A 124,468-nucleotide genomic window follows, 5' to 3' on the forward strand; every position below is an offset into this window, starting at 1 on the left:
AGCCTCCAGCTCGGGTTAGTTCTTCCCAGTCCGGTTCATCTTTCTTTGGTGAGTCACCCTAGCTCCTCTTTAATTTCGTTAGTTATGTCTTCCTTCGATAGTCAGCTAGATGAGCCCGAGGTGGGTACCTCGGCTCAGGGTGACCCTGCTGGAGTCCAATCCCCCGAGGCACGGGAGGCCTGGGGTAAATTGGCGTCCACCTCTCACCGAGGTCGGATGCCGGACAGGTTCGGACCCTCTACTATGACCATGGAGAGGCTCTGCTACCTTATTTGGCAATACAACCTGCTTGGGGAGTACACCTACAGTTTACCTGCAGGTAACTTACCATGGGAGCACGACTCTAACGAGGTCGTGATCTTCTAGGAGCAGCTCATAGTTGGGCTTCACCTTCCCTTCCATCCACTTATAGTGGAGGTCCTAAACCATTTTAACATTAAGATAGACCATCTCCACCCAAACTCGGTCCGTAACGTGGTCGGGACCATCTCCCTCAACTACGAGTATGTCCTCCCCTTGAACTTGGACATATTTTGTTCCATCCTCACAATAAAGAAGAGTGCTTCATGGGTTCTCCCCGAGCACAAGAGGGCCTATTACTTGTCCCCTTGCTCGGGCTTCAAGTTGATGCATAAGCTCCCGAGCAAGATCCCGACTTAGAAGCAGGACTACTTCGTAGTCCAGAACCCCGCGGAGTGGCCCTTCCCCACTCACTAGAGGGCGGCTATCCAAGACCCCGGCATCGTCCTTGACAAGAAGACAAGGGAGATTCCACTCACTAGAGCAGGCTCATCTAGGCCGACTTGAGCTCGGGTAGGTAGTCTTAGTACCTTAGATGTTTGGCTTGCACCTTCCTTTTCTTTTACTCGAGTACTAATGCCGAGCTCTGTTGTAGGTCCCATGGAAGCGGATAAGCTTAAGGGGGATAGACTCTTCAAGCATATGAAGGGGAGGAAGAAGCGGTTTGTTAAGGGAGCTCGTATCGAGTCACCACTGGGCACCCTCAGGGCAGAGGCGAGTTGGACATGAGAAGGGTGTGTTGAGGGGCGAGCTGGACGCCCTCAGGGCAGAGGCGAAAGGCCTTAAGGAGAACAAGAAGTTCCTCCTGCACGAGGTGGAGTTCCTCAAGGCTGACATCGAGGAGAGACTGAGATATTTACTCAAACCAGAGAGGAGACAAAGATCAAGGCTGTCGTAGAGTATATCAAGTCTGACAAATTCGATGCCATTCTGGGGGAGGCCTACCACAAGGGGTTCAAGCTCAACAGGTGGCTGATAAGGCACACATACCCCGAGCTTGACACGAGCACCATCACCACCTCGCGGATCACGGATGAGATAGCTCGTCAAGCCATAGAGGATCCGGATTCCGAGGAGGAGGACGGTGACGAAGAAGCAGACACTCCTAATCAACCTGAAGCTCCTGAGGAGGTCCCGTGCGAAGATGAAGAGCCCCCGAAGTGATTGTTTTCTATATTCCGAGCCTACGAGCTCAATCTATTGTTTTTTTTTATCAAGCTCATTGTACAAAACTTACTTGTTATTGAAATTGACTTTTCGTTTCCAAGTGTCATTTTATTCGAGATCCTAGTTGAGTATGCGAAGTGATTGGCATAGTAAGGCATATGCCCGAACTGTCTTGTGGCGTACACCGAGGTGATTGACATAGTAAGGCATATGCCCGAACTGTCTTCTGGTTGTACGTTGAGGTGGGCTAAGCATCGCGGAATCTACTGGTCTACTTGCACCCTCGATACATCATGTACTGTGGTGCCGAGCTCCTTGGTCAGCTCGGTGTTTTAGCCCCTTGGCCGGGGGGGAGTGGCTTCATCCACCCTTAGAATTTGTTCGTGTCATAGAGGCGGATAGGATATTATGCTGGAGTCTGTTAGTTCGGCATTTTGGCCCTTAAGCCCTGAGAGTGACTCGTGGTTTGCTCTTGGAATTCGTCCTTGGCGTAGAAGCGACTGGGTTTTATTGTGTCGAGGTCTTTGTTAGCTCGGCATTTTGGCCCTTAAGTTCTGAAATTGACACATGGTCTACTCAGTTATTTATAGGTAATACTGCCTTAGGTTGACAATATTCCATGCCCGATGTACTTGTTTTCGTTCCAGGGTTTTGAGCTCGTATGTTCCATCCCTGAGTACTCACTTTACTCGGTAGGGTCCTTCCCATTTTGGACTGAGCTTCCGAACACCGGGCTTAGGCACCATAACCTTACGAAGAACCAGGTCGCCAACGCGGAGAGTCCGCTTTTTCACCCTGCTGTTATAGTACCGAGCTACCCTTTGCTGGTAGGTTGCGGTCCTGATGTATGCGAGGTCTCGTACTTCGTTAAGTAAGTCGAGGTTGGTACGTAGCTCGTCTTCATTTGCCCTGTCATCATACGCTTCTACTCTCAGCGAGGGAACTTCGATCTCGGCTAAAATGATTGCTTCGGTGTCATAAGTGAGGTTAAAGGGGTTTTCTCCTGTGGCAGTCTTTTTCGTGGTACAATAGGCCCATAATACACTAGGCAGCTTGTCTTCCCATAGTCCCTTAGCTCGGTTCAGGCGTGCCTTTAGTCCGTAAAGAATAGCTATGTTCGTGACTTCCGCCTGACTGTTTGCCTGAGGGTGCACTACTGAGGTGAAGTTCTGCTGAATTCCCATGTCTTAGCACTAGTATTGGAATTTAATGTCTTCGAACTGTTTACCATTATCGAGATCAGTACCCGAGGTAATCCAAAATGACACACTATGTTCTTCCAAAAGAAGTTCTGCACATTCCGGGTTGTGATTGTTGTGAGGGGTTCAACCTCGACCCACTTCGTGAAATAGTCAACTGCCACCACCAGGAACCTCCTTTGCCCTGTCGCTGGTAGGAATGGCTTGAGTAAGTCAATCCCCCATTGTGCAAATGGCCACGGGCTAGTGAGGTATTTTAGGTCGGCGATAGGCTGGTGGCGGATGTTGCTGTGCTTCTGACACTTGTCGCATTTTTTTACGAGCTCGGTCAAAATCTGCCTTCATCGTTGGCCAGTAATACCCCTGTCGTAGTGCTTTCTAAGCGAAGGCTCTACTCCCCAAGTGTCCACCACACAAGCCCTCATGAGTATTGCGGAGGACGAGCGCGACTTCAGAGGGTCACAGGCAACACAAGTAGGGGAGCGTGTAGGATCTTCGGTACAGCCGTTCGTCTATCATGACGTATTTGGTTGCCTGACGCTCTACCCTCCTGGCGTCATTATGATCTGTGGAAAGGGTCCCATGTAGCAGGAAGCTCGTGAGCAGATCAATCCAGCTCGGCTCTGCTTGAACGATGGGAGCGACATCCTCTACCCCCCTGAGAATGTTAAGCCGAGGCAAGTTCTCAATATACACAATTCTCATGGTGTTATCACCGGTGTTGGCTAACCGGGACAGGGCATCGACCTCAGCATTCTCTGTTCTTGGGATTTGTTGAATGAAGTGTGACTGGAAGTTGAGCATAGTCCCTCTTACTTTGGCCGAGTAAGCTACCATGGTTGGCTCGCGAGCTTTGTACTCACCCATAACATGATTGACCATGAGTTGGGAATCGCTACAGACGACAATGTGCTTGGCTTTCATTTCCTTTGTCAGATCCATCCCGGCTAGTAGCACCTCGTACTCTGCTTCGTTGTTGGATGCCGTGAACTCAAAGCATAGTGCGTACTCCAGTTTCACACCGCTTGGCCGGTACAGAATGATCCCAGCTCCGCTGCCTTACCGGTTTGACGAGCATTCAACGTGAAGGATCCAGTGTTCCTCATTCCAGTTCGCGTTTGACCTAACTAGGAGAGATGTCGTGCTGGTTGCTACTTCATGGTGCTCGAGCTCAACCAGCCCAGGAACCCCGGGTTCACCCGCACTAGGGGCCTCGTGTTTCATCGGCATCGTGACTTTGGATCTAAAGGTGCATTCTGTGATGAAATTTGCTAAACCTTGGGCCTTGATAACAGTTTACGGCTTATACTGGAGTTTGTATTCGCTAAGCTCAATGACCCACTTTGTTAGCCTTCCCAAGACCTCGGGCTTGAGCAAGACTTGCCTTAGAGGTTTGTTGGTGAGGATAACGATGGTGTGAGCTTGGAAGTACGGGCAGAGCTTTCGAGCAGCTATGACCAGTGTATAAGCTAACTTTTCTATCCCTGGGTACCTTGTCTCTGCTCCCTGCAACACTTTACTAACATAATAGACTGATTGTCGGACCCGATCCACTTCTCTTATTAGTACTGAGTTGATCACCTCGTCACTTGCCGAGAGGTATAGTTCTAAAACATCACCCTCTTCGGGTCGGGTTAAGACTGGTATGCTGGCAAGGTGCCTTTTGAGCTCGTTGAATGCGAGCTGACACTCTTCGGTCCATTCGAAGCCTTTGCTTTTTATGGCCTTAAAGAAGGGCAAGGAGCGATCTATTGACTTGGACATGAAGCGACTCAGGGCAGCTAACCGGCCGTTCAACTTCTGAACCCCCTTCAATTTTCGGGGTGGTCTCATTTCTAAATGGCTTTGATTTTGTCTGGGTTAGCCTCAATGCTTCGCCGGTTAATGATGTACCCTAATAACTTACCCGAGGTGACACCGAAGACACACTTATTCGGATTTAGTTTCATGTTAAATCTACACAAGATTTCAAAAACTAAATGTAAATCTTGTATTAAATCATGTGAAAATTGGGTTTTAACGACCATGCCATCTACATAACACTCTACTTTTTTGCCAATTAGTGCTCAAACAGTTTATTTACAAGTTTTTGAAAAGTGGCCCCAGCGTTTTTCAACTCGAAGGGCATGACCTTGTAACAATACAGGCCAAACTCAGTTATGAATGCAGTTTTCTCTTCATCAACTAGGTCCATCTTGATTTGATTGTATCCTGAATAGGCATCTAGGAAGCTCAACAACTCGTACCCCGAGGTCGCATCCACTAGACGGTCGATCCTGGGAAGTGGGAAGCAGTCCTTTGGGCAAACTCGGTTCAGGTCGGTGTAGTTGACGCACATGCACCATTTACCGTTAGGCTTTTTCACCAGAACGAGGTTGGCCACCTAGTTCGGGTAATGAACTTCCTTGATAAAATTGGCTGCAAGGAGCTTCCCGACCTCCTCGTCAACTGCCCTCCATCTCTGGGGCTAGGTTTCGTTTCTTCTACTTAACGGGCCTAACTACAGAATCAGTGTAGAGCTTATGAGTTATAATGTTGGGGTCTATGCCGGGCATTTCTGCCACCGACCATGCAAAAACATCTAAATTTTTAGTAAGAAACTAACCAATTGAGACCGTAGGGGTTCCTCAATAGAAGCACTGATCTGAAGTACCCGAGTTGGGTCCTCTGCCGAAACCGGGATGGGGATGGTCTCTTCGATAGGTGCAGCTCACTCCGCGAACTACTCCGCAGGTCGTTTTAGCTCGAGGTCGTCTGCTACCTTGGCCTTTCCTTTGAGGGCGGCTACGTAGCACTTACGGGACTCAAGTTGATCGCCTCGCGTCACTCCGACTCTGAAGTCTATAGGGAACTACATCGCCAGGTGGTAGGTGGAGACTACTGCTCGTAAGGCGTGGGTGATGGGCCGACCTACTATTGCGTTGTACAGGGAGGGGGTCGCGACCACCAGGAACTCATGGTTGAGCCTTACCACACTAGGCCAGGTGTCGACCTCCATAGGTATATTGACTCTCCCTAAAGGCTTGACCTCCTCACCGCTGAATCCCACAAGTGGAGTGTTTGCAAGCTTTAGATCGCTTTCCTGGAGTTGTAGCTAATCGAAGGACGCCTTGAAGAGAATGTCTGTCGAGCTGCCCGAGTCGAATAGGATGCGCCTGACCTCAAAGTCGTTGATCTTTATCTTTATGACCAGCGCGTCATCATGGGGATAATGGACCCCTCCGCATCGTCTTCTGTGAAGAAGATCAGTTCCTCCACCCTTGGCCGCCTCGGGGGGTTAAGCTCTTCCCTAGCGGCCTTACAGGCTGATGACCGAGCTGCAGCCAAAGTGCAGTCCGTGACAATTGATCCTCCGACAATTACATGGATGGTCCCTCGAATTGATCTCTCGTCGGGAGACTGCCTCTGCGGATGTTCTACTTGTCTGCTGGACTTGGGAGCCTCTTTATTTTGCTCCCCCTACCGATCTCCTTTATTATTATTATTGTTTTGTACAAAATTTCTCATATATCCGCAACAGATGATTTCTTCTATCTCGTCACAAAGGTTTTTACAATTTTCGGTACTATGACCGTGATCTCTATGAAAACTACAATACAAATTTTTATTCCTAACATTGGGGTCGGCCTTAAGCCTAGGTGGCCACTTCACATATGGGGTGTCCTTGATCGCCATGAGGATCTCGGCTCGCTTTGCATTGAGGGGCGTGTAGTCACTTTCTGCCCCCGGAGCTCAAAAAGGCTGAATTGGCTTTGCCCCCCGAGCTTGGTCCTTCTTCTTCTTGCTGTCACTTGGAGTTGGGGGCTCCGGTTTCCTTTTCCTTTTTTCAAGGGCATGCTCGCCCTTTTGGTTGATCTATTCCTCTGTCCCTATGAAATGATCTGCGAGTTCGAGGAACTCGGCCACGGTCCTGGGTTGGTTGACAACCATGTGCCACTTGAACTCCTTGTGGGTGATGCCCCGCTTGGCTGCAGTTTGCCGAACTATAGGGTGTAGGTTGGGGATCTGCAAGCAAGCGTCATTAAATCGCTTGATATAGTTCCAGATGGACTCCCCTTCCCTTTGGCACCTTTTACTGGTGACGAAGTGGGAGGTGAAGACCTGTACGAACTGCATCCAGCTCCTTATCAAACCTGGCGCGAGGTTTCAGTACCAAGTGCGGGCTACTCCTTTGAAAGTGGTGGAGAAGGCTACGCACATGCAAGACTCGCTTGCTCTGGCTAGATGCATCTAGGACTGAAAGGCGTCCATGTGCTCATTGGGATCGATTGACCCATTGTACTTGTCTAGCGGGGGAAGCTTGAAGTTCCTTAGCATGGGGACAACAAGGAGCTCTGGTGACAGGGGGGAAGGAACTGAAAGAAGCGGAGTAGCTTTCACCTCGCCCGAACTTACCTCTACCTTGCCTCTGAGTTTGGGTAGATTGCGGGTGGCAGTTCGGTGAGCTCGGTGACGCCTTCGCTGCTTCTTAGCAGGCTCGGCGTTGGTGCTGCTGGCCTCAATATTACTAAGCTCGATGAGCCCAGGGAAAGGCTCGGACAGTTGTCGGTAGCTACAAACAGAGGGGCCTTGTCCCAGGTTATCGGCCAACACCTCGAACCGGTTTTCGGTAAGCGGAGGTTTGAACTGCGAACGCTGAGGTGATACGGGCCTAATCGGCTAGGAAGCCCCCAACCTAACTACAAGCCGCAAGGCGAGGGTAGGGGGTATTTCCTTCCTTCCATGAGATGATACCGAGGTCTCTCCTCGGCAGTGAGGCTTGGTTGGCTGTGCAGCTGGATGCCGAGGAGGGAGTGAAGGAAATTGTGCTGATACTGGTATTGGGAAACCTAGTGCAACACTTGCTACTGGTGGAACTGAAGTTGCTAGAACTGTTGCATCTGAGTCTACATAGCTCGCATGCATTGCATCAGATCCTCAAGCTGACCTTAGCTGGCCACCAGAGGGAGGATGGTGGGTTCAGCGAAGGTTGTTCCAACTGTAGAGGGCAGTGGAACAGTCACGGGTGCCACTGTCTGAGGCACATTCAGACTAGGGACCCCGTCCACAGAGAGGGGAACGGAGAACTATCTGATCCAGACGATGGGTAGCTGGGATTGTTCCTCAGGGGTGTTTCGGCGTCCGGCGTTGCTGGAGGAAGCCATAGGTGTCGGTGATCCTGATGAGTTCTTTGGAGAGAGTTGCACAGAACTTAGAGGAAGGCCTTTTGAAGCGAATCCCACAGACGGCGCCAAATGATGCAGCATGATCTAGGCACTCCTAGATGGTTGAAACTTGGCTCCTAGCTGTGACAGATGGCACCTGAGATGAAGAGGAACGTGAAGGGTTCCCGGGGAGCTCTCCTGCGGGAACACTCAGATGGCTAAGTTAGAAATCTGAGGAAAACTCAAGGAAAACACAGAGAGTTAAGAGTGTTGAAAGTGCTAGCTTCAATACCTTTGCTTCATGAGGGTCGGGGTCCTCTTATACCGGAGCTCAGTCACATCAGGCGTAACCACCACTGCCCTAGCCGTTACTGCTAGGGCTGAGGTGGCAGGTGCAGGTTGCTACTACAGGGTACAGACTCGTCCGGCAAGCCGTGCTTTTCAGAGACGGCAGGCACGACACTGCCTGGCAAGAGATGTGGGCACTACCACCAGATCCAGCAGGTACGAATGTCAGGCGGATCTTCCCTGCAGGCTACTGAGCTACATTGCACCGAACCGCCTGGGGCTGGGTTGCCTTGCACCGAGGTGCCAATGTACGCCAAGGTGCTCGCACTGGAGGCGAGCCTTAAGTAAGTACGAACAAGTGTCTCGACGGTGTTGTCCCAAGGTGTTTCTCCCTTGGGACACTTAGCCAAAAGCTGGGGTGCTCCCTTCTTTGGGATGGAGAGCTCGGAGCCCCTTAGGAGGAGCTCGGGTCCCTTTGCACGGAGGGAGCTCGGGGCGCTCCACCCTTAGGCTTGGGGTGAGCTAGGCCTTGCTTCTTAGCGAGTTGTCACACCCATCAAGTAGTTTGGTGAGGCCTCGGCGAGCTTATTACGCCGAATTGTGGCCAGGCTATCGCACTGAGTTGTCACTTATGCCAGGTCATGTCCACGTATCCCCGTGTTACGAGGTCGGGCCAGATCACCCTACTTCAATGATGATGATAGAGAGTTGACATCAATAAATGATATTGCACATTGTTTTCAAAAAATATTTCAAAGCAATTGGATTGGAAGCAATTAACGATTTGTAGATATTGGACCTCTCATTTGGTGAAGAACAAAGAGAAGATCTTTTAAGAATGCCAATAGTCGAATAAACGAGGGAAAAGGTTTTATGGATTTATAGTCCTCACAAAGCACTTAGATCTAAATGGATTTATGGCATTTTTTATAAAAAAATACTAGTGTATTTTGGGGATTAAAGTAACTTAAATGGTCCAATAGTTTTTATTAATTGATAGTTATTAAAGAATTAATCATACACATTTAGTTTTCATACCTAGGCTAGTTGGACATGCGAGGCCTTCTCAATTTTGATCAATTGCCTCCTACTTGGCTGGAGAACTTAATCGGTTTAGAAAAATGATTACACACTATTGTTTATTTCAGTTTTAATACAAAAAAGAAAAGATAAAAAAATAGAAAAATAAGATGGGTGGCTGTCATTCTGTCAATGTTGATATGAAAATAGCATTAGAATCTCATTGTAGAAGTGAAAAATGTCTCTAGATAACATGAACAAAATAAGGTTTTTAAAATCGATTCGGACCCGTTCTAATAAAAAAATAAAAAAACAAAAAATAAATAAAAAATAAAAACAGTCAAAACCGTTGAATGGTTTGAATGATTTGACTGCCTGAGTCAACGATTTACTGATCAAATTAACATTTTTTTATAAAAATCCGATTTTGAGAAAAACAGAACTGGTCACCTAACCAGTTCCTGATTTTCCCGGTCCAGTTTGGAAAACCATGATATCTTTGACATTTGTCAAGACTCATAAAGTTTTTAAATTATGAACAGGAAAAAATAAATAAAAAAATATAAAGAAGTTATGAAAAAGTTAAAAGGAGGATGAAAGTATGGAAAGCCAAAACATTGTCACAAGTAAGGAGAACAACATTAATTCAAGAGGTGATTTAAGCCATTCCCAAGTATCAAGTGCAAACATGCTTGCTTTTAGTGAGGAACTGAGGATCGTGAAAAGAGTTAGAATTTGAGAAAAATAAAAAAATAATAAATTATGGCAAAATGGGAAAGTGAAAAAATTGGGTTTCAAACTATAGTTGAAGGAGGATAACTAAATCCAATAATGAAGGGGCAAATGGCATAATAAAAGATAGAGCAATGAATAAAGCTCTCTACCTAAACAATTATATATGGAGGCTAATGAATGATAAAGAGAGTTTATAGGCCTTGAATATCCATGCAAAATATTAAGAAAAACTCCATGTTTGAGGCAAAACCAAAAAACTCTCATTCAATTTATGGAGACATGTTAAAGTTGAAAGAGGAACTTAAAAATAAATTCTACTCTTGGAAAGTTTTAGTAGAAGACAATATATATACTAGTGTTTTCAAACCCATGGGTTTCAACTATAGATTTTCTTTTTTTAGGCGGGTTTCAACCAAGGTTCTAAATATCGATAGGGGTGTATTGGACAATGTTGGACGTTTTTTTTTTTTTTTTTTTTATTTAAATCGGTTCAGAGGGACTAGTTTATGGCTCCTCTACCCCCTGAACCGGTCAGAACGCTGATACATTCTCTATAGAATCATATCAGGATGCTCCCGATACAGGCCGATACGTAATAATTTTTTGAACCTTGGTTTCAACTAATAGTTGATGGATACCAAAAGGAAAACCATGTGTTAAGTTACTAATCCGACAGTTAGGCTCCATTTATTTACTGTTAAGCTATTTAACCAAGTAAATGTTTCCACGATAAGGTGTTTACATTGTGTTATTTTCTGTTGAAATTTAGCGTAGTATGTTTTCTTTGTTACCATATTTACCCTAAGACCTTTTTGTTTTAAAGCTTGTCTAATGGACAATTTTGTTTCATGAATTTTTGCGGTTTTCCCTCCCGCATGGTAAAGTAATTTGTCTACTTTTTCAGCTGGGTAAGCTTGTAAAACATTTATTTGAGGGAAGGTTGAGTTTCTATGATCTTACATTTACCAATAAATCAATACACGAAAGTTGGTTCCCCCATCCAAATTACCAAAAGAATAAAAAGCAACCATTCAAATATTTTTAACCAGATTAAACGATTGGTCAAATTGATACAAAAACTTCATGTATAGGCTTTGTTGCATTAACTCCCGACGAGAGATTCATTTGGACGGCAGGTCCAAGATGTTTGGTTTAAGGTCCAAAACAAACAGAAAAATGGCCACCTTTGCGTTGGTCTCAAGCTTCTCATCTACAAAAGCTCTTATCCTATCTGATTTGATGTAATAAGGAACCCATCTCAAGAGGGGGTATGAAAAGATCCTTGGTAATAAAAACTACCATCGGATAATTAAAATTACCTTTATCTCCGACCTAATTGATAAATGACTGAATCTTCATTTTTTAGCTCCCAAAGTTCAATATTTAATTGTTCGACCAAAGGACAAACATGCCTCTCTTATAAATATAAGTTCTTTGTTACAACAATATCCCATTTTCAATAGAGTGGGGACCCATCAGTGGTTGGTCCAACAAATTGTTTCCTTTTACTAACAAAGAGAAGAAAACCTATGGACTTAACTACTAAAGTCCATACAGACATACATCTTTTAGAGCTTGAAGGGAGAGTTTGTTTGTTTTGTCATTTCATCAGCTAGAGTATTTCATCAGGCTCTTGATAAGTACCCAAAACTTTATAGATTCAGTACTCACTGGCATCCTTTTGGGTATCACCCAAGATTGCTTCTATCTTCCATGGTCTTGTCCACAATAGCCTTTCCAGCATTGTTCTTGATTACTTGAGGTGTCTCCACTCTCCACTCTCCACTCAGGCCCATGTGAAGAACTTCTCTGTTGGTCCATGCTTCCCCACTTTTGCTTTGTCGCCCATACGAGGAGCAGCTCTGAAAATAAATTCAAGTTGTGCCGAAGCCCATTGCAATTTTCCCATCAAATAATATTTATTTAATATTAAAAATAGAACTTATTTATTTCACACAAGAGAGACGGAGAGTTGACTCCAGCTGAGGACAATTTAGTTTTGTCCTTCTAAACAGTAAATTCGTTTAGATTAGAATGTAAGTAGGGGGCATGGTCTATATCAACGTACCCAATACATACTACTCGATCAAAACCCTCTCGGAAATCTTGGTAAGGGCTATTTTGGTCATTTCAAGTTAAAAGCATGTCCGTTTGGCACGAGAATGGCAGCACCATAAATTACAAGAAAAACAGGGGGCATTTTTTTATCGCCGATTATTTTAATATCATTATATCCGTATTTGCAGAAACGTTTTCTCTCTCCAGCGTCTATAAATAAACCCCATCACCTGTTTCCCCGCCTCTATTAACCAACTGATTTCCTCCGTTCTCTCTGTCTTTCTCTCTCTTAGGGTTAGGGTTTCTTGTTCTGTGCTTTCAGGGGTTGTGTTCTTCCCTTCCTCCTCTTTCTCCCGTACGCTTGCTCTCTATCTCTCACTAATGGCGCAGGAGAATGCTGCAACTCTCGATCTCCAGAACGGCGGGGCTGAGAACGGAAGCACCAAGACCGTGAGCTTCTCTTCCCTCAAGCCTCAGCTTGTCCTCCAGGCTTCCAAGGCTGCCGACGCCGTTCAGTTCTACAAGACAGCATTTGGTGCCGAAGAGCTCAAGCGAGTCATGCATCCAAAGAGGAAAGCCGAACAAGAGCTCCCTCTCATCCTTTCCGCCGAACTGAAGCTTGGATCCTCCGTCCTCCAAGTCTGCGACCAGACCGACGACTCCTCTGCTCCGTAAGCATCTTCTTCCTTTCTCTCGCACTCTCTCTCTCCTTGATCTCGCATATTTTCGGAAATTACTTTTTCATATGGTTTATTTCTTTAATTTTTCCACCTTTTGCACACGTCTCTGCGGTTTTTCTCTTGTTTTCTCGGTCGATTTATTTTTATCTTATCACAGTATAATCTCTCCCTTTGCCTGTTTCGTAGCTGTATTTCTACGGTTCTACCTATCTTTGCCGTAAAAACTTAGTTTTCTTCCATATCATCAGTTTCCACATTTCTGTTCATGTTCTATGTTTAAGATTCTAGCGCCTTTATTTTTTGTCATTTTAAAATTTTAAATAAATACTTAATCCATAAAATTTATTCTCTCTCTGTAACTGTAAGGCAACATTCTGCCTTTAACCTTGTACCGTATCATTTTTCCTCGCTAGTTTCGGCACCATGTGCTGAACTGCTGATCAAGGTGTAACCAAATTAACCAGGGTTGGCTGCGGAAGCGCGTGCATGTTTTGCCTTGAGACGGACGACGTGGATGGAGCGGTCAAGAAGGCCGTCAGCGCTGGCGCGACGCTCGAGGGTGAGATCACAGAGGGCGAGGGCTCTTGCTGCGGTGGACGAGCCGGGAAGGTGAAGGATCCATACGGCTATGTCTGGCTCATCTGCTCCCCTGCCAAGGAGTGTGCTAACGTGGAAGCTTAAGAGCCGTTTCATCGGTTCCATGTTTACTACTTACTATTTTCTCTTTCTTATAAGCTTAAGAACCTCTGCTTACTTTACTACTGATGCTTTCAGTCGTCCTGCTAATTTGATATTGATCGTACGATTTATTTTGATGATCCTAAATGGACGGCTGGTATTCAGCGCTTAATCTGTAGCTGTAATTTTTGGGAACTTTGAATGACAAATCGGTCTTTTGCCGTTTCTTTACTTTTTGCTGTACTGATCCATTGTTATCCACGTTGATATTTTGATGTTCTGCTTTCGCATTTAAAAGAGTCGCTCGAGGTCTGTGACGCCTCGGGCTGCTTAGCCATAAAGAGGTGGTGACTTGACTTGGCACATTTGGTTTTGGGACCACGCCTTGGTTGCCACGTGTCTCGAGGATATTTTGACTCAAGGGTATTTGTCTCTCGGCGATTGAAAATTACATTTCTGAGATTTTGAGGGATTGGGGGTGGGTCCCAACGTTGATCTCGTGGTTCCTGGTTTCCTATATGTTTCTATAGGCTGCCTTATGTAGTAGGTAAAGTCGGAAGGATTTTGAAAGGGAGATTTTGTTCCATTGTGTACGCAAAGTTAGCGTCGTTGATTTGGTGATTGTGGTTGTCTGATGTAGGGATTGGAAACCTTGGTGTGGGTAGAGACTAGTGATTATATATGTACGATCACTTGTTTCTGTCCCTAGGGGGGCCAATGGCAATGGGAATGTACCACGGAGATGCAAGTATGAGATTGTTTATGTCCATTTCTCCCAGTTGGGTTCTCTGTGGTTTTCATGTTGGTGGCGTGGTGTGGAGTCTATTGCTCGGCATTTGCTCTTCAACCCAACTGACCAATGGCAATGGAAATGTACCACGGAGATGTAAGTATCTTATTGTTTATGTCCATTTCTCCCAGTTGGGTTCTCTGTGGTTTTCATGTTGGTGGCGTGGCGTGGAGTCTATTGGTCGGCATTTGCTAGTCTTCAACCCAACAGGAGGCTTCTCTATTGGCTTGAATTTCGTGTTTACAGTTTGGCTGGGCTTCGATTGACTCGTTTAATAAGTCCCATATGCGCAAACCATGTATGTTTAACTGCCTACTCTGTGTAGGCGTGTAGCCCCAATTATATGGGTCAGGTCTTTGAAGCCGAAAATTTCCAATGAAAATAACTTGCTTGTAATTCCGATTTTTTTTCGAGTTTGCTTGGAGTTTTGGATTCTGGGGTTCAACTCAACCAGACCGAGTTCGGTCGGCCCAGTTCAAACTATTGTAATTTTTTTTTTTTTGGTTTTATGTGCATGTATTATGTACTATGTACATTAGTAGCGTAGCCTAGGGCATGGGGTAGCCATTCTCCATTCTCACAATTCTCACAAATCATAATCCCCCAACTCTGGTGGCAGCCGGCTGCCGGCTGGTATAGGTAACTTCAATCTCCTCTCCGAGCCAGAGGTCTGAGCCCCACCATGAGTTTGATTTTTTGAAGGGAACTCCAGTCTAGAGTTGTTTAAATTTGGCTATTAAACTGAAAATCAAATCAAATAAATCAATTCGGTTTGGTTATTTTGGTTTTCGGTATAGTTTGGTTTTAAGATTTTAGAAATTTAGTTCTTGGTTGAGTTAAAAATCAACTGAACCGAATTATTTAAAATAAATATATACATTTATGTTTTAATTATAAATATTTATATTAGCATTAACATTAATATATGTTAACATTATTATTTATATTAATAATAATATATAATATATTTTTTAATTATAAACGTTATGTATCTTAATAATACTTATTAATATAAATATAAAATACAATTATATTTTAACTAATCAAATTAACTGAAATAAAATCGAACCGAGCCGATTTAATTCGGTTCGGTATGATTCGGTTTCAAGTCTAATTCGATTGGCACCCTACTTCAGTCATCATCGTTGCTGCAGAATTAAAATTATAGCTTTTTGTAAATTTTCTAATCTAATAATACATTTTTCATCATGCGAGTAAGCTATCAAACAAAGTTCTGTGCTATCAATGGCTAAAACACTTTCATTCCGTCTCTGATCCCATTATACACGTGTTTGTCTATGGAGTAAGAAGTGAGAAGGCTCGTGCATAGCTGAACTGAGCGAATTAAGCTATGGGGATATTTTCCTCTAGATTACAGGGAAAGAAAGTAGGCTGAAGTGGCCAGAAGGGTTTTTGCCCAATCAAAACCTCCGTGGATTTGTTACAAGTTATTCATCATGGTCGATTCTATAAATTAAATAAAAATAGAAAAAATTCCCGATTAATACTCTATCGTGGGCCTAGCTTTAGTCTTTGCATTTTAAAATGTAACAATTTAGTATTTTTTTTTTAAATATATCAACCCTTTATCTATGGTTAAGTAGTTGTTAAATAAAATTTGAAAAAGACATAAATACCCTTTGAGTGTCATTTAATTTTCTTTATCAACCACCCAAAGTTAACAAAAAATTAACAATCCTAAATCCTTGCCTCTTTTGTTCAAGAAAGCTAGGATCCAAAGTGCCTATTGAGACATGACTCCATTTTTTGATAGAAGCAGGATTTGGAATTGTTGATTTTTTGTCAATGTTTGAATGGTTGATAAAGAAAATTAGATGACACTCAAAGGGCATTTGTGTCCTTTTAAATGTCACTTTGCAGTTAGTTAACATATGCTTAATGATAGGTACTAGATTGACACGTTTTGAAAGTTCGGGTACTGAATTGTTGCATTTTAAAATTTGGGGACCAAAGTGACACTAGACCCCAAGTATAGGTACTACTATGGAATTTTCCTATAAAAATATTATAAATACTATATTATTTAATAAAATAAACAGAAAAAAGGTTGTTATGAAACTTTCTTTAATAAAATACAACATTCAAACCAATTTTACAAGTAGATAAAATATAAATTTTATAAAGATAAATGAAATTTAAATCGAACCAGATTATTGGATAGGGGTTGATCAGTATTCTATCCAATTGTAAACTAGTTGATTTGGATTTCAAAAATGAATTTTTACGTGAGGCTATTGCTTGAATGTTTTGGCACCATATGGTAACTTCATAGCAAATGCACTTGAGAGTTTAGAAGAATCATAATTCATCAAGGGGTGTTGTCTCATCAGCGAAATTATATTTTATTTTTGGTTATGAGAAAGTTGTTTTTGTTTTCAAAAGCAAAAGCAACGTTGTTGACCGCCCCTCTTAAAAAATAAAAATTATAATAAATAAAGAAAAATAATAATAAAGAAAGAAAAAAAAACCTAACACCGAGATAACGGGGGCCATTATACAAATATGCCTTATTGCACCCACGGTGTGCCCCCATTGAATCTATGCTTTATTGCCCATGGATAGCCATAGCCCATAGAGGTTTTTTTTTTTACTATTTTTATTTCTTTTACTTTCCAGCTATATAATAAGCCACTTTTATTGCCCAAATGGCAACTCTTTGAGACATTCCGCCTTCTTACTATTTTGGGAAATTGTGTAAAACTCACAATGACTTTTCAACATCTCTTAAATTCACCGAAACTTTTCAAAACGCCAAACGTGAGCTCTAGGAAGCTCAAGGCCGCCTCAAAGAGGTGAAATCGCCACCCATTTGTTTAGAGGAAATGGGCCATCATTTTCAGACTTAAAAGTTTATCTTTAAATCATTAATATTGACTCCGTCCTCCATGGGAAAGGCACTGAACCGAAAGGTTTTGAATTCCAAAGATTGGAAGAAGAAAGGTGTTAGCCACCCCTCTCTCCAAGTTGCTATAGCAACCCACTATGGGAGTAGTTCAGGCTCAAATTCCAGCAAAACACGAATTAACAGAATTGCTCAAAGCTCTTGAAATTTAGCAAAAATGTTCCCAACTTCACTTATAATTGATTTGATGTGATGTTATCGGGTCTTAGGTACAAGTTTCCCTAAGACCCTTGCTTCTCTACCTCTTGTTCTCAATTTGGAGGAAGTTGGGAATGCAAGTTTCCCAAGATTTTAGGACTTTAAGCAATCTGAAACTACTAAAAGCAGAGAGATGGTCAAATGAGAAGCTTACTTCTCGTGTACAACCTTGAAACAAATTCTGTAGCTGAAAGGACTTCAAACAAAACTTGAACAAGGCATAGAGCTGGGCTGAGCATTTCTAGAGGGAATGGGGCTCGAGCTTGGCTTCAGGGATTTCGGGATTTTAAGCAAAATTGGTGTATCACAAAAGCTGAGAAACTGCTCCTCTCGTCTTCCTCAAGCTCGAGCTACGCCTATATTTATAGAGGAAAAGGGAGAGATATGGGTTTGAAAGTCGTCTAGCTATAGTGTCTGTGATTCAACAGAGCTATTTCACTGAAATAAACAAAGATTTTGAGAGATAAGAGCCTGCAGTTGACCCTTCCTTCTTTGTGCAACAAATTTTCTTGAGTTTGGGAAGGCTTTTTATGGATTTCGTGCATCCAATGAGGGATTGGGGTGTGCTATATGTTGCAGCCCCGTATTTGGGACTAACAGTGGTAAAAAACGTAAATTTGATGAACTTTTAAATGGGGTTTTATCATTTTTTTAGTTTTAAGTAAGGGTTTGTTTGGTATTTTGAGCTTTTTAGGCCTATTAACTCAAATTCATTGGTTCAGGTGTTTTAATGGGATCAAGTAAGGATCTGATGTTATTCCCCACCCTCTTAAGATCCTAGGTTGGACAGTTAATGTGGTGATTCAATCCGGTGCATCAAAATGATACATCTCTAGTTTAACGATCAAACAGATGAATATGACCATGAAATTTGGCGTGTTGGGGCTTTTGTGGGTCTCTAAACACAGTAGTGATGTTTGATCGGACAAATAGGGTTTGGATGATTGAGATCTATGGCTGATAAGTTCGAATCAATAAGATTTGTTGAAATAGAATATTTATTTGATAAAGGGTCAAACAGGGGAATTTTGGGATGAAATTTGGTGGGTAGGCATTTTTTATCATACCAAATCCGATGAAGCGATGGATCTTTGATCAGAGGTGTAGATTGACTAATTTGGTTCAAATCATGGTCTTAGCTTATGGTTTTCCAATCAACAGTCAAAAATGGAATCTTACTTTTTTTAATGGTCAAACGAAAGTGTTTGGTCGTAAAATTTGATGTGTTGGGGTTCTTTGGGTCTCTGAACATGGTGGCAGGGTCTGATTGGTCAAATAAGGCTTGGATGATGGAGATTCATGGTGAGTGAGCTTTTGATCAATAAGATTCGTTAAAACAGAATCAAGGCTTAATGTTGGGTCAAATAAGGGAATTTTGGGATAAATTTGGTGGGTAGGTATAGATTGGGCTTATGAGGCTATTGGAAGGGTTTGATCACATTAGGTATGTACAGATCACGGGTTTTAGGTTTGAGGAGTGTTGTAGTGTTATATGTATCGAAATTGAATCTCTAATGGATGATTGGCTAAATCCAGGAATTTAGGGTTGAAATTTTGTGTGATTGGTTGTTTAAGGATTTTGTTTCACGTGATGTGTTTTTATCGGGGATCAAGTATGGTGATGTGGCATAATCAAGACCATCAAAAGGGAACCACAACACAAAGAAAGAGTTGAGAATCAACAGTGCCACTAGCCAAAATTAGAGGGATGTTTATTTCATGCTCCTTTCTTCAACTGTAGAAGAAAATTTTGTAATGTTTAATAATGTTGTTCCAATAACAGGAACCTTGTAATTTCAAGCCCTAGATAAAGAAGAAAACAAATCAAAACTAAATCAATTATTTCTTTGTAGGACCACTTAAAGTCTATAGGAGTTTAGTTGAGGACCAATTATTTCTTATTCACTTAATTGCAAGACTAATTAAGCTTTAGAAAACACTGCATAACCAACTAAGAAGACCACATGACAGTGCTTCTGTTATTTCGAGAGTAAATATATGCAAAGAAATAACTCTCATTTTGTAGGAATTGTTATTTTGACATCATTTATAGTTTATAGATGACAATGAATTCTATGGACATCCCTTTTAAGCAGAAGCTAACTTTTGATTTGGTAGCCACAGAAAATGATCAACTTGATCGACTTCAAAGGTTGATATGTTCATTTTTCTGGTTAGCCTAAGAGCCACTCCTTAATCAGATAAACATTATTCTCTATATAGCACAGCCTTGAATAATAGCATAAGTGTTTATGAACTGCTCAGTCAGAAGACATTAAGAAATAATATTAGTGGGAATCTGAGTTGGTTTATTTTGTGCCATAAATGTTCTATTTGTGGCTTTTGTTCTCTCTCTGAGTTGGGATATTCAGTTTTCAGGTATACTAAAATCTGTCAAAATTGTCAGACATCTAAACAGTATTAGTTACCCAGTTTTCAATCTTAATTTTGACATATTACATGCTTATTAATTTCTTCAGGGAGCTTTTTCTTTGTGCCATGTAATTAAGAAGAATGAGAAAGGACTGAAGAAGGGAGATCTCCAAGAACCCAGAGGCAAGAAGGTGGGGCAAACTTCTGTCACTGGAAAAATCAGTACCAAAATATTGTTGAATGGTCTCCGGAGCAACACTAGTGATGATCCATGTCAAGCTGCTAGCCAATATAATGGGACTAGTTCTTTGAACCCTGTGTCCCCTTCTGAAATTCCAACGATGACAGAGTTCGACTCAAATTTGACCAAGGCCAATCAAATGAACATTTGGTTCTCACCATATCTAATTTTAAATTCGTCAAAGGTACTAGACTTCCACAAGAACAACTTTGAAGACCAAATTGACAATATACTTCATATGAATTTATCACCAAATGTTTTATTTTTCATTTTTTTTTTCTCATTTCAGGTGACTTAGATTTATACATTTTCTTGAACTTTTCCATCTATTCCTACAAGATTACCAACAAGCACAAGTTGTATCTAATTATTTTCCCCACAATGACTTGCAAGGCTCATCAATATCTCCATGTCACCACTCTGGTTCTACAGGAATTTCTCCCACTTCATTGTACTCTAATTTCATAGAGGAAGTCTAACCAAAAAAACCAAGGCAAAAGCTAAGCTTTTGTCCTTTAGTAATATGAATGAAAAACACATAGGTAGAGTTCAAGAATTCTTTGTAGAGGATTCTTTACATTATAATTAATAAAGTTTATTTTGTAGTGATCAAAGAAACAAAGATATGAAGAAAAAACCCAAATTATCCATTATCTACATGGTGACCTCCAACAGAACTTACAGCAGGCATGCACAAAGTTTCAGGCTATGAAAAACAACAATCTTTAGCACCATTTGATACTACAATAAAATAGATTCATAATGGATTAAAAAAATATCTCTAAAGATTATTAGAGCTCAAAATTTTAACATGTAAAAAACATATTTTCATACTTACTGATGCTGAATATATGGTAACTATTCCATGGAGGTTTAATTAGACTTTAACCTTGACTTTAGTTTTTACAGTGTGTGAAACTTGGAAAGGGCCAATATGCAATAATAGAAAAGCGTGTTTTAGAACTTAAAAGTGTTTGTTTTTGTGTATATTAGAGAGAGACGGATAATCAACAATGAAGATAAGATTTAATTCCGGGTCTTGTATAGATAACAGGAACTAGGAGTGGGGACAGGGCAGGGTGCATATTAGGTCCACTGTCCATATCACAGAGAGCCTGCAATTTCACAGCTTTGGTCCTGTCCCTCCTTTTCCGGAGGAACACCAAATGACCATCTCAACTACTGGTTTCCCCATTAGTTCACCAGGTCTTGTGTATGATGCATAAAAGACTTTTCCTCGTGACTCATGAGACAAGTTGGCAACTTCCAAGGGGATAAGACTTATCATTTGTCAAAGTATGACGAGTTGGCAACTTCTTAGTGGATAAGACTTCCAAATATTAAACCAAAATATGGGCATGCTGATGGGTACCCAATAAATATGATGATACTATACATTCAATTTCATTTATCATGGTACCTATCAAGTTCTTAGTATTACAAATTTCCAAATAATATTAGGAAATAGAAATCCATGGAAAAATAAGGTTTATAGAAGGAACATAACTTATTGGCATAATTATTAAAGAACAAAAAGGTACATATTGTCAAGTAAATGATGATTGCTATCCAAATACAATTATATATAATGCCTTCTTGAGAAACAAAACTATTTATATAATGAGATTTTCATCAGTTCAAATCCAAACTAGATCCTCACCTTAAATTACAGCATTTATTCATTAAGTTATTTGACCTTGTCTTAGGATCCTTAAAATGTGCTCAACAACTAGCCAAGTATCACTGTGATCAAGAGGATTGGAACTTTTTCTATCAGTCTTTGCACCACTTTAGTATTTCTGCTTGGTGAAAATTTTGGATAATTTAAATCATAATAGTCCAATGGCTTAGGGTTGTTAGTGCCCTGGGTTTGAATGGAACAATCTGTTTGTGTTCTCTGATGCTACATGCACTTCTTTGCCTCCATCCTTTGCAAACTAGCTGTGGTGGGTTAGATTCTATAAAAGTATCCTTTTTCTGTTTTTTTTTAATCAGTAGATCATTCTTATGTTTCATCCATTGAAATGAAAGTTCTTTGTATTCATTATTTCCATGTTGGCTAAGAAATCGACCATTTCTAAATATTGGTCCTCACTATGGGATCACTATGGGACCAAGTGATCCAGCAACTTCAGCTCTATCAACAACACATACTGCACCAAGTCTCCCAGTATCAGTATCAGCATCAGCAGTAGTTCCCCCAGCTGCCTCAACCTCAACTTCAGCAGTCGCAGTTCCTGCCGTGACACCAAGCCTCGTAGCAAGCTAAATCTCGCTGCTAGGACGAGCACCCCTCTGGCCAAAGAGAGGTCCCCCAAAACCTCCCAAAAAACCAGACCTCCCCCCGCAGTAGACGAGAGAGACCGGCTACCCCGATCTAACCGCGGGCGGACAGGTTGGGAGGACCCCAGCTCATCAGGTCTACGTTACCTCAGCAATCAAAGTTTGAAACCCCACTCCTTGAGAACTGGTTCGAGGTCCTAGAAACAGACTCTGAGCAGGACCCCTCTGTCCACAGCCATCACCAGCAGACCAGGCTACTTCCTGCACAAACCATTCCGAATAGCATAGAGGTGAGCAGCATGAACGCCAAGCCCACGAAGAAGCAGAGATGCCACCATCGAGCTCGCCGATCTATCACCCGCGATTTGCCCGAGCTCATGGGCAAAGAAGAGGTAATCTTGGCCAAAGTCAAAGCTTCCCTCCTCTTAGTTCCATCCCCCTGTCTTCCGAACTCCTAGCATTCCCAATGCCCGAAAAAAGAAAGAGGGAAGGAGAGCTTTCTAGTCAAGGGGACAGCCAAAAGAAAAAGGACACAGCTCAGGAGGCAAGGCCAGGTCAGTTTCCTTGACCTCCTGTAGCGGACCGAGCCGATTACACCCCACAGAACGTGAAGCGGGTTGAAATCCTAATGGCAATCAAGGATGCCTCGTACGTGAAGTGGCCACCCCATCTGAGAGGGAATCCCAATGAAAGAAATAAGAACCTATATTGCAGTTTCCACAAATATTACGGTCATAGTACCAAGAATTGTAAAAACCTCTGCGATGAGATAGAGGAGCTCATCCGTCGCGGGTACCTAAGAAACTTTGTACGGAATAATAACAATAGTGATAAAGCAGGTCGACAAGGGGAGCACGGTAAGGATGCCCCCAAGTCCAGCAGCAGGCCGGTCGAACAACTGCAGAGGCAGACTCCAGAGGAGAGGCCAGTTTGGGGGAATATCCACATGATAGTGGGTGGTTTGATCGTCGCGGGTTGCACTTCAGCAGCAACTCGAGCATCGGTTCGCAAGACCACTTGGGAGGAGCAGAACCTCCCAAAACTGCCGAGGACAGAAGAGCCAATTTTCTTCACAGAAGATGATGCACGAGGGGTCCACTACCCCCACGACGACGCGCTCATAATAAATCTAAGAATCAACGACTTCAAGGTCAGTCGCGTACTCGTCGACATAGGTAGCTCAACTGACATCCTCTTCAAAGTTGCATTTGACCAGCTCCAGTTGCAGAGAGGCGACCTGAAACCCACAAACACTCCTTTGGTAGGCTTCAGCAGAGAGGAAGTCCGGCCCCTTGGGAAAATAACAGTACCTATGGAAGCCAGCGCGTGGCCTTGTGTGGTCAGATTCAAGCACGACTTCTTGGTGGTCGCAACCCCCTCCCCCTACAATGTCATAGTAGGTTGACCGATCACCCATGTCCTATGGGCGGTGGTCTCCACTTACTATTTAGCTATGAAGTTCCCAACCGGCTTCAGTGTGGGAGTAGCGTGGGGCGACCAGCTCGAGTCCTGTAAGTGCTACGACGCCGCCCTAAAGGGAAAAACCAAGGTAGCTGATGACCTCAAGCTGGAGCGGCCAATGGAGCAAGGCGAAGAACGAGCCGCACCAACAGAAGAAACAGTCGCGGTTTCGACCTCAGCAGCGGACCCAGCTCGAAAGCTTTAGATCGGCGCTTCCGTCCCGGAACATCTACGATCATAACTGGTAAGTTTCTTACTTCAAAATTTAGATATTTTTGCATGGTCCGCGGTAGAGATGTCCGGTATAGACTTCGAACTCATAACTCATAAGCTGAACACTGATCCTATAGTTAGGCTCGTCATGCAGAAGAAATGCAACCTAGCCCCATAGTGGTGGAAAGCGGTCGATGAGGAGGTCAAAAAGCTCATCGTAACTGACTTCATAAGAGAAGTCCACTATCCAAGTTGGGAAGCCAACCCTGTCCTGGTAAAGAAGGCCAATGGCAAGTGGCGCATGTGCGTCGACTACACTAACCTGAACCAGGCTTGCTCAAAAAACTGCTTCCCGCTCCCTAGAATTAACCGATTGGTAGACGCGACCTCAAGGCATGAGTTGCTAAGTTTCTTGGACGCCTATTCGGGCTATAACCAGATCAAGATAGACCCGGCAGACGAAGAAAAGACCGCCTTCATCACAGAATTATGCCTATACTGTTACAAGGTTATGCCCTTCAGGTTGAAAAACGCATGGGCAACCTTTCAAAGGCTTGTAAATAAGTTGTTTGCGCCGTTAATTGACAAAAAAGTATAATGCTATATAGATGATATGGTCGTCAAAACTCAATTCTCACATGAATTAATACAAGATTTGCATTCCGTTTTTGAAATTCTGCGTAAGTTTAATATCAGACTAAACCCAAACAAGTGTGTGTTTGGTGTGACCTCGGGCAAGTTCCTAGGATACATTGTTAACCGGCGCGGTATCAAGGCCAACCTGGATAAAATTAAGGCCATTTTAGATATGAGATCACCTTGAAAGTTGAAAGAGGTTCAGAGGTTGAATGGCCGTACAGTTGCCCGGAGCCGCTTCATGTCTAAACCGGTGGACCTCTGTCTACCGTTCTTTAAGGCAATTAAGAGCAAAGGGTTCGAATGGACCCAAGATTGTCAGCTCACGTTCGACAAGCTCAAGAAATACCTCGCTAGTGTGCCGACCTTAACCCGAACCAAAGAGGGTGATGTTTTAGAACTGTACCTCTCAGCGAGCGACGAAGTGGTCAGTTCGGTACTAATAAAGGAAGTAGATCAGGTCCAACGACCCCTTTATTATGTTAGTAAAGTATTGCAGGGAGCAGAAACGAGATACCCAAAGATGGAAAAGCTAACATACACACTGATAATCGCAGCTCGGAAGCTCCGCCGGTACTTCCAAGCTCATACATCGTCCTCATTAACAAACCTCTAAGGCAAACATCGCTTAAGCCCGAGGTCTCTGATCGGTTGACGAAGTGGGCCATTGAGCTCAGCGAGTACGACCTTTAGTACAAGCCGCGAACTGCCATTAAGGCCCAAGCCTTAGCAGATTTCATAGCCGAATGCACATTCAACTCCGAAGTCCCCAGGTCGGTTGAGCGCAAGGCTCCCACCTCGGGTGAGCCCGAAGCTCCCGGGTCGGTAGAGTCCAAACCCCGTGAGGTCGCAGCCAGTGTGGCACCTCTCCTAGCTCAGCCAACCGCGAGCTGGGATGAGGAGCCCTGGATCCTTCACGTAGATGGCTCCTCGAACCAACAGGGCAGCTGTGCCAGAATAGTTATGCACGGCCCAAGCAGTATGAAACTGGAATACGCGCTACGCTTCGAGTTCGCGGAGCCTAACAATGAAACAGAGTACGAGGTGTCAATAGCTAGACTAGTCATAGCCAGAGAAGTAAAAGCAAAGCACATTGTTATCTGCAACGACTCCCAGCTCGTGGTTAACTAGATCACCGGCGAGTATGAAGCTAACGAGCCAACCATAATTGCCACTTGACCAAAGTTAGAGAGGCCCTGCTCGACTTCCAGTCACACTTCATCAGACAAATCCCTAGGTCGAAGAACGCTGAGGCCGACGCTCTGTCCAAGTTAGTCAGCACTAGCGACATCACCATGAGAACTGTGTACATAGAGGACCTACCTCGGCCTAGCATTCTCAGGGGGTAGAGGAGGTCGCTCCCGTCGTCCAAGCAGAGCCAAGCTGGATTGACCCGCTCGCGAGCTTCTTGCTACACAGGACCCTCCCTACAGATCGCAATGCAGCCAGAAGAGTGCAGCGCCAGGCAGTCAAATACGTCATGATAGACAAGTGGTTGTACAAGAGATCCTACATGCTCCCCTATCTGCGTTGCTTGCGGCCTACCGAAGCCGAACTCGTACTCCGCGACACTCATGACTGGTTGTGCGGTGGACACTTGGGGGGTAGAGCCCTTGCCCAGAAAGCACTTCGACGAGGGTATTATTGGCCAATAATGAAGGCAGATGCCATTGAACTCGTTAGAAAATGTGACAAATGCTAGAGGCATGCCAATATTCACCACCAACCCACTGCCGACCTCAAGTATCTCACCAGTTCATGACCCTTTGCACAATGGGGCATCGATCTACTCGGGCCATTCCCGCCAGCAACGGGTGGAAGGAAGTTCTTAGTTGTAGCAGTCAACTATTTCACCAAGTGGGTAGAAGCCGAACCCCTCATAACAATACCGAAATGTCCAAAATTTCTTTTGGAAAAACATCATATGCCGCTTTGGATTACCCTAGGTATTGATTTCCGACAACGACAAATAGTTCGAAGACATCAAATTCCAAGACTGGTGCCAAGATATGGGAGTCCGATAAAACTTTACTTCAGTCGCACACCCTCAAGCAAACGGTTAGGCAGAAGTCACAAACAGAGCCATCCTCCAAGGATTAAAAACACGGTTAGACCGGGCTAAAGGATTGTGGGCAGATGAACTACCCAGCGTTCTATGGGCATACCGGGCCACAGAGAAGACCGCCACAAGAGAAACACCCTTCAATCTCACCTACGGCACTGAAGTAGTGATTTCCGCAGAGATCGAAGTGCCTACGCTATGATTAGAGGCATACAGTGACCAGACAAACGAAGATGAGCTACGTACTAACCTCGATCTACTTGACGAAGTAAGGGACCTCGCGTACATCAGGACAACAACCTACCAGCAGAGAGTAGCTCGGTACTATAACGCCAAGGTTAAGAAGCGGAATCTCCGCATTGGCGACCTAGTCCTCGTAAAGTTATAGTGTCTGAGCCCAGCGCTGGCAATCTCGTGTCTAACTGGGAAGGCCCTTACCGAGTGAAACGAGTGCTCGGGGAAGGAACATACGAGCTCGAGACCCTCGAAGGGAAACAAGTACCTCGGGCATGGAACATTGTCAACCTAAGACAATACTATCTGTAAGAATCGAGTAGGCAACGAGCCACTCCCAGAGCCTAAGGGCCAGAATACCGAGCTGACATGACCTCGACACAACAGGACCAGTCGCCTCTACAGCATGGGCAGACTCCGAGAGTGAGCCACGAGCCACTCCTCCAAGTACTAATGAAGAAACCTCAGTAGCACACAAAATTGGCATGAACCAAGTACTTGTAGCGCCTGAGATGCAGGCGGCTCAGGTACGAACCTTACAACAAATAGCCCACCCTGGCGTGCAAAGAGTTGGACCCACTGAGGATAATAGACAGCAACCTACCTCGGGTGCAGATAGGTCGGGCATGCGCCCTACTATGTTCCTCACCCCAACATGCATGAGGCTACCCCTACTAAACAGTTTGGGGCCACGATGGCCGTTAAGGAACACCCACTTCGGAAGTCCAACTCGATAGGTTGACAGCTTGGGGTGAGACAACCATCTTGACAAAAACGAATTGCACAAAGTTTTGATAAAGGGAAAAAATTTCTTCGTTTTGGAAAATTCGTTACATAAATTTCATTAAGGATGCCTTGATTACAAGGAAGAAAATGGGAAAAGATTAAGGTACAAGTATAAAGAGCAAACTACTTCGGGAGCTCATCGCCTCTATCAGGGACCCCCTCGAGGACAGTATCTGGACCAACATCCTCTGCTTCATCTTCGGTGCCCTCATCTTCGGAATCGGGGTCATCTTTTGACTGACGCATGATGTCATCAGTAATCCGCGAAGTAGTGATGGCGCTCGTGTCCAACTCGGGGTAGAGGTGCTTGATCAGCCACCGATTGAGCTTGAAGCCCTTACGGTAGGCCTCCGTCATCACGTCGTCGAATCTGGAAAAGTTGACGTAGTCAATGATGGCCTGAGTCTTGGCCTCCTTGAGAGCACCCTCGAAGATTGCAGTCTTCTCTTTTATGTCTTCCCGGAGGTATTCCACTTCATGCTCCAACTTCCCCTTCACCTCCTTGAGGCCTTGCACTTCAAGCTTCAAGGCATCCCGCTCAGCCTTGAGGCTGTTCACCTCGGCTCTCAAATTGTCTTTGTCACGTGCCAGCTCCCCCTTCTCTGCCATTAATTCCTCAATGAAGCTCTTCTAAGCCGAGGCACCACTCTCCAGACGGTGGACCTGACAGTGAGCTGCCCTCAGCTCAGTATGGGCCGCACGAGATGACTTCTCAGCCTCTAGAGCCCGCCTCAGGTGCCAATATGATTGGAGGGTCAAGGCGCGAATGGCGGTGTTCACCTGCAAAAGGGAAACTAGTCAAGAGGGAAATAAAAAAAAAGGAAGAAAGAAAGAAGAGGAAAGACTCACCACCATAGTATGAGTGGCAGCTCGGGCGTCAAGCTGACCAGGAGTGAGTTCGGCCCACTCGCTGACCTCCCCCGGGTATGCAGTCAGCTTACTCTTCTTCAGGCTACACTTGGGGTTCAGGACGGTTTGGCTCCCTTGATCCTCTGAGCTGGAAGTCGTCATCTCCACATCACGAGTGGAACTCTCAGAGGTCTTGGCGGCAGCCTTGACAGGACGAGCCCCAACAGCAGCAGCGTTAGCCTCAACAATGTTTTCACCAGTAAGTCCGGTGGGCTTGACAATAGGCTCGACGGGCCTAATGGCAGGTCCCGTTAACACCTCGGGCCCTTTAGGCATGACCCCTTCTTACAAGTCAACAACAGGCGCGACTACCACCTCGGGCCCTGAGGCTGATGTCTGTAGAGGTTGGGGCTCGACTAAAGCTCGCGGGGACTCAATGCGCACCTTCTTGGCTACGCGTTTTTTTCCTCTTCATTTGGCGGAAAAGCTTCTGGTTGTCTATTTTCTCCACCTCCATGGGACCTGCAGCAAAACACGACATCAGCAACCCGAAGTAAACATATGAACAGAAAACTGAAGTGAAGGAAAACCTACCCAGGCTCAAGCTCGCCTAAACGAGCTTCTCCTCAGAAGTGAAGTCTTTATAATTCAATCCGAGCTGAGCCAGTGACTGGAGAGCCTTCTTGGTCTTCTCGTCAAGGATGACGCCATGGTCTTGAACGGCTATCCTCTAATTGGTGGGGAAGGGCCACCCCGTACTGCTCCGGACTACAAAGTAGTCCTATTTCCAAGCTGGGAGTTTGCTTGGGAGCTTGTGCATGAGTTTGAAACCCGGGTGGGGGGACAGGTAATAGGACCGCCTATGCCTGGAAAGAATGCCCGAAGCGCTCTTCTTTATAGCCAAAATTGTGCTAAAGATATCTAAATCTATAGAGAGGGAGCGATCGAAGCAAAGAGAGAGGGACCCCACCACATTCCGTATGGAGTTCGGGTGGAGTTGGTCCAAGGTGATGTTGAAGTGTATCAACACCTCAATGATCAGAGGGTGAAGAGGAAGTCGGAGCCCGACTATCAATTGTTCCCTGAAGATCAAGATCTTGTTTGGACCATGCTCCCATGGGAAGTTGCCGGTGGGAAGGCTATATGAGAATTCCTTAGGGAGGTGGAACCTCTGTATGAGGTCCTGAAGCCACTCTAAAGTCATTATAGATGGGCCAAACTGGTTCGGCTCCCAACCTCGGTGGGAGGTGGACGCCAGGTGACCCGAAGCCACTCATACTTCAGGTGGTTGGGCAGTAGAGGAGCCACCCCGAGCCAAGGTACCCACCTCGGGCTCGTCGATAAGGCTATCTACACCAGACGACGACATAGTGAACGACAAAGCAGCATGAAAACCGACGCCAAATCCACCCGGCGCGTCATGACCTCCCTACGTTGGGTCATTGCCGCCAGCACAAGGAGTGGGGAGCAATTGATGGAGGGTGATTTGGCCTGACCTCGTAGCACGGGTACACGTGGGCGTGACCTTGCTCAAACAGTCACTCAGCATGACAACACAATGAGCGTGAGCATAACTCGGAGGGAAAGTCCCACCGAGTTCAGCTCGGCAACTCGGCGAGTAAACTACTCATCGGGAGCCGCCTTACCTGCACCTCCTCCCCGGGGTCAAGGCACTTCGAGGGGTCCCAAGTTCGGGGCACCCCGACCCCTTTTAAGACTCGAGCTCCTCCCAATGGACCTCGAGCCACTCCCAGGCAAGAACGCACCGATCCTTCTTAGGACACCCCAAGGCACAGACACCTCGGGGCAACTTGCTCGGCATAACCGGCTATATGAGACCTGTCACTCAAAGGACAGCCCGACTCAAGGTAATTCGCGGGAGGGTAGTTCGGTATACCACTGGAGGGCTTCCTGCTCGACCACTGTACCCGACAAATCTGTGGACAGCAGGCTTGTCCCTCTTGCCGCGCCTGTTACCTTTAGAAAGGTGTCCCGTACCTGACAGATGCGTACCCTACAGCGACGGCCCCGCGCGTGCCACCTCAGCTTTGCCTGTAATGGCTGTGGCAGACTGGCAGTGGCAGTTACACCTGCCCGGTCAGAAGTCAGAGGGCCTGAAGCAACGTGATTTAGTTATAAGGGCTTATTCTCAAGGAACAAGGTATCTTCGAATCACCTGCGTAACCTTTCACTCTTAGCCTTCGTTCTCCTTTCGCTTCTTGCACACAATACTAACTTAAGCATCGAAGTGTTCCCGCCGGGAAACCCCCTGGGAGTTCTTCCTCTTTCCTCTCGTCTCAGGCACCTCTCAGGAGCCACGCGAGCGCTAGCTAGGAGTGATCGGATTGCGCTACATCATGTATATATTGATTAAGAACATTAGATTGATATCAAGCAAGTTTAATGGTGGATTTGGCAAATTTTTGGGTGTGGGTTGGTGTTAGGATTAATTTGGATGTTTTAGAGATGATGATGCGACCTAACTAGAGAATCTAAGGTTATAGGACTTAGAATTTCTCTTTTATAGGTTCGTTTGCTCTAGATTATTGGAAAGGTATTGCATAAGTTTTAATAATCGATCTTGGGGGTTTTAAAGTGAGATCTAGCATGTGACTATATTTCCACTTCCTTGATGTAAGGGTAGCCTTTAATCATCTTCACAAGGAAGTTGATGGTCAAATTTTATTAGTCCAAGCAAATTGAGCATTTGATAAGGCATCAAACAAGGATTATAGTGTCGATATCAGGTATTGTATCAAACAATTCAAATACAGATAGGAATATATATACACTTTGGAAATGTATTGATACAAATGAAAAAAATATGGAAACACATGGATACGCTAGGGAACTACATACAAATTTCACACACATTAATACCAAAATAGTCACAAATAGTATGCAAATACATATAAAATGTATATTTCAATGGTCTATACGAAGAAATATATTACAATTAATATATCAAGATACATAGATGTCATATAATTTTTTTAATTTATAGTGCATCAATCAAGAGTTCCAAGACACTAAACTCATGCACATATTGTATAGTAATTATTAGATCAATTATTATTTTTTACTATTTAAATTCTTTAATATTAAAAAAATCAACTAACTATTAAATTTTCAAATGCAAATTAAAACATCAATTAATAATTTATAAAAATATAATCTTAACTTAAAGTGTATTAAATTTGTTATTTTTTTAAAGATATATACTAATGAGGGCGGATTTGGCCCTCCAATTATATTGTGGCACATGGCACCTCGGAACAACTAGGTGACACCCAGAACCACTTTGGCAACAACTTGCCTTATCCAAGTTGAGGGTGTCCCACCTGGCGGCCTAGGCACGAGTTGGCAGCCTAGCACAAGCACGACCTGGTGGCCTGGCATAGGCACCGACCTGGCAGCCTAGCACAAGCACCGACCTGGCAGTCTGGCACATGCGCCGACCTGGCGACTTGCAAGACGTGCTCGTCGACGAATTCGGCATGCATATCCAAACACTCCCACGACCCTTGGAAGTTGGCCCACATGGCGAACGATCTGGAGGGTGGTCAACATGGATGGCGGTTACCTCCAAGAATCTCATACCAGTTAGACACAACCTCCCAGAGATCTCGGGGGGCGGTACATGAGCAAGGCCTATATAAAGGCACCAACTCCAATGACAAGGGGCAAGTGAGCAAGCAAGCAAGTAAGCAAGTTCTAGCTCTCAGACTTTGTGATTTTTAGCTCGTAGTCTACTATGAGAGTACAGACTAAAGCATCGGAGTGACCTCATCAGGTTAGCCACCCCGGGTCATCTGACATTTGGTTCCTTGCAGGTCACCAAGGAGCAACGAAGCTCATCAATCTAGCTTGCCACCAGGCAGCTCGACACCTGGTCTGCCCAGCACCTCACATGCAACTAGGCACCTAGGCAACTTGCCACCTGGTCAGCTCGGCACCTCACAAGCAGCTCGACACTATAGTCAGCTTGCCACCTAGCCTGCCCAGCGTGACTCAGCTCGGTAGCCAAAGTTCTCCACTTTGGCCTGATTCATCGGCCTCTTGGAAGCAGACCAAATGACGAGGTACTTAGCCAAAAGAATGATACATAACCAAAAATTGATTCATCAATTGGCGCCGTTTGTGGGAAACATTACAAAAAGCTAAGTTCTCATCCTCCGAAAGGCAAAGTCCTCTTCTTCCAGAAAGCTAAGTTCAACTAAAACCTCTCACTTTCTAGTTTCCATTTTTTATGAACTCAAAGACTATGCAGGAAGTTGATGACCAGCAGACTAAGTAGCTCTATCAACTTTATTTCAATTATGATAAAGCTTTATCAGTCCTCTTCGCGAGGTACCCTCTACCAAGATGAGTTCTTCTTGGCTTCTGCGGGAGTAGGCGGCTAACAGACTGCATGGACGCCCCTGTCGGTTGAGCCTTCCAAGGCTCTCGTGCAAGCTGGTGACCTAAAGTTAGTAGTGTTGCCCCTGTAGGTCAAGCTCCTAGTAGCTTCTTGTAGGAGTGAGTAACCAACGTCACTAACGAGGCTGATGCAGCGCAGGCGTAGCCCAGGCGCGACTTGGGACAGGCGACTTGGCCCAGGTGCAAATTGGCAAGCTGATAAAAGATTTCGACTCCCATAAGGCCTAGTCGCCTCTTCAGCATGGGCAAAATCAAAGATCAAGGAGAGTGGACTACGAGTCGCTCCCAAAGCCTAAGGGCTAAAATACCACATAAGACCTAGTCGCCTCTTCGGCATGGGCAAGATCAAGAAGAGTGGACTACGAGTCGCTCCTATAGCCTAAGGGCCAAAATACCGAACTTGCGAAGACCTCCTCACCATATAAGACCCAGTCGCCTCTTTAGCATGGGCAAAATCAAGTAGCGGACTGCGAGTCTCTCCCAAAGCCTAAGGAATTGAATCGATGCTTACGAGCTCATCGAATTATTCATTCTAGGCCAAAAGGAGAAATCTACTCCCTTCACCGAGTTACTTTTGGCTCGGGAGGGGGGGGCAAATGATGAGGGCGGATTTGGCCCTCCAATGATATTGTGACACATGGCACCTCAGACCAACTAGGTGACACCCGGAACCATTTTGGCAACAACTTGCCTTAGCCAAGTTGATGGTGTCCCACCTGGTGACCTAGGTGCGGCCTGCCACAGGCGCAGCCTGACACAGGTGTGACCTAGCACAGGCGCAACCTGGCGGCCTGGCCTTGGCACGAACTGGCAGCCTAGAATAGGCATGGCCTGGTGGCCTGGCATAGGCACCGACCTGGTGGCCTGGCCCAGGCCGACGTGGCAGCCTGGCACGGGCGTGACCTGGCGGCCTGGCACAGGCACTAACCTGGCGACTTGCAAGATGTGCTCGCCGACGAATTCGGCATGCATATCCAAACACTCCCACGACCCTTGGAAGTTGGCCCACATGTTAAACGATCTGGAGGGTGGTCAACATGCATGGCGGTTACTTCCAAGAATCTCAGATCAGTTAGACACGACCTCCCGGAGATCTTGGGGGTGGTACATGAGCAAGGCCTATATAAAAGGCACCAATCCCAATGACAAGGGGCAAGTGAGCAAGCGCTCACACTAAAACACAATGCTCTAGAAATTTTCTCCTTTTTTTGAATTTTTTATTTTTTAATTTCATGTCACTTTTTAAACAACCAATGAGATGCTTTCTTTCCCCATAAAAAGTTACCTAAAATCTCTTGCTCTCTCTCTCTCTCTCTCTCATGTTCCCAATAACCTAAATAATATCCTCTCCTAAAATATCTCCCAAACTACCTCCCCCACTATCCCTCACTTTCTCTAAATTATCTCTAATCCTATTTAATTATTTATATACTAAATTATCTATAATTCCTATTTATATCCTAAATTTTCTCTAATTCTTGTTTCTCTCCTAATTTAAAAGTTTTAAATTAAAAAAAATAAATTTAAAATTTTAAAGTCATAGTGGTTGGTTGGTTAAAAATGTGGGAATTTTCCTAATTTCTCATATTAAATAGATATATTAAAATAATATATATATATACGGTTGGTTGTTTGATTTTGGCCAATTTACAAATGGCCAAAGCAAAATTTATCTAACCTGGTTAGGTTGGGGAATTGTTGAACCAAAGCCAATTGGAAATACTAGAAAACCGACCAACTTGAGTTGAGTTGGTTGGATTGGTCAGTTTCATCAGTTTGATGAACAACCCTTGCTAAAATCAATTATAGTTATTGTTTTATTGTAAAAAAATTATTAAAAATAGTATATAAAATATAAGCGGAAATCTATAATGCGGGAAAGATATGGTATCAGAAGAGTTTTGACTAATCAAAATCCACTCATGAATTTTGATAAATAACACTTGATTGGCTACCACATTTATGATACCAATTAATTGGTAAAAAAATTTTCAGATATCATATCTTTCCCATATCATAGTCGAACCCAAAAATATAAATAATTATTAATTTTTTAAAAAGTAAGAAAAAATAAAATAATTGTATACTTTTATGTGTTTATATTATTTAGCTTTTGTTTTAACAAATCCCATGCATTGCACAGATTCCCACTTGTAGATTGATTAAAAGGCATTTGGTTTACTTCATTCTTTTTAGTCCTAAGCGTTAGGGGTGCTCACAGTTTAGGTAACTGAACCGTAGACCATTTTTGTGAATCGAACCGGTAGTACCATTTTTTGGAAAACTGGTAATCGGAACCGAATTGAAACTAGTTGGTTCGGTTCGCCGATTTTTCAGTTTTTATAATATTTATTATAAAAATATATATAAGTATATAATAAAAATTTATAAATATATATAAAATATTATATTTTAAATAATAAATAATATGTAGAAAAAAATTGCCGTCTATGGGAATTGAACCCATGACCACATGGTTAAAAGCCATGCTCTCTACCGGTTGAGTTAAGACGGCTCATAGTTATGTATAAAAATGTATATATTATGTTCTGTAACATGGACCAACTTATGCTATCTTCAAGATGAGGGTACGTTAATAGGGTGAACAAAAAAACAAAGAAATCGAATCTAAAACTTGGTTAATTGAATGGATCGGTTTGGTTTCAGTTCAATGTTTTAAAAAAATCGAAGGTACCAGTTTGGTTTTGGTTAACCAATATAAAAAATTGATAGCTAATCGAATCGATCGGTATACATGTTTTTCTGTATAATTTATATATACCGATCGATTTAATTAACTATCAGTTTTTTATATTTATATCGGTTAACCAAAACCGAATTGATACGTTCGATTTTTTAAAAACATTTAACTGAAATCAAACCGACCGATTCGATTAACCGATTTTTAGATTCAATTTGTTTGTTTTTTTGGTCGCCCTATCAACGTACCCTCATCTTGAAGATAGCGTAAGTTGGTCCATGTTACAGAACATAATATATACATTTTAATGCATAACCATGAGTTTGATTCGATTCCCACAGACGGCGATTTTTTTCTACTTGATTGCGGCCATACGTGATACATTTGGATTACATTTTTTGAAATCAACGTATACGGATTATTATAGATAAATTATACGTTTTAATCGTGTTCCATCTTAGTTTAGCCGGTAGAGCGGATGGTTTTTAACCATGTGGTGTGGAGAGTTTGATTCCCGATTTTTTTATCCATCCGATCGCAAATCTGCATTTTGTCATTGTCTGTTCACCTCGCGTTGTGGGCCATTTTCCGTGAACAAGCTTCTCTAAAGTCTAATCCAATCCATGGTCATGGATGCTACTCTACAAATCAACCGGTGTTCCCCTGAGCAGGACAGACTCCACCGCCCATCTATGAAAGACGCCATCACAACTCACAAATCAGAATATCCAGCAGCTTTTTAAGTGTTCTTCTTCTTCTTCTTCAAAGGCCAACGCCGAACAGGGAAGAACTGAAGAACTCAAATACCCAGAAAAATAAATTTGAAAGGAGACGAAAGAATGTTGGAGAGGCTAGTCCTCTTCCCTTCCCGTTCTTGCTTAGTTTCTTCTACGAAGCAGGATATCCCTTCTTTTCATCTTCTCTCTTCAGTCTCTTCCTCCTCTTTTTGCAGAAAGGCTCTTCTCTCCTCTCCCTTTCGACAACCCAAGAAGCAGACAACCTGGACGGCTCTCTGCGCAAGCTATGAAGTTGGTGGAGGCTACCCAGATGAGGATGTTTCCTTGAAAACTAGAGCACGTGAACAAGGAGACCAGAAATGGGACCCTTCAGACTACGAGGCCCTCCTTAAAGGAGGCGAACAGGTCGCTTCTGTGCTAGAGGAAATGGTCAAATTGGTAAGTTTAATTCCTTTCTTTTCTGGGTAATAAGTTTTATTCAGTTCATACAGTTTCTTTTCTACGTCCATTTTCGAGCATTGTCTGGATATCTTGATATAAGGCCTATATAAACAGATAAACCAACGGAAAAAACAAAGCCAAAAGGAGGGAAGGACTTCTTAATGCTTAAGACTGTAGCCGTGTAATATTTCATTTTAGTTAAAGATTATATTTATGCGGCCTATATGAGTGCAACAATGTAATTCTGTTGAAGACATTTCTGTGTTTTAGAAATACTTAAGATTCCCAATTTTGAGTTCTTTTGATTGGGTAACTTGAAAAAAATTATATGTAATGATACATGTATGTGAATTTTTCAATTTTGGGAGGTTTAAATGTTTATGTTGGACTAACCTTCCATTTCTACTGATAAAAAAAATCCATTTCTTGAATCTAGACCTACATGTAGTGATGCACAGCAATGTAAAATTTAAGTTCTCATTTTGTTTTCATGAAAATCTTCAAGGTTTCTTCAAGAAAAGAATGCTGAAACGATGTCAAAACTAAATAAATTTCATATCATTTTACACAGAATTTGAAATGAGTCCATTCATGTGTTGTTACTTAAAGTTCATTTGATAATAGTCTTGATTTCTGTTCTATTGACTTTTGTGAGTAAGATAGTTTTGGATTTGAAGAAATGGACTAGTACTCATGTAAGCATGCCATGATTATCATGTAATTGTTTAATATATGTCATGCAGTTGGAGGATATGAACATGGATGAGGCATCAGAGGAGATGGCCGTGGAGTTAGCTGCACAAGGAGTCATTGGGAAGAGAGTTGATGAGATGGAGAGTGGGTTTATGATGGCTCTTGATTACATGATCCAACTTGCTGAAAAGGATGAAGATGATCAAGTACAAATTTAACCCTTTGTTTTGACTATTAAACTTTTTTATTCTTGTTATGTTGATTTTATTTCTAGCTGCTTACTGGAACAACAATAATGATATTGTATCTGAATTCATTTGATAGCATCTTTGGGAGGACCAAATTCGACTTCAAACTTTATTTGTGGATTTGCATGTCCTGTAATGCCAATAGTACCGAGATTGCTAATGAATTCTTGAAGAGATTCCCTTCTGCATTTACTGCATAAAATTAAAATTCTAGATGCGTTTTGAGTCTTTAGAGAGATCAACAGGGACAAATTAAATCATTGAATTTATTCTTCCTATTTGGCTTGTATTGTCCATTAAATTGCGATCAATGATTATTGCAAGCAGGCAAGAAGAGTGGGTGGAGAAATAAATTATAATATTTTTGAAGAAGGTCATGGGTAATTTTATACTAGACATGAGAATATCCATGTCAATGTCTTCATTTGTTGTATTATGACATTAAGTATAATGTAAAAACTGATAATAAAAGGTTATGCATCACATCTTGGTCTTTTACTTGGGTCACATTGTTACTCTAAAGGACCGCAGAGATTTCTGGTTTCCAGTCCTAGTTGTTTTCTTTTTTCTGTTAATCAAAATATAAATCCAGTACAAACATTGTTGTTTCTTTATTCATTTTTATTTGTTTCCATCCAGCGCAAGTCTCTTTTGGATGTTATCAAGCAGACAGTGTTATCCCATCTTACAAAAAAATGTCCTCCACATGTGAGTCTGTTTGGTTTCACTCTTAAGAACTAATAATATTTTTGGTCCAAGGGAAGTTGGAACTTATGATCATATACTTAAACATCAACTGTTATTGTTATGGATTTTGGATTTTAGGTACAAGTGATTGGTCTACTTTGTAGAACTCCTCAGAAAGAAAGCCGGCATGAGTTATTGCGTCGAGTGGCTGCAGGTGGTGGTGTTTTTAAAAGTGAGAATGGCACAAAAGTTCATCTTCCAGGGGCAAATCTAAATGATATAGCCAACCAGGCTGATGATCTACTAGAGGTAAATACTCGACAAAAACTTATGTGCTTCCCTTCTATCATTTGGATCTGGACATTAGGATTTATACTTGTCTTTTTGAAGGCTATATCTATCCATTCATTCCAAGATTAGTGAAATAGCCACCTCTGAATATTTTTGAGCTTTATCTTATTAGGGATTTATTTTGGGCAATAGAAATTTGACTGTGACATTTAGCTTATAGAGTGGTAGGTCAAGACTCAAGAAGTAGAATCAAGAAAATGAATCCATGAAATAAAGTTCAAGAACTAGAATCAAGATCAATAATTTAAGAAGCAAGGAGTGATATTTAAAACTCTAACCTTTCTTTTAATGAAGAAAAATAAGAGCATGAATCTTGGCAGATTAAGAGCTATACATGATGTGGCCACTAAGTTTTCAGCTTCATGGTAGTGAAGAGGAATGTTACCTTGTGTGGCCTGAAGCAATCTCCCAGAGTGGTTCAATAGATTTAACAAAGTGGTTTAGCTGGTGGGGTATAGGTGCTGCAAGGCTGATCATAAACTCTATGTGAAGAGAAAGCAAGACAACATTGTAGCCTTAATTGTGTACGTGGATGATATTGTCATCAAAAGTAATTAGTCTGAAATTAAGCAGCTAAAGAAATTTCTAATCATCCAATTTGAAGTCAAAGATCTAGGTCTATTGAAGTATTTCCTTGAAATTGAGGTGGCCAAGTCTCATAGGGGTATCTTTATTTTGTACAGAAAATACATCTTATTATCTCTTATCTTCAAGGTCATTTGACAGTTGGGGTTCAAGCTCTCAAATTCTCCTATGGATCTTAATTGTGTAAGCCCTCAAATTCTCCCATTGATCTTAATTGTTAGCCCTCAAATTCTCCTATGGGTTCAAGCCCTCAAATTCTCCTACAGATCTTAATTGTGCTTGTGCCTGGCCCAATCTGGACCCCATGCCTGAAATATAAGCCTGGGTTGGACCACGTTTTGGGCTTATGTTTTTAAATGCAAAATATTAAATACATATTATATCAAGGTTCAAAGTATCAACACGATACACCCTGTATCAGGTGTATCATATCGTAATTCCAACCTGTCGATATGCCTTTTTTAAGACTAATCACAAAATTATCTGTTTTAAATGTTAAATGATGCTTAAACCTATCCATCCCTATTTTTGAAACAAAAACAAAAAAAATGATATGCGTGTAGTACAAAGTACTGATGCGCCCCTTCTGCTGTATCGGGGTGTACGAATACTTTGAGCCTTGTATGATATAAAACAATAAATATATAATATTTCAAACATTACTGTACTTTTTTATGTATTTAATATAACATTTCAAATTCTTTTTCATAAGTAAAATATAATGAACGTTTTAGTCCTTTTTGATTTTTTTTTTTCATTGTACTTCTTGAAGCTTTTTTTTATATCATACACCATCATCATTATCATCATATCACCCGTGCTTTATCCCAACTATATGGGGTTGGCTACATAAATCCTATTTCACCAATCCATTCTATTTAAAGCCATAGCCATTGTTAAATTATTAGTGCTTAACTCATTCCTTTCTACTTCTACCCAGTCCTTTTTGGTCTACCCCTAGCTCTTCTATCCCCTTCCATTTGTAACAAATCACTTCTTCTAATTGGAGCTGTTGGTGGTCTTCTATGCATGTGATCAAACCATCTTAGTCTACTCTCTCTCATTTTACCACTTATTGTTAGGTTTTTGTGGATGGTTTCATTTTTGATCCTTTCTAGTTTTTCCACTCATCCACCTTAGCATTCACATTTGTGCCACATTGATTTTCTGAACATGTTGGTTTCTTGATTTCTCAACACTTTGCACCGTATACAACTCAATTACAATTTCCAAATGATATCATTTTGTTTTTTAAAGGGAAGGAAGGGGAGTTGCTGAACTTAAAGAGACTAGTGCTACAGTTTGAAAAGAAGTCCAATCTTAAAGTGAACTGGGGCAAAAGCTGTGTTGCAGGAGTTAATTTAGGGGGAGAGGAGGTGGATTCCCTAGCTAGATTATTGGGGTGTGAAGTGGGGGATTGGCCATTACAATATTTGGGGCTATCACTAGGAGGGAACCCAATGGTTGATAGCTTTTGGTACCTTGTGATTGAAAGCTTTTCTAAGGGTTAGCAACTTGGAAAAGGAATTACATCTCTTTAGGGGGTAGGATAACCTTAATTAAGTCAACCTTGGCTAACCTGTAAGGTTGCCAATCTATTCCTTTTCTACCTTTAGAGTACCAGTGAAAGTAACAAATTGGCTAGAAAGATAATGAGGTACTTCTTGTGGGAACTAGGGGACACTAAGAAGGATCACCTAGTGAAGTGGGAGGTGGTTTCTAGGAGGAGGGATAATGGTGGCCTAGGATTAGGAAATATAAGATTAAGAAAACAAAAGAAAAGTGATCTCATCGGTGTTTGTTAATAATTCTTGGGATTTGGGCTTGAGAAGAGTTCTAAGGGATTAAAAAATGGGGATGGTTGATGTAATCATTCATGGAGAGTGGGAGACGAGAGAGAGAGAGAGAAAGAGATGAAAAGGGAGATACGATTGAGAGGGCAAAAAGATCCTGCTGGCTGCCGCCAGTTCTCTATTTATATTAACTTAATAAAAAAGAATAGAAATTACAAGTATGCTCCTGGCGGCACACCCTAGAACCAAACTAATAAGAAAAAAAAGGACAAGTAACTAACTAATAGTATCTTAAGAAGTCAGCCTACTAACAGCAACTATAGAGTAACAATTAAATAAACCTTACAACACTCCCCCTCAAGTTGGGTTGAATATGTCTATCATGCCCAGCTTGTCACATAACTCATTGTGCCGTGAGTATGGAAGCCCCTTTGTGAGGACATCAGCAAGTTGTTCCTTGGAGTTGACATAAGGGATGCAAATTTCCCTTTTTTCCAATTTTTCCCTTATGAAGTGTTTGTCCACCTCAATGTGCTTGGTCCTCTCATGTAGGACAGGGTTGCTGGCGATGTTTATTGCAGCCTTGTTGTCACAGTAAAGAGACATAGGACTATGAACAACAACTCCAAGCTCTCCTAGAAGATTCTTTAGCCAAAGGACTTCAGCCACCCCATGTGCCATAGCTCTATATTCAGCTTCAGCGCTTGACCTTGCTACCACACTTTGTTTCTTGCTCTTTCGAGTTACTAGATTTCCTCCCACAAATGTGCAATACCCACTTGTGGACTTTCTGTCATCCATAGCTCCTGCCCAATCAACATCTGTAAAGACTTTCACCTTTAGGTGATTGTGTTTACTGAATAGTAGACCTGTTCTGGGATATTTCTTCAAGTATCTAAGAACTCTCTCTGCTGCATCCATGTGTGGTTTCTTAGGAGAGTGCATTAACTGGCTTAGGACCCCAACGGGTCATGGACAAATAAATCAGCTTTCTCACTAACCTTCAGAATTGTTTCACATCTTTCAGAGGTTCACCAACACAGTCACCTAACTTGTGGTCAACATCCATGGGAGTATCTGCCGGCCTTGCATCTAATTTGCCTGTATTCTGTAATAGATCAATGGTGTATTTCCTTTGAGAGATAAAGATACCCTTTTCTGAGCGGGCAACTTCAATTCCAAGGAAATACTTCAGGGGACCTAGATCTTTCACTTCAAATTTAGATGCAAGGAATTGTTTCAATTTTTGTATCTCTGAGCTCCAACTTCCTGTAATGATGATATCATCCACATAACCAAGAGTCCCTGGCGTTGGTTAAGTTAGATAGGTTTCTTATATCTCCGGGATGGGAGAATGCTTTTAACCTCTCAAAACGAGTGGCCCTCCCAAGAGCAGTTTCGGATCATACTCCTATTCAGTTGGTGTGTGGTAAACAAGGTCCTAAAAAGCCCCTTTCAAGATGGAAAATGTGTGGTTTGAAGAGGAAGAGTTGGTTCCCCTTTTGAGTTCTAAATGGAATGATCTCTAGCTAGAAGGTACGAGCCCTTTCAAATTTGCAAAAAAGATCAAATCAGTTAAGGAGACCCTGAAATCTTGGAGGTTGGAAGAAAGGAAGAGTAGATTGGAAGAACAATTGACCATTGACAATCTGGCTTTTAAGGATGAATTAAAGTGGAGGCAAAGGGCCAAGGTTAAATGGCTCAAAGAAGGGGACAGGAATTCTAGTTTTTTCCATAAGATGGCAAGTGCAAGAAATAGATTCAATCAGCTCGAGAGATTGGAATTTGAGGACCAGGTGGGAGAGAATGGGGCTGAGATGAAAAATGTTGCCAACAAATATTTCTCAGTTTTGTTTAAGGAAAGTTGGGCTAGAATGCCATTCCCGGTTGATCTTGCTTTTAGGAGGATTTCTGAGTCCCAGCATAGAGACTTGGAAGGCCCCTTCTCAGAGGTTGAAATATGGCAAGTGATTAAGAATATGGAAGTTGATAAATCCCCAGGGCCGGATGGTCTTACTAGTCTCTTTTATAAGAAATGCTGGGAGGTGGTGAAAGATGATTTGATGAAAGTGTTTCAAGATTTCGACCAAACTGCAGCCCTGGAAAGAAGTCGAAATTCCACTTTCATTTCCTTAATTCCTAAAGTGGAAGGGGCCACTAACATCAAAGGTTTTGGACCTATCAGTTTGCTGAATAGCTTTTATAAAGTTCTGGCAAAGGTCCTAGCAGAAATATTGAAAACAGTTCTGAGTACTGTGATTGAAAAAATCAGTTTGCATTTGTGCTGGGTAGACAAATGCTAGACAGCGTACTGGTGGCAAATGAGTTGATAGACTCAAGGAAAATGGAAGGTAAATCAAGACTGGTTTGCAAATTGGATTTGGAGAAGTCTTACGACCATGTCAACTGGAAATGCTTGGATCTTGTTTTGGAGAAGATGAACTTTGGACAGAAATGGAGAAACTGGATTAAAGTATATGTTTCTTCTCCCAAATTTGCAGTTCTAGTAAATGGAGAATTGGCTGACTTCTTTAAGAGCTCTAGAGGTCTCAGGAAAGTGGATCTCCATTCAAAATTGTTGAGCAAGAGACCAAGAAGAAGAAGAAAAGAAGAAGAAAGAAGGAGAAGAGGAAGAAGAATAAGAGGCAACTGAGTTAAAGCCTCAACAAAACTTAGCTTCAGTCGAGTGAAGCTTTCTATTTATACTGTTTTGGCTGTACATAACAAAATGTATACAGAATTACGAAAATACCCCTGCGGGTACTATGCCTGCGTACAGTACATATAATACACCTGTTAACACTCCCCCTCAAGTTGGGGCATAGATATCAATCATGCCCAACTTTTCACAGAGACCTTGATGTCTGGAATAGTTTAGCTCTTTTGTAAATAAGTCTGCAAGTTGGTCTTCAGAGCTGATGTATGGAGTGCATACTTCGCCTGTGATGATTTTTCTCTTTGATAAAAAGCTTGTCAACTTCAATGTGCTTTGTTCTATCATGTAGTACCGGGTTGGCAGCAATACCGATAGCTGCCTTGTTGTCACAGAGTAGAGTCATGGGTTTACCAACTGGAAAACCCAACTTTCCCAATAGATTCTTTATCCACATACCTTCGGCTACTCCGTGTGCCATTGCACGGTACTCGGCTTCAGCACTGGATCTAGCTACCACAGTTTGCTTCTTACTCCTCCAAGTAACCAGGTTACCTCCTACAAAGGTGCAGTAACCACTAGTAGACCTTCTATCACTTTGAGATCCATCCCAATCTGCATCTATGTAAATTTCAACCCTCAAGTGTCCATGTTTCTGGAATAATAAACTAGCACCCAGGAACTTCTTAAGATACTGTAGTACTCTCTTTGCTGCTTCAAGGTGGGTGGACCTAGGTGCATGCATGAACTGACTGAGGACACCAACAACATATGCTATGTCTGGACGAGTCATAGAGAGGTACACCAATCTCCCTACAAGCCTCTGAAATTGCTTCACATCCTTAAGTGGTTCACCTTGACTGCCACTTAACTTATGGTTGGGATCAATGGGAGAGACAGCTGGTTTAACCCCAAACTTTCCAGTGTCCTTAAGCAAATCTAGGACATATTTCCTTTGAGAGATGAAGATACCCCTTTTTGATCGGGCAACCTCAATCCCAAGGAAGTATTTGGCGGGACCTAGATCTTTCACCTCGAACTGAGTGGCAAGGAAGCCCTTCGAACTTTGAATTTCATTCTTCCAGTCACCAGTAACAATTATGTCATCCACGTATGCTATTAGGGCAGCCATTTTACCTTCTACTCTTTTTACAAACAGTGTGTGATCTGATTGACATTGCTTATATCCCCTCTTCTGAACTGCAATATGAAATCTGCTGAACCAAGCCCTTGGTGATTGCTTCAGCCCATATAAAGACTTCTTCAATTTGCACACCTTTGTTCACTTCCTTGAGCCAAAAAATCGGGGGGTTGAGCCATATAAACCTCCTCTTCAAGGTCACCATTCAAGAAGGTATTCTTGATGTCGAGCTGATGTAGATCCCAATTCAGTTTTGCAGCAAGAGAGAAGAGGACTCTAATAGAGTTCATTTTGGCAACAGGTGCAAAGGTTTTTGCATAATCAACCCCATATACTTAAGTGAAACCCTTTGCTACTAAACGAGCTTTATACCTCTCCACGGTTCCATATGCTCCAAGCTTAACAGTGAACACCCATTTACATCCAACTGGATCCTTTCCCTTAGGGAGATCAACAAGTTCTAATGTGCCATTCTTATGAAGAGCATCAATTTCTTTCTTCATGGCCTTCATCCATTCTGGTACTGAGAGAGCTTTTGCCACATTCTTGGGAATAGGGATACTGTCAATGGAGGTAAGAAAAGCACGAAATGAAGGTGAGATGTTCTCATAGGAAACAAAGTTGGAAATGGGGTGTTTGGTGGTGCACAACCTAACACCTTTCCTGTGGGCAATGGGAAGGTCAAGATCATTAGCAACAGGGAGGTTGGGAGTCAAGTTACCTGAGTGAGTATGATCTTCCCCCAAGGAATCTGATGGCATTTGAGGTACGGCTTCTGGATTCTCCTCAGCTCTTGAACCTGATTGGCCTTTACGACGACGAGAAAAAACATGGAAAGGTGGAGGATCAGAAGGAGGAAGGGGAGAAGGAGAAGGAGTAGGAAGAGGAGGAAGTTGAACTAGTTTCTCCTCATACCTACACTCCCTCTGAGTAGAAACAGGTAATAAGGGCTCATCCTCAAAGAAGGTAACATCCATGGAGATATAGAATTTCCGTGAAACAGGATCAAAGCAACGATACCCTTTCTGAGAGAATGAGTAGCCAAGAAATATACATGGGATAGCACGAGAGTCCAATTTTCCCCGGGTGGGGGAAAGGTTTTGGACAAAACACCGACAACCAAAAACACGGGGAGGAATAGAAAGAAGAGGGGCCTTAGGAAAGAGAAGTTGATGTGGAGTTTTGTACTCTAACCAACGAGAGGGCATTCAGTTAATGAGGTATGTAGAACAAAGGACGGCCTCAAGCCAAAAACGGTTCTTCCGTTTTTGGGAACATTCATGTGGAATATTAAACCCCGTGCCACTTCAAGAAGGTGATGGTTCTTCCGTTCAGCCACACCATTTTGTTGTGGCGTGTGGGCACAAGAGCTCGGTGAAGAGCGCCATGTGAAGCAAAGAACTCCATGAGGTCACTATGAAAAAACTCTTTTGCATTGTCTGATTGAAATATTTGAATTTCAGTTTGAAATTGGGTGAAGACCATCTGCTGAAAATCTTGGATAATTTTTGGTACTTCCTCACGGGTTCGCATTGGATATACCCACGTGTATTTGGAATAATCGTCAATGAAGGTAATAAAGTATTTGTAGCCACTCTCAGAAGGTAAAGTAACAGGGCCCCACACATCTGAATGCACAATGTGAAAAGGAAACTCAGATTTACTATTTCTTTGAGGAAATTGAGTTCTACAATGCTTGCTTAATTGACACGTTTGACAAGAAAAATTGGAAACAGACACGGACTTACACATTTCTGGGAAAACAACTTTCAACGACTCAAAAGACAAGTGACCCAAATGACAATGCCATAAATACATTTTACTCTTTTTGAACTGACTCATAGACTCTGTAACAAGAAGGCCAGCCGTATTCTCCAGCATATAGAGTCCATCAACCATACGACCTCTATCAATTGTCCTCCCCGAGACCAGATCCTGAATCACACAATAGGAAGGGAAAAAAGTCACGGAACAGTTTAAGGAATTTGTAACACTACTGACTGAAAACAAATACATAGGAAATTTTGGAACTTGAAGAACATTAGAAAGAGTAAGGCCAAGGGGAAGAGAGAGAGTTCCTTGACCAGCTATGGGAGAGTATGATCCATCCGCTAGTTTCACTTTATCTCTTCCGGAAAGGGGGTGATAAGTTTGGAAGAAAGAGGACATACCAGTCATGTGCTTTGATGCTCCAGAATCAATGATCCATGGAGAGTCGTGGTCGTGAGAAGCAACGTGGAAAGCTATGGCAGGATTACCTGATGTGGATGCAAAGGAGGTGGTGGGAGGATCATCCATCTGGCGAATTGTTCTACCATAAAGCTCCAAATGGTCACGGAAGGAGTTGACAATATCCTCTCTTGGGTCGGATCTAGAGTAGTTATGTTGGCCATGTGGTGGTTGAGTCACAGTGGAGGTGGAGGGCTGATTCTCCCGAGTAACCATATTGGCCATGTGGGGTTTCTTGGTACCTTGCTGCCCGGGTTTTCTAATACCCTATGATCCTTGCTTCTTAGGTAAATCCTGAGCCCACTTCGGTTTCCCATAGAGATCCCAACAAGTATCTTTGGTGTGCTAGGGCTTCTGACAATTAGTGCACCACAATTTTTCCTTATCTTATGCTTTCTTCTGGAGATCCCCTCTCTTGAAAGAAGGTCCACCACTAGTAGAGGGACCCCCCTTTGCCGCCAACACAATTGCATCCCCTCCGGTGCTGTTCATCAAGATCCTTCTGCTCTCTTCAGACTGGACAAGAGCATAGACCTCCTGAATTGAAGGAAGATCCTTAGAACTTAGAATTTGTACTCTGATGGGTTTATAGATAGGATTGAGACCATGTAAAAAGGCAAACACTCTTTGTTGTGAGACAACTTTCTTATACAATTTTGCATATTCCTCACACTTCCACTCAATGTTCTGGTAATGGTCCAGCTCCTTCCAAACAGTTGTCAGATCAGAGTAATAAACTGATAAACTCCTCTCCCCCTGTTTATAAGTAGATGAAGCTGCTTGTAGTTGATAAATTTTGGCATAGTGTCGAAGTTCAGAATAGGTAGACTTTGCTTGATCCCATATCTCATTTGTAGTTTCAGCCCACATGAAGTTCTTCCTTATTTGCGGTTGCATGGAGATCAAAAGCCATGACATAACCATACTATTCTCCTGATCCCATTTATCATGTTCTGCATTTTCAGAAGGTGGTTCTTTGATTCTTCCATTTATGTAGCCAACTTTTCCCCTTGCAGTTATGTATAGTTTGATCCCCCTTGACCACTCTAGATAGTTTAACCCATCAAGAGGAACAACAGCCATAGGGAAGGATAGATCATTGTTCCCACTCATTCCATTCAGCATTGTGGAGATTCCAGATGTAGCTGAATCTTCACTACTTATGATTCATAGTTCAGAAATACACAAAACCAAAGCACTGTCTTACAGAGCTGCAACAGTCCACAACAGGACACTTGCTGATTTTCGGCCCCACAGAGAACCAAGCACAAACACTACAACTGCAGTACTGGGGTTTATCACCTACACTGTGTAGGAGTCCACAGAACACTATACGAACTGCACATGTAGTGTAACCAGGTCTGGAAGACCTACAGTTCACAACTTTGATACAGCTTCTCAGCCCCAAAAAAGGTCACAGTAGGAGCAGTAATACGAGTGGTGATTCACCACACTTAATCGGCTGATATCCACTTTCCAGGGCAGCCGAACAGTCACTCAAGTTCTAGGGTTCATCAACAGCTCCTTAGAGTGCAGACTAGGGCAACATACAATCGGAGGAAGGGGAACAGTCCCTACTCAGATTCTGGAACATTAACAGTCGTGCAAGAAGCCATAAACAGGAAGAGGAAAAAAAAAATCTCAGTACTAGCAATAGGCAGCACAGTCACCAGTCATGAACTCGAACTTTCCTTCAGGTCAGATTGTGGTAGGCAGTTCAGTCATGAACTTGAACTCCCCTTCAGGTCAGAGCCTTCCTTCGAACATCTGGGATGGATTTCTACAGTCCTCTTAGCCGCAACAACCCAGTTACCAGCAAAAATACATGTAGCCTACCTTTTTTCTGAGCTGGGAAGTTGAACAGTCAGCATACTTGTAGCAGAGCCCTACTCGACAGTGGAGACTAACCGCAGCACAGAAAAAACTTCCTCTTCCTTGTCTTCGAGCATCAGTACTATAACTCCTTCACAACAGAGGAGAGAGACCTCAGCTAGTTGTTTTCTAGGCATGGATGAACCTGCTCTGATACCATGTTGAGCAGGAGACCAAGAAGGAGAAAAGAAGAAGAAAGAAGGAGATGAGGAAGAAGAATAAGAGGCAACTGAGTTAAAGCCTCAACAAAACTTAGCTTCAGTCGAGTGAAACTTTCTATTTATACTGTTCTGGCCGTACATAACAAAATGTATACAGAATTACGAAAATACCCCTGCGGGTACTAAGCCTGTGTACAGTACATATATAATACACCTGTTAACAAAAGTGAATGCTCTGCTTTGGGCTGTAGGATTTGGATAGAAACCTATCTAAACAGAATCTGGCCAGGAGGAATTCTGATTCAGAACATGCTATGTGAGCTTTGTGGTCAAGCTGAAGAGGATAATAATCATCTTTTTATATACTGCCCTATATCAGCTGCATTATGGGATCATTTCCTCTCTTATGAAGATCTTTCCTGGGTCATGCCAAAACAGGTGTTGGACCTGTTATGGAGCTGGAATCTGCAAGGTTTCTCTAAGCTGGCTAGAAGTGTGTGGTGGACTATCCCCGCAGCTGTGATCAGTTCCATCTGGATGGAGAGAAACATAAGAATGTTTCAAAACAAAGCAAGGGATGTAGACTGTCTCATCTCCTGTGGTGTGGGAAAATTAGTGTCATGGACTGCAGGTGTGAAAGGCTTCCAACCTAGGGTATTTGGAGCTCAGTTGAGGTCCAGAAGTGTATTTGAATTGTAATGAAAGCTGGGAGATTGTTCTCAGTTTTTTTGCTCCTTTTATGGGGCTTATTTGTATGCTCTGTTCCAGTTAATAAATTTACCTTACCTTTTTGAAAAAAAAAAATGATAGATTGAGGAGGATGCCACCCATAGAATTAGAGTAGAATGGGCAAAATCGAGGGGTGCATCTAGAGTCTATGTGTGAATACTGCTCAGGTTAAAAGGGGAATTCTATAAAAGAAAAGAAAAAACAGAAGAGAAGAAGAACATTAAAGAAGATGGGTGTGAACATCGGAAAATATCCGGCTGTTCACTTCATGGTTGAGCTGAAGGAGTTGCCACCCATCAAAATATATAACAGGGAGTGATGGGCCTCCTAGATTTATATTTCATAAATAAATTTGAAATTAATAGTGACTCCGTACCATTTGACCTGAGTAGAAATCTGCTGAACTAAAAAATATGAAAGAAAAAAGTAGTTTCTTGAAGAGAGAAGGAAGAGAAGAAGAGATCTTGAAAAGAAAGAGAGAAATAATCTAGCCGCCCCCTTCACTTAATATTTATTTAAAAAATATAAGAGGAGTAGAAAGACTACTATTCCCTTATAGGGTGGCAAAACATAAAACAACATATAAAAGACTCAAATAAATAATAAAATTTGGACTCACATAACTGTTGTAGTCCCCACTTCCTATCTAACAACTAACATAAAACATCTACTCTTAAAACAACACAAAACTGACTAATCTTCAATACTCACACATTCCCAACTTGCGTAGATCATGTTCTAGCTTGTTCTTTGCAACCCCTTCAGTGGGAATATCAGCCAACTACAACTCTGAAGAGACATAAGGCAGGCAAACTTCTCCAGTTGTTACCCTTTCTCTTATGAAATGCCTATCAACTTTAATGTGTTTTGTCTTGTCATGCTGAATTGGATTGTGGGCAATATTGATTGTTGCCTAATTGTCACAGTATAGCATCATAGGTTCCTCTGCTTTTATCCCAATCTTGCTCAATAGGGATTAATGCAAAGTAGTTCTGAGACACCATGAGCCATGGATCTATACTCGGCCTCTACACTTGACCTAGTCACAATTACTTGTTTTTCACTCTTCCATGAGATTAAGTTTCCACCTACAAAGGTGCATACTCCTGATGTAGATCTCCTGTCATCTAAACAACCTGCCCAGTCTGCACCTGTATAGGATTCTAGCTTCAGATTTTCATGGTTTGAGAAGAGGATACCTCTGCCAGGGTGCTTCTTCAAGTATGCAAGTATTCTCTCAATAGCTTCCCAATGCTGAACTTGAGGTGCATGCATGTACTGGCTCACAACACTAACGGCATAGGAAATATCTAGTCGTGTCATACACAAATATAATAGTCGGCCCACCATTCTTTGATATCTCCCCACATCTTTTACCAACTCACCATCCACAACATTAATTCTATGATTTGGATCAATAGAAGTGTCGGTTGGTTCGGTTCCCAACTTTCCAGTCTCCCGTAGTAGGTCAAGTACATACTTTCTCTGAGAAATGAAGATCCCATGCTTGAACCTTGCAACCTCAATCCCCAAGAAGTATTTGAGCTCACCAAGATCTTTGATCTCAAATTCTTGCTGTAATAATTTTTTGAGAGCATCAATCTCCTTTAGATCATTTCTTGTAACCACTATATCATCCACATACCCAAATCGGGTAAGTGCCCCTCTGAACTTGTCAAACCAAGTCCTAGGTGGCTGCTAGAGACCTTTCCTTTACCAACATTTTCAAAAAAACCTACTGGAATGTCCCTATATACTTCATCCTGCAAATCACCATTAAGGAATGCATTTTTAACATCAAGCTAAAACAGGGGCCATGAATAGGTGGCTGCTAGAGACAAAAGGATACGGACTGAACTCATCTTAGCCACCGGTGCAAAGGTTTCTAGATAATCAATGCCATAGGTCTGAGTATACCCTTTTGCAACCAACCTTGCCTTGTACCTCTCTATCCTGCCATCGGCCCTGTACTTCACAGTGAACACCCATTTACATCCGATTGTCTCCTTGTCCGGTGGAAGATCAACTATTTCCCAAGTTTGGTTTTTAACCAATGCTTCCATCTCTTCTTGCATGGCTGTTTTCCACTCAGGTTTGGAGAGAGCCTCAGTAACATTCTTGGGTATAGACATAGAATCCAGGGAAGAAAGGAAAGCTCGATAGGAAGGTGATAAGACATTGTAGCAGAGATGGTGTGAAATGCAATGGGCTGTACGCTTTCTCTTCCCTTTGCAAAGTGCAATGGGAAGGTCAAGGTCAGTGGGATCAGCTGCAACAATAGTGTTAGGTATAGGAACATTATCATTAGAAAAAATAACAGGCTCAGGCTCAAGGGGAATACCTGGAACTGTATCTGCTGAATCTTGAGCCTTAGAAGGACTGATGGAGAGTGGTGCGGGTTGAGCATGTGTGGAAGTCAACCATCGTCTGCCGGTGTTGATGTTTCTGTGAGGCTGCCCGTAGTGGCTTAGGTAATGGAACTGATGGAGGTGCTGATAGTAAAATTGGGGGCACAAAGGAAAAAGGAAGAGGAACATACTGTGAGTTCTCCTCCCCAAGACTCTCCCCCTAAGGAGAACAACTCAAGAAAAAAAAGGTGTGTTGAGCAAGAGAAGAGAGGAGGGAGAGAGGAAGAGAGGAGAGGCGAGAGGACTGAAAGCCCCAAAAAGAATACTACAGGCGTGTGCAGTAGTTATTGTTTATACTAGTCTGGTCGTACAACATAAAGTATGAAGAAAATTACAAAAGTACCCCTACGGTACTAAACTTGTGTACAACAACATCTGCCAACACTCCCCCTCAAGTTGGAGCATAGATATCAATCATGCCCAACTTGTCACAGAGATCATGATGTCTGGAATGGTTTAGCCCTTTTGTAAAGATGTCTGCAAGTTAGTTCTTAGAGCTGACATATGGAGTACATACTTCGCCTTTGATGACCTTCTCTCTGATAAAATGCTTGTCAACTTCGATGTGTATTGTTCTATCATGTAGCACTGGGTTAGCAGCAATGCTTATAGCTGCTTCGTTATCACAAAATAGAGTCATAGGTCTGTCCACTGGGAAACCCAACTCACTCAACAGATTCTTTATCCACATACCTTCAGCAACTCTGTGGGCCATTGCACGATATTCAGCTTCAGCATTGGATGTAGCCACCACGTTTTGCTTTTTACTCCTCCATGTAACAAGGTTCCCTCCTATAAAGGTGCAGTAGCCACTAGTAGACTTTCTGTACTTTTGAGATCCAACCTAATCTGCATCTGTATAAACTTCAACTTTCAATTGCATGTGCCTTTGAAATAACAAGCCAGCACCAGGAAACTTCTTTAGATATCGGAGAATTCTCTTTGCTGCTTCGAGATGAGTGGACCTAGGTGCATGCATGAATTGACTGAGGACACCAACAACATATGCAATGCCTGGATGGGTCATAGAGAGATATAACAATCTCCCTACAAGCCTCTGAAATTGTTTCACATCTTTAAGAGGTTCACCTTGGCTGTCACTTAATTTATGGTTGGGGTCAATGGGAGAGTCAGCTGGTTTTACCCTCATCTTTCAAGTGTCTTGAAGCAAATCTAGGGCATATTTCCTTTGGAGATGAATAAACCATTTATTGATCAAGCAACTTCAATTCCAAGGAAGTATTTGGCAGGTCCTAGATGCTTCACTTCAAACTGGGTGGCAAGGAAACCCTTCAACCTTTGAATTTCATCCTTCCAGTCACCAGTAACAATTATGTCATCCACATATACTATTAAGGCAGCCATTTTACCTTCTCCCCTTTTCACAAACAGTGTGTGATCTGATTGACATTGCTTGTATCCTTTCTGCTGAACCGCAACATGAAATCTGTTGAACCAAGCTCTTGGTGATAGTTTCAACTCGTATAAAGACTTCTTCAACTTGCACACTTTCTGTTCATTGCCTTGAGCAAAAAAACTAGGGGGTTGAATCATATAAACTTCCTCTTCAAGGTCACCATTCAAGAAAGCATTCTTGATGTCAAGCTGATGTAGATCCCAATCCAGATTAGCAGCAAGAGAGAAGAGAACTCTAATGGAGTTCATCTTGGCAATAGGGGCAAAAGTTTCTGCATAATCAACTCCATACACTTGAGTAAACCCCTTTTCCACTAAGCGAGCTTTTACCTCTCCACCGTTCCATCAACCCCATGCTTGACAGTGAACACCCATTTACATCCAACTAGATCCTTTCCCTTTGGAAGATCAACAAATTCCTACGTGCCATTTTTATGAAGGGCATTAATTTCTTCCTTCATGGCATTTGTCCATTCAGGTACTGAAAGAGCTTCTGCCACATTCTTGGGGATAGGGACATTGTCAATAGAGGTAAGGAAAGCACGGAATGAGGGTGAAGTGTTCTATAGGAAACAAAGTTGGAAATGGGATGTTTAGTGGTGCACAATCTAACACTTTTCTTGTGAGCAATAGGAAGGTCGAGGTCATTAGCAGCAGAGGAATCAATTTCAATAGAATCAGGAACATCATTGGGAGCTAAGTTACCTGAGTGAGTATGATCCTCCCTCGAGGATTTTGGTGGCACTGGAGGTATAGCTTTTGGATTCTCCACAGCTCTTGAATTTGGTTGGCCTTTGCGACGACGAGAAAAAACACGAAAAGGCGGAGGATCAGGAAGAGAAGGGAGCTGAACCAGTTTCTCCTCATGCCTACACCCCCCTTGAGGAGAAACAAGAAAAAAAGGCTCATCTTCAAAGAAAGAAACATCCATGGAGACATAGAATTTCCGAGAAACAGGATCAAAACAATGGTACCCCTTTTGAGTGAAGGAGTAGCCAAGAAATATGCAAGGGATAGCACGAGAATCCAATTTCCCACGGATGGGAGACAGATTTTGGACAAAGCACCGATAACCAAATACACGAGGAGGAATAGAAAGAAGGGGGGGCTTAGGAAAGAGAAGCTGATGTGGGGCTTTGTACTCTAACCAACGAGAGGGCATACAGTTAATGAGGTAGGTAGAACAAAGAACAACCTCAAGCCAAAAACGTTTGGGGACATTCATATTAAGTAGTAAACCCCGAGCCACTTCAAGGAGATGTCGGTTCTTCCGTTCAGCCACACCATTTTGTTGTGGTGTGCGGGCACAAGAGCTACGGTGAAGTGAACCACGCGAAGCAAAGAACTCTGTGAGATCACTATGAAAAAACTCTTTTGCATTGTCTGAATGAAAAAATTGGAGATCAGTATGAAATTGAGTGAAGACCATCCGCTGAAAATCTTGGATAATTTTTGGTACTTCCTCCTTGGTTCGCATCGGATATACCCAAGTATATCTCGAATAATCATCAATGAGGGTAATGAAATACTTGTAGCCACTCTCAGATGATTAAGTAACAGGGCCCCATACATCAGAATGAACAATGTGAAAAGAAAATTCAGATTTACTATTTTTTTTTTGAAAAAAACGAATTCTACAATGTTTACTTAACTGACACGTTTGACAAGAGAAATTGGAAACAAACATTGACTTACATAGTTCTGGACGACAATGCCATAAATAAACTTTACTCTTACAGGACTGACTCATAGACTTTGTAACATGAAGACCAACCTTATTCTCCAGCATATAAAGTCCATCAACCATACGTCCCCTACCAATCGTCCTCCCCGAGGCCAGATCCTAAATCAGACAATGAGAAAGGAAAAAAGTCACAGAGAACAAATTAATGGAAAATTTTGGAACATGAAGAACATCAGAAAGGGTAAGACCAAGAGGAAGAGAGAGGGTTCCTTGACCAGCTATGGAAGTGTATGATCCATCAGCTAGTCTCACCTTATCTCTTCCAGAAAGAAGGTGGTAGGTTTGAAAGTATTAGTCATGTGTTTTGACGCTCTAGAATTAATGATCCATGGAGAGTCAAGGTTGTGAGAAGCAACATGGAAAGCTGTGGCAGTGTTACCCGTTAGACAGTGTTTGCCTTTAGCTACAATCAGATTGATGTACATTATGACATTTATTGTAAATGAATAAAGTACATAGTTGATTCATGTTATTGTGGTGTGTTTCTGTGTAATACCTTTAAACTGGACACTTATGAGACTCGTGTTAGTTTAGAATGTTCACATCCGTTGGATAAGTCTGTGGAGATTTATCCTACTAAGGTTGACACTGGTGTGCCGCCAAGTGTTGGGTGGCCTGCCTCAACTGCTAGGGTGAGACCCAAGGTACATGCAGTGTAGGTTTATTTGAAACCATGAATCGGACCAGATTTCTAGTATTGCCTTGGACCTTGGTGATTAGTGGGCAAAACTGGAAAGTTACACCTGACCCCTAGTCTCAATTATGATACTGCACTAGGTGTTGGATTGGGCTGTCTTTGATCTGCCAATCAGTGAGATTCTTAGTGGGGGTCAAAACTTGGGTTGGGACAGTCTGAGAATTCATCTGAATGGGTGATCATAGTGACAGGATCAGCCCCTTTGTTGAACAAAGGTAATGATCGGGGATGCACTCTTTCTGATGGAAACCAAGACTGTCGGCGACTGATTTCAATCGTTGAAATTTGTTTTGCAAAATATGTTTTATATACGGACATATATATATATATATATATATATATTTCAAAATGTTTGCAAAATGTTTTAATTCCCGAGATCCATGTGAGTAGAGAGTGCAACATTGTTCCTTGCAGCCGAGGGAGATGTCCTCTCTTGTCAGGCAGTGTATGATTATTATGGGTTGAGAGGTTAAGTGTAAGACCATTGAGGGTAATACCTGATGGGCTAATCTTGCATTTGCCCACAGTCCCTGGGTTTTTATAAGGCGGCTTGGCCCAAGGACCACTTAGTGTAATTGTTGGGCTCATCATGTGATGGGCTTCACGGGGTTCACTGTGTTAACAGTGTATTCGGCCAGGCTTTGTAACAAAGGCTGGGCTGAACCCATGTGGCTGATGTGTAGATAAATGTTTGGGTCCCACGCCATACAAAGAAGCCCAACTGGGCAGTAGCTTGGAAGCATACTGAGCACTAAGACTTCATGGGCCTAAAGCCCATTTCGAACTAGGCTGATTTGATCAGTTAAATTAAGGGGCATATCTGAGATTAGATTAGTAGATAGGATAGGGTCTTAACCCTATACACTCAGAGAGTCTAGATCTAAATGAGATTTAGATCTGGAAACCTCCTAATAAGATTTGGAGAGGGCTGATCTAATTTGCAGATTAGATAAGGGTCCATCCTTATCACTTGAAGGGAATTCAGATCCAAATATGATTTGGATCAACAACTCCTAATGGGATTAGGAGCTGATCCCTTTAAGATTTTAAAAGGAGGAGGGGGTGACAACATCATCAACACATCCTCATTTTCAGAGCAAGAGTTACAGAAGAGAGAACATAGCATCCAATGAGACTACACTATTTTCTCCTTGCCGCCTCCTTCCTGTCGCCACCATAACTGCCAGTTCGATCTCCTCTTTAAGCAGGAGCGATCAAGATCAGATCTTGATATCAGCCTTTGGGGAAAGGCTGATTTGAAGTTGTGCTCATAGCTTCCAGCGATTTCTTGTGAAGGGTTCGGTTCGTTGGACGGACACTGCTGATTTTTCTCCAACATTCAGTGTGTCATCTTCAGTAGGAGCAGTCTTTGGAGTCTTTCTTTGGGCGTGAACACTTTCGTTGGGAGATACTATTTCTTTGTATCAGGTATATCCCTCTCTTGCTTCTGGTTTTAGATTTGGTTCGATTTAGGGTTCAAGATTGACCCTTGAAAATGCAGATTTTCTAAAACAGGGAATGTGATTCCCAGATGAGGGGAGAGAAAATTTTTGAAATTTCGCCCAACCTTCCTGCAGGGTTCGGCCATCCATATGATTGATCTCTCATTCCTTCATACCTGACGTAGATGCAAATGAGGTTGAGGGAGGAGCATCTATTTGACGAATTGCTCTACCATAGAGCTCTAAATGGTCACGGAAGGAATTCATATTATTCTCCTTCGGGTCAGATCCAGAGAGATGTGTCTGAGTCACAGTAGGAATGGGGGCTGATTCTCCCGAGTAACCATGTTGGCCATGTGGTATTTCTTTGTACCTTGTTGTCTGGACCTTTTATTCACATTTGAACCTTGCTTCTTAGTCAGATCTTGAGCCCATTTTGGTTTCCCATGAAAATCCCAACAGGTATTTTTGGTGTGTCGGGGTTTCTGGCAATGAGTGCACCACAATTTGTCCTTATCTTCTGTTTTTTTTTTCTAGAGATCTCCTTTCCTGGAAGAAGATTCCACACTAGTAGAGACACCCATTTTGCTGCCAACACAACTGCATCCCCACCAGGGCTGTTCATCAAATTCCTTCTGCTCTCTTCAGATTATACAAGAGCATAGACTTCCTGAACTGATGGAAGATCCTTAGAACTGAGAATCTGTACTCTGATAGATTCATACATAGGATTTAGACCATGTAAGAAGGCAAACACTCTTTGCTGGGAGGCAAGTTTCTTGTACATTTTGGCATCCTCATCACACTTCCAATCCACATTCTGGTAATGATCCAACTCCTTCCAGACAGAAGTCAAGTCAGAGTAATATACTGATAAACATCTCTCCCCCTGTCTACAAGTAGATGATGCTGCCTGCAGTCGATAGATCTTGGCATAATGTCGCAGTTCTGAATATGTAGATTTTGCTTGTTTCTAGATCTCATATGTAGTTTCAGCCCACATGAAATTCTTCCTTATTTGAGGTTGCATGGAGACCAAGAGCCAAGACATAACCATACTGTTCTCCTGATTCCACCTATCATATTTAGCATTCCCAGAGGGTGGTTCTTTGTTTTTCCCATTAATATAGCCTATTTTCCCCCTTGCAATGATGTATAACTTGATCCTTCTTGACTACTCTAAGTAATTTAAACCATCAAGAGGGACAACAGCCATAGGAAAGGATAGGTCACCACCCCCACTCATTCCATTCAGCATTGAGGAAACTCCAGATGTGGATGAATCTTCACTACTCATGATTTTAGGTTTAAGAAAACACAACACCCAAAGAAGGAGCATTGCCTCACAGAGCTGTTACAGAAACAGGTCCTTATGACCTTTAGTCTACAAAAGAAAAAAACACTTGCTATTGTAGCATACAAACAGGTCCTTCTGACCTACGGTTTCACAGGGAGCCAAGAACAAACACTGCTGCTGTAGCACTTGAACAAGTCTGTATGACCTACGATTTTGTAGAACTCCAAAAGACGAACACTGCAGTTGCAGTACATAACCAGGTCTGTATGACCTACGGTTTTACAGAGATCATATGACCCCCCACAGAATGGAAGATACAAGGTGAAGTTCACCACACACCTAATCGGCAGACCTGGTACAATACCAACTTTAGGGCAGCCGAAAAGTCAATGAGATTAAAGAAAAAAAGGGCTACTTCAGTCCACCAACTGGGTAGCCGAACAACAATAATACAAAAAAAGAAGGAAACACCACAGTCGGATCTTAGGGCATCAACAGTCCATCAAAGGGTGCAAAGAAAATACAAAAAAAACTTCAATTGAATACCAGGGCACCCGAACAGTAGATGAACAATACCTTCTTGAGTATCAGATGATAGCCTCTCTGTAAAGCAGAACTTTCTCTACGAACATCAGATGATAGCCTCTCTACAGCTGAACAGACAATGGATACGACATCTGGGCTGGAAGATGAAAAGTCTCTATAACTAGAACTCTTTTCTGCGCTGGAAGGTGAAAAGCCAGACAGGCATCTTCTTGCTTAAGGTCGAACAGCAGATGGATATAGCTTCTGAGAGATGAAGAGACTAACTACTCGACATTGGAGGATGAACCCAACAAATTTGCTTGACACCACCCTTTAGGCCTGGACGACTTGCTTTGATACCATGTTGAGCAAGAGAAGAGAGGAGGAAGAGAGGAGAGGTGAGAGGACTGAAAGCCCCAAAAAGAATACTGCAGGCATGTGCAGTAGTTATTATTTATACTAGTCTGGTCGTAAAACATAAAGTATGAAGAAAATTACAAAAGTACCCCTGTGGTACTAAACTTGTGTACAACATCTGCCAACAAGGTGGATTCAAAAAAGGTAACAACCATAGTAACAAATCTGCTCCTCGACACAAAGTCATAACAACAATACCCCTTTTGGTTTTGAGCATACCCAAGGAAAACACATTCTTGGCCTTAGGATCCAATTTCTTACGATGGAGGCCCAAAATGTGAACAAAGGAAACAACCAAAAACCCTCAAGGGTATGTGAAACATCTACCCATTTGGAAAAAGAAGGCTGAATGGCACCTTAAACCCCAAGGTTCGTGAAGGAACACGGTTAATCAAGTGTATGGATGTAAGAACTGCACCTCTCTAGAAATGGATAGGAACTAAAGCACACACCATAAGATTTCTTGCCACCTCCACAATGCGTCTATTTTTTCTCTCTGCTACTCCATTCTGTTGCGGTGTATATGCACAACTGCTCTGATGATTTATACCATGTTCCAAAAAATGTGGTCAAATCCTTCTCAAAATACTCTCTGGCATTATTTGATATGAGGGCCTTAGTTCTCACTCCAAATTGTGTGAGAACCATATGGTGGAACTGTCATGCCAAGTTAGGAACTTCATCACAGGATCTCATCAAATATGTCCAAGAGGACCGTGTATAATCATCCACAAACAAGAGGAAATAATGATAGTCTCCCATGGAAGGAATATGATACGGTCCCCATATGTCAGTGTGAACAACATCAAAAGCAAAAGCACTTCTTTTATTACTTGGTTTAAAAGAATATCTACAATGTTTTCCCAACTAACAACTTTCATACTCCAAGGTATATAACCAGACAAACTCAAACAAATTTGCAAAAAGAAATTTTAAAGAACTAAAAGAAAGATGCCCAACCGATTATGCCAAAGCATAATCTGACTCACTGACTCTGATCCACTACTATTGTTATTGCTAACATGGTGGCTCTGATGTCTCAGAATCTCATCCAGAAGGTAGACTCCGTTCACCTCACGACCACTCTCAATCATCTTCTTTGACTCCAAATCCTGGCAAACACAATTACCAGGAAGGAAGGTCATTGAACAATTCAATTTTTTTTGTCAAAGAACTAACAGAAAGTAGGTTGGTATGAAGTCTAGGGACATGTAAGACGAAAGATAAAGTAATGTCATTGGCCACTCTAACTGTCCCCTTCCCAGCAATGGGAATATGTGAACCGTCTGCTGTAGAGACTATGTCTCTACCAGAGCACAACTGATAAGAACTGAAAAGGGTAGGTACATTAGTCATGCGCTTAGATGCTTCTGAGTCTATAATCCAGGGATGTCCCTCCTTACTTGAAGTGGATGCAAAATTTGCAGTTGTATATGAGCTACCTGTATGAGCAAAAGAGGTGGTGTAGTTGGTTCCTGCACTTTGTTGTCCATCTGAAAGGCTAGAACTAGTTGTATCTTTATTACTTATAAGCTGTCCAAACCTCTCCAGTTCTGTTCTAATTGCTTCTACTGCAATGGATTCCCAATCAGTTTGGGAAAGGGGGTTGAAGAATCTCCTGTAGTGGCTACATTTGCCTTTCCCTTCTTATTCTTGATCCGAGTAGGCATGAGATGTGGATGGAGCTTCCAACAAGTGTCTTGGTATGCTTAGGTTTCTTACAATAATCACACAAAGTCCTTTTTATCCTCCCTCCTAGTCTCACTGCTCCCCCTGTCTCCATTCGGCTTAGGTTTGGTTGTACACTTGTACTAACCATAGCCAATTGATCAATCCCAAGCTGTCTCAACATGACACTTATCCTGCTCTCCTCTCTAGAAACAAAGGCATAAGCTTGAGAGAGTGTCACACTCTCCCTAGAAAGGATGTGCTGCCTAGCAATGTCGAATTCAGGGTTTAGTCCTACCAAGAACTCAAAAACCCTATTTTTCTCTCCCAGTTTCTGATAGGTTGCTGCATTCCTACCAAAGGGTTTTCGGCATTGAAAAATACATGGCAAGGGGTTTATCTCCCTGTTTTATACTTATTACCTGATTCCTTAACTTATAGGCTCTAGCTACATTCTGCTTTTGAGAATAGGTTTCAGTCACTCCATCCCAAATCTCCTTTGCAGTATTAGCCCATAGAAAATTTTTTCCAATGTGAGGTAACATAGAATTACAAAGCTAGGACATTACCATGTAATTCTCCTACACCCATCGAGAAGAATCTATATCAGGTTTCGTCTCCTCCACAATGATGTACCCTAATTTTCCATGGGCACCAATAGCCATCTTGGCTGATTGTGTCCATTCTAAATAATTTGTACCATCAAGCTTTACTGTAGTAATGATTCCAGACCCAAAAATATCACTACTACCTCCAACACTCCATGGTGCCGGTGGATTTCATCTCAGTACTCCAACTCTCCATCTTCAAACAGGTCAACAATAAGAAAAACTAGGTTGGAGAGCTTCCAAAAACAATTTGATCTCACACATATAGAAACAAACCTTTCCGAAAGAAGAAAACCCTATCTAGAGAGAAAACTCTCTCCTCCCAGCGCCTTCTAACAGAGAGAAGAGTGAATCGGCCACTCCAGGAGGCCTAGAAAACTCCAAAAACTGAACCGTCCTCTACAGAAAAACAAAAAAAATCTAACAATGCTTGAGCGCCCAAGATTAGATAAAAAATAAAGAGTCCAACTTTTCTAGGACTCTTCCCCGTACTCCAGTTATTCCTGATTTTGATGCCAAAACGAAGATCACTTTCCTGATGACTAGATCCCACCAAAAAATCCAAGAACTGGGCAATCTATAGAAGATCGATTAGCCCTTTATTACTTCATGTAGTCGGCTGATCTAGGGCTGCATGAGAATGCTTAAGAACCCTAGCCGAAGCAATAATACAAAGTAGAAATCTGCTGAATTAAAAAATATGACAGAAAAAAGTAGTTTCTTGAAGAGAGAAGGAAGAGAGAAGAAGAAGAGATCTTGGAAAGAAAGAGAGAAATAATCTGGCCGCCCCCTTCACTTAATATTTATATTAAAAATATAAGAGGAGTACAATGACTACTATGCCCTTATAGGGCGGCAAAACAAAAAACAACATATAAAAGACTCAAATAAATAATAAAATTTGGACCCACATAACTGCTATGGTCCCCACTTCCTATCTAACAACTAACATAAAACATCTACTATTAAAACAACACAAAACTAACTAATCTTTAACAACCTGGATAAGGTAGATAAATCTGGGTAAGTTGAGAGAGGGAGAGGGAAGGGGTCAGGCACCCCTCTCTCTTGTCAATATGAATATTGGATTTCCTTCTTTACTTCAAATCCAAATTAGAGACCTTCTGTACAACCAGACCAATCCCCTTTTGGATGTAGGAGCTTGAGCAAAAGGGTGAGAAATTGCTCCCTCACCCCTTTCTATCAGAAATTGCTCCCTCAGCTGAATGGTCTGAAGAGAGAGGAAGCACAGACCTCTCAGCCTATTAGAGAATGAGCATATTCTCGTATTTGAACTTGAATGTAAAACAGAATAACAAGATTAAGCTAGCAAAGAAAAAATGATATAGAGAATCAAAGAAAAACAAAGAAACAAATAGACAAATAACCGAAGCAAAACTAGGATTGTATTCTAAATATTGAATTGTGTTTGGATAGGAACTTAGGGATATGAGGTAATCAGTTTTTACCTCTTGTGACCTTGAATGAAATAATGATGCTGCTGTTGGTATTTGTTGAACTGGCAAAATTTGAATGCTTTGGTTTAGACGATTAATCAGTTTTATGATGTTTTTCTGAGTAGATGCTTTATGTTAATTGTTAGATAGGAGGTGGGGACCACAATAATTATGTGAGTCCAAATTTTATTATGTTTTTAAGTGTTATATATGCTGTTTTATGTTTTGCCGCCCTATAAGGGCATAGTTGTCTTTGTACTATTCTATTATTTTTAGTATAAATAATAAGTGAAGGGGGCGGCAAAATTATTTGCTTTCTTTTCTTTTCAACTTCTCTTTTCTCCTTCTCTCTTCAAGAAACTACTTTTCTTTCATATTTTTTAATTCAGTAGATTCCTACATGGTATCAGAGCATCAAGTAGGGTTTCTCGAAGCATTCTCATGCAGCCCTAGATCAGCCGATTGCATGAAGTAGTAAAGGGCTGATCGATCTGCTATAGCTTGCCCAGTTCTTGGATTTTTTGATGGGATCTAGTCATCTGGAAGGTGATCTACTGTTCGACATCAAAATCAGGAAGAACTGGAGTACGAGGAAGAGTCCAGAAAAGTTGGACTCTTTGTTTTTGATCTGATCATGGGTGCCTACGTATTGTTAGTTTTCTTCTGATTTCCTGAAGAGGGCGGTTTGGTTTCTAGAATTTTCTGAGCCTCCCAGAGTGATCGATTCACTTTTCTCTCTGTTGGGAGGCATGAGGAGGAGATATTTCTCTCCAGCTAGGGTTTTCTTCTTCCAGAAGGGTTGGTTTCTTTGTGTGTGATATTAAATTATTTTTTGAAGGTCTCCAATCTATTTTTTCTTATTTTTTAACTGTTTGAAGTAAAATGGAGAGTTGGAATACCGAGATGAAATCTATTGGTATTGTGGGACTGGGTGTTGGAGGTAGTAGTGATATTTTTGGGTTTGGGATCAGTACTACAGTAAAACTTGGTCGTACAAATTATTTGGAGTGGGCACAATTAGTTAAGATGGCTATTGGTGCCCACGGAAAATTAGGGTATTTCATTGGGGAGAAGAAACCTGATACACTCTTCCCGATGGGTGCAGGAGAATTACATGGTAATGCCCTGGCTGTGTAATTCTATGTTATCTCATATTGCAACAAAATTCCTATGGGCTAATACTGCTAAGGAGATTTGGGGTGGAGTGACTGAAACCTATTCTCAGAAGCAGAATGAAGCCAGAGCCTATCAGTTAAGAAATCAGGTGAAAAGTATGAAACAGGGAGAAAAAACCTCTTGTTGTGTATTTTTCCATGCTGGAAACCCTATGGCAGGAAATAGATCACTTAGAAACTATGGTATGGGGAAGTGTAAATGATGCAGCAACTTATCACAAACTAATAGAGAGGAATAGGGTTTTTGAGTTTTTGGCAAGGCTGAACCCTGAATTTGACATTACTAGGCAACTTATTCTTTCTAGGGAAGGTGTGACACTCTCTCAGGTCTATGCCTTTGTCTCTGGAGAGGAGAGTAGGAGGAATGTAATGCTGAGATAGCCTAAGATTGACTAGTCGGCTATGGTTAGTACAATAAAACCTAAGCCGAATGGAGACAGGGGGAGTAGCGAGATGAGAAGGGAAGATAAGAAAGACTTGGTGTGTGATTATTGCAAGAAGGCTAAGCATACCAGAGACACTTGTTAGAAGCTTCATCCAAATCGTATGCCTGATTGGATAAGAAACAAGAAGGGAAATGCAAATATAGCCACTATAGGAGACTCTCTAGCCCCTCTTTTCCAATCTGATTGGGAATCCATTGTAGTAGCAGCAGTCTGAAAAAAATTGGAGAGGTTTGGACAACTTATGAGTAAGAAAGGTTCACCTAGCTCTAGCCTTCCAGATGGACAACAGAATGCGGGAGACAACTACACCACTTCTTTTGCACATACAGGTTATTCATATGCAACTACAATTCTTGCATCCACTTCAGGTAAGGAGGGACCTCATTGGATTATAGACTTAGGAGCATCTGAGCACATGACTAATGCCCCTACCCTTTTCAGTTCCTATCAGTTATGCTCTGGTAGAGATAGAGTCTCTACAGCAAATGGTTCACATATGCCCATTGCTGGGAAGGGGATAGTTAGAGTGACTAATGATATAACTCCGTCTTCTATTTTACATGCCCCTAGACTTCATACCAACCTACTGTCTGTTAGTTCTTTGACAAAAAATTTGAATTGTTCCGTGACCTTTATTCTTGGTAATTGTGTTTTGCAGGATCTGAAGTCAAAGAAGATGATTGGGAGTGGTCATGAGGTGAATGACAGCTACCTTCTAGATGAGATTCCGAGACATCAGGGCCATCATGTTAGCAGCAGTAGTAGTAGTGGGTCAGAGTCAGTGAACTAGATTATGCTTTGGCACAATCGCTTGGGACATCTTTCTTTTAGTTCTTTGAAATGTCTTTTCCCAAAGTTGTTTGAGTCTGTTTAGTTATCTACTTTGGAGTGTGAGTGTTGTCAGATAGGAAAGCATTGTAGACAGTCTTTTAAATCAAGTAATAAAAGAAGTACTTCTGCTTTTAATATTGTTTTCACTGATGTATGGGGGTCATATCATATCCCTTCCATGGGGGGATTCCGTTACTTTCTCTTGTTTGTGGATGATTATACACGACATTCTTGGATATATTTGATGAGGTCACGTGATGAGGTTCCTAACTTGGTACGACAGTTCCACCAGATGGTTGTCACACAATTTGGAGTGTGAAGTAAGGCTTTTAGATCAGATAATGCCAGAGAGTACTTTGAAAAGGACCTGGCCATGTATCTTTTAGAACATGGCATAGATCATCAGAGTAGTTGTGCATATACACCGCAACAAAATGGAGTTGCTAAGAGGAAAAATAGACACATTGTGGAGGTGGCAAGGAGTCTTATGGTGTGTGCTTCAATTCCTGTGCAGTTCTGGGGAGATAAGTTCTTACAGCCATGCATTTGATTAACCGTGTTCCTTCACGAACTTTGGGGTTTAAGGTGCCATTTAGTCTTCTTTTTCCAGATAGGGAGATATTTCATATACCTCCGAGGGTTTCTGGCTGTGTTTCCTTTGTTTCACATTCTTGGCCTTCATCGTAAGAAATTGGATCATAAGACCAAGAAATGTGTTTTTCTTGGGTATGCTCAGAATCAAAAGGGGTATTGTTGTTATGACCCAATGACGAGGAGTAGATTTGTCACTATGGATATTATTACCTTCTTTGAATCCACCTCTTCTCGAGTGGTTCTCCTCTAGGGGAGAGTTTTGGGGAGGAGAACTCGCAGTCTGTTCCTCTTCCTGTTTCTTTGGTGCCTCCATCAATTCAGCCAACACCTCCATTAGTTCAGCCAGCACCTGCACCTCTAGTTTCATTACCTGAGTCACTATGGGCAACCTTACAGAAATATCAGCGCCGGCAGATGATGGTTGACTCCACAAATCCTTAACCCATACCACTTTCTGTCAGTCCTTCTGAAACTCCAGATTCGACAGATAAAGTTCTAGGTATTCCTCTTGAGCCTGTTATGTTTTTTGATGATAATGTTCCTGTCCCTAACACCATTGTTGCAGCTGATCCCACTGACCTTGATCTTTCCATTGCACTTCGTAAGGGGAAGAGAAAGTGTACAGGCCAGTACATTTCACACCATCTTTCCTACATTGCCTTATCACCCTCCTATCATGCTTTTCTTTCTTCCCTGGATTCTGTGGCTATACCCAGGAATGTTACTGAATCTCTCTCCAAACCTGAGTAGAAACCAACCATGCAAGATGATATGGATGCTTTGGTCAAAAACCAAACTTGGGAAATAGTTGATCTCCCCCCAGACAAAGAGACAATTAGATGTAAATGGGTATTCATAGTGAAGTATAAGGCCGATGGCAAGATAGAGAGGTACGAGGTAAGGTTGGTAGCAAAAGGGTATACTCAGACCTATGGTGTTGCTTATCTGGAAAACTTTGCACTAGTAGTTGAGATGAGTTCAGTTCGTAACCTTTTATCTCTAGCAACCACCTATTCATGGCTCTTGTTCTAGCTTGATGCCAAAAATGCCTTCTTCATTGGTGATTTACAGGAGGTATATATGGACATTCCAACAGGTTTTTATGAAAATGTTGGTAAAGGAAAGGTGTGCAGACTCAAAAAATCTCTGTATAGATTGAAACAGTCACCTAGGGCTTGGTTTGATAGGTTCAGAGGGGCACTCATCCATTTTGGATACACACAAACACAGTCTGATCACACCCTCTTTGTGAAGAGGAGAGATGCTCTGGTGTCAATTCTGATTGTGTATGTAGATGATATAGTGGTGACAGGAAATGATCTGGAGGAGATTGGTGATTTCAAAAAATCATTGTAGTAAGAATTTGAGATCAAAGATTTTGGTGAGCTCAAATACTTCTTGGGGATTGAAGTTGCAAGATCCAAGTATGGGATCTTCATTTCATAACTGCAGGAGACTGGGAAGTTGGGGACCAAACCAGTAGACACTCTTATTGATCCAAATCACAGAATTAATGGTGTGGATGATGAGTTGGTAAAGGATGGGGGGAGATATCAAAGAATGGTGGGCCGACTGCTGTATTTGTGTATGACACGACCAGATATTTCTTATGCTGTCAGTGTTTTGAGTCAATACATGCATGCACCTTGGGTTCAACACTAGAAAGCTATTGAGAGAATACTTGTATATCTAAAAAAGTACCCTGGCAAAGGCATTCTTTTCTCAAATCGTGAGAATCTGAAGCTAGAATCCTATACAGATGCAGACTGGGCAGGTTGCTTAGATGACAAGAGGTTTACGTTAGGAGTGTGTACCTTTGTAGATGGAAACTTGATCTCCTGGAAGAGTAAGAAGCAACCGGTAGAGACTGAGTATAGATCCATGGCTCATGGTGTCTCAGAACTTCTTTGGGTTAGATCTCTTTTGAGTGAGATTGTGGTGAAAGCGGAGGAACCTATGATGTTATACTGTGACAATCCGGCTGCAATCAATATTGCCTACAATCCAATTTAGCATGATAGGACAAAACACATTGAAGTTGATAGACACTTTATAATCCTAACTTGTACCAACAGCAGAGAACCAGAAGCAAGTAGATTGTTTCTCCTTCAGCACATGAGCCTCTTGCACTTCCAATCATAGAAGAAACAATAGGTACTGATACAACCCCTTTGGAGTCATCCTTTCCAGACCTTGATATCCCTATTGCTATTAGGAAAGGAAAAAGGAAGTGTATTGCACATTGCATTTCCAAACACCTTTCTTATAGTTTGCTCTTTCCTTCATATTTTGCCTACCTTTCTTCTGTTGCTTTTAACCCAATTCCTAGGTTTGTATCAGAAGCTTTTACTATTCCAGAATGGAGGGATGCTATGAGAACATAATTGAATCCCTACATAAGAATGACACTTGGGAAGTAGTTGATTTGCTTGAAGGGAAGGATCCAATAAGTTGTAAGTAGGTTTTTACTATCAAATATCATGTTGATGGCACCATTGAAAGGTACAAGGCTAGGATGGTTGCAAAAGGTTATACACAGACATATGGGATTGATTATCTGGAGACCTTTGCTCCTATTGCAAAGATGGCTTTTGTGAGAGTTCTGCTATCTCTAGATGCACACTCAGATTGGCCACTTTATCAGTTGGATGTAAAGAATGCATTTCTGAATGGAGAGTTAAATGAGGAGGTCTATATGCCTCTTCCTGCAGGGATGTATGAAACATATATGAAAGTGAAGGTCTGCAGGCTGAAGAAATCTCTTTATGGACTCAAACAATCCCCTAGAGCATGGTTTGAAAGGATTAGGGCTGCTCTTGTTAGCTTTGGCTATGTACAGACACAATCTGATCATACCCTCTTTGTGAAGAGGAGAGGATCCTTGGCCGTTTACCTGATTGTGTATGCCTATGATATTGTTGTGACTGGTAGTGATGTATCAGGGATTAATGATCTTGAATCTTTCCTTCATACAGAGTTTGAGATCAAAGACCTAGGGGAATTGAGATACTTTCTTGGCATAGAAGTTGCTAGATCCAAGGATGGGATCCTTATCTCTCAGAGAAAGTATGTACTTGATTTTCTCTTTGAAATAGGGAAGATGGGTGCTAGACCAATTGCTACTCCTATTGATACAAGTCATAAACTCTCTGCTTTAGATGGAATATTTTTGAAAGATAAGGGAGTCTTCCAAAGACTACTTGGAAAACTTCTCTATCTATTCATGATTCGGCTAGACATTGCATATGTTGTCAGTTGCATTAGTCAGTTTATGCATGCTCCGGGAGATACTCACATGGCAGCAGTAGAGCGGATTCTATGTTATTTGAAGGGTTCCCCTGGAAAGGGAATTCTATTTGTTAAGCATGGCCATATGAAACTTGAAGCCTACACAGATATTGATTGGGCCAGAAACATTGATGACAGAAGATCTACCTTTGGGTACTGTAGCTTGTGGCAAGTAATATTGTCTCTTGGAGAAGCAAGAAACAATCGGTTGTTGCCCGATCTTCAGCCAAAGCTGAATACAGATCCATGGCTCATGGAGTTTCTGAACTACTGTGGCTTAGATCCTTGATGGAGGAACTCGGTATTGAGCATGATAAGCCAATGATATTATATTGTGATAATCAGGTTCCCTTCAACATTGCTCACAATCCAGTGCAACCTGACAGAACTAAATATATTGAAGTTGACAGACACTTCATTCAAGAAAGAGTGGCTTTTGGAGAGGTGTGTCTACCTTTCATCACTTCTGAAGGACAGTTAGCTGATTTCCTCACCAAGGGCATTCCCAAGGCTAAACTTTAGCATGATACTAGCAAGCTTGGGATGATTGACATCTATGCTCAGCTTGAGGGGGAGTGTAGAGAAGATGGGCCGAATGGCCCATAGGCTGTTTATCCTTTTTTATTTTTATGTTCTTTGCTGTAATGGGTCTAAATCTGGGCTTTATTCTTTCTTATGTTATGTTTTTTATTTTTCTGCCCAACTAGGGGTCTCTTTGTAAATTATTAAAGTTTAACTTAATGAAATGGAATTAGGGGTGTAAGTGAGAAGGTTATGTTCTAAAATCTTTCTCTCTGAACCCTAGTTGCCGCCACCTTCTTCTTCTTCTCTCTTGTTGAAACCTGATTTCTGCTACTTCCTTTTGATTTTCTACAACTATTTAAACAATCCTTTCTTTTCAAAAGGTTGTTTTTCTTCTAACCGAAAATCAGTTGGAGGTCGAAGTTCGCCGGACAGAAGCTTTGTACAACAACATGAAACCAGCTGGATCCTTCTTTAAATCGCCTCATCTCTCTCAAACTTTCTCCTGCTCTCCTTCACAAACCCTCTCTCTGTTCGTTCTCTATCTCAAACCTTCTTCAAAACTCTCTTAATTTCTTCCACTCTTTTATCTTTGTGAACTCTCCTCTCCTCTTAGCGAGAGACCCCTCTCTCTCTCTCTCTCTGGATCAAGAGACTCTCTACCTGAGAGTCTCTCTCTGCTCTTAGCTCGACGACGAGAGAGCCCCCTACATTTTTCTTCACTTGTCCCTCCCTTTTCCTCTGTTTTCTCTCCACTTCTAAAGACGCCCTCTCTCAACTATTCAATAATCTCTCCCCCAATCTCCCCTTCAACCTTTTTCTCTTCAAACTCCTCTTCTCCACCTCTTTCAAAAGAATGAAAGACCCCCAAAAATACTTTTTCCGATTCAATTTGGGTCCTCCCTCCGCTTCTCCTCTGACCTCCTTTCTTGGGAATGGAGCCTCCTATTTATAATGGGAAGGAGGGGAAGGTTTTGCCAATTCTCAAGATAGAAGAGGAGTTTTAGCAAGTTTGGGTTTAAAGGGATAGGAGGGTTCAATTATTTGGGGTCCAAAGGATAATTTCGTAATTTTTGGGAATAATTTGGTCATTTGGGATAAAAGGATAATTTAGTGGTTTGGGTTCAGAGGGCAAATTGGTAATTTGGGGTCCGAAGGGGTAGGTTTAGAGAGCTATTCAGGTAATTTGAGGAATGAAGGGTATTTTGGTCATTTGACACGATGGGTAATTTTGGGAGTTTGGAAGGAGGGATATTTTGGTAATTTGGTTAGGGGGTATTTTGGTAATTTTGGAAGAAGGGGGGTATTTTGGGAATTTGGAAGAAGAGGTATTTTGAGAACTTTGGAAGAGGGGGTATTTTGGGAGTTTGATCTTAGGGGCATTTTGGTAATTTGGTCAAGGGAAATTTGGGTAATTTGGTATAAAGGTAATATGGGAGGAGGGGTATTTTGGTAATTTGGTATGAGGGGGCATTTTGGTGAGATTAATAGTGGATTTTGAGGATTTGGGGGTTAAGACTTGGGTTTTTTTTTTGGATATTTTGGGTTTCGGCGGGGTCGGAATGGTTTGATCGGTGTTTGAGGGCGAGTTAGGGGTTTAGATAGAGGACCGAGCAAAAATCGAGTCCTGACAATGGGAGAGAGAAAAGTAAAGGAGGAAGATGGAAGAAAGGGAAGAAGAGAGAGAGTTCTAAACCTCTCTTCAGCCCCCAATGATATCTTTTATTCTTTTGTTGTAAAAAATAAAGACAATTACTTGAGTGCCCTTACTAGGGCGTCCATCACTAAAGGCAGCAATAAAAAACAATAAAAAAAGAAAAAACAGGTCCATAAATAAGGTCCACTACCTACTTACACAAGTCATAAACATAACTTAAAGAAAAATAAAGACACTAGGCCCATCCGGCCCATTCTCACTACATACCTCATTTTTGGGCATGTGTACTAGTATACAGCCTTGTAGGCTTGTACAGCTTTGTATTTTATTGTTTCTTCTAAGGACAATTTTATCCATTCATTATTTAATATAAATATCCTTTTCCTGGGTTGGATCTGCACTGACCAACCGAACTTTCTTTCTCTCATCGTTGTTTCTATCTTTTCTCTCTTCCTCACGCCTGAACTATCATGTAATACAAGCAATGCTATATGCAGCAGAAGTGTTGGGCAGTCAAGGAACAACATATCCAAAAAATAAGTGTGTAAGAAATGTGTATGCTGATATTGACGAGTGGAAAAAACTAGAAAGGTAAGGTTAGAAATGAAGTTATTCAAAGGAACCTAGGAGTATCTCCAATAGGTGATAACATGAAAGAAGTAGACTAAGATGGTTTGTCCACATGTGCAGAAGACCATCTATAGCAGCTATAAGAAGAAACAGTCCGTTGCACTTTGAAGGGGCTAGAATGGCTAGGGGCTGACCAAAAAGGACATGGGTTGAAGTAGTAAGAAATGCTTTAAACACTAATAATTTAACAATGGATATGCCATTATACAGAATGGAATGGTGAAACAGGATTCATGTAGCCATATAGTTTTTTTGATAAATAGCTGATCCCATATAGTTCGGGTAAAGCTTAGGTGACGATGATGATATCCTGACATATTTGTTGAAATTTCTATTTTTTCCCAAAGTTTCTTATGGTATGATTTGTTAAAATATATAATTTATGTATTTTAGATGCGTGTCCATGTGGAAAGGTGTCTATGCAGTATCTGGTGTTATTGTTGGTATTATACCAAAGCAGGTGCACCAAGCATGTTTACTAATCTGATTCACTGGACTATTAGATATTGTATATTTGCAGTATGTAGTGCAAGTATTGAAACACCTCATGAAGATGCAAATTATTGGCATCTTGAAGTGTTATGAGGTAGTGAGTTGAAAATTTCCTTCTGATGTGTTTGTTAGAATATGAAACAATTCTGTGCTCCAGCTTATGGTCTTGACCTCCATTTATGTCATGATTTTATTAATTTGTCTTTTATGCATCAACTTGTTTTTTCAGACAATGGAATCTAGGCCAATTGTTCCTGATCGGAAGCTACTCGCAAGGCTTGTATTGATCAGAGAAGAAGCTCGCAATATGGTGGGGGGTGGAATACTGGATGAAAGAAATGATCGAGGTTTAAGTACTCTTCCTGAAGCAGAGGTCTGTTTACTTCTAATATTGGTTAATAAGATGTAAGATAATCTCTAATTGAATGACATGTTTGGTTATTGCCATTAAACGTAAAATTACTATAACTTACCTATTAGCTAAGAAGATTCAATTCATATTTGATCTTCTGATGGGTGACATTTTTCCTGAACACTACATTATTATTTTGCATAGTTCTACCAAAACCATTACTTAGTGTGACGGCAAAACCCTGGGCTGCTAAGCATGAGAACGCGGGTTCAAGTCTGAGGGCAAATGGTTAGGACTGTTCCCAGTCTACCCCTCACAGATAGCTGGGACCTACATTTATAGAACCAAATCCAGATATCCAGTTAAAATACAAAGTGGGAACTGGGCCTCTGGCTGATGGAGTAATGATCATCATTTAGTATTTTAGTTCTCCTTGATTTGGTTGAACTATTACCATTACCAAATACTGTTCTTGTACTACAGTTATAGCCATAGACCATTGTTTCCATTTTTTTCCTAAACCACAGGTGAACTTCTTGTCCAAGCTGGTTGCTATGAGACCTGGAAAAACTGTCCAGGAGATGATAAAAAATGTTATGCAAGGAAAAAATGAAGGTGCAGACAGCTTAGTTAATGGTGAGGAAAATGCTGATAGACAGACAGCAAGTGGAATTGCAGGAAGGGTGAGCTCCTTTTTGCTTACTAGAGGGCATTATCAACCTTGTGTCATTGATTTTTGTAGGTGATGGAATCTTGAATTCGTAGGTATTGGTATTGCAAAAATAACTGAATCTCTACTTATGATTTCCAGGCTAGCATTACAGGACGTAAACCACTTCCTGTACGTCCTGGCATGTTTCTTGAAACTGTTTCCAAGGTATATGAACTCTGTTTGTTTTATCTTCTTAAATCTTGTTGCTTGTGTGCGTGTATATATTTAGCTTTTCTTCCATCTGCATTCTGCAGGGACATACATGACACATCCAGACTGTCTATGTGATAAAGGACAGTCTGGATTTATTGTGCAGTATGTGTTGACCACGTAACCCCCTGTATCCAACTGTATTGCACATTTTCCTTTTTCTTTGAACAATGATAGCTTTTATTGAAGACAAGAGAGATCAAAGTACATGAGAGGATGTACAGAAGCCTAGAGCATCTAAGGCAGAATTGCAAAGGCAAACAAATGTCACTAAGCAAGCTTTCTCTAAAAAGCCCTGATTTTGCTAGGCTATCAGCAACAGTGTTTTGCTCCCTAGGAATCCAGACGAGCTTCACAGTCATTAAGTCTAAGATATCCCTAGCTTCAGCTAGCAAGTGTGATAATCTCCAAGGTCCTCCTTCTTTCTCCCTTAGCCAAGCTATAGCATTTGCAGAATCCCTTTTAATGGTTAAAGAGGATAAACCTAGCCGCTTTGCAAAACGAATTCCTGTAAGTGCAGCCAAGGCCTCTGCCTTTGTAGCATCTGCCCTCCCGACTGGACTATAAGCCCAGCAGACATTCCTCCTTTCCCCTCGGATTACACCTCCAATTCCTGCCTGACCTGTAGAGCCTTGGGCACTGCCATCAAAGTTTAGAGTCACCACTCCTTCCTCTCTAAAATGTTTCACAATCAACTCAGATCTTGGAGAGGAGTGCAGGATATCTGGAAGGTTGCTCTGAAGATCATTTAAGGAGAGGCCTTTGAGGGATAGCCTAGTTGGTTTTGCCCAGCAGTGGTGCAGTTTTGAATCCCCCTATTATCATCTCTGTAAGAACAGAGCCATTGATGTGATGTTGTACTGTTCACTTAAAAGAGTAACAACCCCTATGGGGGTGTCAGGCCGTGATTAATATAAAAAAAAAGAGAAAAGAGATGAGGAAGTTGGGTCTTTAGCATTTCTAGATTTATTTATTTTTTGATCGGAAACGGTAACTTCATTAAACAAAACTTAAAATACAACCGTCACCCTAGAGTAGAGGTTTGAGATACAATCACTGAGTCACAACATTGCAGAACATGTTCCCCCTAACAGCCCCCTGTTTAGCTAATGTATCTGCTAATCCATTAGCTGATCTTATCCACTTGAAGTAGACACAAATCTCTCTTGTTAGGCAGATAATTTCCCTCATCGACTGTCTATGTTCCATCCACCTAAACTATCTGATTGCAGCCATCCTATTACCAGCTTTGAATCCCCTTCTATTTCTATTTGTTATAGTCCCAACTGCTTTGCACATCTTACACCTTGTAGTAATTCCATTAATTTCGCCCTCAAAGAGTCACCCACTCCTATCGGACCCGAGAACAATGCTAAAATTCTGCCTTCTGCATCTCTGAAGACACCCCTGTTAAGGGCCCGAGAATAGGATTTCGTCACGGGTCGGTCCACAGGGAAAACCTCCTGTTTTCCCTTGTTCCTCCCTTTTCTTGAGGAACCTATCTTGGCGCCTTAATGGTGATTTGTTCAAGAGATCACCAACTCTCCTCGCTCTTTCTTGGCTGAAATTTTCGATGTCTTTTATTGAATAATATCAGATCCTTAAATAGAAGATTACAAGAGGTAAGAGTCCTACTTTTAGGAAGACTCCTTACTAATCTATACTACTGAATAGATAAGATAAGAACACAGAATAGATAAGACTCCCTACTAATCCCTACTACTGAAACAACCTTGGTGAGTAGGTCTGCAACCTGCATGTTGGAGGTGATGAGGCATACTTCTTGAGATATAACCATTTCTCTGATAAAATGCCGGTCCACTTCAATATGCATAGTTCTGTTGTGTTGTACTGGATTATGGGCTATATTTGATGGCCGGCCTGATTATCACATTACAACATTAGGGGTTTCTCATAAACAATACCCAATTCCTTAAGTAATGATCTCAAACATAGAATCTCAGCCACACCATTTGCCGTGGACCTATATTCAACTTCGGCACTTGAACGAGAAACAACACTTTGTTTCTTACTCTTCTAGGAGACCAAATTACCTCCTACAAAGGCACAATATCCAGAGGTAGATCTTTGGTCATCAACACACCCAACCCAATCAGCATCTGTGTAGACTTCTATCTTCATGTGGTCATTTTTCTTGAACAAAATGCCTTTGCCTGGGGACCTCTTCAAATATGCTAATATCATTTCAACCGCAAGGAGGTGAGTAGTTCTAGGAGAGTGCAAATACTGACTAACTACACTTACTGCATAACTGATGTCAGGTTGTGTGAGGCAAAGATAGAGAAACTTTCCAACTAACTGTTGAAACATAGCTTTATCTTCAATAGGCTCTCCACCCTCTGCACTAATCCTGTGGTTCTGTTCAATAGGTGTGTCCACAGGCTTAACTCCCAACCTTCTTATTTCTTCTAGTAGATCAAAGACATACTTTCGTTGAGAGACAAAAATCCCATGCTTGGATCTAGCTACCTCAATGCCCAAGAAGTATCGTAGTTCTCTCAGATCTTTTACCTCAAACTCTTGATGAAGGAGTTGCTTAAGAGACTCAATCTCTCTAGTATCACTCCCGGTTACTACAATGTCGTCCACATACACGACAAGCAAGGTTATGGAGGAACCCACTCTCTTAATAAACAAGGTGTGGTCTGGCTGAGCTTGCACATATCCAAACCTATCAAGGGCTTGTCTGAATCTGTCAAACCATGCTACAGGGGACTGTTTTAGTCCATATAGAGCTTTGTTCAACCGACAAACCTTTCCTGTCTCCGTACCATAAAATCTTGGAGGCAACTACATGTAAACTTCTTCCTGCAAGTCTCCATTGAGAAATGCGTTTTTAACATCCATCTGATACAATGGCCAAGAGTAACTAGTTGCAAGAGATAATAGTACTCTGATAGTGGTCATCTTTGCTATTGGTGCAAAAGTTTCTAAGTAGTCAATACCATATGTCTGAGTAAATCCTTTTGCAACTAATCGGGCCTTATACCTTTCAACAGAACCATCAACATTATGTTTCACAGTGAATACCCATCTACATCCAACCGGTTTCTTTCCTTTAGGTTGATCAACTATCTCCCAGGTATTGTTTTTGATGAGAGCATTCATTTCTACTTTTATCGCATCTTTCCATTCTGGTACTTCCAATGCTTCCTATATTGTTTTGGGAATGGGAATATCAGCAATGGATGCGAGAAAAGACTTGTAGGAGGGAGACAAATGATCATAGGATAGGAACTGAGAAATGCAGTGAGCTGTGGTGCAACGACGTTTGTCTTTACGAACTGCTATGGGAAGATCAAGGTCACTGAATGAAGGTGAAGGCTCCATGGTTAGATGTCACTCATCTGTAGTATCTGTGGTACCTGGATCTGGATCTGCAGAAGGAATTGGGGCTACTGTGGTACTTGGATCTAAATTTGCAGAAGGAGCTGGGGTTGCTGTGGTACTGGGATTTGGATCTGCAGAGGGGACTAGGACTGGCCTGCACTGCTGATGTCCAAAGTCGACCTATCTATATCGTCTGTGATAGACTCTCACATCCTTGCACCTTTGACATCCTTCCCCATTACATCCTTCTTCACTTAATGGGATTGGAAAAGGAACTTCCGATGAGCTACTCCCGGCTTCACTATTCTCCCCCTGAGGAGAAACCCTTGGATAATAGGGTTTATCCTCAAAGAAGGTGATATCCATTGAGACAAATCTTTTCCAGAAGTCGGTTTATAACAACAATATCCCTTTTGAGTTTGGGCATAACCAAGGAAAATGCATTTGGAGGCCTTAGGATCAAATTTGGAACAATGAGGGTCAAGGATTTGAACAAAGCAAGTGCACTCAAAGGTTTTGAGGGTAATGGTAAACAATTCTTTATTGGGGTATAAAAGGGTGAATGGGGTTTTCATGTCAAGAACCCGTGAGAGAATTCGATTGATAAGATAAATTGTTGTAAGAATGACATCCCCCCAGAAATGTACATGCACATTTGAGGTAAACATAATACCTCTGGCTACCTCCAACATGTGTCTATTCTTTCTTTCAGCAACCCCATTCTGCTTTGGTGTATGTGGGCAGGTACTCTGATGAATAATCCCATGATCAAGCATGTAGGAGGCTAATGGGTTTGAAAAATATTCTTTTGCATTGTTGGATATAATAATTTTGACCCCAAATTGGGTTAAAATCATTTGATGAAAGATTCAGGTTAATGTTGGAACCTCATCTCGAGAACGCATAAGGTAAACCCAAGAGAACCGAGTATAATCATCAACAAATAATAGGAAATATCTGTACCCCCCATGGCAGTGGTATGATAGGGTCCCCAAACATCAATATGCACAATTTCAAAAGGAATATTGCTTTTGTTATTACTTGATGGATAGGTAGTCCTGCAACGTTTTGCAAGCTCACAACTTGCACATTTCAAACTTGTCACCTGAACAAATTCAAATATACTAGGAAACAAACTTTTCAAAGCCTGAAAGGATAAATGGCCCATCCTATTATGCCAAAGCATCACTTGATCAACGGACTGAGAAACAAAGGATTTCTTAGTTTCACTATCCTCCTGATGAGCACTTCCTCCAAGTAGGTAGATTCCATTTGTCTCACGGCCAGTCAAAATCACCTTCCTTGTTTTTGGATCCTGAAAAATACATCGATCAGGAAAAAAAGTTACTGAACATTTATGTTTTTTTGTAATGCTACTAATTGAGAGCAAGTTAGTATTAAGCTTAGGAACATGCAGGGCGGAGGATAGGGAAATTGTATCAGACAACTTGATGTCTCCTTTGCCAGAAATAGGAACAAGGGATCCATCAGCAATGGATACTGTCTTTACCAGAAGATAAATGATAGGTAGAGAAAAGTGATGGCAAGCTAGTCATATGGTCAGATTCTCTTGAATCTATTATCCTAAAATGTTCTGTATTACCTGGAGCTGAAGCTGATAAGCTGAGGCTCAATTACCTGATTGAGCAAAGGATGAGGTTGAAGGAGTTGATGATGGCTGAAGAGATGATACTGAGTTACTGACTTCATTTTCCAATTGTGTCAGAGCAGCTCGGACAGCAGCTAGGGTGTCTAGAGGAGTGCCTGTCGAGGCTGTTGAGGCTGTACTATCAGTGTTGACAACCATATTGGCATTCACCTTTTTGTTTTTGAGTTTTGCTGGAACTAGATGTGGATGCAGCTTCTAACAAGTGTCTTTAGTGTGTTTTGGTTTCTTGTAATGTTCACAAACTAGGTCCTTTTTAGCATCTTTCTTCATATCCCTTTCCTTTTCTCCCCCAGACTTGGGTTTAATTGCTGCCAGGGCAGATTCAAAAGGTTGCTTGCTGTAACATAACATTTCTCCTAGTTTCTTCATTGTGCACTAGGGAATAAGCTTGAGATAGAGACATACTTTCTCTTGTCAATAGCTGTTGTCTTACAATATCATACTCAGAATTTAGGTCAGCCAAGAACTCAAATACTCTATTAGTTTCAACTTGCTTTCTGTAAGTTTGTGCATCTTTTTGACTCTCCCATTCAATTGTCTCAAAGTGGTCAATCTCATGCCACAGAGATTTTAGGGTTGAAAAATAAACATAGACCTATTTCTCTCATTGTTTGAGATTTTTAACCTTACATTTCAGCTCATAAGCCCTAGCAACATTAAGGAGTTGAGAGTAGGTTTCTTTCACAACAACCCATATCTTTAGCTGTTTTTGCCCATAAGTAATTTCGGCTGATGTGTGGCTGCATGGAGTTGCACAACCATGTCATCACCAAATAATTTTCTTGAATCCACTTAGCATAAGTGGAATCCTCCTTAGTTGGTTCCTTCACATCTCCCAACAAATAGTTCAGATTTCCTCTTCTCCCAATGGCCATCATGGCTGATTGGGCCCACTCTAAGTAGTTTGAACCATCAAACTTTACAATTGTAATCTGGAAGGTGTTTTCAGTTATGCCACCTGAACCAGTCCCAAAACACCCTCTCCTTGGCCCTTAAACTCCATTCTTAGAAGTTAATTAAAGGGCACTTACTGTACCAATCGGCCTACTGGGTCTGTAACTAGTAGTAGGACTAGATGAAGAATTCTGATTTAGTAAATGAAAGCTCTCTAATTACTGTGACAGTCGGCCTACTGGGTCTTGAGACTGATAACAGTAAAAAAAAACTGATTTAGCTGTAACAGTCCTGCTGAAACAGCTCTACTGGGTCTTCTAGAGCGTAAAGAATAACTTTAAAACGAGGGAGACAAATTTGATTACCTCCTTGAAATAATAAGTCCTGAATCTCGAGGGTTTTTCTCTTAAACTCCAAAAGAAAATATAGAAAGGAGAATAAATTTCAGACCATACTTCTTAGATCAAGTTATTCTTGTTGCTGATCTTAAGAGAGATTGAAATCTCACAAGGGAAAGAACTTCTGAAATTTTGATCGTCTCTTCCAGTCTTGAAGGCTGATCTCGAACCAAAATTCCTTTGAAATTCTGATAGCCTCCTCCAGTCTTGATCAAGAACTGATATTGATCCTCTTATCATTCTCTAATTCTTCCTGGTTATCAAGGATCGATCGAATCTTTGGACTGCTACTGTATATAAACTCCAAGAATCAGCCGAAGAACTGATCTTTCTATTTTTCTAGCCCTACGCAATTCTCATGTGGTCGGCTGGATCAAAACCACATGAGAAGCCCTAGATCTTGCTTTGATATCAAGTAGTCGTACAAGACTTCAAATATCTCTTAGGTTTTGAACAGAAAATAAAGAAAGGAAGAGAGAAGATGAGAAGAAAAAGAAGAGAGATGGAGAGGGAGAACTCGTGGAGAGGTATTAGAAAGAAGAGAGTGGTTGGAGTGTTTAAAACAACCACCCCACTCCTTAATTTATATACATAGTTTCCTAATTATAAAAGAACTTTAATGCTTACATGGCAATAAAAGATAAGATTAAAATAAAACTAATCCTAGATAAGATAGAATAAAACTAATCCTACTAGGAAAGCTGATCCTAATCAATTTAAATCTGAGTACAACTCTGGGTGTCATGAATACACTTAATGTAGGGTCCACAGTTTCCTACACATATGAAATATCTGGTTGTGTTAGGCAAAGATAAAGAAGTTTCCCAACCAACCTTTGATACATACCACTGTCCTCAAGAAGTTCTCCACTTTCTGCACTTATTTTATGGTTCAACTCAATGGGTGTGTCAGCAGGCTTTACTCCTAACTTTCTAGTTTCTTTCAATAAGTCAAGGACATACTTTCTTTGAGAGATAAAAATGCCATACTTAGATCGAGCTACCTCAATTCCTAGGAAATAACGCAATTCTCCTGAGTCCTTCACTTCAAATTCCTTGTGAAGATGCTGCTTAAGAGATTCAATCTCACTAATTTCACTTCTTGTTACCACAATGTCATCCACATAGACAACAAGTAAGGTCAAGGAGGAGTCTGTCTTCTTAAAGAAGAGAGTGTGATTTGATTGAGCCTGTGTGTAACCAATTTTTTCCAAAGCTAGTCTAAACCTATTAAACCAAGCTCTTGGAGATTGTTTCAACCCATATAAAACCTTTTTCAGTCGACAAACGTTCTTTCCTGCTTCTATACTGTAAAAACCAGGGGGTAACTCCATGGACACCTCTTCTTGCAAATCTCCATTGAGGAATTCATTCTTGACATCCATTTGAAATAGTGGCCATGAAAAATTTGCAGCAATAGATAGTAGGACTTTGATAGTGTTCATCTTGGTAACTGGTACAAAGGTTTCCATATGGTCTATGTCATAAGTTTGTGTGAATCCCTTTAAAGCCAATCTGGCCTTATACCTCTCTACAGAACCATCATCATTATATTTCACTATAAACAACCATCTGCATCCAACAGGTTTCTTCTTCTTAGGCTGGTCAACTAGTTCCCATGTATTGTTCTTAACAAGAGCATCCATCTCTACTTTCATCTCTTCCTTCCACTCAGGTATCAATAGAGCTTCTTGCACTGTTCTGGGTATAGGAATAGTAGCAATAGATGCCAGGTAAGATCTATAGGATTCTGAGAGACAATCATAAGAAAGGAATTTGGAGATACAATGAGCAGTGGATGAAGTACAATGACGCTTCCCTTTACGAACTACAATTGGGAGATTAAGGTCATCTGAAGAAGGAGGCTGAGGCTCAACAGTGTTAGGCAAAGTATCTACAATAGTTAGAGTAGTGGTAGTGCTTGGATCTAGAGTTGTAGGTTGGGATCGGCTTGGATTGCTAAGGACGGGAATCAACCTGCCTCCACTGTCTGTGATACACTCTTAACTCCCTACACTTCTAACAACCCTCTTCACGATACTCCCCCTTAGTAACTTGGATAGGTAATGGAACTTTTGGGGCTGAAATCCCTTCCTCACTACTCTCCCCTTGAGGAGAAGCCCTATGATAGTAGGACATATCCTTAAAAAAAGTAACAACCATGGACACAAAACGCCTCCCTGAAACAGGCTCTTAATAGCAATATCCCTTTTGGTTTTGTGCATACCCAAGGAAAATACATTTAGCAGATTTGGGATAAATTTTGGAGCGATGAGGTCCAAGGATTTGAACTAAACAAGTACACCCAAAAGTTTTAAGGGGAATAGTGAACATGTCCTTGTTTGGATACAAAAGATTGAATGGTGTTTTCATGTCTAGAACCCATGAAGGAATTCAGTTAATAAGGTAAACAACTGTACGGATTACATTCCCCCAGAAGCGTATGAGAACATTAGAGTTGAGTATGATGCTTCTGACTACCTCCAAGATATGTCTATTTTTTCTCTCAGCAACCCCATTCTGCTGAGGTGTACGGGGATAGGTGCTCTGATGAATGACCCCATGATCTAGGAGATATGATGCCAAGGGTTTTGCAAATTACTCCTTGGCATTATCGAATCTGAGAATTTTGATCCTAACTTCAAATTGGGTCAGTACCATTTGATGGAAAGCCTGGGTCAGAGAGGGGACCTCATCTCGAGAGTGCATAAGGTAAACCCACGAGAAACAGGTATAATCATCAACAAATAACAAGAAGCATTTGTAACCCCCCCTCCCCCTCCCCCTCCATATCAGGAGTATGATATGGCCCCCAAACATCTGTATACACAATTTCAAAAGGAAGATTGCTTCTTTTATGGCTCAAAGAATCAATTGATCTATAATGTTTTGCAAGTTCACAACTTTCACACATCAAACTAGACACTTGGACTGACTCAAACAAATTTGCAAAACACTCTTCAAAGACCCAAAAGAAAAATGACCTAGTTGGTTATGCCAAGGCATAATCTGACTCCAAGACTAAGAAACAAACAATCTCCCAACTTCACTCTGCTTCCCTTGTGGATGCTCAAGCAGGTAAACTCCATTTGTCTCACGTCCAATTCCAATCACCATACTTGTTTTTAGATCCTAAAAAATACAACGATCAAGAAAAAAAGTCACTGAACAGTTTTAATTCTTAGTAATACTACTAACTGAAAGCAAGTTAGCACTAAGTTTAGGAACATGCAAAACTGAGGACAAGGAGATGGCATCAGACAACCTGATGTCTCCCTTGGCAGAAATAGGCACAAGGGAGCCATCAACAATAGATACTTTGTCTCTGCTAGAGGATAAACAATAGGTGATAAACAAGGTGGATAAACTGGTCATATGGTCAGTAGCACCTGAATCTATTACCCAGAAGGATCTAGTGTTACCTAGGGCTGAAGTATGATATGGTGTAGCTCTTGTACTTGTGTTAGCAAAGACTGAAGTAGGATTAGTAGATGTAGTAGCAAGGTTGAGATAATGACCCAGAAATACCAGCTTCATTCTCTAATTGTGTCAAGGCATCCCAGATAGCAGCTAAGGCATCTAAGGATGTGGATGCACTATCTATAATAACTGCCACATTAGCACTTCCCTTCTTGTTTCTAAATCCCACTGGCATTAGGTGGGGATGCAACTTCCAACAAGTGTCCCTGGTATGTTTTGGCCTTTTACAATGATCACAAAAAGTGTTTCTTTTATCTTTCTTCTTCATTTCCCTTTCCTTCTCCCCTCCAACCTTAGATTTTGTTGCTGCTAAGGCTGATTCTATAGGCTGACATGATAACATAACTTTCCTCCTACTCTCTTCATTGTGAACCAATGAGTAGGCTTGAGATAATGTCACTCTCCCTAGTGAGAAGTTGTCGTCTTACAATGTCAAAATCTGAGTTCAGACCAGCTAAGAACTCAAACACTCTATTTGTTTCTGTTAGAATACACAAATCAGGGGTATTTTGGTCATTTTGGTTTATCTATTTGAGAGTGAAAGGTCTATTTTATTTAAGTTTAAGTTATGTGTCCCATCACTTATGAGGAACAATATGGTCTTTCTTGTAACTATGTTATTGGAGATAAATACAAGTGGGTCGACTAGGGAGAGGACAAATTTTCCTCTATTGACCGAACCCTTTTTCTTCTTCTTCTCCTTCTTCTCTACTATAACCTAGGACTAAATAAGGCTTTCACATGGTATCAGAGCACATGTAACAAGTTCAGATCTGCTCGTCTTGCTCCTTTATTCTGGTTTACCCAGTTTTTTTTAGCACCCTCCTCTCTAGGGTTTTGCAGATTCCTCAAGAACCACTGAGAGACTAAGGGAAAGGTTGAAAAGGAGTGGTTGTTTTTCTCTGTAGGAGGCCTTCATGCCTCCGGTTTGTGGTGATTGGTAGGAAGCTCTCTATTCGATGGTATGAAGAGAGTAGGTTCGGATGAACAGTGTTCGGCTGAGTACAAGTTGGTTCTGTAGAGTGCAGTGTAAGTGTTAGGTTTAATGGCTGAGTGACTTCAGCCCTTGTATTTGGTGTGTGAATGGTTCTATAGTGTGCAGTACAGGTGTTTGATTTAATGACTGGGTGATTTCAGCTCTTGTAGTTGGTGTGTGTGGTTCTGTAGTGTGCAGTATAGGTGTTTGATTTAATGACTGAAGCTTTTGTATTCGATGTGTAATGTGTATTTGAAGAAGTTGGTGGTGCTGAAAGTGAGATAAGTTTTGTGGAAGTGTGTGGGGTTGTGCTGAATATTTGAAGGAGAATTAGTTAAGATGGCATCGATTGGAGAAGGGAATGACAATAAAACAGGCATTATGATTTCTCCATATTACCTAAATGTTCAAATGACATCTATTAAGTTGAATGGTGAGAATTATGTGCCGTGGTCAAAATCTGTGGAGGTGTTTTTAAAAGTCAAGAAAAAAAGTAAAACATGTGAGAGAGGAGAAACCCTCCTCTGATTCTCAGGGGTTTAGTGACTGGGAACAGGAAGATGCACAAATAATGACATGGCTATGGAATAGCATGGAACCAAAAATTAGCGTGAACTTTATGTTCCTAGATACAACTAAAGAAATCTGGGATCATGCTAAGAAACTATATTCCGGGCAAGACAATACAACTAGGGTGTATCAGTTGTACCAAGAGTACTTTAATCTGAAGCAAGGCAGTCAAAGCTTGGAGGAATACTATGCAAGTTTGAGGAATATCCGAAATGAGCTCAATGTGTATCATCATCTGACACAGGATGTTCAGATTCAGCAACAACAGTGTGAGCAACTTGATGTGACAAGGTTTTTGGTGGGTTTAAAGGCTGAATATGAGCCTGTCCGAGCACAAATACTGGGGGGGGGTTTGATCTTCCCTCACTTGAAGTTTTTGCCCGTCTTAGGAGGACATCTATTGAGTCTATAGAGCATTCTTCTCTCTCAGACAGATCTGGTTTTGTGGTGACTAGAGGGGGAGGCCGTGGAAATAGAGGTGGTGGTGGTGGTCGTGGACTTCCAGGTTACCGTGGTGGTCCCATGTTTAACCGTGCTGGTGGCCGGAGTGGATGTTGGGACTCAGGGGGAGGTCGTGGTAAAGGAAGAAGTAATGCCCCCAGGAAGTGTACATACTGTGGATTAGACGACACACGGTTAATTTCTGCTATGACTTACATGGTCCACCCAACACTTGGGCTAACCATGCTGTAACTAAGGGTAGTGGTACAACTACTGAAAATCAGCAAACTGACCTAATCTCTTCCACATCTATTGGTGCTTCTGGGAAGGAGATGGTGAGTGTACCCTGTGCAGTATATGGCTTGCTTGGCTTCCAAGCCTTCACACTGGATCATTGACTCTGGAGCCTCGAACCATATGTCTGGGACTCCTAATATATTTTATTCTCTTTCTCAGTCCTCCACATCTCAAACAGTTACTCTTGCTAATGGTTATACATCTCCCATCTGTGGTGTTGGTGATGTTGATCTCTCCTCCTTGTCTTTTTCATCTGTTTTATATGTCCCCAAGTTCCCCTTTAACCTTATGTCTGTTAGTAGATTAATTAAGTCACTTAATTGTTCCATAACCTTTTATCCTTCTTCTTGTGTGTTTCAGGATCTCAAGACGGGGATGAAGATTGGTGGAGGGCATGAGGCAGGTGGATTGTATTACCTTGATGGTGGTGGCCCTTTAGTAGCTTTTCAGTCATCTCTTACTCCTCTTCAATGGCACTGCAGACTTGGTCATCATTCTCTCAAGGCTCTGAAGTTGTCGGTTCCTTCCATGAGTCATCTTTCATCTTTGGATTGTGAGTCATGTTAGCTTGGGAAACATCATAGAGTCTCTTTTAGTCCAAGAGTTGATAGTCGTGTCTTTGAGTCATTTTTCTTTAGTTCATTCTGATGTCTGGGGTCCGATCAAAGTGATTTCATACAATGGCTATAAGTATTTTGTAATTTTTGTTGATGACTTTTCAAGGATGACATGGATATATCTTATGAAAGATCGCAATGAATTGTTTTCTATTTTTCAAAAATTTTATGCTGAAATACGTACCCAATTTGGTGTTCATATTAAAATTCTTCGCTCTGATAATGCCAAAGAGTACACCTTAATACCATTTCAGCAATACTTAGAGCACCATGGGATAATTCATCAAACTTCTTGTGCCTACACCCCACAAAAAAACGGTGTAGCTGAACGGAAAAGTCGACATCTCCTTGAAACTACGCGGTCTTTGATGCTTAATATGAATGTCCCAAAGAATTTTTGGAGTGATGCTATCCTCACATCCTGTTTTCTCATCAATCAGATGCCCATGTCCATCCTTGGAAGTCAATCCCCCTTCTCGGTGTTGTTTCCCACCTTGTCTTCGTTTCCTCTCACCCCGAGTCTTTGGATGTGTTTGTTTTATTCAAAACTTGGGGCCTGGTTTAGACAAGTTTGATGCACGAGTTACTAAGTGTATCTTCCTTGGCTACTCAAGGACTCAGAAAGGGTATAAGTGCTATAACCCTAACTTCCATAAGTCATTTGTGTGCTCTGATGTCACCTTCTTTGAATCGGTTCCTTTTTTCTCGGATACTGTGGTTTCTTCTCCTTCCCCCATAGTTCCTCTTTCCGTCCCTGTTGCGGATCCCCTTCCCGTGGTTCCCATTCTAGTTGCAGATTCACCTCCCATGCCAGTTACTACTGAGAGGCCACCAATCAAACAAGTGTATACTCACAGAAGAGCACCGGCCTCTCCTCCAATTCAGCCCTCGTCGACAGATCCTGTCATTGCTTCTTCTCCCTTAGACCTTGATCTTCCTATTGCCCTGCGGAAAGGTAAACACACTTGTACTTCTCATCCTATTTCACACTATGTTTCAGCTGCTCACCTTTCTGCTTTTCATCGCAACTTTATATCATTGCTATCATCTATTTCCATTCCCAAGTCTGTCCGGGAAGCCCTTACCTCCCCAGGATGGCGGCAAGCCATGGAAGAGGAACTCTCTGCTCTACAACACAATCACATGTGGGAACTCGTTGCTCTTCCTCCTAATAAGCATACTGTTGGGTGTAAGTGGGTCTACACAGTGAAATATCTTCTAGATGGCAGTGTGGGGAGATTGAAGGCCAGGTTAGTGGCCAAGGGCTATTCTCAGTTGTATGGTGTGGACTATATGGAGACATTTTCTCCTGTGGCTAAAGTTGGTTCAGTTTGGGTGTTGGTTTCATTAGCTGCTATGTATGATTGGAACAACTGCCAGGGTTTGTTGCTCAGGGGGAGGATGGTAAGGTTTGTAGACTCAAAAAGGCAATTTATGGACTGAAACAATCTCCACGCGCATGGTTTGGGAGGTTCAGTGAAGTAGTGAAAGAATTTGGGATGAAACAATGTCAGGTAGACCATTCTATGTTCAACCATGACTCAAAAGATTGGAAAATCTTGCTAGTGGTGTATGTGGATGATATTGTCATAACTGGGAGTGACAGTAACGGGATTGACAGGCTGAAGAAATTCCTATAGGACCACTTCAATACGAAAGATTTGGGTAATCTGAAATACTTTCTGGGAATAGAAGTTGCAAGGTCAAGGCATGGAATTAACTTATGTAAAAGAAAATATGTTCTTGACCTACTTGAAGAAACAGGACTGTTAGGTGCTAAACTAGCAGAGACTCCTATGGAACTTAATGTCAAGTTGAGTGTTAATGCAGGTGAAGAGTTTAATGATCTTGGAAGATACAGGAGGTTGGTGGGAAAGTTGAATTATCTGACTATTACCCGACCATATATATCATTTGCTGCGAGTATGGTGAGTCAGTTTATGAAACATCCTCGGATTCCTCGTTGGAAAGCAGTTCTAAGGATTGTTAGGTACATGAAGGGTGCTCCAGGTCGTTTGTTATACCGAAGTGGAGGGACTCTTGAAGTAGTAAGGTATGCAGATGCTGATTGGGCTGGTTCTATGCTAGACAGGAGATTAGCTACAGGGTATTGTAGCTTCCTTGGTGGCAATCTTGTAACTTGGAAGAGCAAGAAACAAACAGTGGTGGCAAGGAGTAGTGCAGAAGCTGAGTATAGAGCTATGGCTCATACCACATGTGAACTAGTATGGTTGAAGAACTTGCTACAAGAGATGGGGTTCTCGGTTGACAAACCCATGAGACTATACTGTGATAACCAAGTTGTTGTTTACATCTCTTCCAACCTAGTCTTCCATGAGAGAACCAAACATATTGAGGTCGATTGTCACTTTGTGAGAGAGAAAGTGAAAAGTGGAGTGATAACCACATCTCATGTGAGTTCAGGAAATCAGTGGGCAGATCTCTTTACAAAGGGATTGTCTCGGGGCAGAGTAGATTATATTTGTGACAAGCTGGGACTATATGACATATACTCTCCAGCTTGAGGGTGAGTGTTAGAATACACAAATTAGGGGTATTTTGGTCATTTTGTTTATCTATTTGAGAGTGAAAGGTCTATTTTATTTAAGTTTAAGTTCTGTGTCCCATCACTTATGAGGGACAATATGGTCTTTCTTGTAACTATGTTATTGGAGATAAATACAAGTGGGTCGACTAGAGGTGAATTGATTTTTCTAATCTGGTCGAACCCTTCTTCTTGTTCTTTCTCCTCTTCTTCTCTACTTTAACCTAGAATCGAATAGGGATTTCACAGTTTCAATCAGTTTTCTATATGTTGTTGCGTCCCTCTGACTTTCCCAGTCAATAGTTTCCAAGTGATCAATTTCATGCCATAGGGATTTCAGAGTAGCAAAGTACACTGAGACTGGCTTCTCCCCTTGCTTGAGATTATTCACTTCACACTTCAGCTCATAAGATTTAGCAACAATAAGAGGTTGGGAGTATGTCTCCTACATGTTGTCCCAAATCTCTTTGCTTGTTTTTGCCCAAAGGTAGTTTCGGCTGATGTGAGGCTGCATAGAGTTGCATAGCCAAGTTATCACCAAATAGTTCTCTTGAACCCATTTGGGATGTGATATGTTTTCCTTGGCTGGCTTTTTTGTGCCTCCGGTCACATAACCTGATTTACGTCTACCTCCAATGGCCATCATTGCTGATTGGGCCCATTCCAAGTAATTGGTTCCATTAAACCTAACAGTGGTAATCTAAAACGAATTTTCAGTAATGCTACCAGTCCCTAAAAATCCTTCCCCTTGAGTTTTTAACTCACTTCCAGCCTTCTCCACTCTATGTAGAGCACTGACAGGTCAAAAACTCCAAGAAAATAACCAAAAAGGAATTTCTTTTATGCTGAAAATATAAGAAATTGAGAGAAAAAACACAGAATTTATTCACAGCAATGAACAGTCATCAAGAACTAGGTTTTAGTTGATAGTTACCTTCCAAGAAAGCATCCACAGTCAAAAGTCAACTTCCCAATTCATCATCAGCCAAAAATCAGTCTTTGAATCCTCAAAAAACTGATCCTAGGGTTTTAAACAAGGGAGAAAACAGCAGGGAATACTCAGATTTATCAGCCACTGCTTATAGAGAGGCTTAACCACTTCTAACCAAGATCAGCCCTACTAAAGATTGTACCTTTCTCAGAAAAAACATTGATCGCCACCAAGATTTAAAATGTCGATGTCGATGGAAATGCGCTTACCAAAATATAGGACATATGTTGGAAATGTTGAGGGGAAATATTGTAAAAATTAGAGACATTGTGGAAATATTATGAAAAATGTGGAAATATGCAAAGATATTTTGTAAAATGATAAAAGAAGCATTAATACATATTTCTAGACTATTATCTTATTCCCAACCATTATATAATGTTAAGAAACTAAGATCAATAACAAATTAGTAAATGACGATTTACTGATTTATTATGCATTTTGATGTTTTTACAAGGTTATCTATTATTTTCTTTTCTTATTTTTAATTCTGATTTATTATAAATTTTAATATATTTATTTCACACTAGTATATAGAAATACATTTAAATATTAAAGCTATAATACATTATGTTTTATTATAAATTTAATAAATTGATTCTCCTTTTTGTAGTATTAAGATTATGATAAATTCTGATTTTTTATAAAACTTAATTAATTTATTATGATTTTTAATACTAAATTTATAATAAAATATGATTTAGTATAAAATTTATTAAATTTGTTCTATTTTTTATATTAAATGTAGAATATGGTTTATTATAAAATTTAATAAACATTTTCTGATTTTAATAAATATTTTAAAAAATACTAATTAGTTAATATTTTATTACTTGAAAAATATTTTATGTTTTATATTATAAAGTAATTAATTTATTCTTTTGTTTTTATATTTTGTTAATTACTTTTATAAATATTTTATTTGAAATATTATATTTTTAATGTACATTAGTCAACATCCTGTCGACATTAGTTGACATCTTGTTGACATAATAGGAAAAACTGTATTTTTTTGGTTATTTGGACTGATTTGGTTGACATTTCCGAAATATAGGAAATGTCGACCAACATAATGTAATTTTTATATTACCATCCATTTTCATCTTGGTGAGCCTTGACATCGACATATGTCGGGTGACATTAGTGACATTTGGCGACATTTGAAACCATGATCACCACCTCAGTTTGAAACCCTAATCTTAGTCGCACTTAATTTCTCAGATTCTTCCTGGTCACTGGGCAATCTCCAAGAATCTTTCAATTCCTTGGGCAGTCTCCAATACTCTAGCAACCTCCAAGAACCAGGCGCTAGTGCAGAAAATCCAATTCTAAAGAATTCTCATGTAGCCGACCAGATCAAGCTCACATGAAAACCCTAGTCTTTCCTCTCCAAGCTCTGATACCAACTTGAACCAAAGAATCAGAATGTTTCCTGATGTAATTCAGAAAGAAAAAGAAAAGAAGTCAACCTAGGTTTGAAGAGAAGAAGAAGAGAGAAAAGAGAAGAGAGAAGAGAAGAAAGGAGAGAAAGGGTGCGGTGAGATAATTCTGGCCGCCCTACTAAATCTTATATATATATATATATTCATGACTTTACAAAAGTGAAGTTACTCTAATACCCCTACTTAATAAACAAAAGAAAAATAAACAAGGCCCAACCAACCCAACTACCAAAACTGTAACTGTTGAGTTGGGCCTAGTTGTTTTTATTCTTATTTAAAGTTATTTAGTTAGGAAGTTGTTGGGCTTTAAGCCCATTAGTTTATGTTTTTAAGTTGTGACTATTCAACTACATTAGTAGCCGCCCTACTAAGGGCATCCTTGTAATATCTCATCCTTTAAGTTAAGTATAAATATAATGAGGGGTTGGCGGCTAGGGTTAATCTAAGAATCCTGGTTGACTTCCTACTCTTTTCTCCTTTTCTTTTCTTCTCTACTGCTGAAATCTTCATCTTCCTCCTCTTTCCCTTCATAAGAAATTCGACTAAATCTACAATCAGTGAATTCTACTTGGTATCAGAGCAGGCTGAAGGTTCCTCGAGTTGTTTTCTCATGCAACCCTAGATCGGCTGACTGCATGGTGATTTAAGAGGCTGATCGAAGATCTCAGGTAAGCCTAGTTTTTGGATTTTTTGGCGGATCTGTGTGCCCTGTAGCTGGTCTATGGTTTCTCATCAAAATCAGGAAAAACTAGAGAAAGGGGGAAAAGTCGTGTTTCTGTTGACTCTTCAATTTTGACCTAGGAAGTGGCACCCTAATTTTTTAGGGTTCCTTGGAGTTTTCTGTATGGGGCAGTTCAAGTCCTGCCTAATTTGGAGGCTTCTAGAGAGAGCGACTGCCTCTTCTCTCTCTTCTCCCGTCCCACAGAAAATGAATCTTTTGTGGGAAGACAGTCTAGGACACCAGAAAGGGGTTGTTGGTTCCAGAAGTGTTTCATTTGATCTTCTTGCATATTTTAGTTATTTTCTTTACACTTTTTTATAAGCATGGAGGGTCACGGAGTTGAAAATAAGCTTGGGAGTGAAATGGGACCAGTGGGAGGTGTTGGAGACCTTTTCGGGACTGGAACCATTACTATAGTTAGGTTGGATGGTGCAAATTACTTAGAATGGTCACAATCTCCAAATGGCCATTGGTGCTCGTGGGAAATTAGGGTATATCACTGGTGAAGAAGTGAAACCCGAAACTAGCAACTCCCGGTGGGTACAGGAGAATTATATGGTGATGACTTGGTTGTATAATTCAATGTTGCCCCATATAAGTAAAATCTTTTTATGGGCAAATACAAATAAGGAAATATGGGATGGGGTTATAGAAACCTATTCACAGAGGGAGAATGTTGCTAGGGCTTATCAGTTAAGAAATTAGATTATTTCTACAAGGCAGGGAAATAGACCTATTGCAGCCTATTTTTCAGCCCTTAAAACCCTGTGGTAGGAGATTTACCATTTAGAGACATTTGTTTGGGAAACCACTAAGGATGCAGCTACCTATCAGAAACATCTAAAGAAGTATAGGATGTTTGAATTTCTTGCTGGCCTTAATCCTAAGTATGATATTGCAAGACAAAATCTTCTTTCCAGGGACAGTGTTATCCTCTGCCAGGCATATGCCTTTGTGTCAAGGGAGGAGAGCAAGAGAGATGTGATGATGAAAAATCCTGTTTCTGATCAATCTGCCATGGTGAGTACTGTGAAATCTAAACAAAGTGGAGATCGGGGTGGCAGTGATATCAAGAAGATAAAAAAGATTTGATCTGTAACTACTGTAAGAAGCCTAAACACACAAGAGATACTTGCTGGAAGCTTCACCCACATCTTGTGCCGACTAGACTGAAAAATGAGAAAGGAAATGCACACATGGCAGTTATTGGTGACATTCCAACCCCTCTGGAGTCTTTTGTAGCTACTACAGTAAGGGCCAAACTTGAGAGGTATGGGCAACTTCTGAACCAGCGGGATACAACCAGTTCCAGTTCAACAGCAAGCGGGTAACAAAGTACATGTGGTACTGGTGGAGTTCACTCTACTTCCTTTCCTCACACAAGTAGTTCACACTCACTGCAGATTATGTTTCTACTTCAGGTAAGGAGGGACCTCCTTGGATTATAGATTTTGGAGCCTTAGAGCACATGACCCATAGCTCTACTATTTTTTCTTCTTTCCAACTCTGTTCTGGTAGAGATAGGGTCTCCACAATTGATGGATCCCATGTTCCCATTGCTGGGAAGTGTACTGCTCATTGTATTTCACAGTCTTTATCCTATAGTGGACTTTCTCCTTCCTACCGTGTTTTTCTTTCCTCTCTTGACTCAGTGTCTATACCTAAGGGTGTTAGTGAGGCTCTCTCCAAACTTGAGTGGAAGGCAACTATGTAGGAAGAGATGGCAGCTTTGATTAAGAATCAGACATGGGACATTGTGGATCTACCTGAAGGCAAAGAGATAGTTGGATGCAGATGGGTTTACACAGTAAAATATAAGGCAGATGGAAGTCTAGAAAGATACATGGCAAGACTTGTTGCAAAAGGGTACACATAGACCTATGACATTGATTACTTAGAGACCTTTGCACCAGTTGCAAAGATGACTTCTGTTCGGATACTTCTTTCTCTTGTTGCCTCATACTCTTGGCCCTTGTTTCAACTTGATGTGAAGAATGCTTTCCTAAATGGGGATCTGCAAGAGGAAGTGTATATGGATCTTCCTGTTGGCTTTTACAGTGATGCTGAAAAGGGAAAGGTATGTAGGCTTAAGAAGTCACTTTATGGCTTGAAACAATCTCCCAGAGCATGGTTTGACAGATTCAGAAAGGCTTTGATTGCTTTTGGCTACACTTAGACTCAATCTGATCATACCTTGTTTGTGAAGCAAAGGGGATCTTTGGTGTCAGTTCTAATTGCTTATGTGGATGATATTATTGTCACGGGGAATGACCCAAGTGAGATTGATTGTCTGAAGAGGACTCTACATAAAGAATTTGAAATTAAGGATCTTGGAGAACCGAGATACTTCTTAGGCATTGAAGTTGCAAGATCAAAATATGGAATTTTTATCTCTCAAATGAAATATGTCTTGGATCTTCTTCAAGAGACAGGGGAGCTTGGAATGAAGACCCCTATCGATCAGAACCATAGAATCAATGCATCAGAAGGTGAGCCAGTAAAGGACATTGGGAGATGTCAGAGACTTGTGGGTTGGCTGCTATACTTGTGTATGACAAGACTAGACATTTCCTATGCAGTAAGTGTGGTAAGTCAATACATGCATGCTCCACGAGTCCAGCATCGGGAGGCAGTTGACAAGATTCTTGCTTATCTGAAGGGATACCCGGGCAGAGGCATATTGTTTACGGATCATGGAAATTGAAACTAGAGGTTTATACAGATGCAGATTGAGCAGGATGCCTTGATGATAGGAGATCAACTTCAGGAGTGTGCACCCTTGTTGGGGGTAACCTTGTCTCGTGGAAGAGTAAGAAACAAATTGTGGTGACAAGATCAAGTGCTGAAGCTGAATACAGGGCCATGGCACATGGAGTTTTAGAACTTCTTTGGATCCGTTCCCTATTAGAAGAAATTGGTGTACAGGCAGAAGAACCTATGCTGTTGTACTGTGATAACCAGGCAGCAATTAACATTGCCCATAACCCAGTCCAGCATGACCGAACTAAGCACATTGAAGTGGATAGACATTTTATCAGAGAAAGAGTGACTTTTGGAGAAGTTTGTCTTCCATACATTGCTTCTGATCTGCAGCTCGCTGATGTTCTCACAAAAGGTGTTGCAAAGAACAAGCTGGAGCATGATCTACACAAGTTGGGAATCTGTGACATTTACTCCCAACTTGAGGGGGAGTGTTGAGTTGGGCCTGGTTGTTTTCATTCTTATTTGAAGTTATTTAGTTAGGAAGTTGTTGGGTTTTAGGCCCATTAGTGTATGTTTTTAAGTTGGACTGTTCAGCTACATTAGTAGCCGCCCTACTAATGTTATCCTTGTAATATCTCATCCTTTACGTTAAGTATAAATATAATGAGGGGTTGGCGGCTAGGGTTAATCTAAGAATCCTGGTTGACTTCCTACTCTTTTCTCCTTCTCTTTTCTTCTCTATTGCTGAAATCTTCATTTTCCTCCTCTTTCCCTTCACAAGAAATTCGACTAAATCTTCAATCAGTGATTTTTACTGTAACATAAAGAAATAAATAGTAAAATAAAGTGTGGGGCTGGAACCACACACACACTAATAACCTATTAACTATCTCTACACTTTTTACTTTGCCCGGGACTCGAAAAACCGACAAGAAATAGGTTGGCAAATTGACAAGAGATGCCTTAATAACTATAAGTCTTCCCCCTTTTCATAGGTAGCTTTTCTTCCACATGGCCAATCTTTTCTCACATTTTTTCACCACCAGATCCCAAAATCTTTGACTTCTTGGGTTCCCACCAAGAGGCATTCCCAAATAGGTAATGGGAAGCCTCTCCAATTTACAACCTAACAGCTCCTTGAACCTTTCCTAGAGATAGTCACTTACATTTAAACCCACAATACTGCTTTTAGTGGAGTTAACTCTAAGTCCAGTCACCATCTCAAAACTTTTTAACACCCTTTTTAGGTTGGAGATGTTATCCCAATCAGCCTCTAAGGATAAGATTATGTCGTCTGCAGAGGCGTATTGTATTGAAATTTTTGAACCTTGGCCACTAGTATGCTGTCAATAATCTCTCCCTTTCACAAAGGTGAATTGGTTGCTTGAAATTAATTTTTTCAGCACCTCCTTTAGTCTTGTCACCAAAACTTTAGCTACTATTTTGTATAAATCTCCACCAAACGGACAGGTCTGAAGTCCTTAACTTCCAAGGTCCCCTCTTTCTTTGGAACTAGAGTGATAAAGGTCAAGCTGTCACCTTTGTTCACAATGGTCGAGAGGTAGAAATCTTAGAACACCTCCACCAAATTACCAAATCAGACTTGATTGTGTCCCAACACAACTGATGGAAAAGGATAGGGAACCCATCCAGTCCCGGAGCTCTATCTCCATCCATCTTAAACAGTGCTTCCTTAATCTCTTGTTCTTTAAAGTTTCTTTCTAGCCAAATCCTTTTGTATTCAGACAGCTTATGTCCCTCCTAGCTTGAAGTATTCAAAGGAGTTCTACTAGATCCATCCTTTGAGTAAAGCTGAAAAATTGCACAATGGCTTCTGAAATTTCTCCCTTCTCTCTCTCTCTTTGCCCCACCCTCAATTTTGAGATGTAGTTATTCCTCCTCCCTGAAGCATAACTATGGAAGAACTTTGAGTTATTGTCTCCCTCCTTCAGCCATCTCATCCGAGACCTTTGTCTCCAAAAGGTTTCTTCCCTTATTATAAGCTTCTCCCTCTCCTTTCTAATAAGTTCTCTTCTGCTTCTACTCTATACATCCAAATTCCCCATTTGCTCTCTTTGGCCCAAATCATCTAACTCTTGAATTAGCTTATTTTGTTGAAACCGGAATCCTACCCAACCATCCACTTTGCATTCCTCCCACCAAGAAGCTACTCTTTTCTAAAACTCCTTGTGGGTAGTCCTAGTGATTAAAAAGGCGCACCTAAGGCATACAGGCAAGGCGCATTTTAGGGCATGTGCCGCCTAGGTCCTAGGCGCAACCCTTTCAGAAGGCGCACGCCGGGTGTGCGGCTGATGTGCCTTGCACCTCAGCCCAAGCATGCACCTTTTGAAAATTTGATGCTTTTTTGCTTTTTTTTTGGAGCCCCCAGATCCCTGAGAACCCCCTATTTGGCACTTTTTTGAATTTTCTGTCTTTTTTTTTTTTTAATTTTTGCACCTTTCTTCAAAAAGGTGCGTGCCTTGCCTTGCACCTTGTGCCTTGGGCGCAAATTGATCCCTGCACCTTTTTTGTGCCTTGCGCTTTTAAAACACTGGGTAGTCCATACCTTCTCCAACCTGAAAGTTGTCTTTCCTTTTCTAAAAACTTCATTTTGGAATCTGGATAACCACCAGTTAATGATCAGAGATCCAACGTGGCGTGATTGATTGCAAGCAATTGGGAAAGTGCTCTTCCCAGTCATTGAACAATAGCCTAGAATCTTTGTTTTTTTAAATAAAATGCTGAAAGAATGGTAGGATCCATCTAATGGACGCCATAAAGGTTGCGGAATGGGTGGGCGAATTTCAAGAATTTCCTACCTTCTCTCAACTGGGAATCATATTCCCTAAATTTAGAATACAATATTCAAGGATCCTACTTGAACCATAATCAAACCAGATCTGTACCAAAAGATAAATGGGAGGAATATACCTGATCCGGAGAAGCAGTATCTCCCAAAGTTGGTGTTCACGCCCAAAGAATGCTCCAAGATCCGTTCCTGCTGAAGATGACACAGCTGTGAATGGAACAGAACCAGCAGGGTGCGTCCTACACACTGGATCCTTCACAAGAATCCTCTGGAAGTACTAAACACTGAATCCTTTTCAGTCTTTCTTGCAAGATTGATGTCAAGAACAGATTTCTTGACTTTCTTCTCTGCAAAGATCTAATCTTGCAATGGCAGATGGCGGCGGCAGGAGGAGATCTCCAAAAACGAAAAAAAGGCTGAACTGCTTTTTCTGTTTTTCTGTGGAGAGTATGAATCAGATCAGATCTAAATTCGCAGGAGGTATCCTATACCTCTTCAAGGTGGTTCGAAATCTCCTCCTTTCTTCTTGATTAAGAAAACCTCCTTTTTAGGAGTTATCCCAATCCAAATCAGCATTTGGATAGGGGATAATCTTAATCCTTTCTGCAGATAGAGTTAGCTTACTCCTAATCTTATCAGGAGGTTACCAGATTCAAATCTAATTTGAATTTGGTCTCTTAGAGTGGATAAGGCTAAAAGGCCCAATCCTTTTACTAACTTTAATCTCAAATTCGCCCCATGGATGGGTGATCATATCAGCCCACCTCGAAATGGGCTTTTGGCCCATTAAGTGTTCAGTGTCTAATTACTTTCCAATCTGCTGCCCAGTTGGGCTTCTTTGTATGGCGTGGGACCCAAGCATTGATCTACACACCAGCCACATGGGTTCGGCCCAGCCTCTAAAACAAGGCCCTGCCGAATTCACTGAAAAACTCAATGAACCCCTTGAGTCCATCATATGGACCCTATGGGCCCAACACTTACATTAAGTGGTCCCTGGGCCAAGCCATCTTATAAAAAACCCAGGGACAGTGGGCAGGTGCAAGATTAGCCCATCAGGTATTATCCTCAATGGTCTTACACTTAACCTCTCAGCCCTTAATGATCAAGCACTGCCCGACAAGAGATGACCTCTCCCTCGGCTGCAAGGAACAGTGCCGCACTCTCCTCTCACATGGATCACGGGAATTAAAACCATTTGCAAACAATTCGAAACCGAACATATATATATATATATATATATATATATATATAAATATATTAATTTTGCAAAACAAAATTCCAACGATTGAAATCAACTGCCGGCAGTTTGGTTTCCATCAGAGAGAGTGCATTCCCGATCATTACCCTTTGTCCGACAAAGTGGCTGATTCTGTCACTATGATCACCCACTCAGATGAATTCTCAAACTGCCCCAACATACCCAGGTTTTGATCCCCGCTAAGGATCTCACTGATTGGCATATCAAAGGCAGCCTGATCCAACACCTAGTGAAATGTCATAATCGAGTCTAGGGGTCAGGTGTAACTTTCCAGTTTTGCCCATCTATCTCCAAGGTCCAGGGCAATACTGGAAATCTGGTCCGGTTCAAGGATTCAAGTAATCCCATACTGCATGTGCCTCGGGTCTTACCCTGATGGCTGAGACAGGCCATCCCAACACTTGGTGGCACACCAGTATCAGCCTTGGCAGGATAAATCTCCCCAGACTTATCCAACGGCTATGAACATTTAAAACTAACATGAGTCTCTATAAATGTCCAGTTTTAGGGTTTTTCACAGAATTAAACCAAACAACATGAATCAAACATGCACTTTATTTATTTCCACTAAATAACAAAAGTACATCAAATCAGATTGAAGCTAAGGGCATACAAAACTGTCTAACAAATGCTATATGGAATGATGGAAAACAGTGATCTAAAGATGTTTTCATTTTGGGTTCGAATTTTGTATCCATTTTCTATATCTGATCCCTGTACGGGGAAATGTCTTCTATTTAGATATAGTAGCTGTTGTATGCTACTAGAGGACTGATATGATGAATCTGAAGTCCAGATCATCCATCTAATTCTAGATTGACCATCTGGCACTTCTCTCATTCATACCTTCACCATATCCTGCCATGTAATAGATTTCTCACATAAAAGATATCCATTGAACTTTTTGGTTTGCCAAGTAATAGAAGACAGAAGGGGAGCGTGTCTTTCGGCATTTGTTGAAGGACCCTTGCATTAAACTTGGCTAGTGAAAAGGGTAAGGTGTTGGGGGCAGTTCTAGTCCTGGAACATCAGCTGCCATTTATATGGTGTATGCATGTTTATAGTTAGTTATGTATGAATTGATATATGTATTTTTGTATATGTTCCATCCCCTCATTCTGATGCATCATTCTTCATTGATTTGTCAGGTACTGGGTGGTATTTATTCTGGAAATGTATCTGGCATTACAGCTCAACATCTAGAATGGGTAAGAGTAGCATGTTTTCCATTAAAAATGCTTTGCATACTTATTTTGAATGTCCATGAATTTTGAGGAAAGATGATCAAGAGCTCTCTCTCTCTCTCTCTCTCTCTCTTTGGCACCCAGCTTACCCACCAAACCAAAGATACTGTCAATTTCTGCCAACTTCACCAAAAATAAAAAAATTGCATTTCTCTTTTCTAGGCATGTTTTGGTGTTCCATTTTGATGGATAAAGATTTGAAGAGACAATACAGTCCATGCTTAGACATACTGGGATCTGTGCATAATGGGCATCTGTAGGCACCTTCGCTGCATATTTTAATACTCCAAGTTGCTGAAATCTCAGTAATACTGTAGATGATCACATATTTACTTGACACAACATCTGTGACCCCGTGAGAGCACACAGATGATCAAGTTGAACATTTAAATTCCAATATTCCTTTTCTTTTAGAGCTGACTAAGATGTGCCAATAAAAGATGAAAAAGAGAGAAATTAAAAAGAATTTAGAGTTTTTGTCTACTACCCCTTAGAAACACTCATGAGTTCTGTTTTTCTTGCATCCAGGTCCATCAGAAGACGCTTCAAGTTCTACAGGAAATAGCATTTTAGTTTTCTATGGTGGACACCAATGTCTCACGATAATGCTAAGCAATTTTTGATCAACTAGTTTCCTTGAAAAAGAAGAGATCTATAGGATGCTGGGAATTCCTGATCAATTTTCTTTGTCAGTGAAATTCAAGTTGACTTGTATATATGAAAAACAGAGGAGCATCTCATTTGGGTAACTGAAACATATCTTCAATTTCAGAGTTCAGTTTTCCAAATATTATATACATCTTATTTTGTGTCCAAGCATCTAGAAGTGTTTATGACTTGTTACATGAATAAATTCCATTTTACCCAAAAAAAAAGGAAAAAAGTTATGCCACACATTCTCCACTGACGTTTATGAGCAGCATTTCGTTTCAAAATTGAGTCATACATGGTAATTCATGCCCACCTGTAGCAAATTCTTGTTTGGAATCTGCAGGTCCACGAATCCTTGCCTGAAGTTCCTTCGGAGGAAATCATATACATAATCTACCACCACCCTCTTCAGCATACAAGAATCCTTACTAGCCCTGACCTCGCTGTGTCCTAACAAATACACTACTCCAGAGCTTCTTGATTTTTCCAAGAATTGGATCTCTTCTTCTCCTCCTCTGTCTGGGACTGCTGCAATTTTGTCATCCTGGTCAAGTCCTTCCAGATACTCCATTCTGATGAATGACTTGAGGTGCTCCATCAACAAATTCTCAAATTCTTCATTCCCTACTCTCCTGTCGCGATATCCGTACCTCGCTATGCATCTATACATCTTGTAATCTTTGGGTCCCACACGCCTAAGTGAAAACCTTTCAGCAGCTGGGACTTTGTTCACTGCCAAGTATTTAACAGAGACAAAAACTAATACAGAGTGTATGGCTGGAAGGTTGGTGAGGAAGTGAGAAAATATAGCTGGAATTCCATGAGTCAGTTCTGTGTAGAGAAGCCCAACACCAGGAACTCTTACAATGCCAAGGTCAGAGCCCAGGTTGTTTAGGTATTGAGTTGATACCTTCTTCTCTACTTCAAAAGCATAGCGTTTTGACTGGACATAGTGCCAGACATACATTACAAAGAAGAGACCCCCAGCAAAGGAGAGAGGAAGATAACCACCTTTATCGAACTTATAGAGCACAGAAGAGAAGTAGAGGAGCTCAAAGGAACCAAAGACAAGAACAAAGAGGGTAATAAAGTGAAGACTGGTTTGCCATATTATTAGCATTATCAAGATTAGAAGCGAAGTCGTAACCAGCATCACTGCAACAACAGCAATTCCTGTAGGTTTTAAGGAGGAAAAATTAATATCAGCTGATTCATGGAAATAACTGTGCATGCAAGTTATGAACACAAGATCTCAAGGCTGTTACCATAAGCATTGCCGATTTTAGTGGTGTCCTTGAACGATGCGGTGACCATGACACAGGCAAACATAAGCAGAAAGTTTATCTCTGGAATGTAGACTTGTCCTTCATGCTTGTGTGAGGTATGGACAACTCGGACTCTAGGGAAGCAACCCAAAGCCACTGACTGCTTTACAATAGAAAAGGTTGCAGAGATCATGGCCTGACTTGCAATGATCGATGCTGTCACAGCAGTCACAAACATAGGCCAGTACACTGAATCTGTCCATGGCATTTGAAGGGTTGTTTATCAGATACCAAGCTCAAATTGAAGCTTAAATACCTTGAGGCCCTGAGGATGGAAAGGAATTACCTGGAGTTGATTTATAGAAAGCATCTTGGACATCCTGTGGGAACTTGGACAAGTAAGCAGCTTGTCCAACATAAGCACAGACCAAACATGGGTATACTAAGCCAGTAAACGCAATCTAAGGAGGAAACAATTCCAAAGGAAAATAAAATTATTTGTTAGTTTATCAGAAAAACAACTACCACTCATTGTAATCTATTCTTCACAAGGTAATAGATATTGAGTGAATTCTAAATGAATTAAAAGGTTAACTTACCTGAATTGATCTTACAGAGAAGTGTCCCAGATCTGCAAACATTGCTTCTGTTCCTGTTTCACCAGATGTGTGGAGATAATGTTAAGTGCAGTTTTATACAAAATCAACATAATCAGATTTTCAATAAAATTGTGTTTGGTGATCAAATAAAGTTGATGTTTTGCTTGATAGATCTCCAATGTTTGGTCCATATGTGAAAGCTGAAAATATGAACGCGTACCAGTCATACAGAGGACAACTCCTCCAAGAGATGCCCAAGCTCGTTTTGGGTCTCCATTGAAATATTGATATATGTACACAGGGTTGAAAGCTTTCAAGACTGATGAATCATGGCGGATCAAGTTGAATATTCCAACGATCCCAATGAACAAGTACCATATCAAGATTGCCGGTGCGAATGTGTATCCTACTTTGTCTGTCCCAAATCTTTGAATTGAGAACAAGATCACTAAGATGGCTACAGAAATCATCACCACGATGTCTGGAAGGGACTCGTACAAAGAAAGATAAATTAGAGAATGACTAGAGACTAAATTATAGACAATATCAGAAGAAGGTTACTAAAGGATATATGGCTCTACCTGTGCTTATACTTGCATTTACTTTCCTCACTCCATCCACTGCTGAAAGAACTGAAACAAGGTAAGACTTTCTCAAGTCAGAAAAAGAAAACCCAAATGAAATAGGAGTGAGTCAGCAGCTAGATATGGGTTCTTCTAATTCAGAAACCTCTTCTTGACTCATATGAGGTCAATGTAAGGATCCATATCTCTACATGTGTTGGACCTTTTCATAGTAATTTTAGCAGTTGATACTAAGTTATGCATTAAAAGGTGTCTGAGAAAAAAGAGATTCCTTTGCCACAAGGTATGAGGCCATTGAGCTGAAACTTACCATGGCCAACATTATGGAGGAGCCATTTGGTTGGGAATAAAACAGCCATCTGGAGGGTTTCTTATTTACTAGATTTGTTAGTCATTTTGATAGTATAGGGATCCTCTTTGATGCAATAATAGATAGAATTAGAGAGCTAGGGATGCAAATTGCTGTGAAATGTCCTCATGAGCACCCAAAAGATATCCAGATTGCAGTTTAGATTGGGGGCCCAACATACATGATAACTCTTTGGGCTTGTTTTACAAAAATTTACCCAATATCTAATTTTGGACTCTTATGGGCCTCACTTAATTCATAACTGTCCAATATGAGATGAAGTACGTAGTCCGTAAATCACCAACAGTGGTTGTGGGTCCAATATTCACTACCCCCTGAACAGAATCAAGACTAAGGTAGCATTTGATAAATCTGAAATCTGAAATCTAAAATCTAAAATCTATAATCTGAAAGGTTAAAAAGATATTATTCAAGCCTGAAATCTGAAAAGAAGTAGAAATGATTTTCTGTTTTTTAGAGGATCTGAAAAGATAAGATCATTTGAGTCGGAGCAGTTCTCCAACATCTGAAATTGTGAAGTTTACTTTTTTACCCTTAGAAATAGACTATTTAATAATATTATAAATAATAAAAAGAATATTAAATAAAAATAGTATTCTATTAATAAACAAATTTTTTATTTTTGAAACAAATAATTATTTATTATTTAATTAAAAATGGTATTTATTGATTTATTACTATTAACTAATAATAAATAAAAATATTTTAAATATTACTAATAAACATATTATGAAATATTCTTATTACTATATAAATATTAATATTTATTTAAATTAAAAGGATACTATTTATAATTTTATAATAATTATTTAGTAGTAATATATATATTATTAGTAAATGATATTAAAAAACTATTATTATTACTATCGTGATTAATAAATATATGAGTATCGAATAATAATAATAATAATAATCTTTTTTGGTATTTTTTATTACTTTTAATATTATCAAACAATCCTTTTAGATCATGAAAAACAGGAAATCATTTTTACTTCTTTTAAGATTTTAGATCCGAATAATGGTTTTTGAATTTTCATACATCATCAGATTTTAAAGTTATCAAAAGCCACCTTGCCAACAAGGTTTTGTTTATATGTGATTGTAATGTACAGAATAACTGCAACCCGTTTATTGGCTGTTGGGGTTGTACAATCTACAGTGTATACATGCTTTCGGGCCCATCTAATCAGATCTCCTTCCATCATGCATCATGCATCACGCATCACGAAAACGTCACTGGTCCCAACCCAAATAACTCAGTATCGATATTTATAGACGATATTAGTAGGTGAACGTATTATCAAGAAAATTGAAAAACAAGAACGCAAAAGATATTTTAGAGACCGAGCCAATTCAAAAGTATTTTTCTAGAGAGAGAGAGAGAGAGAGATAGGACCTGAAATGCAAGGAGTCAAAATCCCGTCTCCAATAACCATGCAAGTACCAAGGAGAGCCACAGTAAGTAAAGCTGTCTTGACAAAAGAGCTTCCTTCCATGATTTCTTTGATCTTCTCTGCTCTCTTCGTGAGTTTGTTAGCAGTTCCCAACTTATAAGCAGAAAGCTTCATCTCCTCCTCTCCTTGTTGGCTGCTTGGTATTGCACTTACCTTCGCATGTCTACATATCAACGAGTACATAGCAAAAGTTCCACCTAATAACAGTTGTTGAAATTAATAAGAACAAAAACCGAGCCTTCTCAAACCGAGATGGATTTTTCACTTGGAAATAATCTATTAATTAGAAAGCTTTTCACTTGGTATTACCGTCTCCGTTGTCGTTGGCTTGGAGAACTATGAGAACATATTTGATGAGGGGGAAGAGAGTGAGGCTGTAGATGATGAGTGACAGAGCCCCGATTATATGGTTGTGAGTTGGGGTTTGATCGGTGAAGGTGCTCGCAAATACATACAACGGAGATGTTCCGATGTCGCCGAAAACAACTCCGATGCTCTGGAACGCCAGCTTCATTGCAGCAGCCATAGATGCTGCCTGTACGTGAGAGCGAAGCAAGAAAGAGAAGCAGCTCAGAAACTGTTGATATATATAATCTCAAACAGCAAAACCCAACTTCAAAAAATAAATAACATGATCAAATAACCATGAGCCTGAAAGTATTCATCAGAAGTAGAAAAATGAACTGAAATATTATAGACATATATTTCTTTAATTTTAATTTGCTTGCTATTTTGCTAAAGCTCAGACCTTGGTTAGCTTGGTTGTGGTAGACATTCCAGAGACCTTAGAGGCCTCTTGATCAAGTGAGTCGAACCTTTGAAAGAGTTTCTGTCGTTTGGATTGGTTTTGGGTAGTTTCCACATCCACTTTCTCTTCTTTGTAATCTACCAAAACAAGATTCTTGATCTCCTTTTCCTCCTCCCTCTCCACCATCTCTACCACATTGATAACTGCGTCGTCGTTACAGACTTCTTTCTCCATGGCTACCAGGCAAAGAAGTCCAGGCACAACTGCTCAACTCTCAAGAGCTCCCTCCCCTCTTACAGTCTTAAGTGTTACTTTGCCAAGAAGTGAGGAACCTCTTCCGTTTTTATAGAAGCTCCCAGTCCCAGAGACGTACCGAGTTCATGGGTCATTTTGTTCACTTGCCCCCCAAAACTTTTCAAAAAAACAAAGGAAAAGGGCGACCTCTGATCACTTTTGACACGTGGCAATACCTCATTGTGTTAACAAGATGTTCAGTCAACGAGGGAGCTTGCTCTGCGGCTTAATAACCTGTTTGAATGCTCAGTTTGTCCTCTTCCAGTTTTCTAATATGCTTTTTTGCTTAACTTTTTGTGGTGGTCTTGCTTTTGCTTAAGCGGGTTACACTTTTTTTTTTTTTTTGATAACTATTACTCGGTTTAGACTAAACAACGTGTTTCATGTCACGGTACTCTCCTCCCTGGAAACTACAAAAAATTACTGAGATGACTCAGAAATCTGAGAACCGTTGGATTGGTGCCTTGGTGGGGCCGACATAATTTTGGGCGTGACCCGTGAGATGAGAAGGGAATGGGTGGATTGACCCGTTAACTGAAATCGGAAACAGTCCATCTCTTGAGATTAAATTCGTAGTTAGAAGAATATGTGATTTTGTTTCCGAAAGTAACATCATGCATATATATATGCCATGTCAGAATAGTTATCCTGGAAACCCCTTCTTAATTTTCTGTTTTTTTAAACTTTCTTTTTTTTTTATTCCACGTAATTGTGATTAAACCCAATGAAAGGCGTCCTCCGCCCTCCTTATTAATTCGTTTAACAAGTTGGAATGCCAGATGTTTGGACGTGCCAATCTTCTTCCAATTTCAATTCTTTATTTTGATTTTTACATTTTTTTTTTATTTAGATTTCCTGATTTCATTTGGGTTTTGCAAATAGATTAGGTTTTGTTGGCCATTCTCCAAGATAGAGGCTCTAGCTCAAAGCTTTGATTTCACTATCAAAGCTCCAGTCATTCTTCAAGACAGGTAAGGTACAAAACTTTTCCTCTGTTATGTATATGAGGAACTACACATCTTGGATATGGAGGTCCAAGAAACATACACAAAGACTTTGTTAAGGTTTGAAGTCTTTCTTTTGGATACCAAAACAGGGGCTCCGCCCCATTGTCCCTTTCAACCTATCCTTGAATGACGAAGATCTTTTAATGTTTTACATGAACCATAGAGATGAGTTTCTAGATATCCACCTGTTACTGTTGGGATTTTTGCTTAGACAAAGTAGGAGTTTCTACTTATACTTTCCTTTTTAACGTCCCATTTCTCACTTCTCAAATTTCTTCGGTCCTTTACAAGCGAACCAATGACCGGAACAACAACAAAACTTGCCTAGATTTCGTTCAGAATGGCCATTTTCCGATTAATTGGGCATGGGCAATTGGAAGTAATTGATTGCGCGTATAGACCGTTTATACATTCGGGTAAGGATGACAAAGTAAACATGTATTGTTCATCCGTTGTCAATCCATGTAAATGGGTTAATAACTTTCTATTGGATAGACCGGTCCGTACTTCCATCCAAACCGTTTTTCAAATCCATTCTCCATGTTTGAGTCAATTAAACAAAATTTTAACGTTCTTAGATAAAAAAAATTATGGTTTAATTTTAAAATTCATTATTACATATAAAATTAATTTCCATTAGAACCAATGCAATTTATTTAACAAAAATGTTTTTGTTAATAAAAATTAGTACTTCATAATTAATAAACTTACAAGAACTAATAAAATTAATAACATATAATAAAAATTAATCAAGCAATATTTAATAAAAACAAATTTACTAATATATTGTTAAATAAAGTTCAATGGCATTTATTAAACAAAATTAGTATTTAATAGAAAATAATAAAATGTCAAATTATTATTTTTCCAAAATAAGGTTAATATAAAATAAAACTAAAATTAAAACTATTAATAATTAAATTCCAATCAATTCCACTAATTTTATTAAAATAAAATTTGTTAAAGTTCCATATATATATATATATATATATATATATATATATATATATATATATATATATATATATATATAAGTGTGTGTGTGTGTGTGTGTGTGTGTGTGTGTGTTTGTCCATGTGAGCATGTCTCTCCTTTGAGAGAAGCTATTTATCTATTTTCTCAAATTTTTTGTATTTTTTTAATTTCTTTTGTTTTAAAAATATAAAACAGTGATATAGATTAATAAAGCTATATACTATTAGAGAGAAACCTTTAAGTTTTCCAAGGCCTCTTATTTTAATGCATGTTATTATTACATTTAAAATAAGATATATATATATATATATATATATATATATATATATATATATATATATAGAGAGAGAGAGAGAGAGAGAGAGAGAGAGAGAGAGAGAGAGAGAGAGAGAGAGAGAGAGAGAGAGAGAGAGAGAGAGAGAATAGTAATAATAGTATAAACTAAGGTTTTTACAACCGAACTAGACAACGAATTGGTTAGAGGTCCAGTTTCTAGGTCGAATGGTCTGATCGTTAAAATTGAATGGATGACCCATTCTGACAAAATAATAATAATAATAATAAACGGCCAAGATCATTGGACAGTTCAAATGGTTTGACTGCTAAGGTCAACGGTTTTTGGTGAAATAACAGTTCTGGGGTAAAACTGATCACCTGACCAGTTCCCAATTTTTCCGATCTGGTCCGGTTTTGAAAACCATGATATAAATCAAATAATATAAATAGTTGTGGTTAAACAATAAAAAATTATTAATTTAAAAATCCACTAAACTTTCACTAAAAATAAATATTAACAAAACTTAGTAAATATTAAAAATGTGTTTCAATTCCACTTAAAAGTCCAACTTAATAAACACTAATAAAAATAGGAAATTTAAATATAAAAATATTAATTGATTGTTATAATAATATTATTAGATAACTTATGAGTTGAGACCTTAATAAATGGTAATAAAAAATATTAATTGATAGTTTTAAAATACCAACAATTAATTAAAAATCAGAAAAATTATAAAAAACCTAAACATAATTAAAATACTAAAAATAATTAACAAATATTGAAAATTAACAATTAATTAAAATAAGGGTGTTTACTTAAAATAATGAAAATACTAAAATACAATTAATAGTATTTTATTATTAAAAAATAAAAAAAAAATTATTAAAAAATACCCAAGCCAAAAATTATTAAAAATTAATGAAAATTAGTTGTATTTTTAATAACTATGGTATTTATTTATTTATTTTTACTGAAAGCAAATGCAAATTAATTTTGTAGTGACTAATATGCAAAAACAAATTATGAAAATACTGGAAATTATTGAAAAAAATACCCATATGCAAAAAATACTAAATAATAATAAAAAACACCAAAAATTAATTAAAAATCCAAAATTTCTGAAAAACCTAAAACTTAAATAAAATACTAAAAATAATTAAAAAATAAATTAATTGTATTTTATTGCAAAAATACTGAATAATAATTAAAAATAATGTACCATTATTATTATTGGTAATAATTAACAACAATTATTTTTAAACTATAATTAGCAGTAATTATAATTTAAGCTATAAATAGTAAAAAATTACATTTAATTACTTTTAGCCAAGAAATTAGCAATATTTCTGAAAATATGATAATTTCCATAAATCACTATACTTTAAATAGATATAGTAATTTAATAATTATAAAATTTTAACAGCTAACAATATTTTAATAATTAATAATAAAAAGTAACAAGTCGTTTATAACTTAACCTAACCCGACTAGGTCTATAAATTTGCACGCTCAAGCAAATATTTTCTTTTGAGTTAGGTCTGGTTGAGATATGCACCATGCTCACACATTATCAGGGATAATTAGTTCTGAAGTCTAATTGGGTATCAAACTTTTGGGCCTAAGCTAAACCACCCCTAATAAGCTCAACTTGGAAGTTATATGCATATATGGTAAATATTATTATATAATATTTAAATAACAAATTTTATATTAAAAAATCATAGTTTTAAAATTAACGCAGGGCTCTTTATCAACAGAAAATGTGCAAGCTCAAGCCCGAGCCCGAGCCCAAAGCCCGATTGTACACAAAATGTCTTATTTTTAGTATACTTTTATAAACTAATATTATATTAATTTAGTAATAATTTAATAAATTAATAAACTAATTTATATTTCCTAATAATAAATTGATATTTATTAATAATTTAAGAAGCATATATATATATATATATATATATATATATTTATTTATTATATATAACATAATTACCTTTTTATATATGTAATAGTATCGGGTTGGGCTTATTTGAGAAAGCTCAAGCTTGAGCCGGGTTAGGCCGAGCCAGACCGTCGGACTACCTAGCCCATGAATAGGTCTAATTGTATATATATAAGCAATTGTATACATAAAAAATCATATGAAATAAAAATTTAAACATCTTCTTCATTTTTTTTTAAATGGACCTCTCATAGCTTGGCTCGGTTTGTGGCCTGGCCTAGCCCAAGGCTCGGCCCAACATGACCCGATTTACACCTCTACTTGAACTCGTCCAATACTGGGGATAGGGCGGGGAAATTCGAGGATTCCCCATCCTTGAAGAGGAGTGGGGTTCCTTGCCCCTGAACCCGCCCGACATTGAGGAGTTGTTGCCTTGCCTTGAACCCACTTGACGTTGGGGATAGGGCGGGAATGGGGTAGAGTGTCTTGATAATGGGGCAGGTAAAAGAATGGTGATATCCATCATATGGACGCCAAAAGGGTTGTGGAATGGGTGGGCGAATTTCAAAAATTTCTTGTCATTCTTCCAACTGGGAATCATATTCCTTGAATTTTCCAGGATTTATCTTGAATCAAAACTGAACCAATTCTGAACCAAAAGAGAAGGGAAGGGATATACCTGGTCCAGAGAAGCAGTATCTCCCAACGTTGGTGTTCACGCCCAAAGAAAACCCCAAGAACTACTTCCACTGAAGATGACACAGTGATGATGGAACAAAACCAGCAGTGTTCGTCCCACGAACCAAGTTCTTCTGAAGAACTCGATGGAAGTAGTGAGCACCACACACAATCAAGAACTTTTCTTGATCTTCCCTCACAGAGAACTCGAACTGGCAGTAGATGGCGGCAGCTGTTGGAGGAGAAGGCTAGAGAAGAAGATGGCGAACTGCTTTTCTTTTCTCTAGGGTTTCTGAGATCCTATCTCAAGAATGCAGTGTTATCTACGAAATCCTTTGGGTTCGAATTCTTGTAATTTGAATTCTCGTTTCTCCTTTTTCTTTGTGATTAAGAAACCTCCTAATCTCATTAGGAGTTATCCTTATCCAAATCTGTATTTGGATAAGGAGTCTTCTTAATCCTACCTGTAGATTATATCAGCCCACTCCTGATCTTATCAGGAGGTTAACAGATTCAAATCCTATTTGAATTTGGTCTCCATGAATGGATAGGGTTAAGACCCAATCCTTTTTGGCTTAACTTCATCTCAGATCCGCTCCTTTAAGTGACTGACCAAATCAGCCCAATTCGAAATGGGCTTTAGGCCCAATATGTATTAAGTGCTTAATAGGCTTCCAAACTACTGCCCAGTTGAGCTTCTTTGTATAGTGTGGGACCTAAGCATTTATCTACACAGCAGCCACATGGGTTCGGCCCAGCCTTTGTTACAAGGCCTAGCCGAATTCACTGGAAAGCTCAGTGAACCTCTTGAGCCCATCACATGGACTCTATGGGCCCAACACTTACACTAAGTGGACCCTGGGCCAAGCCATCTTATAAAAACCCAGGGACTGTGGGCAGATGCAAGAGTAGCCCATCATGTATAACCCTAAATGGCCTTACACTCAACCTCTCAGCCCATAATGATCAAACACTGCCCGACAAGAGAAGACCTCTCCCTCGGCTGCAAGGAACAGTGCTGCACTCTCTGCTCATATGGATCCCGGGAATTAAAATCATTTGCAAACATTTTGAAACCGTACATATTTATGTATCTTATATATAAATTTTTCAAAACAAAATTCCACCAATTGAAATCAACTGCCGTAGTTTGGTTTCCATCAGAAAGAGTGCATCCCCGATCATTACCTTTGTTCGATAAAGGGGTTGATCCCGTCACTATGATCACCCATTCAGATGGGTTCATGAACCATCCCAACATACCTAGGTTTTGACCCCCTCTAAGGATCTCATTGATTGGCATATCAAAGATAATCCAATCCGTCACCTAGTGTAGTATCATAATCGAGTCTAGGGGTCAGGTGTAACTTTTAAGTTTTGCCCATCAATCTCCAAGGTCCAGGGCAATATTGGAAATCTGGTCCGGTTCAAAGATTCAAGTAATCTTACACTGCATGTGCCTTGGGTCTCACCCTGGCGGCTGAGACAGGCCACCTCAACATTTGGCAGCACACCGGTGTCAGCCTTGGCAGGATAAATCTCCCTAGACTTATCCAATGGCTGTGAACATTCTAAATTAACACGAGTCTTATTAAGTGTCAAGTCTAAGGGTTTTACACAGAAACATACCACACGACATGAATCAAACATGCACTTTATTCATTTACACTAAATGTCAAAAGTACATAAAAACTGATTAGAGCTAAGGGCATACAAAACTGTCTAACAGTAGGGATAGGGATGCCGGTGCCCTGCCCTGAATCCACCCGTTGTCATTTCTATATAATTGTTAATTATTAGTTAGTTTTGTAATTATTTTTATTTATTTAAAGTTAATCAAAATTTCATTTAAAAATAATATTTATTAAAATTACTATAAATTATTAATAAAGCTAAATTTATTAAAAAATATTTATTCATATTAAATTAACAATAATTATTTTCCTTAAATCAACATTAAATAAAAATATAATTATTAAAATTTTAGATATTAACAATAACTTTGAATAATTTTGGTTAATTAACAAAAAATTTTGATTATTAATATAATATTAATTAATATTAAATAAAATTATTAAATCTTTCAGACTTTCCTATGCATTGCACGGGTCCCCGCTAGTAGAAAAGTAAAAGCATTCATGTTGTTAAAAAGACGCTTACTTTACTTACCCTTATAATTTCAGGTATTTACTAAATCCTATCATATCTTCCTCACATTACTAACCACCCACCGCTTTATCTTTCAATGTTTGGGGTAGAGAATGACAAAAAAAAAACAAAATATCGATGACAAATTGTATTATGAGGTCGGTGACAAAGACCTCCTATAATTTAATTTTCAATGTTAGATAAAGACCTTCCTCAGTTAGTGTTCCGCCAGTTAATGTTGAAAAAGATTTTCATCCAATTATTTTATATTTTTTAAATGTCCAAACTACCTTTTTTTTTTAAATTTATTTTACCTTTTGTTTTAATTTATAAAATCATCTTTTATTTTTTTTACTTGTCTTTTCCATTAAACTTAACGGAAATGGCTACGGTAAGGACAATGGTGAATGTACCTAGAGTTTTCAAAATCCATGCCCAACCGGTGAATGTCTCTTTTTAATTAACTTGCCAAAGATTTTTTTTTTTTTTCCCTTTCCAACGATGAACGCCCCTTTTTTAATAAGATTTCTTCATTTTCCAGCAACAATCACTGGTGAGATGTCAAAAGTATTTTCTGACGAGAAGCAATAGAGGTATTTTTAAGAGAAAATGGGCATGAGAAAAGAAAATAAAGTTTAGAGGGGCATTTTAGAAATTTAATACATTGGGGGGTCTTTATCACAAATTAAAATATAGGGAGTCTTTTATCACTGACCCATAGTACAAAAGGGATCTTCGTAATTTACCCTTAAAGTTTGATACGAGAGGATTTATGCCCTTTTACATTTTTTACTCAACTAATAAAAGTGTTGGTGCTGCATGTGATAAGATCAAATCTATGAAGCAAGTAATGGAGACATGGTGTGTTTAGTGGGTTTAAATTTTATATTCCATCATCAACAAAAATATTCATATTTATTATGCTTGTTTTGTATGATATATAAATATAGATTATCAGGGATTTATGCATTGTAGGTTGACCCATCTTACCCAAACACTTTGATCGTTGGGCCTGACAAGACAAACAACCCCTGGTTCCCCTAGCCTAACCTTGGTAATTGAAAACTATGAAGTGAAAAGCAACCCAGCAAGTCTCATATGGATAGAGACAACAAAAGTAAAGAAGTTGTGGCACGAGAACCAAATGTACATCCATCTAACATAATTGAAGTTGGAAATTTTGAAAGGCTTGGACTGTGGATATTGTGCAATGTATTTAATGAAGTTTACTTCTCTATAACAGCAAAATTGTGATAATGGAGTGGGGTTTGATACCAGTATATCACCACCATTCTGAATTTACAACAAACTCTATCCACAATTTAGGTAAAAAGAACCATAAAGCTCTACTGCTGCATTCGGGATCCTATAAAGTCCTAGAAACATAGTTCCAAAATCTGCAATCTTGAAGAAAAGGGAAATTAATAGAGCATACACAACGAGAATGCTAGTTGAAATATCGGGCCAGAAGTAATCGATAAATGTGTTGAGATTGGAGAGCATGTGAAGCTTCAACAACGGATGCTGCTCATTCAACACCGCCAATAGGCCACTTGCAGAGTTCACCATCATCGCCATGGAAGCAAATATTGCACGTTCTCCTTCCTTTTATAGGGTTTCATCTTTGTTCTTCTTGTATTTTCACAAGACTAATAATTGATAAGATCGAAGCATGGAATTTTGGGGTTCGAATGAAAGTTTGAAACAACAATATCAGAACCTAGTACCGATACCACGTCCTATGGAGTCCCAGTGGAAGAAATTGAAAGTTTTCTAGTCTGGTTTCATAGGTTTCTTCGGGATCCAACAACCATCTGGAACCATGTCTTTAAGGTAATTTTTTAAAATAAGCATAAATCTTATGGTAAATTTCTTTTTTTCACTATATCCTATTTGATGGATCTGAGAAAGAGTGGACCTAGTTGAAAGCAGGGGCACCTTCTCTCCATTCTCAGGCAGACCTCATCATCATCAAAGCTCACTTTTCACATGGACTCCATTTGCAGAGAGGACTAAGGAGGCGACTTGAAGAGGTCTGAGATCGCAAATTTCATTCAGCATTCCCACCTCACCTTCACCGTAATTGGTCCATATATTGAATTTGGACCGACCCAAATTGGTCCAAAACATTCATTGGATTAGATTGGACCTGATCCATTTATAATAGACTCACATTAGACTAGATTGGATTGGATCAAATCCAATCCAATTGACTCCCCTACCATAGAACCTGTCCAATGAAAATTCCAAAAAGGGAAACTATTCATACTTTTAGTTTAGAGGTAGTATACATATAGATTTAAAAAGTCACGTCACCATTCTCAAATAGAAGTGCAAACAATTCCTTACAAGTGGTGAATTAAGTTTACAAACCACTAGAGGGGGTGTTTTATAATACACGACACGTGAAACTATACTATAACGGTATTGGTTGGTGTCCACTTGTCTGTTCATGACTCTGTACAATGTAAGCTCTTGAAGTCGCACTAAAGGAACAGCATTTTGGAAAAAGCCAGAATGGTAAAAGAAGAAAAAGCAAAGAAACTGGAACCAAGCAAAAGTCTAAGACTGGTCCCCTCCAGCTTACCATTAAGTAATGAAAATGAAGATCACTAGTTAAACCTTCCCTAGTACAAGCTATGTGAAGGGTCCCGACTCTCAACCTTTATTATATTTTGAAATTAATTTGTTATTTATAAAAAAATAATACTGTAAAATATTGGTGATGATTTCTAGTTTAAGCAGCAGTCCAGAGCAATCCATCAACCCCACAATTTCTGGGCCTTGCTGGTTTTGTAATCCCAGTATGACCCATAATATTTACAATAGCACATACTATACGAAAATATTTTATAAGAAAAATCTCTGGTGTCGAAGGACTTTGACCAATCAAACCCCCTTCCCTTATAAATTTGATAACCAGCTTTGATTGGGAATAAGTTTTTTTTAGTATCATAGTCGAACCCCATTCCATATTAGCATTATTTTAAGAAAAGATGTTTTCATATCTTATCAAGTAGGCAGCTAACCATACAAGATGCCCTATTTCTTCCATGCATGCGGAGAGTTGATGTGGCTGATCCAGACCATCCACTTTAGCCCACCTGATAACACCAATCCTATATTACGTACCTTGGTTGGTGGTTTTTCCAAGTAAAGTTAACCGTTTACAGTCAATTTTAGTATAAAATTATCCATAAAAGGTTTTATTTGAGCACATGCCAGGGTCTTTTGAGTCTAAAATTTGTTCCATAGGTAACTCTTTGTTCAAGAAGTTCAATGAACAAGCTAACTAGTGATAGATTTTGCATAAAGGTGAATCACATGATTTTGCATAGGTAACTCTTTTAATTGATTTCAAGATTTTGCATAAAGGCAAGCCACACAAAGTGATAGATTTTGATGGATTATGATGGGTATTTGATTATACACGAAGGAAGATTGCACAAAATGAGAGATCTTAATGAATTTCAGTAGGTATTTGATTATGCCCAAAGGTGAATCACATGAAGCAAAGGTCACATGAAACAAAAGAGTTTAATGAATTTTTATGGGTATTCAATTATGATTGAAGGTGGATTAAGAGATTTTGATGAATTTTGATAGGTATTCGATTATGCTTGAAGGTGGATCGAGAGAGAGATTTTGAGAAATTTCGATGGATATTCAATTATGACTGAAGGAAGACCGGAGGAAGTGAAAGATTTTAACAAATTCTGATGGGTATTTGACTATGCCCAAAGGAAAATTGAATGAAGTGAGAGATTTTGATGAATTCCAATGGGTATTTAATTATGACCGAAGGTGGATTGCACGAAGTGAGGGTCGTGTGAAGCAAAATTTTTGATGAATTTTTATGGGTATTTGATTATGCCCGAAGGCGGATTGCACGGAGTGAGAGATTTTGATAACTTTTAGATTATGCCCAAAGGCAGATCGCACGAAGCGAAGGTTACACAAAGCAATTTTTTTTTTTATGAATTTTGATAGATTTTACAAATTTTGAATGATTTAGATGAAAAAAGTTGGATGATTAATGACTTTTGGATTTAGACAACTTAGATGAAAGCAACTTGCACAGAAGGATTATGAAAGAAAAGATTTTTAGGTAACTTTTGATTTGGATTAGGTGCATGCCAAAATTTTAGATGAAAGATTTTTGGATAATGAAAGAAATTTGTATGAAAATTCTCAAATGGTTAGGATAAAAGACTTTTGGATGATTTTAGGTTTTCAGGAAAGCTTTTGGATGATTTGGAAAAGATTTTTGAATGCTTTAGAAAATATTTCTGGATAAAAGGAAAAAAAGATGTGATTGATCTTTTCATTTTGTTTTCATTTTTTTGAATCAAATAATGATTAAGTGGATGGTCAGAACTTTCTTTCGACAAAACAATGACACTCAAAAGAGCCTGCCTACCCTTAATGGGATGTGAGATTTGATGACAGAAGCACTGTTGATTTCAGGGATATGCATCTTAAAAGTGTTAAATGCTAATTGGAAATTCACTTTGGGAAAATATTCGAGCAAGAGATAGTTGCCCCTTAACGTAGAGATTGAATTTTTACGACTTGCAAAATCAAACTTCTTATGCTTTGATATTCTTGCCCCGAGTTTGGAATGCATATTTTTCTTTTTTTTTTCACATCTCTTGCCTCTAATTTAGTGTTTCCAAGTCCGACTTCTTTTTTCTTCTCTCTCTCTCTCTCTCTCTCTTTTTTTTTTTTTCTGGGGTGCCTACACTTGATTCTATCATTGTCAACAAAAAAGGTCTATTCAAGATCAGCATGCTAATCTCTCAAAGATCGAGGAGTTCTTATTAGATGGGATGAAGCATAACTTAGAATAGGATTCAAATTTGAAAGATATGAGGCTCAAATATTCTTTTAACATAGGTTTTATATGCTTGATTTAACAAATAGGGCTTTTAGCACACATTTTGTTTTGCTTTTCTTTTTTCTTTTTATTCCCTTGGAATGAGAAATGCTTTTCATGTTTTTCAATGTCATGAGCCATACATCTTTCTTGATCAAAGAGGACTTTATATTAGAGTGAAGAATAAGGTGGGGGTAAAGTGAAATTAGAGAATTAACATTCTATCTTACTAGTTTTTTTTTCTTTTTCTTCTTTTTTTACTTAGTATAGGAGCATTTGAATATTTGACATTTATCTCTTTAGACCAAGGTTTAGTCAAACAATAGACTCAAAGGATTGGTTGGTGGATCAAAGACAAGGTAATATGACCAATAGATAGCCTCCCTTCATTTATTGACTGTATGTATGACTCATGAAATGAAATATAGGTCAAGTTTGTTCTTAATTGACCACTCAAGAGAGCATTATTATTGTGGAAAATGTTAGGGCCCTTTAGTGAGTTTGTGCCTAGTTCTTTCTATTTCTTCATGTTTTTTCTTTCATTTTTTTTATTTTTACTTTTTTACCCTTTTGATTTATGCATCTAGGAAACTTTGGGATTTATCAAAGAAAGGTTTCGATGAATGGCTTAAATGGGTTGACTATCATCTGAATAAATGATAAGGGACCAAGGAAAATGATCGGCCAAAAATGGCCTCTAGTCCTTTCTTTATTCGATCAACAATTGACAGTGGTTTTGATGCCTTGATTTATGCTGATACAGGAGTAGTTGTTGCAAATTGACTCAATTGCCCTTATGCCTTTAGTGCCTGTGTTATCTAGGGCTTGTCCCCTTTTTCAATTATTTCCTTATTTTAATTTCCACTTGACAACCAATTTCACATAAGAACATATTGATGAAACTTTTTGCAAATTTTCGATCATCAAATCTAGACATTAGAAGGATAAATTGAACCTAGTTGAATTTGTTGTTTTGTCGGGAGTAAGCATTGAAAAATAACTAAGTACACTAAACTTTAAGGTACAAATAAAAACAAAGTTCAATGCAAATGTTTTTTAGGCGGAAGCATATCCATAAGCTTGAGTTTAGGATTGTATTGGCCATCATCAATGAGGCATTGGATAGCATATTTCAATTGCCAGCATTCATTGATCTCATGTCCTGGTCCTTGATGGTAGCACAATAAGCCTTTTGGTTGAAATTCTTTGGATCCATAGAAGGTTTTCAAGACAAAAAATGAAGGTATATTTTCTCAACCAAGATGGGCAAAAGTTGGGAAGGTTAGCAAGGTAACAGGTTGAACTTCTTCACTTCATTCTTGAATGGTTGAGTTATTGGTGTAGGATTTGAAACAAAAATTAGTGATGTTGCTCATGTCTGGGAGATTAGCCAATCAACTTTGAAGGTTAGCAGGTTAACAGGTTCACTACTTTTTGAAGCTCTTCAATCTCTTGTTGGATTTTGAATTGATCTCTAGTAGGTGTAGTCATTAGACTTTAGATGTACTGCAAACATGCATGCAATGAATATTAGTGAAGTAATACAGAAATGCTACATGCAATGCTTAGACTATAATGGTTTGTACCTGGGGGTGTCTCAATAGAAAGCCAAGGGTTTTTAGGAGAAAATGCTAAAAGGTGTTTATTCGAGTCCTAAACTTTTACTTTATTTGATTATCCAAGTTGCACACAAGTGTCATTGCCCAAACTACCTATGTACCCCTTGTAAGGGATCAAACCAGTCGTAGTTCTTGAAAATGTTACAAATTTGATTACATATTTTAGTTTATGTTTTAAAAGATATTGTTTGGCATCGATTAGATCTTTGGTGCTACCATTGAGAATTGTGCAATTGTTCATTGAGTGTTCCTGTCCTTGGCGATAAGCGTAATACTCATCTAACTTGAAGCTCTTTGGTAGAGGGATAGGAATTGGTTTTGGTGGCAAAGGTGTTTGAAATCCATTCTCGATCAGTTGAGAAAGTAATTAAGACTACAGAGGGAGGGGAGTGAATCATCTCTTGATTTTGAAATGATCAATTAAAGTTTGACGTTTTAACATTGAAGAGAAAGGTTGATGTATGGTGGCAACTACAGTAGGTTCTTTTAGTTGATTTGTAGATGCTAAGTGGATTTTCTCGTCCTTAACTCCCCATTCGATGTGAACACCAACTTCTTGCAATTGATTAAAATCTTGGAAAACTTTTCCTATCATTAACGAATAGAAAGGTTCTCTGAGTGACTTGATCAAAATCTTAATTGCATCATCCTCTTTCATGGGTTCTTTCACTTTGATAGACATAATATTCCATCATTTCAAATACACAGAAAAGTTTTAATCTGGTCCCTAAGTAAGGTAATCCAGATCACCCCATGTTAGTGATGGGTGAAAACCAAAGCTATCAATAAATTATTCCACTAATTTGTTCCAAGTCTTCTGAGTGTCTATGTTGAGATGTGTATGCCAATCCAAAGTGGATCCTTTTGAAGGAAGGGGAAATCCATCATATGGATGACCGAACCATGCTAGATGGTTGGGCGAAATTTCAAAAATTTTCTTTTACCCTTCCAAGAATCGTATTCCCAGTTTTAGAAAAAATGCTTTTCTTAGGATACTTCTTGCACCGAAACCATACCAAATTTGAAACCAACAGAAAGGGAGAAGTATACCTGATACAGATTCCACATGTCTGCTTAAGTGGATAAAACTTATCCCCTTATTCAAATGACTGATCTAAACCCATATCGAAACCTATATTCGCCCAAATCACATGATTGCTTAAGTTGCCATGTGACACCCTAATTAATCCAATTAATCATGGGCTTTATGTCCAATAAGCAAGTGACTCACGTCCCTAGGTAGTTTCTGGCCCATTTAGTTCTCTTTGTATGGCATAGGACCCAAATAATAACCTCACATAAGCACACATGGGTTTGGCCCAACCTCTGTGAAAAAGGCCTAGACGAATTCCCTGTCAAATACAATTAACCCCTGAGTCCATCAGTATAGGCTCTTAATGGGTCCAACATTTACATTAAATGATCCTTGGGCCCAACATTTATTAAGGCCCAAGGACAATGGACTTTAGTGAGATATAACCCATTCGATAAAATAGCCCTAAATGGTTTTTCACACTTAGCCTCTCAACCCATGATGATCAAACACTACCCAACAAAGAAGGACCTCTCCCTTGGCTGCAAGGTGCAGTGTTGCACTATCTACTCGGTTGGGTCCCAGGAATTAAAACCTTTTGCCAACATTTTTCTTAAAATATAATATATATTTTCATATAAATATATTTTGTAAAACAAATCTCAAGCACAGTTGAAATCGACTGCTGACAATTTTGGTTTCCATTAGAGAGAGTGCAGTCTCAATCATTCACTTTGTCTGACAAAGGGTCTGATATTGTCACTATGATCACCCACTCGAGTGAATTCTTAGACTGTCCAAACATACATAGGTTTTAACCCCCAAAGGATCTCACAGATTGGCATATCAAAGATAGCCCAATCCGACACCCAATGCAATACCATAATCGAGTCTAGGGGTTATGTGTAACTTTCCAGTTTAGCCCACCAGTCTCCAAGGTCCAAAGCATAATTGGAAATTGGTTCGGGTTTAGTGTTTCGAACAAACGCACATTGCATGTACTTTGGGTCCAACCCTGACAGTTTAGGCAGGCTGCCCCAACCTTCTTGGCAGCACATTAGTGTCAGCCTTAGTAGGATAAACTTCCCCAAGTCTATCCAATGGCTGAGAACATTCTAAACTAACACAAGTCTTATAAGTGTCAAGTTTAAGGGTAATTACACAAAAATATGCCAATTATAACATTAAACAATTATGTACTTTTATTCATTTATAATAAATGTATCAATACATTAATTTGATTGGAGCTAAGGGCATATATTGTCTAACACCTTTTAGGCTCTTAGAAAATAATTGTGCTAATAATCTTTTATCAGATCCATGCTAAAACATGTTCATACAAAAAAGGAGGATGTGAGCTCTAGGACAACTAGATTCATCATACTTGTGGAATTTTGGGATTTTAACATTTTTAGGAACGGCAAGGTTGGGGTATGGGCACAAAACATTAAACTCAATTATCTCTTTTGGTTGGGATACTCGAATGTCATTCATATCTACCATCATCTTGGCCAACTCTTCTTGGTAGAGCATAATTGACAATTCTTGCTTGGCAAGAAGTTGATGAGAGACTTGCTCCATTACGATCTTGCAAGGGTTCTATCATTACTTAAATGTATTTGATTGGTGTTGTACCATTTTATTTTAGCCTAAAAGTTAGTTGTCTCAAGTTTTTATGTTAATGGTTCTATGAAGGTACCAATCTAGGTTGTAAACAGTGAGAGTAGACTATTGTGGACTAAGGGCTGGTTCTAATGGTGCAATGACATGCAACATGCAAATGTTGAAGTGCGGGCAAAAATCATGAAAAACCACGATAAAACCGACTTGACCCTAGTATGCACCTAGAGCATCGAGACATCTATGATTAGGCAATAATGGGTCAAGGGTAAACTTGACTTAGAAATGGTGTAGGGTGCTATGGATGAGGTTGAGGTAATAGACTTGGTGTGAAATGCTAGAGTTGATGTGATTCTAGAGGTGTCGATTCTGCAGTGGGTGCGGCTATTGATTGGAAGGGTCCTAAGAAGGATAGTTATGCGGGTTATTAAATAAGTTAGCTTCCTCGAAGGAAGTCTATGGAAACAAGCAAGGATGTGTAGGGATCTATGGACAAGTAGACTAGGTTATGCAAGGGGAACATCTTAAATTAGTGGACCTCTGTTGAAAATTGGGACAAACATTTTGAAAGTGAAAACCAAGGTTGAGTTTGAAGTTGGAAAACAAATCCAATGTTTAAAAGAACTTTGAAAAATCTTTTGGGGTTTGAGCGAACTTGATTAACTTTGTTGATTTTGATAAGATTGAAAGAGTATTCATGGACTTTGATATTTTCTCAAGATTATGGAATGTTGAATTTTGCAATTGACTAGACATGACTTGAAATTATGTGAGTTAGGATTTGATAAAGAGACTTTATTTGACAACCCTTACAATAGAATTTGATGGTTTGATAATTTTATTTCACTTTGTTTTATGAATTGTTCTTTTATTGTGTTTTTGTTGACTTGATAGATTTCTATATTAGATGATTTTGGAAATATATTTTTATTATGATTTAGGTATTGGGATTTGATGTCATTTGGTACATTTGTTCTTTCCCCTCATTTTATTATTAATTTGGGACTTGGGCAACTAGTGTTGTAATTGGGATCAAGTTTTAATTTAGAAGACTTTTAGTTCTAGAAAATTTTCTTGGGTTTTGGAAAAGCTTAAGACTAAAAGGAAATGTCAAGAGTAATAGATTCCTGCACCATGTTTATGAAACAACATGTTTTATGTTTCTTCCCAAGAGCAAACTCATTGGGTAAGGGATCTCTACACCATATGTGTACAAACTTTACATCCCAGAGTTTTGAAGGTATAAAGGTCCAAGTGGCCTTTTGATGTTATTTCTCAATAGTAACTTATAGAGTCAAACATCTACTTGGCCTAAATTTAGTTGAGGGAATGAAGTATCATTTGATACTAGTCAAGGGAGGTTTAGACCTTTTACCATATATATTTACTAGATACTCATGGAGTGGGTCAAGGTGACATTTTGATGCTACTTTTCAAGAGTTAATTTCATAGAGTCATGCATCTACATAGTTAAGAGACGGACACATGACAAGTAATAAAAGGGGTCAAAATGGCCTTTTGATGATACCTTTCAAGAGTTGAGCTCATAGAGTCATGCATCTACTTAGCCAGAA

General features: G+C 40.2%; 3 protein-coding genes and 1 non-coding gene across 7 annotated transcripts; 2 read left to right on the forward strand and 2 right to left on the reverse strand.

Annotated features, from left to right (window-relative positions):
* The first annotated feature begins 12,160 nt into the window (after positions 1-12,160).
* LOC148874451 (Lactoylglutathione lyase / glyoxalase I family protein) lies at positions 12,161-13,500 on the forward strand. Its single transcript, XM_088956504.1, has 2 exons — positions 12,161-12,582; positions 13,056-13,500. The coding sequence occupies exons 1-2, from the start codon at positions 12,293-12,295 to the stop codon at positions 13,270-13,272; spliced, it is 507 nt and encodes a 168-aa protein (XP_088812630.1). The 5' UTR covers positions 12,161-12,292; the 3' UTR covers positions 13,273-13,500.
* A 21,679-nt stretch (positions 13,501-35,179) lies between these two features.
* Positions 35,180-35,252, reverse strand: TRNAK-UUU (transfer RNA lysine (anticodon UUU)). The gene has a single exon. It is a non-coding gene; the product is annotated as a tRNA-Lys (tRNA).
* Positions 35,253-35,956: 704 nt separating this feature from the next.
* LOC148874453 (protein PEP-RELATED DEVELOPMENT ARRESTED 1, chloroplastic) lies at positions 35,957-103,266 on the forward strand. 4 transcript variants are annotated; one of them, XM_088956539.1, is made up of 10 exons: positions 35,957-36,288; positions 36,391-36,613; positions 37,360-37,515; positions 38,197-38,265; positions 38,383-38,553; positions 73,302-73,445; positions 73,952-74,107; positions 74,236-74,301; positions 100,659-100,718; positions 101,283-101,646. In XM_088956539.1, exons 1-10 carry the CDS (start codon positions 36,278-36,280, stop codon positions 101,325-101,327), a joined length of 1,101 nt encoding a protein of 366 aa, XP_088812665.1. In that variant the 5' UTR covers positions 35,957-36,277; the 3' UTR covers positions 101,328-101,646. The 4 variants fall into 4 exon arrangements, 3 of the variants coding, with proteins under 3 accessions (XP_088812665.1, XP_088812656.1, XP_088812672.1); XR_016102811.1 differs by adding an exon at positions 101,749-103,266 and having other exon boundaries at positions 35,969-36,613; positions 101,283-101,499; XM_088956530.1 differs by having other exon boundaries at positions 35,958-36,613.
* LOC148874454 (potassium transporter 5-like) lies at positions 101,686-106,724 on the reverse strand. Its single transcript, XM_088956518.1, has 9 exons — positions 106,426-106,724; positions 105,987-106,212; positions 105,620-105,874; positions 103,851-103,901; positions 103,490-103,750; positions 103,270-103,322; positions 103,017-103,131; positions 102,671-102,925; positions 101,686-102,578 (listed from the first exon to the last, which is right to left on the reverse strand). The coding sequence occupies exons 1-9, from the start codon at positions 106,657-106,659 to the stop codon at positions 101,695-101,697; spliced, it is 2,334 nt and encodes a 777-aa protein (XP_088812644.1). The 5' UTR covers positions 106,660-106,724; the 3' UTR covers positions 101,686-101,694.
* Positions 106,725-124,468: the final 17,744 nt, after the last annotated feature.

This window comes from Nelumbo lutea, chromosome 1 (genome assembly GCF_056320005.1).
Source record: "Nelumbo lutea isolate HS-2025 chromosome 1, American lotus-T2T, whole genome shotgun sequence".
Classification (NCBI taxonomy): Eukaryota; Viridiplantae; Streptophyta; class Magnoliopsida; order Proteales; family Nelumbonaceae; genus Nelumbo; species Nelumbo lutea.

Excerpts from the sequence above, each read along its gene's own strand:
- LOC148874453 (XM_088956530.1), top strand. The coding sequence starts at position 36,278 with ATGTTGGAGAGGCTAGTCCTCTTCCCTTCCCGTTCTTGCTTAGTTTCT. Across the intron at positions 37,516-38,196 it reads AAAAGGATGAAGATGATCAA|CGCAAGTCTCTTTTGGATGT; the intron begins GTACAAATTTAA and ends GTTTCCATCCAG. Across the intron at positions 38,266-38,382 it reads CAAAAAAATGTCCTCCACAT|GTACAAGTGATTGGTCTACT; the intron begins GTGAGTCTGTTT and ends TTTGGATTTTAG.
- LOC148874451 (XM_088956504.1), top strand. The coding sequence starts at position 12,293 with ATGGCGCAGGAGAATGCTGCAACTCTCGATCTCCAGAACGGCGGGGCT. Across the intron at positions 12,583-13,055 it reads ACCGACGACTCCTCTGCTCC|GGTTGGCTGCGGAAGCGCGT; the intron begins GTAAGCATCTTC and ends CAAATTAACCAG.
- LOC148874454 (XM_088956518.1), bottom strand. The coding sequence starts at position 106,659 with ATGGAGAAAGAAGTCTGTAACGACGACGCAGTTATCAATGTGGTAGAG. Across the intron at positions 106,213-106,425 it reads CCACAACCAAGCTAACCAAG|GCAGCATCTATGGCTGCTGC; the intron begins GTCTGAGCTTTA and ends TCTCACGTACAG. Across the intron at positions 103,323-103,489 it reads AGTTGTCCTCTGTATGACTG|GAACAGAAGCAATGTTTGCA; the intron begins GTACGCGTTCAT and ends CTGGTGAAACAG.